Source organism: Juglans microcarpa x Juglans regia, chromosome 5S (assembly GCF_004785595.1).
Source record: "Juglans microcarpa x Juglans regia isolate MS1-56 chromosome 5S, Jm3101_v1.0, whole genome shotgun sequence".
NCBI lineage: Eukaryota > Viridiplantae > Streptophyta > Magnoliopsida > Fagales > Juglandaceae > Juglans > Juglans microcarpa x Juglans regia.
The window spans coordinates 30,528,581-30,672,759 of NC_054603.1; the positions used below are offsets into that span (position 1 = coordinate 30,528,581).

The window sequence follows — 144,179 nt, forward strand, 5'->3', positions numbered from 1 at the left end:
AAAGTAATATATATCAACATAATATAGGTAGTATTTTATTTAAAGTAATATACATCAACATCCTCCATCAAACTCTAGATGGTAGAACCAACTTGAGTTTGGAAACAAGGTCACGAAATCACTTGGTAGATGAGATTTTGTGTACCACCCGAACACATGGGCAAAGCTGAAAACCTGCTATACGTATCATGAACTCTAATTGGGTTGCACTCTTGGTTAGAATCTACATTTGCAGACTCCAACATGTCCATACAAATATTTTTTTTCACAAGCCTCCTTCCCTTCCAGAAGGTTCAGAAAAAATATTGCGTCCATTACCATTAAATATCTTTCTCTTCTCTTTATCCAAATGCTCAGAGGAACAGAAACTGGACACTTCATGCTTTTCATGGAGAAAAAGGGAAAATTCTCAGTACTTATCACAAGAGATGGCTAATTCTTTGATTACGAGTTCATACATATTTCCTCCGGTCATATCTCAATCTTTTTCATCATTTGTAATTTTAATTAGTAATTTAGCATATAATACAAGATTATATTATTAGATATCAAAATTATATATAAGATACAAAATCATATAAAAAATATTTATATAATATAAAGAAATTAAATATATATATATATATATTTATATGAACTGGTCTGGTCTAGTGTTAGAAAAAGGGAAATAAGAACTGAACTGATTTCGACCGGTTTTGAAAAAAAATTAAACTGTTATCGGACCAAACCAATTTAGAACCAAACCAATCGGTCCGATTTACAAGTTCACAAGTTTTTTTTCACCCCTACCTTCCGCGTGCTTTTTATGATCTCAAGCAAGCTCATCATGCATGATTTGCCAAATTCAGTTATGTGGTCGCTCAACAAGTTCTTGTTCCTAGCTTACATAACTCTACACCGTTCCAATAGACCAATGATGCTGGTATTATTATTACCATCATCTTTCTATATGTTGACAACATGGTTATCACCAGGAATGACATGTCTAAAATACAAAATTTTCAAATCTTTTGAGTCAGAATTTCGAGATGAAGGACTTGGGCAGACTGAGGTTACTTCTGGCACAAATGGTTATTATCTCTCTCAATCTAAAATATGTTTCTGATTTGATTTTTCGGGCTGGTTTGATTGATAGCAAGATTGTCAACACTCTTCTTGAGACTAAGGTCAAGCTTCTTGCCACCGATGGTGAGCTTCTTTTTTATGCTACTCATTATAGGCAGCTAGTCAGTAATTTTATCTATCTCACCATCACATGACTAGATCTTTCCCATATGGTACAATTGGTTAGCCAGATTATGAGTGCTGCTTGATCTACCCACCATGATGTCGTTCTTCATATCTTGCATTATATCAAGGGAATTTTGTTTGATAGACTGCATTTTTCCTCACAGTCATCCCTTGAGTTTCAAGCTTATTATAATGCTGACTAGGTTGGAGATGCCACTTATCGTCAATCAACCACCAATTATTGCTTCTTACTAGAGACTTCTTGTAACGCCCCAGTCCCGGATGGGTCAGAGAGTTACTCCTTATCACTTAAAAATCATAAATCACAATTCAGATATACACTATAACTCCTCAATTACTCATAGACCTCATTGTTTTAAACAATCTACTCCAAAATAACTAACTAAGAATACGACAGTCTCAAAATAAATGCCAACTTTCTCAAAGTACCAAGTCAACAGAGCAAACCGAAGCTATTAAATAAAATTCTCCAACAGCAAGTACCATCTTTGTATTTAATACACTATGCTCACATAGCTTTACCCATGTTTCCTATTTTTGAATTTTCACTGAAATATCTAAAATATCTGAAAAATGTCGTGGAGATAAGATGTGCATTATCAATAACTCAGTAAGCAGATGACATATACTAGCATGCAAATATGAACATTTGCAGAGTACAGTATGTAGAACAAAATATTTTCCAGAGTTATCAGGCAGAACAAAACATGTTTTCAAACGTAACAGAGCGATTGTTTTAAAACACATAAAATCCAGAGTAATTTGGCATAACATAACCTGAGCATCAATATCACACCAAAACAGAGCATCTCACAGAGTAGAGACCATGTTTTACTCTCATGTTAGGGTTGTGCTATCCCCGGTGGCCAAACCGAGCAGAGACATAGATGAAATTTTTTCTTTATTCTTCTCAGAGCCTCGAGTGTGCACACAGGAAAGACCACGTAAAATCACTTTGTTTCCAAAGTGTGTGCACTCAGAGAAACCCAAACAGAGCAGAGCATAACAGAGACAGAGTCAGATACAAAATCAGTACACCATGTCAAAGGTTTTCAGATTCCATATCAAAACAAAACAGAATATCGAAATATATTCAGATAATTCTCACATACTGAAAACAAAAGTCAGAGTATCTTTCCAAATCAATGCACAATTTTTTTCAAATTTTCAATATCACTTTTTTTCATATTTCAGAGACAGCATGACAAAATATAACTCATGTCTACACAATGCATGTCAGAAACATTTTTTTTTTCATATAGATTTCATGAGTAATACAAATAAACGACCAAGGTTATTTTTCCTAAGTTCTCATTTCATAACAAAAACATGCAAAATTTTCAGAAAGTCAACCTTAGTCTAAACAATTTGTATAAAGTCTAGCATAAGAACCCTGCTTACCTGACTCTTGCAGTGTATTCTCTAAATTCTGAAACTGTACTCTAGCCGTGACACGATAACCTATATTATAATAATTATGAACACGTTAATAACTATACCAAGCTAGTATACCAACATAACTAACCAAAGTTTATAACCCTTAAGAGATAAAATTGGATAAGCCAATCAATAGCTAAGTTTATAATAGTCCAACATTAGTCATAGCATAATCTGTACAACCACTTATTCCAATCTCGAATAAGGTCACAACACACAACACACCTACACAACCAACCCCACACAACTCTTCACACAAAACATTCATAAAAACCATCCCAAAAGTTGGCACCAACTCAAAAGTAACACACAAACCAGTCCATGATCATCAACCTAAACAACCCTATTTTTAATCCAGCAAACCTCATATCAGCTCAACAATCCATTACCCAACTTCGATAATGTCTTATAGACTCTCAACAGCCAAACATCAAATCAACAGTTAATACTCCAACCCGAAACAACCAACAAAGGGCAATACGTAACCCAGACAGCCACATAATATCATTCATTAAAAAAAAATTCAGCAACCACAATACATTAATATAGCCCACTGAATAAAGTCGACAATGAGCCCTAAATTCTGAATATCTTACCTAAATTCGTGTGCACGGCCCGTGAAAATTAATAAGTGGAAACAACACTGTTTGGGGTGTTAGCGATGACGTCGGTGAGGATAGCACCTTTGTCTTTGCCCGGTTTGGCTACCGGGGATAGCACAACCCTACCACGGGGGTGAAACATGATCTCTGCTCTGTGAGATGCTCTATTTGGATGTGATGATGATGCTCAGGTTATGTTATGCCAAAGTACTCTGGGTTTTATGTGTTTTAAAACCATCGCTCTGTTACGTTTGAAAACATGTTTTGTTCTTCATGATAACTCAGGAAAATATTTTGTTCTACATATTGTATTCTGTAAATGCTCATATTTGCATGCTAGCATATGTCCGCTGCTTACTGAATTGTTGATAACGCACATCTTATATCCACAATATTTTTCAGATATTTTGGATACTTCAGTGAAAGTTCAAGAATATGAAACATGAGTAAGGTTATGTGAGCATAGTGTATTAAATACAAAGAGGATACTTGTTGTTGGAGAATTTTATTTAATAGCTTCGGTTTGCTCTGTTGACTTGGTACTTTGGGAAAATTGGCAATTATTTTGAGACTGTCGTATTCTTAGTTAATTATTTTGGAGTAGATTGTTTAAAACAATGAGGTCTATGAGTAATTGAGGAGTTATAGTGTATATCTGAATTGTGATTTATGTTTTTTAAGTGATAAGGAGTAACTCTCCGACCCATCCGGAACTGGGGCGTTACAAGAAGTCTCTAGTAAGAAGCAATAATTGGTGGTGGATTGACGATAAGTGGCATCTCCAACCTAGTCAGCATTATAATATGCCTGAAACTCAAGGGATGACTGTGAGGAAAAATGCAGTCTATCAAACAAAATTCCCTTGATATAATGCAAGATATGAAGAACGACATCATAGTGGGTAGATCAAGTAGCACTCATAATCTGGCTAACCAATTGTACCGTATGGGAAAGATCTAGTCATGTGATGGTGAGATAGATAAAATTACTGACTAGCTGCCTATAATGAGTAGCATCAGAAAGAAGCTCACCATCGGTGGCAAGAAGCTTGACCTTAGTCTCAAGAAGAGTGTTGACAATCTTGCTATCAATCAAACCAGCCCGAAAAATCAAATCAGAAACATATTTTAGATTGAGAGAGATAATAACCATTTGTGCCAGAAGTAACCTCAGTCTGCCCAAGTCCTTCATCTCGAAATTCTGACTCAGAAAGATTTGAAAATTTTGTATTTTAGACATGTCATTCCTAGTGATAACCATGTTGTCAACATATAGAAAGATGATGGTAATAATAATACCAGCATCATTGGTCTGTTGGAACGGTGTAGAGTTATGTAAGCTAGGAACAAGAACTTGTTGAGTGACCACATAACTGAATTTGGCAAATCATGCACGATGAGCTTGCTTGAGACCATAAAAAGCACGCGGAAGGTAGGGGTGAAAAAAAAACTTGTGAACTTGTAAATCGGACCGATTGGTTTGGTTCTAAATTGGTTAGGTCCGATAACAGTTTAATTTTTTTTCAAAACCGGTCGAAATCGGTTTAGTTCTGATTTCCCTTTTTCTAACACTAGACCAGAGCAGTTCATATAAATATATATATTTTTAATTTCTTTATATTAGATAAATATTTTTATATGATTTTGTATATTATATATAATTTTGATATCTAATAATATAATCTTGTATTATATGCTAAATTACTAATTAAAATTACAAATGATGAAAAAGATTGAGATATGACCGGAGGAAATATGTATGAACGCGTAATCAAAGAATTAGCCATCTCTTGTGATAAGTACTGAGAAATTTTCCTTTTTCCCCATGAAAAGCATGAAGTGTCCAGTTTCTGTTCCTCTGAGCATTTGGATAAAGAGAAGAGAAAGATATTTAATGGTAATGGACGCAATATTTTTTCTGAACCTTCCGTAAGGGAAGGAGGCTTGTGAAAAAGAATATTTGTATGGACATGTTGGAGTCTGCAAACGTAGATTCTAACCAAGAGTGCAACCCAAGTAGAGTTCATGACACGTATAGCAGGTTTTCAGCTTTGCCCATGTGTTCGGGTGGTACACAGAATGCCCATATGCAGAAAATTGGGGTAACATTTGATGATCAATTCCATAATCAAAGAGGACGTAGAAATGACAGCTGCTTCAACTCCCTCTCCTCAACTCCTCTGCTTAAGCCCCTTCACAACAACACCATTCTCAGCATCCACGACCATCAGAGCAAGGAATTTAGGCCTCCAACAGCCATCACAAGCTGCTGTGCAGCAGTATTTCTGCAACTGCAGCTATGGCAGCAGAATGTTTTGTAACCCTCTTGATTCTATCCAGTTTTATGCCTTTCCGCTTCTCTGAGTTCTTTAGCCTTTGCCATCCTCATTAATGTCTACACTCACTGCACTCAATCAACAACAAAGCAGAAACTCCATCACACCAGAAAACTTGTTGGTGAAGCAACAATAGAAGCTTTTTGATATGTCAAACAGAAGCCTTAATAGTAGTTTTCATCACCATAAACTTATGCCAGCAACAATAGCAGAAATATGCAACAGCTGCAGCAGGAATTTTTCAGCTTTCATACCTACACCTTGTAAGCTCCAAACCGATGGTTTAAGGCCTTCTCTCTTAAACAAATCCTCTTTCTTTCTTCTTAAGTAAGTGTAGAGTGACTATTATATGATAAATCTTTAGTTATAGCTACAGATTTAAGAGCTTTTAACATTAGAAGCAAGGGAAAACAGAGGGAATCAATGCTTGCAGCAGTAATCATTTTATACCTTTCAGATCTACTTTTTATACTTCAGCCTCGCTAATTTCCTTTAGTTTTCATCATCACTACTTTATTTGTTAGCCGTGATAGAACAAGAGATATTAGAAGCTTATAGTTTCACCAAATGGTAGTGGGAAGCATCAAAGGAAAACATAAAACTCAGCTGCATACTTGTCACATGCATACCTTTCATTTCAGCTTGATCTTCTATTATCTTTACTTGTCCTCTATTCTAGTCACTTGTCACTTGTAGAACTATGATTTAGGCCACCATGAGAAGTGGAATAAGTCACCATTTCGACCTCTAGTAGTCAAGTAGAAATAAGGCAGCAACATCATGGACAATAGCAGCAGAAAATCTTGTTGCAATAGCAAGAAAAATATTCAACCCGATAGCTTCAACCTTCTTTCCTCTCAACTCTCATCACCTTAGTCACTGATTTTCCTTGTTCGAGACCGCTTCAAAAAGTATCTCAGCCAGTACAGCAGAATTTAGATGCCTCAAACAGCAACCAGTAAACTAGATTTCTTGTAGGACATGAAATCTAGTACTGACAGCTTCCTCCCAAAATGACTAACTTCTTTCCTCTCAACAGTATGCAGTCCTTGTCTCTTCCCCAGACCAAAGGGAAAAAGGAAAAAATAAAAGTTATAACTCGCTATGGTATAGTTTCAAATTTAACTAAAAGTAACTACAAAATCAAATTCCAAAACCAAAAAGAGGTTAAGTGATCCTCTTCACCCAAAAAATGGCTATTATTAGTTTAAGCCATGTATCACAATCCACTCGGACAAAATCAAGCAAAGGACCCTAAAATCTGTTACATCTTTGTTATAAGACCATGTCTGAACAAAAGAGAGAGACAACAACCATACTTGACCCTAACCTGGTATTTATCAATAGTATGTATCTCCACAGAGGTTCTGCATACAGTAAAAGTAAAGCAAATAGAACTACAAACAGATGAGACATATCACCTGGACAAGAGGAGGTAATTGATAAGCAAAGATTATGATTCATGAAATAGCATTACTGAACTTTTGTTAAATCAAGATTTTTTTAGGCTGATCATTTAACCACTTAGTTAATACAGTTTTCTTGATGAAATCTGTAAATGGGCAGTTGAAATAAAGGACGGGAAGATTGTATCCATTGTTAAAGAAGAGGATAGACATTGGAATTCCAAGGAGGGACATGTAGTTGATTATGGAGAGGCTGTTGTCATGCCTGTCCTGATTGACGTGTAAGCCGTGAAAGCTCTCTCTTCCTTGTAGTATATGTCTTCACCTTGAAAGAATAATAAATGTTTGCATAGATTTAGTGCCGTATTTTGGGTTGTGTCCTGCCAAAGACATTAATTTGCAAAGCTCTTTGTCTAATTATAAGTGAAATTTTCGCACTGTATTGCAACTTTGATTATGTCAAAAAGCAAAACAGAGTCCATTCAAATGTTCTCCTTTGTATAGTTCTTTAGTTGGGCTATAATTTGCAGTGCATAAGAGGTTAGTCAATTTGATTGTAACAATAAGATAACTAGCTTGCAAAAATGTAAATAAGATATATATATATTTTTTTTAATGTGAATTTCTTTGGTTTTGTTCATGGAAGGCATGCACATCTTGATGATCCTGGAAGAGCTGATTGGGAAGGATTTCCATCGGGGACTAAAGCAGCCGCTGCAGGTATGGCAATCTCCCTCATTTGTACTTGTGTTCCGAAGGTCCTTCTGTTGGTTATGAAGGTCCTTCTGTTGTACTAAAGCAGCCGTGCAAGCTTAATTATAGTTATAAGCAAGCTTTTGTGTTAAGAGTTGTTTTTTTTTTTTTTTTTTGGTCTCTAGGCAAGTTAAGAATGGATTCAATATTTAGAAGACATTATTTTTAATCAGTTTTACAACATAATCATATTAAAGTCAACGCTTATGATGATCTCTTTGATCAGATTCATTGTTTGTATTCCATATTCATAATAGTCTTTAATTTGGGTATTCTCCAACCAATGAGATAACCTGAAAACATTAACACCGACTTCTCATATTGTTCAATACTTGCAATATAACAAAGATGTAACAGATTTTAGGGTCCTTTGCTTGATTTCATCATGTAGGGTAGTATTTTGATTTGCTTTTGCTTGATAATAAAAATGAGTTCAAACTGATAGTTTGATTTTGAACATTTCTCACTTCTAACTGCTTTTTGTATTGAATTCAGCCATGTTGCCAATTATGGTGCATTTTTTGCTTGCTTATTTTTTATGTTTTAATATACTTCTCATTTGTTAAAGGTTCTCTAAAGAGAACAAGCTTGTAAAACTGAGTGCATGTTTTACTTCACACTTGTTTTTATGAAGACTTGTCCTTATCCGGTATGCACATACATGTTAAGGCCAAATGCGTCTCTTAGTACCGCTTTACCTTTATTAGTTCAAGGTGATTTTCCTTCTTTTCTCAAACTACTGCAGAAAGTAAATGTAGCTTTTATCTTGTAAGAATTGGCATATTTATCTCAGCCATAAAGTCTATGTAAACCTGAACTTACTGTGTCGTGATTTTGATCTCATCTCATTGCTCTATGTTTTAATAACATTGGACTTGTATTATACTATTTCAATTATAATCACCTTCCCTTTGCAGCTGGAGTTAGTTCAATGCCAATAGTAGATGATAATGGCTCATTGCTGGATATGTATTCACGAAGGTAATTGGCTCTCTCTCTCTCTCTCTCTCCCAGTTTTCTACACAGCTATTAGTGAATGATCCATATTTTTTAACCATATCAAGAGGTGCTTTGTATTTTCTTAGTGGTATCACTACTTTGGCAAAAGATAAAGCATATGCACAGATTCGCCTTGATGAAATGAGTATTCACCAGGTAATTTCTCAATCTTATGTATTTATCTGACTCCATCGGGCATGCATGCTGGCTGTATGGTAGATAACAACCTCTTTAAATGCTTATTCTTTCACACTTGTTTTCTCACATAAAATGGCAATGGTTATTAATCCAGATGCTTTGTAATCTTTCTTTTAATTTATTGCTTGCAAAATATCTTAGGTAGTTGGAGTTCAAAACTTAGGTAATTGCTTACATAAAGTCTTGGTTTAAGATTATGTTTATAGGTTAGTAAATTTGATTCATGTGGATTAACTTCTTTAACTTCCTTTAAAGAAGTTAATCCACATTAATAATACTATAAAAAGATATCATAAGGATAATGCTACTTCGCTCGATGGTTTGGAATACTAGTGAAACGTTTCACTAGTATATTTTTTTACAGATTATTTGAAAATAGTTTTTTTGCGACGATTAATAAATGTTGCAAATAGGCTTTTAGCATCAGAATCCAAATTCGTCGAGAAAAATACATCTGCACCGATTATTATCGACAGAAATGTATAATTGCAGTGAATAGTGTTGGCTGCAAAAAGTCTTTATGGTTCCCACAACTTTTTAGCAACGAAAATAAAACTCGTTAGAAATACTTATTTGCAGCAATTTTTATAGAATTTGAGACGAACTATTATCACCGCAAAAACTTTTTCTCAATGATAAATGTTATCTCTCTGGGAGGAAGAAGAGTCTTTTGCGGCGATTTATTTACCTATTGCATATATATAGCCACAATTGACTTTTCTCAACAATTTAATAGGCAAACAGAAAAGCATTTGGGGCGCTTTATTTACTATTTGCGGTGAAGTAAAAAAGCTGCAAAAAGTAATTATTTGCGACAAATTTTGGTATTCACTTAAAAAAAACAGAAGTGAACAAACTCATGCAATGGATGTAATCACTGAGGATACTTATGAGCAGCAATTTTAGTTACTTGCGGCGAAATTAATCGCTGGAAAAAATCGATTTTCTTGTAGTGACCGAGGGTAGCAGCATATGTGGCAATGAAAAGGAAAATACAACGAAGTGAAAGAAAAATAGAGAGGGCAACAGAGAGACAGAGAGAGGCCGAGGAGGGGAAGAGATAGGTGGTCGGAGAGGGGGATGGAGAGAGAGGAGCATATTGGCATGAGGTGGCGTGGCCGTTGCAGTAGACCGGTATTGAACAAATAGGGAGACGACGGTGGCAACATGGTGTCATTGGGCTCAACCACTATCTCTTGCACCGAGAGCTTGCTCTACATCCATTCTAGAGCCATAGCCCACGGCCACGCCCAAGTTCCACCACCCTCAACTAGTTTCAACGTTGATTTCCAAACCAAGCACCATCCAGCCCAAACGCCCTTACTTCATAAACCCAAAATAGAGTAAATCAGTTCCAACCGACCCAGCCAAAAACCAACGCAAGTCCCTCCATGTGCACGTCCAATACCCTCTATTCCACACAAGGCCCACTACTCACCGCCTCCCTCAGTTGTCGTGAACCAACGAACCATTGTTTTGCATAAAACCACTACTACACAGCCGTGACCAGTAAGCCTTCCACATATGACCGACGTAATGCGTTGGAGAGAGAGAGAAGCATAGGGTAACAGAGAAATAGTTGCAGCCTGCAGGGGATGAGGAAGAAGATGAGAGGAGGGCAACCCTCAAAACTTGTGTTTTATATATGAAAAATGCTGGATACAACCGCGCGGGGGAACCGCGGTGTAACCGCATCCTACGTGGAAAAAAAATGAAAACGCATCACAAAGACCCAAAACCGCATCATTGTAATTTCCCTCCTACCCAAAACCAAAAATAAGACAAAGTCCTTCGTATCCCCCCAAATCATAGAGACCCCTTCGTCTTCCCCAACTCACAAAGCAGTCCTCCTCCCACGGTTTCCGTGAACCAGTCACTCGTCCAACGGTTTCAACCACCACGTCACAGCCTCCTCCACCGTGCAGCGTCAAGATCCTCCACAACCCCCACCTTACACAGTCGTCGCCCAAGCCAACATTGGACGTCCAAGAGGCCCCTCTTTTGCACCAAAAAAATAGAGCACTGGGCTCTTCAATTTTGAGCCACTGTGAGCCACTGCAAACCACCATCAACGAGAGTCCAACCACGTCGGAAACATGTCGTGGATCTGTGCTCACTCATCTGCGTGGGTCATCTTCCTCATGTGGGTCTTTGGCTTTGTATCAGTGCAGACTTCCATGGAAGGTTTAAAATCAGTGCCAGTATTTGTTCCCTGAGTTTGATAGTAGTCTTCAAATCTATCTTCAAGTCTTCAAATCTTCAAGTGGGGGTGTTTTTAATACACAAAAAATAAACAGCTCCCAGTGACGTTATTTGATACCATTAAGTTCTACCTTTCTGAGTGAAGCTTTGCTGAGATTAATGAAGCAGAAGTCGGAGAGCTGAACAAGATAGAGGAGAACATCTGAAAGCACCTTGGTGCACTTTCTCCCCCTCTTTCCAATCAGGCAGTCCCTTTGGAACCTCTCATTTCCTCTGGAATATCCCAGAAAGTTCTCCAACTTTTTTTTTTCCAAGCAAAACGGTAAGTCGCACCTCAATTCTAGCAAAATACTAATGCACATAAAAATGCTTCACATTTTGTCTCAATAAAAGGAAAGAAAATAAAAAAGACTCGGAACGAGTCACAGATAGTCTGGACTGTAAATATTGCATAGGTTATTAGATCACGTCTTCTTTTCTCCAGCTCCACCAGACCTCATCTTGCGGAGAACACCAAACATTTCCTCGCGCTTCTTCTTTGCCCTCTTGTGGGTTCCAAGCTTTCTTTTGGCGACTTTCACTGCATGCTTGTCCTTACCAACTTTTAGAAGCTCAGTGATCCTCTTCTCATATGGTGCAAATCCAGCAACTTCCCTAATCAAGTTCCTCACAAAGTGGACTCTTTTACTTGTTTTTCCTTTGTGATCATAGGGTCGAGGAGCCAAATCTTTCTTGGTGACAATATGACCTTTATTTAAACCCACAAAAAGGCCAGTATTTGGCTGTTTAGGAGCCATTGCCTTCGGTCAGTAAAAGAGAGAGCAAACAGAACAAACAGAACAAAAGAAAATGACAGTAAAAGAGAGCAAAACAAAGGGGCCAAGAGAGAGAAAAACCGAGCGACAGTTGGCTCAAACCCAAAAAACCAGGCACAGCTTTGTCAAATTTTTTTGAAACGTTGTGTTTTATTTTTCCATGTCAGCACCATTTATGCACCGCTTACTTGAGGCTATTGTATTCATCATTTCACTAAATAATTTCAAATCAATTATTGATGAAATTTATTTTTTTTTAATTCTTATAAAAAAAATTAAACACATCTCAATTTATTTCATAGATTCAAATAGATATCTCAAAATATTTATATCAGTATGTAAAGGTCTATTTCAAGTGGGTTGAGAACTTGGTTACTAGGCTTCGTTTAGATGTTGAATTAAGTTGATATAAATTGAATTTTTTATGAATAATAGTGAGTTGAGATGGTGAAGTGAGTTTTGTGGGGTCTATTTAAGATAAGTTTATATGTATTTATGATAAGTCAAAAAATGATGAGAATCTTACGTGTAAAGAAATGTTGAGTTAAAAAATATTGTGAATTTTACTTATAAAGAAATCTTAAATTGAGATGAATTTAATGATTTAAGAGTTAAATAATTAAATATTAGATTCAAATTAAAATTAGACTCACTGCAAATTACAAACGAAGTAAGAAAATTCAAGAGGCTGGTTCCATTTTTTATTTTTATTTTTATTTTGACGTACATTTGGAAAACTAATGAAGTCAAGGAAATCATTATTAGTTTATTCTCTTTAAAGAAAATGCGTGGTTTGAATTTGCTTTTTTATTTTGATAGTTTATGTATTTTTTTTATATAGTTTATTGATATATTTTTTTATTTTTTAAAAATAATATAAAAACAATAAATAAATAAATAAATTTATGCCAGTCACGGCCAGCTGTCAAAGCTGGCAGCATTCTCCGTAATGGCTAAGCGGTAAAGTGTGAAGTAGACGTATCAAACTGTGGACCGAAAACTCATTTACAAAGCAGCAAAGACTATACAGCACATTCCACACTTGGGACTCAGGACTTGCGAAAGAAGATCCGCTTGATTGGAACCAACAATCCTTGTCGACCTATTTTGTTGGTGTCCTTAATTCTTTGAAGTGTATATCCAATGAAATCTCGATCCTTTTCACGGCTGTTCTTGATGCCCATATCACCACTACTACTTCTCCTCAGCTATTGTGCACCTGCGGTGTCTGGCCAATGTCTCAGCGATCAGCAATCCCTGTTGCTCCTTTTGAAGAACAGTCTGGTGTTCAACAATAGTTTGTCCACAAAACTAGTGCATTGGAACAAAAGTACCGGTTGTTGTTCCTGGGAAGGTGTAACCTGCCGTGAAGGACGTGTTATTGGGCTCGACTTGAGCAGTGAATCCATCTCGGGAGGACTTGACAATTCCAGCAGCCTCTTCAGTCTTCAACACCTCCAGAATCTATGTTTGGCATATAACATCTTCAACTATGCTCAGATTCCGTCAGGGTTTGACAAATTGACGAGTTTGAGACATTTGAGCCTATCAAATGTTGCCTTTGCAGGTCAAATTCCGATTGAGCTTTCGAGTTTGACAAGGTTGGTTATTCTCAATTTATCTACCCTTCACTTCCCTGGAATTCCCCTCCTAAAGCTTGAGAATCCAAATTTAGAGATGTTGGTTCAGAACTTTACGGAGCTTATGGAACTTCATCTCGATGGTGTAAATATCTCAGAACAAGGCAATGAGTGGGGCCAGGCCTTATCATCTTCACTGCCAAATCTCTGTCAAGCAACAAGCTTACGGGAGAGATTCCTATGCAACTTGCAGAAAATCTTATATTCCTTCCAGTCCTAAACCTCTCCTTCAATCAACTGGTGGGGCAGATTCCGATTATCAAACAGTTCGCTACTTTTTCAGATGGTTCGTACAAATGGAATAAAGGATTGTGTGGCTTCCTTCTGAAAGCATCGTGCCCAAGTACTAATGCCCATATAGAACCGTCGCCGCGACCTCACTCGAATTCTATGAAATCAGTGATTGAAAGGAAGTTTCCAAGTGTTGAACTAGGATTTATTTTTGGATTAAGGATTGTCATTGTGCCCCTTATGTATTGGAAAAGGTGGAGGCTTTGGTATTTCCAACAAGTGGATGACATTCTTTACAAGATCTTTCCCAAGCGGTATATGATCAGAAAAGCACAGCCTCGTAGAATTACACGTAGAAATCGAAGGCTAGGACGTCAGTGAGATTCCTAAGGCCTTTCAGTTATATACCGTAAAAAAAGGTGAGGGCATTCATGATGGTTATGTGGAGAGATGCAGCCATGTGACGTGTTTTTCGAGTTCCAACATAAAGTAGAATAAAGTCATGCCATGGAAACGTGGGATTGGAAGGTAGCATCCTAGCTTTCAAGGTATGGTGTTTGTAATTGGTAAGCCATAGAAATTTCCTTGCTAAAATACAAATAATAATAATTTGTGGGTGATTTCTGAGACGCACATGTGATGCGGACGTGATACTCCAGAACTTTGCAATGAAGAATGAACCTCTTTTTCTAGTTTTATAAGGTAATTTATAAAAATATCTCTTTTCAATAAACTATTGTAAAAAGTAAAGCGCGTTTATCATTTTTTTTTAAATTTTGTTTGGTCATTAATTTTCGTTGTTAAGTTTCATCCCACAGGATTTGCCATTCTTACAGCTATTCTACCAAGTTAACTGATCAGTGAATTCATTCAGGCCAGTTTCTTTCTTTTCTTTTTAATGGCATCCAACGAGTTCATATATGGCCATGGAGTGAAAATGGTAAGTTCAAAGAGAGTCTGGGTGTTGTTTTAGGATTTCCATCCAGTATCTTATGCATAGTAGCGCTTAGGAGGAGGCCAATTTTTTTTTTGAAAACTCAAAATAGTCCCTAAATTTTATACATAATTCTATGTATATAGAAATTGGCCTTCCAAAAAATTATAATTTCAATATGCTATCTAAATATTTTTAAAATTTCAATATATATAGAAATGTTCCTCCAATTTGTTTTCCCTATAGCTCCTGAATTTTGTATAATTTTTATATATTTTCTAATTTGAAGATATGGTCTCAAAAATTAAATTAAAATTAAGTTTAGGAGAAATAATAAATTTTTAATATGGATCACAAACTAAATCTAGGCTTTTAATAGGAAATTTAAAGTGAAAATACAAAAACAAATTATTTAAGATTGATAATTTATATAAATATAATTAAGAGATTTTATCGCTCCATTGAGCCAGGAAAGATTTATTAAGGTCTCAATTGTGGAGAGCTTTAGTCAAATATTGCGTCCTACGTGTCCAGAGGATGAAGGGTTTGACTCTTCTCACTAAAGCAGAGCTTTAGTCAAATATTGCGTCTTGCATGCTCAGAGGAGAGATGTGTAACGCCCAAGCCCAGCTCTCACATTCAATTTTTTTTTTTTAAAGTTCATATATCATCAACACATAGACCCAATTTTTCTCGAAATGGACCCAAAGCCGGTAGGTTAAAGTAGAAAGCATTGCACACCTGCATGCCCCATGCATATTGATCTTCCTTTTCCTTATTCTTTCCTCGTTTCTCCATGTTCTTATGCAGCCACAACACCAAGTAAACCCCCCATGCTATTTCAGTTCTAAATCTCCATTATCTCCCTCACATCAGTGTTCCACAACTACTTTCCTGATACCTTCATTTTCCGGTAGCATTGAACTTTCTCTTCCCCACATCTTTCCTTCCCCTACACTTAAGAGTGTCAAATTGTGTTAACATGTCACGTTCGTGTCATGTCAGGATGTACATTACACTTAATGGGTCAACACGAATACGATTGTTAGGGATTTCATGTCAAATTTCCAAACCGGCGTCGAACCGCCGATATCGATTTTCCTTCAATTCTTCTCAACTGCCGATCGGTTCTTTGCCGGTTCCGTGCTCTTCGGTCGGTCTGATCAGTTCACGGCCGGTTCCAGCGGTTCCTGTACAACCCTAAGTCTTAGTATCAATCAAACCAGCTCGAGAAATCAAATCAGAAACATATTTTGATTCAGAGAGATAATAACCATTTGTGCCAGAAGTAACCTCAAGTCCAAGAAAGTAGTTGAGTCTACCCAAGTCCTTCACCTCGAAATTCTAACTCAGAAAGATTTGAAAACTTTGTATTTTAGACATGTCATTCCTGGTGATGACCATGTTGTTAACATATAGAAAGATGACGATAATAATACCTGCATCATTGGTATGTTGGAAAAGTGTAAAGTTATGTAAACTAGGAACAAGAAGTTGATGAGTGACCACATAACTGAATTTGACCGCACGTCGAAGGTGGTTGACTTTGTTAGAAGGATGGTGATGTCAAGAATGTCAAAATTTTTGACATTATCTGAGACAATTGCCATAGACAAACTGCAACAACTACAATAATGATAAAACAAAAGTAAGTCGTGTAACAAGTGCAAAAGTCTCATATATTTTTGGGAAAAACCCTTGGCAAGAAGGCGAGCCTTGTATCGCTCCATTGATCTATGTGCATGGGTTTTAATTTTATATACCCATTGACATCCAAGTGCAGACTTTCTAGGAGGCAAATCCACTAGGTGCCAAGTATGAGTTCTAGTGTAGGTATCTAATTCATCTGAGATGGTTTTTTTCCAAAGAGGATTTGGACTAGCATCAATGATAAATGCAAGGTTCATGAAGAGCAGTAAGAGCATAAAAATAGTGATAATCTTAGAGATGTGCATGATGTGCTCTTACTCGACTAGAGTAATGAGGTTCAAATACTTGGGAGGACTATAGGACATGTGATGCAGTTGGAGGATCATCGGTGTCATTATGCGTATCAGGAAAGCCATAAAGAGACTATCTGAGGAGTTGGACAGTTCTGCAATGACTTCAAGGGCTGAATTGATGACAATATTAGTGAAACATAAGAAAACTATGAAGGTGAAGAAGAGAAACAAGAAAGACTAAATAAAAATTTTATGTTCCAAGAATGTCACATGATGAGAAACATGAAAACGTCTAGTGATGAGATCATAACAACAATAACCCTTTTGTGAAATGTCATAACCAATTAAACAACATAACTGAGAATGTGATTCCAAGTTTGGTGTGTTCATGTGGAGGCAAAGTGACAAAATAAACACACCCAAAAAATGGAGTAAATGAGTAATAAGGGATTTTACCACAGAAAAGCTCAAAAGGTGTTTTGTTGTGTATAGTTTGTGAGGAAACTCGATTGATAGTGTATACGTGAGAGCAGCTTCACCCCACAATCGTTCAATGTTAAAGTCAAAGACAAGAGGAGTATGTACAATGTCTAAGATGTATATGTGTTTCCCTTTGGCACGTCCATTCAGCCGAGAAGTATAGGGACAAGATCGTTGTGAGATGGTCCCATGTTGAGATGAATAGTCAAGAAAAGATTATTCATTATAGTCCATGACATTGTCACGATCATATCTGGAGATTCAATTTTCATGGTGGAATAACGATTTTCTTAGGAGATGAGTTCTGAAACAACAACATCTACAGTTGGATAAGGTGTGTGATGCAAGAGGGAAGCCCAAGTAGGCTCAAAATCCTCATGAAGTGCTTTCATGAAATGCATATATTTTTTACGATCATGATATGCTGCAAATAATTCTATCTTTAGGGTACTTCGATTTAGGGTCTGCAACAAATAGTTGTCCCCAAATATTATTTACTTGAGAATAAAAAAGAAAAATAGGCTAACGTAACTCTTGACACATTTGATAATATTTAGTCTCAAGTTGGAACTCCTATGAAGAATCATGAGTGCAATTGTATCGACATGCTTAAAAATCCCAAACAATTTTTGCATTCCGAAGTAGGGGTGCTACCCACATGGTAAGGGGGTTTCATACCCCGCCCAGCTACCGGGGGTTGGGGTTGAAACTGCACCCCCCTCACCCTACGCTCAACCCATTGTCTAAAAATTTTCTTAGACCCAAATTATAATATAATTTAAAATATAAATTGAAATTTATACATTAAAAATATATGAGCTCATTAGAATTATATTTTGGATTGTTTTGGCCTCCTAGGCCAACCACTATATAGGAAGCCAAGACAATACAATAGTGATAGTTAAGCAATGTGGGACTTAACAGTATTATGTTGGACCGCTCATTTTAACCGTTAGTGTAAATTTTTTAATATAATTTAATGAAAATTGCACTAGCTGTCAGTTTGGGGGAAGATTAGCAGCACCCTTTATTTATTTGCCTTTAAGAAAAATATTAATTTTCTCCCTAGATTTGACGAGCGGGGCTGCCGACAAGCATGAACCTTCCCTTAATTGCCCAACAATGAGCTCTGAAGTAGACGTGTCCATGGCTGACCGACGATTAACAAGTCAAGATGACAAGTCCAAGTCAAGCAAACCGTAAACCGAACGGCAAAATTCATTGAGTAATGACATCACACAATATATTTTATAATATATTTCACAATACATTCTGTGACATAAAATATTTTTATAAAATGATATTAATTTAATAAGATATTTTACAAACATGTGTTTATTCTATAAAATATTATAAAAAATAATATATGTTTATCATTTTTCAAACTCATTTAGAGAGCCGCTAAGGCTATACAAGTTCATAAACACCACATTCCACACTGAAAGGCAGGACGTACATAAAGAAGATCAGCTTGATACCCTTAATTCTTGAAGTCTATATCCAATGAAATCTCGATCCTTTGCATGGCTGTTCTTGATCCCCATAACATCACTAGTACTTCTCCTCAGCTTCTGTGTACCTGCGGTGTTTGGCCAATGTCTCCACGATCAGCAATCCCTGTTGCTCCATTTGAAGAACAGTGGTGTTTAACGATAGTTTGTCCACAAAACTAGTGCAGTGGCATAAAAACACCGGTTGTTGTTCCTGGGAAGGCGTAACCCGCAGTGAAGGACGTGTTATTGGGCTCGACTTGAGCAATGAATCAATCTCCGGTGGACTCGACAATTCCACCGGATTCTGAATTTGGCATATAACAACTTCAACTATGTTCGGATTCCATCACAGCTTGTGAAATTGACGAATTTGAGTCATTTGAACCTTTCAATTGCTGGCTTTGCAGGCCAGATTCCAATTGAGCTTTCGCGTTTGAGAAGGTTGGTTATTCTTGATTTATCTACCCTGTACTTCACTGAAATTCCTCCCCTAAAACTTGAGAATCCAAATTTAGAGATGTTGGTTCAGAACTTTACGGAGCTTATAGAACTTCATCTTGATGGTATAATCATATCAGGACAAGGGTCCGAATGGTGCGAGACTTTATCATCATCACTGACCAATTTGAGGGTATTGAGCTTGTCAAATTGCAATCTTTCAGGCCCTTTGAATCCCTCCTTGTTAAAGCTTCAATCCCTCTCAAGTATTCGTTTGGATAATAACAACTTGTCTGCTGCAGTGCCGGAGTTCTTCGCAAATTTCACAAATTTGACGTCCTTGCCCACACTAGAGGTTCTTGACTTGTCTAGTAATCCACAAATCCGTGGTTCCTTGCCAGATTTTCCTCAGAATGGGTATCTTCGAACCCTGGTACTTGGACACACAAATTTCTCGGGAAAATTGCCGCATTCTATCGGTAACCTTACCATGTTGTCTAGAATGGATTTTTCAAGGTGCAATTTCGGCGGATCAATTCCAACTACAATGGCAAATCTTATCCAATTGCTTTATTTGGACATGTCATTGAACAATTTCAATGGACCAATTCCATCCTTCAACAAGGCCATGAACCTGACTCAAATAAACCTTTCTTATAACGATTTAACAGGTCAGATTACTTCTACTCACTTGCAAGAGCTGAAGAAACTGGTAAACCTTGACTTGCGTTACAATTCATTGAATGGGAACATTCCAGTTCCTCTGTTTTCCGATTTATCATTGCAGTATCTGCAACTTTCCTACAACCAATTTTCTGGTGAACTCAATCAATTTCCCAACATTTCTTCTAATGTATTGAAATACCTTGATTTGAGCAGCAACAATTTGGAAGGGGCAATCCATGTGTCTGTCTTTAATCTTCAACGTCTTAAGGTCCTCTCACTTTCTTCAAATAACTTCAATGGCTCTTTCAAGCTAAATATGATCGAGCAGTTGAGAAATCTTTCCAGTCTTGATCTTTCCTACAACAGCTTATCAATTGAATATGATAGAACTGATTCTCCGTCCCCCTCCTTTCCCAACATCACCACGTTAAAATTGGCTTGCAGCAAGTTGAAAATATTTCCTGGTTTTTTGAGAAACCAATCCAAATTAACAGTTCTAGACCTTTCAGATAACGAGATTGGTGGAGAGATACCCAACTGGTTATGGAAACTGCCTTTTCTTCAAAGGTTAAATCTTTCTTTTAACAATTTGGTGAGTCTAGAAGTATCTTCACTCAATGTCTCTCCTCTGGTTTTGTTGGACATTCGTTCCAACAGACTCCAGGGGCAACTCCCAGATCTCCCACCATCTGCCACATATTTGGACTTCTCGAGGAATAATTTCAGCTCTGTCATACCAAATAACATTGGTGACTTCCTTTCTTATGCTTATTTCTTTTCTCTTTCAAGCAATAAATTCAAAGGGAGTATACCTGTATCAATTTGCAATGCAACATACCTCGAAGTTCTAGATCTGTCTAATAATTCCTTCAGTGGCATGATTCCGGAATGTTTGGTTCGGATGAGTAGTACTCTTGGGGTGCTGAATCTAGGGAGAAACAATCTCCATGGCATGGTTCCCAATACATTTCCAGACAACTGTGGATTGCAAACTTTAGATCTCAATGGAAACCAACTTGTAGGGCATATACCTAAATCTATGGCAAATTGCACAATGTTGGAGGTCTTTAATATCGGTAACAACCACATTGAGGACATCTTCCCATGTCACTTGAAGAACGCATCCGTATTGCGTGTCCTTGTTTTGCGCTCTAACAACTTTAGGGGCTCCCTTGGTTGTCCAGGAGATAATGCCACTTGGCCTATGCTTCAAATTTTGGGTGTAGCTTCGAACAATTTCACTGGTAAGCTTCCAATAAAATCCTTTCATGCCTGGAAGGCTATGTCGAAAAGTGAAGATGATGCCAAATCAGAGGTCAATCACCTTCGATTTAAACTCACTTTGTTTGAAAACTTTTATTATCAAGATGCGGTCACAGTTACCGTTAAAGGTCTAAGTATCGAATTTGTGAAGATTCTAACGCTTTTCACCTCGATTGACTTTTCCTACAATAACCTGGAGGGGCCAATACCAGAAGCATTTGGTGGACTCTCAACACTAATCGTTCTAAACTTGTCGCATAATGCTCTTTCAGGACAAATCCCGAAATCTCTGGCAAACTTGAAACAGTTGGTGTCATTGGACTTGTCAATCAATAATATTACAGGGGAGATTCCTACACAACTTGCAGAAAGTCTTATTTTCCTTTCAGTCCTAAACCTCTCCTTTAATCAACTGGTGGGGCGGATTCCAATGATCAAACAATTTTCTACTTTTTCAGAAAGTTCCTACGTAGGGAACAAAGGATTGTGTGGCTTCCCTCTTAAGGAAATTTGCAATGCTGGAGGGACAACACGGTCGACTCCACCTGACTCGAATTCTAAGAAAGTGATTGGAAGGAAGTTTCTAAGTGTTGAACTAGGATTTATTTTTGGCTTAGGAATTATCATCGGGCCCCTGTATTGGAAAAGGTGGAGGTTTTGGTATTTCAAACAAGTCGATGACATTCTTTACAAGATCTTTCCGAAGCTGTATATGAACAGAGAAGCATACCCTCATAGAATTACAAGTAGAAATCGAAGGCCAAGACGTCAGTGATCAGATTCCTTAGGCTTTTCAGTGGGAAACCGTCAAAGGTGAGGGTATGTGGAGAGATGCAACCATGTGACGTGGTTTTTCGAGTTGCATCATAAAGCAGAATAAAGTGCCATGGAAACCATGTGATTGGAAGATAGTAGCATCCTAGCTTTCAAGGTATGGTGTGCTTGTAATTGCTAAGCCATAGAAATTTTCATGCTAAAATAGTGGTCTTATGATAATTTCTGAGACGAGCATGCGATGCGAACGTGAAACTCCAGTACCTTGCAATGAACCTTTTTTTACTTTTTATTTTCATGACATCCAACAAGTTCATGTATAGCCATGGAGTGGAAATGGAAATTTTAAAGAGAGTCGGGGTGTTGTTTTAGGAGCGGATCTACAATTGATAAGAATTAAATAAAGAAAAATGCTTTATTTACAAAGAATAACTTTAAAAATAAATTTATAAATTAATGCAATTTGACGCAATATTATAAAATTACTCTTTTTAAAAATATTTTATTTTAGAATATGGAATATTTTAGTCGTCTCAGAATTTCTAACTTCTAGGGATGGCAAGATTCCACCACAGGCCAGCAACATGATCTAGACTCTCCTTGTGGTCAATGTATTTTGGCCACCTAAGAGCTTTCACATTGGAATGCTTGGCAAGCATGAACATAGACCCAAAATTATAAGTAGAGATCATTTATTCACCAAGAAGTAAAATGGTCAATTATAAATTCAGTGAAGCTGTTCTAGGAACTTGTTCTAAGCGAGAGTGAGAGCCAGAGAGGTTCGAAAGGATTTCTGAGTCAGAACATGAGAGAGATGGAGAGAGTCTATGTGCGCACATGCGCGCTCGTCTCTAACAAGTGAAGAAACTTACCGAATAAGACGATTGAAGGGGTTGCTATCGATGGACGCGAAGGAGACTCAGGAGTAAGTAGAACGTGTGAGAGAGAGTGAACGCAACAGGGTAAATACACAACAGAGAAAACAATATTAAACTCAAAAAGAGATCTACATTAGAGCCCCAAATATGGAGATCTACTATAACATCCCCAAAATCAAACCCTAAAATACTCAAACGAATATGCAATCTCAAAGTTATGTCAATTATTTGAACTTAGATGCGTTACATCAATGAGGTATGACTGAATGATGTAATCTGGAAGGAGATGCACAAGCGAACAAAGGAATCACCTTCACCTCAATGGCAACTAGCACCGATTTTAGACGACATCAGCAAAAATCTCCATCACTTGATAAATTAGAGGATCAAGAAAATACACTGATCTTAGAATCAGTGTGCGTACTTTCTGGTACAATGGGCAACGACTAAAATGAATTTTGGTCGAATACCCCTTATTAGTATTCCTAATTGTATTCTATATATAGATAGTGGAAAGGATCCTCCCTGAACAATGTAGTATCTTTTTCTATAATTTTATATAACCAATGCTTGATGAGGAAAAAAAAATACTTTTTTCTTTTTGGGTGGGGTGGTAGGTTTAAGTAGTGACTCATCACCCAATCCGCATAAAAACTCGTTGAGTTTGAAGTTTTTACACCCTAAAAGCTGTTGTTGATTACTGCTTTCTCCATCTTTCTATAAATAATTAATCGGCCTTCCATATTTCTAGTGAGTGAGTTAAAGATCAGCTATCATCATTGTTCTAGTTGTAGCAGAGCGTCTTCGACTTCTCCTACCTCCCAATATTCTACACTTTCATTTCTATCCCCTACAAAAAAAAAAAAAAAAAAAAAAAAATCCTTGTCTTATTGATTTCATTCAACTTTCAAATCTCTTACTGTGTGTTGGTCTCTTATTATAAGCCCCAATGCCAACTCCGCTCCTTTTACGTCTTTTCTTAGTTTCCATGTGCTCACTTTTCCTCAGTTTTTCTATATTTGGGGTGGCTAGCAATTGTCTTGCCTCTCAGCAATCCTTGTTGCTCCAATTGAAGATTACACTGGTGTTCGACATCACTTTGTTGACAAAACTGGTAAACTGGAATAAACATGTCGATTGTTGTTTGTGGGAAGGTCTAACATGCACAGAGGGATGCGTCACTGGTCTAGACTTGAGTGAGGAATCCATCTCTGGGGGACTTGACAATTCAAGTACCCTTTTTGGTTTTCAACATCTCCAAAACCTTAACTTGGCTAAAAACAAGTTTGATTATTCCCATATTCCATCCCAACTGAAAAAGCTCAAGAATCTGAGTTATTTGAATTTGTCATGTGCTGGCTTTACTGGACAGATTCCCATTCAGATCTCATACCTCACAAGGTTGGTTACTTTTGATTTAAGTAGCTCGACTGGGTCGAATCTGACACTTCAGAGCCCATATTTAGCTATGTTAGTTCAGAACCTCTTTGAGCTTAAGGAACTTTATCTTGATCATGTAAACATATCAGCAAACAAGCATGAATGGTGTAGGGCCATATCAACTTCATTGCCAAATTTAAGAGTATTGAGCTTGCCAACCTATTCTCTCTCAGGACCTCTTGATTCCTCCTTGCTAAATTTGCAGTTTCTCTCCATTCTTCGTCTGGATTGGATCAATCTTTCTACTTCAGTTCCAGAGTTTTTGGCAAATTTCAAATATTTGACAAGTTTAAGGTTCTTTTCTTGCAAGTTGAATGGAAAATTTTTGGAGAAGATTTTCCATATTCCAACACTGCAGACGCTCGATTTAACATGTAATGGTGAACTTCAGGGTTCTTTGCTAGAATTTCCTCTGAATGAGTCTCTTCAAACCTTGAAGCTTAGCACTACAAGTTTTTCTGGGAAATTGACAAATTCTATTGGTAATATTAAAATGTTGTCTGTAATAGATTTTCATCAGTGTCATTTCAGTGGACATATTCCACGCTCAATGGCAAGCCTCACGCGATTGGTTTATTTGGATATGTCATCCAATTTGTTCAGTGGACCAATTCCATCATTCAGCGTCCATCATTCAGCGTGGCCGAGAATCTGACCCTAATTAATCTTGCAGATAATAATTTAACATGTGAGATTACTTCCACTCGATGAGATGGATTTCTAAATCTCGAAAATTTTGACTTGAATAACAACTCACTTGAAGGGAGTATTCCAGTTCTCTGTTTTCTCTTCCATCATTGTAGAAATTCTCTCTTTTCAAAAATTGATTTTCTGGTCAACTGAATGAGTTTCCCAACATGTCTTCTTACCTACTGAGCACCCTTGATTTAAATAGCAACAACTTGGAAGGTCCAATACCCATTTCTATCTATGAACTCCAAGGTCTTGAAACTCTCTCACTTTCTTCAAACAACTTCAGCGACTCCTTGCAGCTTAACATGTTTCAGCAGTTGGGCAATCTTTTTGAACTTGATCTCTCACACAATAACTTGTTGATTGAATGTGATGAAACTAGTTCCTCATTGTGCTCTTCTTCTCAAATTAGCAAATTAAGCTTGGCTTCTAGCAAGTTGAAAACATTTCCTGATTGCTTGAGAAACCAATCCTAAGCCTAGACATCTCAGACAACCAAATTCACCAAGAAATACCAGACTGGATCTGGCATCTTCCTAGTCTCTCTGAGTAAAATATGTCTCATAACCACTTGGTGAATCGTAGACCTTTGCTCAATCTTTCTACTTTGTGGATTGTAGACCTTCAATCCAACTAGCTCCAAGGGCTACTCCCAGTTTTTCAGGCAGGAGTCCTGTACTTGGATTTCTCAAGGAACTATTTTTGCTCTGTCATACCAAGGAGCATCGGTAACTTGATTTATGCTACTATTTTCTTCTCGGTTTTGAGCAATAAATTCTATGGTAATATCCCTAAATCAGTATGTAATGCTACAAGGCTTGAAGTTCTAGACATGTCTAACAATTCAATCAGTGGCCAGATTCTCCAATGCTTGACGGAGACAAGAGGGCCTCTAGCAGTACTGAATCTAAAGAGAAACAATCTCACTGGTCCAGTTTCAGATACATTTGTAAGAAATTGTAGTTTACAAACTTTAGCTCTCAACGGAAACCAACTGGAAGGAAAGGTACCAAAATCTTTAGCCAATTGCAGACTGTTGGAGGTCTTGAACAACAACATGAAGGACACTTTTCCATGCCACTTGAAGAATGGATCCATGTTGCGTGTCCTTATTTTGCGATTTAACATATTTCATGGCCGAGTAGGTTGTCTAAGTTCTAATGCCACCTGGTCAATGCTTCAAATTTCAGACTTGGGGTCAAACAGAGCTGAATCACGTTCGATTTGATGATGATTTTGCTGCTCTTCATTATAAATATACGATAGCAATTACCATCAAAGGTCTTGTGGTGGAACTGGTGAAGATTCTCACTGTCTTCACCTCCCTTGACTTATCATGCAACAATTTCGAGGGGCTAATACCCCGAGAAATCGGAGAACTGAAATTACCATATATTCTCAACATGTCGCATAAATCTTTTACGGGCTGAATCCCTCCATCTTTGGGAAAATCGAGTCATCTGGAGTCACTAGATCTCTCAAGTAACAAACTTACTGGTGAGATTCCTGTACAACTCACAGATGATCTTACATTTCTATCCGTCCTTAACCTTTCATTCAATCAATTGGTGGGAAGAATTCTACTCATCCAGCAATTTGGTACATTCCTAGAAATTTTTTATAGAGGGAACAAAGGATTGTGTGGCTTCCCTTTGAAAGAAAAGTGCACAGATGAAAAGGCAACATCCTCACCTCCAACATTGGAAGAAACTCATTCCAATTCTGAGAGTGTGATTGAGTGGAATTTCCTAAGTGTTGAATTGGGATTTGTTTTTGGCTTTGGGATTGTTATTGGGCCCCTTATGTTCTGGAGGAGGTGGAGGTCTTGGTATAGTGAACAAGTTGATGACATTCTTTTTAAGATCTTTCTGAAGCTGTATCTTAGAAAAGAATATCGTCCCAGAATTGCACACAGAAATTTGGTGCGACGACATCAATGATCGTCAGGAGCAACTTTACGCAAAATAAGCTTACAAGGGAGATTTTTGTGCAAATTGGTGCAGAGATTGTACTGATCAAGCAATCTGCTATATTTTCTAAAGCTTTAGGCAACGAGTACAAAGGATTTCCTTTGAAAGCACAATGCCCACATGCTAAGCCAGTATCATCACCTCCACCTCACTCGGATTGTAAGATTGTGATTGACTGAAGCTTATTGCTTAGGGTTGTTCATCCGGGTTCCAGATCGTGTATCCGGGTATACCCGGCCCGGAACCCTGATTTCAAACTCGAGGCAGGTTCCCGGCCGGATTAGCAGGGTTATAACCCGGGCTGGAACCCGGATTTTTTTTTTCTTTTTTTTTTAAAAACAAAATTCTAGGTTATTAACCTTTTTTTTTTTTAAAGCATAATGTTTTTTTTTAATTTTATCTAAAAGCCTATATTTTTGTTAAAAAGCATAATACTAATGGAACATTGTCCATAATGATAAAAATGTATCAAAATGGAAAACTAAATTTTACGTAAAAAATAACTAAAGTTACAACCTAATTAGTAATTACCATTTTAACTAAATGCATGCAAAAGTAAATAAATACAATATTCATCATGTAAAATGCATGCAACACACAATGCTCTACATATTACATTATTTTATATTTATATATTACATTATAAAACACAAATTACAAAATTACAATATATGAATTTTACAATTAGTAGCATGGTCTTCCATCATCAACTTTTATTCTAGTATTCCAACTTTTATTCTAGTTCTCAAATGTTGCGGTTAGTTCTCAATGGTAGTTCCATTGAACTGAGATTGGTAATACGAATGTGAATCAAGAGCAAGTGTCTGCATAAGAGAATGCATAATATCAAACTCAATCTATCAACCAAACCGTTTAATAAAGCAATTCAAAACCAATTCAGTAAGCCATGATACTCCAAATACATGTTCCTGTGAACGGAAATACATGGAAGGCGTATAATGCAAGAAATGGCTTTTACCCACAGACCTGCACGTGAAAGGAATCCCCCCCTAATGCAGGATAGACACAGCATGTTAGGTTCACAATTCATTAAATCTGAGTCACACATCACAAGACAAATCTACTCTCTATTTAGAATAAATCCATATACTTGTATAGAGAAATGGAATGGAACACTTTCTAATGGAATGGAACACTTTCTCCTTTGGGGACATAAGCAGAGAATCATGGCAGATGATGCTATCTTTAGATGACCATAGGAAGCATTATAATTCATGACATTATCATTAATTACAATTCTTGCAAGTGATAAGCAGAAATAGAAGTCAGTTCCATGTTATGTCAAAAGAGAGTTATAGCTTATTCTACCTTATCCACAGAGACAGACACAACAATGCATGTAAAAGAAACAAAGGGCTATCATCTGCTATCTAAAGCTATACACATGCTACAAACACAAGGGTGCATAACTGTCAACCATAAACCACACCAATTTAATAAATAAAAAAAATCAGTTTTAACAACTTCACTACCAACATACAAAGAAGAGATTTATGCTACAGACAGGAGGCTGCATAACCGTCAATCATTTTCAGCTCTCAAGAACACAACCAAGTCCCCTGCAACCAGCTTATACCCATGTTGAGCAGCATATACTTAATACCCATGTTTAACAAAATAACAAAAAAAAAATCTAGATCTATCAAAGATTCTTCTATTCAAACATTTTCATTAAAACAGACCTGAATCAACAAAGTAATAAAATGAAAAAACCCTAAAAAAACTGTTGCAGAGAAAGTAAGCCAAGACCAGTACTACTTGTTGCTGTAAAGGTGATGTTTTTTTTTCCCTTTTCATTTTCTGTACCACACTCCATTCTGGGTCATTTTCTTTTCATTTTCTACACAAATGTTACAGAGAAATATTTCCTTAGTACTTCATTTTCTACACAAATGTTACCCAAATCACAAAGAACAAACCTTGGGGTCAAGAGGATGACGGAGAGTCGGCGATGACGATGAGGTCACGAGGATGATGGGGTTTCTTCAATTGGTACTAAGGGAAGACCTTTGAGCCCCAAAAGAAATAGTAAGAAGAAGACGGAATCACTGAAAAAGACCTTAGATTCACTCTCTTCAATGAGCGACGGAGCTTTGCTCGGCAAAGATGTTATGATTTCAAGGAGTCAGAGAGAGAGAGATGTATGGAGGTGGATGTGAGATAGAGAGATTGATGGATGGGAGAGTCTCAAAGTCAGACAGATGTGAGATTAGATAAAGCGGCTAGGGTTACGTCTCTTCCAATTTATACAAACCCGGGCAGTACTGGGTGTTTTTTATGGAACCCAGGTTTCATACCCGGGTCCGGACCGGATGAACCCGATTATTAGAATGCTGGTTTCCGCCCGGATTTGACCCGGGTTGAAAACCTAACCAGAATCGGGAAAAAATCTGGCCTGGATGAACAATCTTAATGATGACATTCTCTTCTGGATATTTGCAAAGCTATATATTGGAAAAGAATACCATTGTTGACCAAGGCACAAAAAAGGGAGATGCAGACATCAGTGATTGTTGTGAGGAGCAATGCAATCAGGTCTATCAAACTCCTTTTCTTTTCCTCTCAAATTATGCAATTTTACAAAATAAATGAATCCATGGAATTGGATGCCAATGTTGTATATGGGTATGATGTTTGTTAGTGGGTAATAAATCTCTCTATGTACTACATTCTCATCTCATTTTTATATCACTACGATATGGTGACATTGTCCATTAATCCTTGATTTTTTTCCCAAAAAATATAAGGATGATCCAGTAATAATAAAAATGTCACATTTTACCAAGTGTGATATAAATGTGGCATGTAACATTATTTCTAGTGTAGTATATAGTATTACTCATTTGTAATAGAAAAAAAGAAATAATGTTACATACCATACTGATATCCCACTCTCATTACACTATGTAAAATGTGATATTTTTATTATTACTAGATCATACTTTTATTTAAAGAAAAATTTAAAAGTTGATGGGCAATAATACCACTTTATTATAGGAGAATGGAAATAAAATGAGAGATGGTAGACGGTTGGTAACATTCGTCGTTAGGAAATCATACTAAATAAGAAGAAAGGATGGGCTTGCATACAACTAAAAGATGGGAAATTATCTGAATTGTCCAGATGATGTTGGTTGGAGACAGGAGATAAACTTCTCCATGGAAGTGCTAATTAGCAGCTAAAGCCTAAAACCGAGAGAACTGATGGATAAGAAAAAGAGAATATGTGTAAAATCTTGTCACAGAAAAAAGAGAATATTATCGTTTCCTTTTATTATGATTCTCTTGGCTAGAAATAAAGAAATGTGCAATAAAGAAAATGGAAAGTGAGTAATGTCGATTTGGATGATTGGAATGTTTCGGAATTTTATGAATATTAGTAAAATGGTTTGAATTGAGATGTTTTCTTGGGTTTTTAGAAAAATAAGAGAAAAAGTTTAATAGAAATATTATAAAATTAAAAAATTGTTTGAATATAAATTTTTAATATTATTTTTAAAGTTTGTAAAAATTGTACTAGTTGTTTATTTTAATAATGATTAGGTGATCTTTAGATAAAAATTTTAAAAATTTGAAATTGAAAATTATTTTATGTTTTAATAATATTTAAGAATAAAATTACGATAATTTTTAAGAATTTTATTACTCATCTCCGTAACTAAACGTCTCCAGTGAAAAATGTTTGAGATAAAAGTAATATAACTTTTCATTTAGGTTTGCTCATATTCAATAATGCCCTACAATCTTTCACGTGTGAAGTAGACAGAATGTTCAGAGAGTGGAGAGAGAGAAAACGACTAACGAGCATAATATATTGGAGGAACCAAAATATAATGAGCTTTACTATACAACCTCTACCATACTCTACGCTTCACATTATTTTTAATTTTTTTAATTTTTAATATATTTTTAAAATTCTTTTTTGAATTTATTCTTTTTAAATTATTTCAAATTCTCTATTAATTATTCATATAATAAATATTTAATAAAAGAAAAAAATAATAAAAATTAAAAATAATGTGGAGTGTGGAGTGTGGAGTGTTAAGATGTTGTGAAGATTTTTTGAAATATAATTATACTCAATACATTATATATATCTTATTATGCCAATAAGCAGCACCTCTTGGTTTATTTTTTTCTCTTTTTATTCTTGTTTTTATATTTATTTTCCTTCTATATTCCTTGGTCTATTTTTTTTTTCCATTTTTACTCTTGCTTCTACATAGAGTTTTGCCCCTTGATTTATCTTTTTTTTTTTTTTTTTCATTTTTGCACCTACTATATCCCTTTGTTTATCTTTTTTTCCTTTTTATCCCTACTTTTATGTTCATTTCTCTTATTTGTCTTTCACTTTTTTTTTTTAATTTTTGCCCCTGCTTTTATATTCATTTTATTGATGTGCCCTTCATTATTTTGGTTCATCTTTTTCTATTTTATTTTCTCATGTTTCTCGTTTATGTCCCTGTTTCTGAATTTACGATTTCTTTATCTTTGTCTCTCAAATTTCTGTGTCAATTTTATCACGATTCTAAATTTTCTTCTCACGTTTTCGACCGCTTTCTCGATTCTTTTTTTTACATTTGTTTACCGCTTTAGATTTTTTTTCGTCTTGTCTACCGCTTCAACTGCTAAATTTTCCTTCTCTCGTTTTCCACCGCTTTCTCAAATTCTCACCACCTCAAATTCTCTCGTTTTCCACTCTGTCCATTTTCAATTCGTTTTTTTGTCTTCTTATCTGGAGTCTTCCATCCTTCAGCTTTCGAGAGCTTTTTCTTATCTTCTTCTTGAGAGCCTTCGATCCTTTAGCTTTTCAAAATCTCATTCTTTCCTTCTGAATCTCCTTCTTTTTCGTGATTCTTAATTTTTTTTTTCCTTTTCGACCGCTCTTATCATATTTTGAATTTTATTTTTTTCCCCACCGCCTTCACCGCTTGCCAATTGGTATAAGAGTGATTTTCATCTTCTTTGGTTGCGGACTATGTTTCTTGATTCAAAGTGTGTCTTGTCTTCTTGTCGAGAGCCTTTTCTTGAGATTCTATTTTTTTTCTTTTTGTTTTCCACTGCTTTAACCGCTCTTATCAAATTTTGAATTGTTTTTCCCACCGCTTGTCGCTTGGTGTAAGAGTGATGATTCCTGATTTCTCTCTTTTTACTCTCGGTAGCTACTAGCGACGCCACTCGTTGTCTCCATTTGCAGCTATTCCACCTCTATTCACTCTTTATTTTGCCTCCGTCGACCCTCTATCCAGAAACCACCAAATACCAACACCGAAGCCCAACCGTGCCTAAACACTAAAAACCACCACCAGCAAACCACCACATCTATCCAGATCTACAAAGACAACCACCAAGACCACCCAAATCCGTCATGAGACCCATCACGCATGGAGGATATTCACCCACAAGACCCCTCATTCGCCTCGAACACCCCCTCACCATGGCTGATTCTTCCACCACTATTTGGCTTCAGAGCGCCATCAAATTTAACGATGGAGGTTTCATCTCTCTCTCTGCTCTTTGGAGTGAAGGATTTGGTCGTAGCGCCGTTTTGTACTCTTCTCTGGTATTTTCTAATCCCTGCATCAGTTGAAAGTATAAAAAATGCTTTAGTATTGAGATAAAAGTAAAGCCAACAAATTTTGAATTCTTAGCATTTAACTCTTGCCAAATCTTTGTAGAAAAGGTCATATAAACCACTCGATTATCTGGAAAAATCTGTCAACCGTTAAAGTAACTATGTTTGGGTAGTGAGAATACTCGAGAAGTGTTGAGAATGTTTATGAATAGTTATGAGTATAGATTGAAGTGGGTTTATGGGTCTCATTGAGAGTATTTTGAGTTGTTTGGATGTATAAAATATGTTGAGTTGTTGACTTTTGGATAGATAATTGAAAAAGGTGTGGGTCTCATCAATGATTGATTTTTTTCAATGATGATTTTATTTATATATAATAGTGAGAAATATTATAGTGATTTTATTTATTTTTTATATATAATAGTGATAAATATTATAGCGATTTTACTTTTTTTTAATTTAATAGTGATAGATATTATAGCGATTTTATTTTTATTTATATATAATAGTGATAAATATTATAGTGATTTTATTTCTTATTTATATATAATAGTGATAAATATTATAGTCATTTTATTTTTTATTTATATATAATAGTGATAAATATTATAGTGATAAATATTATAGTGATTTTATTTTATATATATAAAATAGTGATAAATATTATTGTGATTTTATTTTTTATTTATATATAATAATGATAAATATTATAGTGATTTTTAGAGAGACTTTGGTATGAAGATGGTTCACTGTGTTTGGCATGTGGAGTATTTTCATCCGTACGAGAATACTTGAAAAGTGTTGAGATATCTTCGCTACCCAAACGAAGTTATCATTATTGTTTATTTGTTTATTTGGTTTCTTGTGTGAGCAATTGATTATTCAGTTTCATTCGATGTCGTTTTGTGAGTCCCTGATCACATTTATGAGACTATTATGATATGAACTAGGTGGTTCGCCGCCAAAGCCTTCTCTGGGCTTAGCCATTGACATATAGTATGGTTCTCTTGACGTGTTGATTCAGAAAGTCAATGTAGAAGGTGCTGCTAATTTGCAAGGCTCTGGATAGGTTATAAGTGTTCAAAAACTTATTTTAGCTATTCTCTGAGTTATATCAGATTCTGAATATATTGGATGGATCTCAGAAATTAATTAATGAGGAACTATATAATTAATTGAATTCTGGACAGTGGCTTGCTTTGGATAAAGAGTGGGAGCAGCTCTCAGACCAGGTATGGTCATCAGAGCTATGCTGTTTAAGTCATTTTTTAAATAATATAGATGCATGTTATGTGCCTGAGTAGTTTGATGCTACTTGTAGTTGAGACTTTAAGAACATTTTTGCTACTATGTGCGCGTTTATGTGAAAATGGTAATTCAATGGTGAATACTTACATTTTAGGTGATAAAAAATCTGAGTGAAAAAATGAGTAATATTTGTTAGTAAGCGTTATGTCCTCTTAGCTTTTCAATGATTCCAAGGTGCATTAGATATTCTATTTTTTGTTCTTTAGATTTTATGAGTGACTGAAATTATGTTTGTTGATATAAAACTTTACAGGATCCACTTATAATTAGAGGATCAACTTTGGTCCCGCTGATTCAAATAGATGTTTGGGAGCATGCATACTACCTGCAGGTGAATTTACTACTTCTGCTATTATTTCAAAGATGCTGATAGTCTGAATTTGTCTGTTTCACATTGCATAACTTCAACGTATTGGATTAGAATAGAATCTTATGAAACTTTCTTTTATGAACTAACTCACATCGACATATGTGATTGTGGATGACAAAATTTAAAATGAAGAGTAGCAATGTTTAATTGTTTATGGTTTCAGATGTTGTTTTCTTTCTTCCCACTATGTAGCAATAATGATAAATGCTTCTGCTCACCTCTCAGTATGAGGATTGCTTCTTTGGGTATATTGAGCATCTATCTCGGTTGTTTCGAGGGCAGAATATAAAATGATCTGCAGGTCTCTTGCATGATTTTGTCATTTCATTGTAACTTGAAACCAGAAATAATCATCCTCATTCTTACTTAAAACAAAATTTTTTTTTCTCATGCAGTAACGTAATGTGAAATCTAATTAATTATCTGAAGAACATATGGAAGGTTATTAACTGGAAATATGCAAGCAAAATTTATGAGAAACAACAATAAGCTCTTAGTACTGTGGTTAGGCTTTTTACTGAATGTTGGATCTGGCCAGGTATATATGTATATTATTATTAATACTTGCATCTTTGTACAGTTTGTGATGAAGTTTTGTCTTTTGATTATCTTTCCTTGTATCAGACACTATGCATGTGATAAGATTAGGTTTCTTATGGTGTGCTTGCTTCTCATATTCATGTACAGGTTTAGTAGCCCTTATCAATGATTATTTGATCGTACTGCATGTAAAAATGTCAAACTTCAAATTCTTTTAGACATTTCACCTTTTGAATCCTAATCCTGGCCAACTTGATTTGGAAGGTAAAAAATTTTGTGCTCTGTTTCGCAACTATTCTGACCACTTTCTCTAAAAATTCCTCCAAACTATCTCAAATTATAAATTGGAACAATCTGATGTGAATATGCTAAAAAGTTTGGTACTTTAAAGCAAACTTTACGTCTAATATATAATTTGTGAAAAAATAGATCTTTTTTCTTTTTGGCATGTTCAATGTTTTGGTTGTCTTGTTTCGCAGATTTTTTCGATTTGGATCTCTGTGTTGGCTTGTTTGCATCTATTATAGCACTTTTTGGAGGCTTCTATTATACTTTCTAAATTTATACGATTCAATCAAGCTTCCAAGATTTTGTCACACACCATTTGCTATATGTCCCCCTTTTATTTTTTATTTATATATTATAGTAATTTTATTTTATATTTATATATAATAATGATAAATATTATAATAAGTTTTGGAGAGACTTTGATACGAAGATGGTTCATTGTGTTTGACATGTGGAGTATTTTCATCCGTACGAGAATACTTAAAAAGTATTGAAATATCTTCGCTATCCAAACATAGAGTCTTCTCCATCAATCTCAGAGTCGAGTCGAGTCATTGCTTTTTTGGTCTTGGATAGAAAGGTCCCAACACTTTTAATTGTCTATTTCTTTTTGTATTATAACATCAATCGTGGGTTAGGAAATGCCATCTTACACAGGTGGTTCTTTTGCTTTCTACTTTTGAATGTTCAAACTTTGAGTAATATTAAGTCGTTTTATTTAATTTTTTCATTTAGACTGTTTATATATTTAATTTTTTTAATTTTTATTTTTACTTAAACTCTGTTTAGATTTAAAAATAAGATGAGTTGAGATAGTTTGTGAATAATAATAAAATTTATAAAATTTTTTATTATGGCTTCTCATAATTTTTCTCTTGCTATACTCCTGGTTTATGTAAATTGTTTTACTCAAGATAAACTTGATTACCATCCACTATGCATGTGTGATTATTCATAATGTCATTTTTTATAGGAAATCATGATGCTTTGCTTGTTTAATTGTTGTTTGTAACCATAAATTATGTTTTACTTTTAGAAACTTCTACTGAAAACCAAGAAAGAGATGTGAAAGATGAGTTTAACAGGATGAGCCTGAAACTTTCTACATAAAAATGCTATACAAATAGGTGGAAGGTTAGGTACATCGAATACTTTAAATTGTTTGTAAAATGTAGACTCGAACCATAAGTCTATGTTGATTAATCAATTAAATAAAATTCAATATTCTTCCTTCCGTTCCCTTTGAATTTTTCATGTGAACTCTTTCCTAGATTTGTTGATAGGGTGGTTGTAAAGAAAAAAGAGTAGGAGAAATGGAAAAATTAATCTTTACTTTTATTTTTAAATATATATATATATAATAATAATAATTTATGCCAGTCACGGTCAACTGTCAAAGCTGTTAGCACTTTAAGGAAGAAGTTACTTTTATCTCTCCACTTTAATCGCTCCATTTGTCTGCTTGACCAAAAATTTAATTTGTTTAGATGTTAAATTGAGTTGAGTTGAGTTGAGTTGTGATGATAAAATATTATTATTATTTTAAAATTTGAAAAAGTTGAATTGTTTATTATATTTTATATTGAGATTTAAAAAAATTATAATAATGAATTGAGATGATTTTAAATTCCAAACAAAGCAATTTTATATAAGTTAAGCCTCTAATTAATAAACTGATTTAACTCAAGTGGTACTTGTTTTATTGTTATCTCTACGTTTGATTCCTTCCTTGTTTATATTGTGGGCAGAATTTGATTTAGAAAATGGGACAATGCCATATATGCCTTACGTACGTGTTCATCACCAATTAATCAAATTATAAATTGAAACAAAAGCTTGAAAGACTTTAGATTCGCCAAAGACTTTTAAATTTGGTCACCAAGTAATTTGCCTCCATTGGTTACAAGACTTCCTGAGGTCTACTTTAATAATTATTGATCAGTCGAAGAAAGAATAAAGTGACTTGTGCATTTAGGGCGGGAAGTAAAAAGAATACCGTTTGGCAAATTATTTAGGTGTCAAACCGTGGACCGAAAACTCATTTACAAAGCAGCAAAGACTATACAACACATTCCACACTTAGGACGCAGGACTATACAACTCATCCGCTTGATCGGAGCCAACAATCCTTGTCGACCTATTTTGTTGGTGTCCTTAATTCTTTGAAGTGTATATCCAATGAAATCTCGATCCTTTTCATGGCTGTTCTTGATGCCCATATCACCACTACTACTTCTCATCAGCTTTTGTGCACCAGCGGTGTCTGGCCAATGTCTCCGCGATCAGCAATCCCTGTTGCTCCGTTTGAAGAACAGTCTGGTGTTCAACGATAGTTTGTCCACAAAACTAGTGCATTGGAACAAAAGTACTGGTTGTTGTTCCTGGGAAGGTGTAACCTGCAGTGAAGGACGTGTTATTGGGCTCGACTTGAGCAGTGAATCAATCTCCGGTGGTCTCGACAATTCCAACAGCCTCTTCAGTCTTCACCATCTCCAGAATCTAAGTTTGGCATATAACAAGTTCAACTATGCTCAAATTCCATCAGGGTTTGACAAATTGACTAGTTTGAGACATTTGAGCCTATCAAATGCTGGCTTTGCAGGTCAAATTCCGATTGAGCTTTCGAGTTTGACAATGTTGGTTATTCTCGATTTATCTACCCTTCACTTCCCTGGAATTCCCCTCCTAAAACTTGAGAATCCAAATTTAGAGATGTTGGTTCAGAACTTTACGGAGCTTATGGAACTTCATCTCGATGGTGTAAACATCTCAGAACAAGGCAATGAGTGGGGCCAGGCCTTATCATCTTCACTCCCAAATCTGAGAGCATTGAGCTTGTCAGGTTGTAATATTTCAGGCCCTTTGGATCCCTCCTTGCTAAAGCTTCAGTCCCTCTCGGTTATTAGTCTGGATTTTAACAATTTACGTGTTGCAATACCAAAGTTCATGGCAAATCTCACAAATCTGATGTCCTTGCGTCTCGGTTCTTGTGGGTTGTTTGGCACATTTCCAGAAAAGATCTTCCAGGTGCCAACACTAGAGGTTCTTGACTTGTCTAATAATCCACGACTTCGAGGTTCCTTGCCAGATTTTCCTCAGAATGGGAATCTTCGAACCCTGGTACTTAGCCAAACAAATTTCTCGAGAACATTGCCGCATTCTATCGGTAACCTTACCGTGTTGTCTAGAATGGATTTTTCAAGTTGCAATTTCAGAGGATCAATTCCAGCAACAATGGCAAATCTTACCCAATTGTTTTACTTGGACATGTCATCCAACAATTTCATTGGACCAATTCCATCCTTCAGCAAGGCCAAGAATCTGACTGAAATAAACCTTTCTCATAACAATTTAACAGGTCAGATTACCTCTACTCACTGGCAAGAGCTGAAGAACCTAGTAAAACTTGAATTGCGTTACAATTCTCTGAATGGGAGCATTCCAACCTCTCTGTTTTCCCATTTATCATTGCAGACTCTACAACTTTCCAACAACCATTTTTCTGGTCTATTTCCCAACATTTCTTCTCATGTACTCGACACCCTTGATTTGAGCAGCAACAATTTGGAAGGGGCAATCCATGTGTCTGTCTTTAATCTTCGAGGTCTTAAGATCCTCTCACTTTCTTCAAATAACTTCAATGGCTCTTTCAAGCTAAATATGATCGAGCAGTTGAGAAATCTTTCCAGTCTTGATCTTTCCTACAACAGCTTATCAATTGAATATGATAGAACTGATTCTCTGTCCCCCTCCTTTCCCAATATCACCACGTTAAAATTGGCTTCCAGCAAGTTGAAAATATTTCCTGATTTTTTGAGAAACCAATCCATATTAGCAGTTCTAGACCTTTCAGATAATGAGATTGGTGGAGAGATACCCAACTGGATATGCAAACTGCCTTTTCTTCTACAGTTAAATCTTTCTTTTAACAATTTGGTGAGTCTGGAAGGATCTGCACTCAATGTTTCTTCTCTGAGTGTCCTGGACATTCGTTCCAACCGACTACAGGGACAACTCCCAGTTCTCCCACCATCTGCCACATATTTGGACTTCTCGAGGAATAATTTCAGCTCTGTCATACCAGCTAACATTGGTAATGTCCTTTGGTGCACTTATTTCTTCTCCATTTCAAACAATAAATTCAATGGGAGTATCCCTGCATCAATTTGCAATGCACAATATCTCCAAGTTCTAAATCTGTCTTATAATTCCTTCAATGGCAAGATTCCCGATTGCTTGTTTGGGATGGGTAGAACTCTTGGGGTGCTGAATCTAGGGAGAAACAATCTCAGTGGCTCAATTTCTGATACATTTCCAGACAATTGTGGATTGCAAACTTTAGATCTCAATGGAAACCAACTTCAAGGAAAGTTGCCCAAGTCTCTGGAAAATTGCACAAGGTTGGAGGTCTTTGATATTGGTAACAACCATATTGAGGATATCTTCCCATGTCACTTGAAGAACACATCCGTATTGCGTGTCCTTGTTTTGCGATCTAACAACTTTAGTGAGTCAATTGGTTGTCCTGGTCATAATGCCACCTTCCCGATGCTTCAAATTTTGGACTTGGCTGCAAACAATTTCACTGGAAAGTTTCCAATAAATTTCTTTTCGAACTGGAAAGCAATGACAGGTGGTGAAAATGAGGTTGAATCAGAGCTCAATCATCTCCAATTTCGAGTCCTAGGATTATCTTATTATCAAGATAGGGTGACAGTAACTTCTAAAGGTTTAAATCTTGAATTGGTGAAGATTCTAACTATCTTCACCTCGATTGACATTTCATGCAACAAGCTTGACGGAGAAATACCAAAGGATATCGGCCTTCTCAAGTCGTTATATGTTCTAAACTTGTCGCATAATGCTCTTACAGGACAAATCCCAACATCTCTGGCCAACTTGAGACTGTTGGAGTCATTGGACTTGTCAAGCAACAAGCTTACGGGAGAGATTCCTATGCAACTTGCAGAAAATCTTATATTCCTTTCAGTCCTAAACCTCTCCTTCAATCAACTGGTGGGGCAGATTCCGATTATTAAACAGTTTGCTACTTTTTCAGATGGTTGCTACAAAGGGAATAAAGGATTGTGTGGCTTTCCTCTTCAGAAAATTTGCAATGCTGGCCGCGGGACAGCACCGTCGACTCCACCTGACTCTAATTCTAGGAAAGTGATTGGAAGGAAGTTTCTAAGTGTTGAACTAGGATTTATTTTTGGCTTAGGAATTATCATCGGGCCCCTTTATTGGAAAAGGTGGAGATTTTGGTATTTCAAACAAGTGGATGACATTCTTTACACGATATTTTCAAAGCTGTATATGAACAGAGAAGCATACCCACGTAGAATTACACGTAGAAATTGAAGGCCAAGACGTCAGTGATCAGATTCTTTAGGCCTTTCAGTGGGATACCGTCAAAGTGAGAATATGTGGAGAGATGCAACCATGTGAAGTGGTTTATCGAGTTCCAACATAAAGCAGAATAAAGTGCCATGGAAACCATGTGATTGCAAGGTAGCAGCATCCTAGCTTTCAAGGTATGGTGTGTTTGTAATTGCTAAGCCATAGAAATTTTCATGCTAAAATAGTGGTCTTATGATAATATTAATTTGTGGGTGATTTCTGAGACGTGCATGTGATGCAGACGTGAAACTCTAGTACCTTGCAATCAACCTTTTTTTCCTTTTTATTTTCATGACGTCCAACAAGTTCATGTATAGCCATGGAGTGGAAATGGAAAGTTTAAAGAGAGTCAGGGTGTTGTTTTAGGATTTCCATCCTTAAGAGTTACAGCCGATCTACAATGGATAAGAATTAAATAAAGAAAAATATTTTATTTACAAAGAAATATTATAAAAATAAATTTATAAACTAATGTAACTTGATGTGATATTATAAAATTACTCTTATTAAAAGTAATTTATTTTAAAATATGGAATATTTTACTGGTCCCAGAATTTCTAACGTCCAAGGATGGCAAGAAAGCACCACTGGCAACATGATCTAAACTCTCGTTGTGGTCAAAGTTTTTTGGCCACCCAAGAGCATTCACATTGGAATGCTTGGCAAGCATGAACATAGACCCAAAATTATAAAAAGAGATCATTTCGTCACCAAAGAAGTAAAATGGTCAATTATAAATTCAGTGAAACTGTTGTAGGAACTTGTTCTAAGCGAGAGTGAGAGCAAGAGAGGGTCGAAAGGATTTTTGAGTCATATAACATGAGAGAGAGAGAGAGAGAGAGAGAGAGAGAGTCTATCTGCGCAAACACTCGTCTCTAACAAGTGGAGAAACACCAATTAAGACGATTGAAGGGGTTGCTATCGATGGATGAGAATAAGACTCGGGAGCAAGTAGAACGTGTGAGAGAGAGTGAACAAATTTGGGTAAATATACCACAGAGAAAACAATATTAAACTTGAAAAGAGATCTACATTAGAGCTCCAAATATAGAGATCAACTATAGCATCCCCAAAACCAAACTCTAAAATACTCAACCAGATGTAATGTTCAAAAGGGTAAATTCCCCAAATTCTTGACCACATTTTAACCAAAAAGAGGGAATGCTCTAAGCTGCATGATATGAAAAGTTGATAACCAAGGATCAGAGTCATGTACTGGCACTTGGGACTTTTGCCAAACAGGTACGGAGCAAATGTTGCTCTACACTTGCTATACCTCGGATGGAAGGTCAAAACTCGAGAGACAAAGTAGAAATATGGTTTTAGGCGTGCTAAATTTTCAACTCAACAAGGCCAATTAATTGGTCTTCTTCCTAGCATAATCACTTGAAAGCTATGGACTCGACGATGCATGGCTAGAATGGAAGGAAAACAAAAGTCCTTACTTTCGGTGTGGAATCCGATTAAATATTGGTTGGGTTTGATTTGGGAAAATCTGAAGGCTTCTTCCGAATTATCTAAGCGAGATGAGGAGATATTGTTGATGTTTAATATACCTATCAAGCATAAACATATATCTTATTTGCCTTTGAAATGGGTGAAACCGAAGGAAGGTTGGCACAAGAAAAACATGGATGGTTGTTCGTTGGGGAACACAGGTTCATCGGGTGCAGACGGAGCTCTTTGCTAGAGATTGCAAAAGGAAGTTAATTTCAGGTTTTGCAATAACTACTGGGAATCAATTGCTAAATTTTTTAGCTTGGTTTAGGGCATGAGAATTGTGAGATTTTTGGGCATTCAGAATATAGAAATTGAGATGGACTCTAAGATTGTGATTGAGTGGATGAAGAAAAAAAGATGTGGCCTTTGGGACTTAGAAGATTATTGGGAAGAGCTGATGCAGTTGTGTGAAGGCTTGAATTACAGATTCGGGAATTACAGATTCGGGAAGTTCGCAAGTGAGATATTTCCATTGGGCGCAAACTCAGCAAACCATTATTATCCAAGCGAAGTATTCCTCTAATTACAGGAGGTAACTCTGAGCTATCATTCCAAGTCGGATTCAGTCCGGATGCTCCCAACCTTGCGAAGCCATCAACCAACGAGTACACTGCCTATAGACATGCCTGAATCTGTAATTCCTGAATCTGTAATTGAAGCCTTCACACAACTGCATCAGCTCTTCCCAATAATCTTCTAAGTCCCAAAGGCCACGTCTTTTTTTGAGAGCATTCATTTTCTTGTGCCAACCTTACTTCGGTTTCACCCATTTCAAAGGCAAATAAGCTATATGTTTCTGCTTGATAGGTATATTAATCATCAATAATATCTCCTCATCTTGCTTAGATAATTCGGAAGAAGCCTTCAGATTTTCCCAAATCAAACCCAACCAATATTTAATCGGATTCCACACCGAAAGTAAGGACTTATGTTTTCCTTGCATTCTAGCCATGCATCGTCGAGTCCATAGCTTTCAAGTGATTATGCTAGGAAGAAGACCAATTAATTGGCCTTGTTGAGTTGAAAATTTAGCACGCCTAAACCATATTTCTACTTTGTCTCTCCAGTTTCGACCTTCCATCCGAGGTATAGCAAGAGTAGAGCAACATTTGCTCCGTACCTGTTTGGCAAAAGTCCCAAGTGCCAGTACATGACTTTGATCCTTGTATCCCCCATTGTCATAGCAATCACACTTAGATGCCAATGGAATCCCTGCTCTGAGGACATGATCATCCACTGGCAAACAATTATTTTGTGCCTTCCACATTATTAGAGACATTTTTGTTTTGGTTGTGCAGGATGCCACAACCATTTGTTCCAAGGCACTTTTGGGCCTCTAGACCTGATACATGATTCCCATGCAGAACGAGTGGAAAAAATTCCTTGGGCATTCGGTAACCAAATAAAAGTATAATCTCCCTGCTTTACTCTACCCAATTCTTCTTATATTTGTTCCGACTTTTCCATGCCAACTAATCGGCCAAATAGTTCCACATTTCCAAGTAGATTCACCAAATCCCGAACTTCATGTCTTTGAATAAGAGGATCATCATTGAACTATCTGTCTTGCCAAAAGGAAATGTTCCCTTCTTTCACCCTCCATTTGGGAAATTTTTGTACAACAACCATGTTATTTAAAAGCATCTTCCATAAATTCGATCCTTTAGAGGAATCCACACAGGAGATATGATTAATACCGACATATTTAGCAACCAAAAATTTCGACCAAACCGATTTTCCTTGAAACAAATTCCAGACTAACTTCATATGAAGGGATGTCTGCACCTCATGCAACTTTCTGAGCCTAATACCCCCCTCTGAAACTGGTTTACAAAGCTCATCCCAAGCCTTCCATTTTTTCTTAGGCTTCCCATCTCTAACACCCCAAAAGAAGGTACTTATCAGTCTCTTCGATTTATCCAATACCACTTTCGGAGTGTGTAAAATAGAAAAGCTATGGATAGGAATGTTTTGCAAAACATGCTTTAAAAGCAAAAGCCGAGAGTCATTTGAAAGCAATTGGGCCTTCCAACCCTCTATGTGATCTAACTTTCTTAATCAATCCTTCAAAATGTGCCACTAGAAGTCTTCCTAAAACAGTGGGGTCTCTGCTATATGAAAGGAGTTTCTATTCTATTTGTTTTTTGTGAATTTCTATTTTTTGTTGTTTGTGAGTTTCTAATTCCAGCAATTGATAACAAAGTGGTGTACCTGTCATGGATGTGGGTACATAGACCTCAAGTTATTGAATTACTCCACAAACGAAGGAACTTCAATGGTTTAGGATAATGAATATTCAGTCATATGGCACGAAAATGAGAGCTTCTTCAAATGGAGATAGAAATAATGAAAGAATACGTTAATATGAATGAAAAAGAAGAGAATGAAGTAAAATATGAAATCAATAACGAGGTGGGGGAAAAAGGCTATATTATCAAGAAGAAAAGCATCTGGTCTCAACAATACAAAAGATATGGCCAAGAAATGGTTTACTTGCTGCATAAATTACGATCTCAATCCTTTAGACCTCCTTTCAATTTAAAAGGTTTGTTATCTCAATACGCAATAGATGTGGGAAATTGTGCAAAATGATAAGTTGAAAGATTAGTAGCAGCAGTTATCACTTTTCAGTGGTTAAATCAATGCTGGAATAAGCTTTGTCTTGCCTTTTGTTGCTACGAAAATGAAGAAATGCTTTGAGATGAAATTTTATTTTAAAAAGAAAAAAAAAAGGAAGACTTTGTGGTCTCTTCTATCCTACAGGAGTTTCTATTCTATTGCTTTTGTTGTTTGTGAGTTTTTGATTTCATCATTGTCTAATTAACTTTAAAATGACTGACATTAGCATGAGCGCGGTTGGTTGTGAGGTTATTTTTCACCTTTATAATCTTCTCGGAATCTTCAAATCTTGTTGTCTTTGTTTTAATTTTCCAATTTTGCATATCTCCAGGAAATGTCGTGCATGCCTAGGACTTGGTGTAAATCAGTGGCTGAGTTTGAGCAACAATTGGTTAAGATGAACTGGTGTAACAAATGGGGTATGGAATCCAAAAATGTGATTGCAAAATGGTTGAATGGGGTATGGAAATTTTTTTGTTGTGACTTAATAAAGCCGGATGGTCGGTCTTATACATTAAGAAATTATGGTGGACTTGTAAATGTGTAATATGTAAATGATCAGATTATGGAGCCCAATGTATAATATGTAAATTATGGAGCCATGAAGGGTGGTAATTTTTTTTTTTTCACTAAAGATCAGATTATGGTTGTGATTGTAGTTAATGTTTTTATTAGTTGAGGAAGTGATGGTGGTTACGTTGCTAGTGATTTTTTTTCACAGGTTATGGTTATAAGAAATTGATGGTCGTTATGTTGCTACTGATTTTACATGTCATTGTTATGAGAATTTGATGGTGATTACGTTGCTGGTGTAAATGGTGGTTATTGGATGTAAATGAGCTTGTGGCAAGAGCGGCCGCAATAAACTCTGACCAAGCCTTCAAGGAAGATGTGCAAAGAGCGTTTGGGCATGGTAGATGTAGGCTCATAAATTGCCAAAAAGATCACCATAATAATTCCTGAAATACTGAATGCTTGGATGTGTTTAAAAACTTAGCTTTATGGTTTGTTAAGCATAATATCTATACTCATAGAATTATCCTTAACCTTGATAATTCCTTTGTAGTAGTCCATCTATAAGCTTATGAGCGAATATCAGCAGTATCCTAAAGGTTAGGAATGTGAGAAGAATCTTTTTCCTTTTCCTTTTTTTGGTACTTCTTGTTGTTTAAGCTTGCAGACGTATCTTAATGGGTATGGCACTATAGACGCTTTTGAATGGGCATAGAAGAACGAAAGCACGGGCAAGAAAATAGAAAGTAACGGCTGTCATCCAAATGAAAATATTACAAGTAAAGCTCATATTACATAATCATATACAAAATATTACAACTACCAAACTGAAAATGCCATTACATTCTTGGACTTCAGAAGTATTACAAGAGATCAACTGACTCCAGTACCACCCAGAAGTATTCAATTGGTTCTATATACAACTAACTCTCGAGTCTTCATTTCGGGCACAAGACAACTTTGGAATTACCGCCAGTAAAAGTAGAAGCCACAGCAAGTGTTCCATCTTTAGCTTCCATCACTACGATCAGAATGGGGGCAAAAGAGAGCTAATAACATCAAGGTATTTTAATAGAGACACATAACACACACACAATATGCTAACCCATTTCCTATATACACACATATATTGACATATATGGATAAGCCAGCTTTCACACTACCACAGGAAGGAAAGCAATAGCTAGGTAGAACATGAGGAATAAAAGTTCACAAAACAAACATAACAACAATTCTTCTATGCAAATTCTGAACATAGATCATGAACGCATGTTTCAATAAAAGCCTCAAGAGATCTGATGGGCCCTCAAGTTCACATCTCTTACAATTGAGATAGTCCTCTGTTCTTGACTTCTCGTATCAGAAGCAATTTGTGACACTTTGCATTTATATTAAGGCATCACTTATAATAGAAAGTAAGTTACTCAGTTGCTTATTTGATAGCAGCTTTAACTAGTTCCTTTTTTATTATTTACAAAAAAAAAAAAAAAAAAACAGCTAAAGGATGGGACACCGCCATTCATGATAATAGTATCACAAGAACCATGAGCCATCACCCCCAAATGATAGAAACTCATCAGCTTCAAGTTTCAACTTTCAAATATGACTAAATTTCCATTTTGCACTATTGACTGCATTTCTTGACGCCAATGACACCGTTGTCAATAGAAGGACAAAGACAGGAAATTGATTTAAAACCCAAACCCAAAATAGGGGGAAATATTTTATAATAGTCATCTCAATTGTTTCTGACATACGAGATAATCAATGGAGAAATTGAAGAAAGCACGCATCTCTTTGACATTTCTAACACTGCACCATACTAAGTAAAGAAAAATGAAAAGCAGATATCAGAAATGAACCCAGAATGCTAACAGCTAATTTCCCAAAATCTAAAGTACCATAGCTTGTAATAAAATATATACATAAATAGTGTCATGGCATGTGATGATAATGGACCCATCTGAAAACTCCCGAAAAAAGAAAAAAACTCTAAACTATAAATTAATATAGATAAGCAAGAATTACAACCAAGATAAATTGCAAAGCTTTAAAGGGAGCTCAGATACTTGACTATAGAACAAAAGAAAGAAAACATAAAAAAGAAAAATAGTTATAGGGAACCTTACCATTAGCCTCCTCCATGGTTCGAGTTGTGAAGAATGAAAAGGATTAAGAAAATGGGTACAAAAGAGAAGTGTGAAAAGAGGGGGGCTAAAGAGGAAGAAAGTGAAACGAGGAAGACAGAAAAACTGGTCCAATATTTATTCACATTTTTGTTGGGGGTGGGGAGAAGAGATCTTCTAGGGTTTCAGCGGTGAGAGACGTGAATGGGCTTGGGTGAGGGGCGTCAGGGAGTGATGGGTGAGGGAAGAGTCTGACGATCGGGGAGAGGGAGAAGAGATGTCGTTGCTTCGTGTGGTCTGTGGGGCGCTGGGGTGTTGCAACGAACTGGGGGTGAGGGAGGTTCGTTTCGAGTCTGAGGGAGAAGAGGAATGGCCGAGGGAAGCGTGATGGGTGAGAGAGAAGAACCGTGACGTGGGCTACAAACCGAGTTCGTGTGGTGTGCGATCAATAGACCGGGTGTTGAGTAGATAAATTGAAATGAATCTGCAGACCTACACGTAGGGATGTAATCGGTTCGGTTTTATTTTTGATAAAATTTAAGACCGAATCGGTATATATCGGTTTTATATTTTTTAAAACCGATTACGCACCAGTTATTCTTTTAAACCGGTACTTCCGGTTTTATCGATTTTCGGTCCGGTCCGGTCTGGTTTTTCGATTTTTTTTAAATGTAAATTTCATAATTTGTCATTAAAAATTTGTTTATAAAAAAAAAAAAACTTTTAGTATTAATTATAAGTATTAGTATTAGTTATAATCTTTTAGTAAAAATTTTTAGTATTAATTATAAGTATAACTATAATCTATAGTTTATATTAGATTATTAGTATTATCTATAAACTTATATATTAGTATTAACATTTAATGTAATAATTTATAAATTATATTATGAAATTATTTCATATATATGTATATATATATATATATGAAATTATAAATTAACATTTAATGTATAAATTTATAATTATACATTATATATAAAACTTATTTATATTAATATTTAATATATATTTAAAATATTTTGTATAAAATTTATATATAAAAATATTATTTTTTATTTTTTTTAATCAACCGATCCGGTCTGGTCTAAAAAATCTCAAAATTGGAACCGACTGATTTTTACATTTTAAAAATCAGTTCCAGATCGGACCGGTTCAAAATCAATAAAATCGATCTAATTCGGTCCGGTTTAGACTGATTTTTCGATTTGAGATTACACTCCTGCCCACACGCACGTTTAAACTTCTTTAAGAAAAAAATAAAAAATAAAAGCAACGTCGCGGTGTGCGCGCGTAGGTTGAGGAAACAAGAGATCCACTACAAGGAATTTCATCTTTTGCGGGGCACGAGCTCACCTCAATTCTCCTAATATCTCGCAGCAAAATTACACATGTTGCGATTTCCACTCACCGCAAGTCGGCCGGGAGTAATACGTCTGGTCAGAGCAATTTTGGTGAAAAGTGAAGTTGGCCGCTGTTCCTGCAGGTTTTGCCTCCGATCTTTCTCGCAGCAAAAGTCGATGGACAAATACGGTTTGAAGGGCAATTTCGACTGGGACATTGTCTGAAATCGTGGTCATTTTCGGCCAATTTTTGGGGCACCGCAATTGCAGATGTCGGCGACTTTTGGGGCGCCAAAATTGCTGAAGATGTTGCTGCCTACATCTCCTGCAGCAACCACGGTCGATCCCAAATTGGTTTGAAGAGCAATTACTGCCAAATTGCTGGGACGCCACCATTATGGACATACGGAGAGTTTGGGTCACCGCAAAAGGGAACTTCAGATTTTGTCAATTAGATCCAAATTGCGGTGAATTTGGTTACGGCGAAATTTGTAGTAGTGCATGCGGGAAGGGGTGAATCCGCAACAAATGCCATTTGTTCAGCCTTTCAAAATCATGGGTATTTGCGGTGAAATATTTCTCAATATTGGCTTCAAACCAACGCAAAAATTGGTTGGAAGATTTACACCAAACTCATGGAAATTATCCTGGTTATAATTTTTATGCTTTTTTCGAATACATTGAAAGGTATTATATATGATTGGAACTGGATCTCAGAAACCAACCCAGGTAATTGTTTCTCAATCTCAATTGTCACGCCCATATGCATTTCATACAATAAATCTCATCTTTTGCAGGCCAGATGATCTGTGTAAATTCAACCCATTTTTACAATGCATCAATTGAACAACCCTGTAAACAGATGTGGCCTTATTTCTCAATAGCGAATTGGACAGCCCAACTTGTATCAATTTCCTGTCATTTTTTGTTTGAATTAATTTGCCTGTGTTTTAGGACTTTTTGTTTTAGATGTAATGTAGGAAATTGACATGTTCGGCAAAATAAAACACCATATATTTTACTTGCATTTCCATGTACAATATTGCCATCCAGTTTTCATACAAGCTTGAATAATTAACATCTCATTTACAAGTTGTATGATCATACGTTATAACAGGTAGAAAGATCAAACGTCATGCAAAATCAAGCTTAAATTCCAAAATCCATACTGCCACTAAACACATAAATTCCATGTGTCACTCATTGGTCTTGTCTAATAAAACATGGCTATGCAATTAAACCTGGGAGTGAAGTCAAGCATATAGCATCCTGCAGGCAGGCGCATTGGTGCATTAAAAAGTTACAGCTGAGCTCATATCAACCTGGCCCAGAGCTACCTGCATATTACAGAGATGAAAATTTTTAGTGTGAAAACAAGTGTAGAGCCCACATGACGTCATTCAACATTCTTATTGAACATAAATAGTATATCCACCTATACTCCATTACATAAATACATAGATAAAAGTTGATTTTTACCTAGTAAGCTATATTTTCCCAAGGTGCAGGTTTTAATATCAGAAACATAATTAAAACTTGTCTTACTACTTTTACTTGCCATCACAGTATCTTGGAAAAAGAGAATAATATACAAGCATCAAGAAATGTAAGAAAATGGAAAACGCGCAATATGAAAGTATTAAACTGCATCTAGTTTTAACTTTTGATATAAGTGCCTTCTAGAGAAGATTGTTTCATTTTAACAAGTAAATTCATTGAGAGTCAGTGTACTCATTTCTACTAAGCTAAAAAATAAAAATCAGATTTGCAGTGGAAGAACTAGACTCCTATCAAAGCTAAGAAATGCATCCCGTAGAAGATATGGGAAAATCATGCATTCTGATCACACCAAATAATTTTCTCCAAATTCCATAGTCAAAACAATTACATGCATAGTGAACATATATCCATCACCTATACTCCATTACAGAAATGCCTAAAGAGAATTTTCTTTTTACCTAGTAAACTAGCTTCTCTCAAGTTGCAGGTCGTCATTATCACAAGCATAGTGAATTATTAAACTCTCTTAAACATTGCAAACAAGACATGCAGTTGGAAGGGGTTTTAAAGCATACTTACATAGTGTTAGACAAACCTTGAACAAAATATAGACACAGCACCATTTTGCAACAAATTCACATCATGACTCTGCAACAAATTTTGCAACAAAATTTCAAAAAACTCCCAGTTTAGAAGCCCATCCAGCTAAAGATCTCCTTGAGTGTCTATATTAGACACTCTTTGAGATGTTAAGTCATTCATCCTCTGGTCATAGGACATTTGCCAAACCAATAATTGTCTTACATCCCTTTTAAGCTCATCCAACTCGGTCTTGTACATCAATGCCTCGTGTTTATGCTTCTCATTTTCTTAGGCTAGGTGCTCAAATTGTGCCGACATAGCTGATGGTCTAGTCTCGGGTATAACTGAACCACCAACTCCCTGTGTATAACCAGACCTGTGTCCTAGCACATCTTTGAATATTGTATTTGCAGCCTCATCTATGCGCTTCTCAAACTGTATCTCATCTAATTTCTCACACATCGTATTCTGATGCAAAAAGTTCTCTTATATGAGTTATAGTTGAAGTAAACTAAGTAAAATGATAATCTATGAAAAATCTCAATTTTCTTAGAATGAGTAAATTAGAGGCCACGCACATAGTAGGTTTTTGTCATGGAAGTGACAAATGCCCATTTCTTCTTTGACCAATGAGTTTCTTTATAGAAGTTAACTAAGTTTGATGCGCTTGGACCCTGATTAATACGTACATAAATATTACCCACCCCTCTTTCTATTACACACTAGCACTGACCATTTAGCTAATAAAGAAGAAAATTACTAGAATCTTACCATCTCTTGCATTAACCTCACAACCATTCAAATAAGACTCATTTAGTGAAAATAAGCACTACAACATTCAACCATTTTGTTGAAGTGCCTGTACAGAGGATGCCAAGGTAAATTTTCTGGTAAAACTTTTGGTCCCAACTTTTCTCTTCTCTGATCTAACATGAACGTAAATTTGCAAAGGAACTAACAATCACAAAATTATATATATTGACCGTTTTCCTTTTCCATTTACATTCATTTGCACATGTAGACATGGGTATTTCCATGTGGTGAACAATGACTATAAACAGACAGCCAAGGGAACAGCTTTCTCGCCCCCAACAAAAATGTAACAAGGAGGTGAGAAATCACATAGAAGAAAACAAATATGTGGGAAAAATTCCCTACTTGGCAGTTACATCCTATGCACTTATTCAAGTATGTGAAAATATTTCAGGTTACCAAACACGAGGATGCACCAGAGAGCCAGTGGAAGAACTGGAATTGGAGCATGGAGGAAAATACTTACATGGATCTCTTAGTGCTTAAAAGTAAAAGTCTGACTGCTCCACCTAGTGAAAGACTGGCTCTGGAGGGCAAATCCAAATTTGTTTGGTTTCTGAAGTCTGTGCATTATACTGACGCCTTTTTACTTTTAAGGTCTCGTTTGTTTTCAGAGATGAGATGAGATTAAAATTAAAAAGTTGAATAAAATATTATTAGAGTATATTTTTTAATATTATTTTTGTTTTGGAATTTAAAAAAGTTGAATTGTTTATTTTATTTTTTATTGAAAGTTGAAAAAATTGTAATGATTAGATAAGATGAAATGAGATGAAATGTTTTCCCAAAACAAACGAGGCATGAGTTATTTTCACAGTACTTAAAAGTTGACAGCCATTTTGCCGCTTAGATATTTCACACTCCCGCGCGCGTTTTATTTGTAATGCTCATTGTACTCTGCCTTTTTGTACAGCCAGTGGGACCCATTTGAAAAATAAACATGATTTTATTGTCAGCATGCCTTCTTGCCGCTTACAATACCAAGCAAATGATGCAAATACCATTGAGATTAATATACTACCTGCATTATGTAACATTTGGACATATTGAAAATCCAATATACTACTTGAATATTACACATGATCTGATTAATATATTAATCATTTGGCTTTCGGTGCAGATGAGGATCAACTCACGCATGGATTTTTGGATGCCTCATCATGGCAATTATCGAATAGTCATTGTTCCCTTTTCGGTGCAGACCAATTTCTAAATGTACTGCAGCCTTATATTTATATATCATGACCAGAATAGTTCATGTCTGTAGGGTAAAATGTAATTGTTTATGTCTCTGTTGAGAATCTTATGGCTTAAGTATACGAGCACATACATATTTTGTATTTGTCAAAAATTCATACCAATCCACAAATCCATTCCTTGTTCATTGAAAGGAATTCCTATATATGCCTCCAACGAACAAAGCTAATAATGTGCATAGGAAATAGCATAGTACTATTCAAATCATACCTAGAGAAAAGCTGTTCTTCATACCAAAATGAACATCAATAATCAAGGTTTTTCCCATTCATCTGTCATATATTAATATCAATTGGACACTCAATCTTCCCCCAAAACGAAATCCTTTCATTGTTTCATGTATATATATATAAAGATAATTGGCACATGTTTCATTAAACCACACCCAAGGGAATAGCATTTTGACTTTTATCTAGAGAATATCCAACAATAGCCTACATTAAATATTTGATTGATCCAGATGTAAAAAACAACATTAATGGTAGCTAATTGAATAAGCATTAATAAGCAAATAGCTAATTTCATTTTATAATAGTAATGTTATTATAAATATAATTAGGCAATTATATTCATTCTGTAAAGAATAATCATTAAAAAAAAAAAAAAAAACCTCTTCATGAGAATCTAGTCATGCACTCAGTATAAACCTCATCAAAATGGAGCAGCCATAAGATTCTCAATATATATGTAGAGACATAAACAAAGTGTTCAATTTGCTATACAAGATGGCTGACTTATGGCAATAGATGCCTTTGACCAACGCCTGCAATAGATTGTACATTTCATGACAATTTTCCCAAAATATTGTATTCATTTTTGCATTGGATCATCCCTGTAGTGACCTGAATATGCACTATATTCAATTTTTGCCATTACAGTCCATGTGTAAAAATTCATGATTTTTTGTCCTGTACTTTTAAATTTAATAATTAATATCTAATGGCTGATCCTATATGCCATTCATCTCATCATCTGAAGTAAATGGCCAAGTACATATATCTATATAGTTGATGGAAAGTTGGTATTACAGGAATTTAGTTCCAGATATATATTCGTACTTATCAAAAATAAAAAAAGTTACAGATATTCAAAGTCAAATATTGTTGAAAAAGGTTACAATTGAAAAGTAATTTTCCATACATCTGCAATTACAATAAATAGCAGTCGGCAGCACTACTAGAATGCACTTCTTCTCGACCAATTTCCCCAATATAATTGAAGGAACTCGATGCACTGCAGAAAAATACAGATGCAACAACTCAGTAAATAAATAAAAGAAATATGAAATAAATAGAAGCAGCACAAAATCAAATATTCCCACTAAATTATGTATAGCACATTCCAGAGGACCAAGGCCAGTTAAAGTAGATGCAAACAAAGGAAACTATATATGTTCATCAAAATATCTAACCTATCAGATGCAAAGAATCAATTGTTTCCCTGCAATTCGAACATGGCTTATTGTGATTCATCCTTCATCCCCACACCAAGCATGATTTACAGTACTATACATCCACATGCTTAATGAGGATTCCAATAAAAAATTAATTGAGATTAAAACTGCATACCATTGATATAAAATGGTTCCTGGTAACTTACAAAAATTATGACCACCTGCAGTAATACAGATTTCATCAATAAGAGTTACACATGTAGTCTTAAGAAGATACTTATAATTCTCAAATACAATTATACTTTAAAGCCTATATGCAACTACCATTCCCTTTCAGAGCCAATGGCACCAGCAAGAGTTGAAAGCAGATGTCACCACAACGATTGTATATTTTATGAATGGCATCACTGCACGTCCAACAAAGTCTGCATAACCTACCACTAAAAAGTAAGACATAAATTTAAATGTAATTAGGGGATACATTTTTTATAATCACACACACACACAAATATATATATGTTAGAAAAAACAAATGCAGCCATATTGTGAACTATAATAATATTTGACTTAATCATTAGAATCAGTCTGGTACATGATTTTTCACGCATATCATTGAAAACTTTATTAACATGTGTGGAGATGGAAAGAAACACCCTGATCAATATATGTGGAAAGGGGTGTTAGGGTGTTTGCATATAAAAAATCTCATCCACAGCAAGTGGTCCTCTCTAGTTAATAACATCATGTTAATCGACCATTCATCTGTATTGTAACTGGAGAGCCATAATTACGTGGCATCCAGGTTCGAAACATATATATTCCTTATTTGTTTTCCAATGTTCAAACATGCAATGCATGAGATTTCAACAATCAAGTACCTCTATGGACATATTAATTGAACAGGTTTTTTTAAAAAAAAACTAAAGGTCATTTAGAAAAGTGTTTTAGACAACTAAATTTCTTTGAGCCTAGCTGTTAGAGTTCCAGCTGTTATGGGTGAAAAGAGGAAGAAATCCTAACTCAAAGTGGAATCTGTCATGCAAAGTGAAGCGTTGAAACTGAAATGTTAGAACTTAAGTGATTAAAGTGCGAACTGAAGTATTCTAAAGTGGAGCAATATGGTGGGTTAAGTGAAGTAATTAAAGATGCTGAAAATGGTGCGTTGAAAGAGGAGGATATGGTGCATTGCAATGAAGTGCTAAGGAATAAACAAGGCAGGGTGATACGCTGCCCTGTTTCTTCCAAGTCATGAAGGCCAGCGTTGCGCTGCGTTTTGACATCTTCTTTTTTATTTGGACCCTTCTACACCTATTACCTATCCTGCAGGAAGGTGTTTCTGAGGTCTCCTTTACCAATCCTTAGTCTGTTAGTGAATGTCAGACGAATAAGTTAAAAGAGTCCATCTAGGTACAATCCTAAATTGGGGACTCCGCATGTACTCTTAACATAATTTAGTCATTTCCTATCTTGATGTTTGACACTAATGCCCCTATCCTTGATTTAATCTGAAATATAGTTTTTCAGATCAAGATTCTCTCTCAAAATTACATTTTCTCTTCAATCTATTTAACTTTAGCTTCTGGCCAGAAACTGGTAACCATGGTTATATAATACAATGTGCAAATTTCTAGTACTTATCACCATTTTTTGGGTGTTTCTATGAAACTGGTAACTTGGTTTCTGGAAATGAAATATATGTTTCCTATCTTGCTGCCAAGTATGCATACCATTGTACTTATCAAAAAAAAAAAAGTATGCATGCCATTGTACTGATTATGAAGTTTGTGACTATTTTCTATCTATTTCTACTGACTATTACATCTTCTTTGCTTTACACACACACACTTTTTATGTAGCTGGTAATCTGTTGGGGAGCTAACATTAGTTATTATTAAAGGCATCCAACATAATAATAGAAATCCATATTAGGTTGATCAACTCCATCCACATACATAAACTTTCATATGTATATCCCGCAACAACATAACCCAAACCTCCAAAAAAATTCCCAATACTTACAAATCAGAATCTAAAAATTGTTCAAAACAAACAATTCAGCAAAATAAAAGTTTGTAATGTGGATAACTTTTGCAATTTTACCTATTAGTTGCAAAAGAACAAAAAACCTGGCTAAATAAAAATACCCAAAATCTGAGAGAGATAGACACGGATTGAGGGAGAGAATTGTACCACCTGTTAGAAATTTGGACTTACCAAATTCACCCCAGGATCCACTTTTTGGTGAAATATGAAGAAACCAGAGAAATAATAATACAAGAATTTACGTATTGTAATACACTATGTGAAAAACCACCAGACCCAGAGAAGAAAATACACTATGTGAAAAATTATTACAATCACACAATTTTTCTCCTCACCCAAATGACACCCACAAAGCTTTCCCACTAGTAAAACTTTAACTCTCACCTCTTTCCTTTTTACAAGAAAAAGCTAATAGAGGACTTTTCTTAGAGTCACAAGTTACTAATTAAGCTTATAACTTGGTGTAATTAACTAAGAGGCCAAGCACCCTATTTATAGGCCTTGAGGCCTGCTCCTCAATTCTCTCCCACCGATGTGGGACTCCAAAAGAGCAAACCCAACACCACCTGGATTGAAAGGAGAGGAGATAGCTTGCTTCAAATAGCCACCGCGTGGAGGAAGTGGCGCGCGACGCTGTAGCAGCTTTGATTGCGGAGGAAGAGAGAGGGAAAGAGAGAGAAGACGGCCAAAGATAAAGAGAGACAGAGATGACTTACCGGGCAGGCGTGGAACGACGGCGTGCAGGAGGTGGACGGTGATTGGTGTCGTCGAGGTCGAGGGTCACCGAGAAGACAGGAAAAAGATCACAAATTTCTTATCGTTTGCGAAGAGAGTTTTTTCTCACAGGAAGAACAGAGTTTTGCGGAGAGAGTCAAGGGCATTTGCTTTAGATTTTAGACGTTATCGTTTAATGCGGCGAGGAAAATGTCGCTGCAACAGGTCCATAAGTGTATTTCAATTCCTGTTGCCGAAAACATAAGTTGCGACGAGTCCAAATCGCCGCAAATAGTGAAGTTAACCGCGAATATACGACCCGCCACAACAAAAATTCCGCTACAGTAATACAGGGGAGCCGTGCTACGTACAGTCCCCACTGGGCCTGCGTGCGCACGAAGAGGGTGCTTAAGTAATTTTACTATAATTTTGTTCAAATGTCAAAAATATCTCTCACTTCACATCATCTTCCTTTCTCTCTGAGTCTCTCATTCTTATCTCAGACCAGATCAAGACAGCCCAGAGTAAAACTCCAATCGACGTCATCTTCTCCTCCACTAGCCGCAGACCACATAATAATCGAATTGTTCTCAAGAATTCCAATCGTTATTTTTTCAAAAATTTACAAATATTACCCCAACAGAAAAGGAAAAACCTCAAGTAATACGATGCATTTTACTGCTCATGAATTCCGCTCCACATCGTAATTTTCTCAAGTGGGTAAAAATGTTTGCCAACAAAAAGCGAAAACCTCAAAGCATATCATAACTTTCTACTATAACGATCAGAAGAAAGACCACAAAATCACAGTCAAAAGACCACAAAATCAGTGAATCACAGACTCACAGTCAATCAAAACCCAAAAGAAAGGAAAAAGAAAATTTGCAGCAGGCGTGTTATAACTCTGCACATATTTAAACTAAAAGTGAAAAAATAATATACAAAACAAACAAAAGAGGTGAAAGAAAGAAAGAGAGACCTTAGAGCAAGGAAAGACAACTATGGGCAAGGAGAGACAACCATGGCAATGGAGGCTTTGGAAATCATCTGCGCAGATAGAGATAGAGAGACAGTGTTGTGCGTACGCGTGGGTGGGTTGGCACTTTTTGTAGTTGACACTTAGCACGTGAGAGGGAGAGCTTTGTTTATGAGATAAATGAAATGCTCTTAAATAAAACGAATCGTTTCGTTTCGTCCGCACGAAGGCCCCAACGGAGGACTGTGTCCAGAATAATTCAATACAGGGTCTGTTACGTTAAATACTCGTCCACAGCAACAAAAACTGGCAGCAATAACCCATTTTTCTTGTAGTGAGAGTTGAATAGTATAAGTCGTTTACGGTAAGTTCTTTGAACTATATATATGATCAGAAGCACAAAGGGTCGGAGGTCAGTGAGATTCCTAAGGCCTTTAATTTTGCAGGATCATGTCTCCGCCTCCTCATTACTTAATCTTCTCTGGATGCCTATTTCTACTGCTCCTACAACAGCTCTTTCCCGTCTTCCAAGCTGATGATGTTGGCACAGCTGCCCGATACGGCCCTCCGTACATACGTAAGTTGGCACAGTGACTACTATGCTCCTGATCATATTTAAATCGATCCATATATGATAGTAAAACTAACACTGTTATTATATTCTCGCGCATGTATAATCAGCCACAGTTTGTTTTGGAAACGACGAGGGACAGTTCCCGACGAGCAACCTGTTCGCGTCGGCCGGCGAGGGGATATGGGATAATGGTGCTGCTTGCGGGAGACAATACTTGGTGAGGTGCATCAGTGCTGCAGTTCAAAGAACCTGCGTTCCAGGTGAGACCATTCAGATAAGGATTGTGGATCGTGCGCTCACTTCGGTTTCTAGGCCAATATCCAAGGATGCCGCCACCATTGTTCTTTCCACCACTGCATTTGGTACAATCGCCAACCTTTCGGCTACCTTCATCAACATCGAATTCCAACAGTAAGTGATATTGATAATTTTGACTTTGATTTTTCAGCTTCTAATTGGTATAATAAACGTCTGAATTAAAGACTAATTTCTTTGTATATGCAGGGTTTGAAGGGCAGGGGACATGATACTCTATGAATTGATTCATCAAATTACCGCAGAACCTGACTGTCCTGAGATCTATAGTTTTGAAGTCAATGTGGAAAAAAAAAAAAGAAGAAGAAGAAGAAGATCTTTAAGTGATTAGTTTCATATCCCGCTTTATTTTTATTTTTTCTCGTATTGTATTAATTACTTCAGAGATAATTGTTTGAATCTCTTGTTATGATGTTAAACAAGAGATATGAATAATGAATAGTATATTATTTGACACTTTTGTCTCTCTCCAAATCTTTTTGCCTTCTCTTTCGTTTCTTTGATGCCATCAATATTCTACTTAATTATAAAGATCTCCAAAGATTCCTTCCAAACAAAAATATCTTCAGTGTTTTTGAAGAATTAATAAATATAATTATTTGAAATAAATAATATCAACAAGCATAATTACCGACAATAACATTTAAAATGGAAAACAAATACTAGATATACACATGGATCTTATAATTTGGCGTAATATATGTTGGGAATAAGTGTAGCTAAGACTAACACGAAGTATAGTAGCGGAACTAAACGAAAGAAATTGATGACAATCACACAGAAAGAACACCAAGAATTAAGTGGTTCGACTCAAAACGAGCCTACGTCCACTGGTGGGGTCGGTATCGAAGATTTCACTATCAACGGAGATGGAGTACAAATCAATATAACAAAACTTCACAAGGAAGTTATCTCTCAAACTCACTCTAGACTTCTCTCTCAAGAAAACACTAAAGAAACAACTCAAATGAATTCTGAAGTCTTATTTGAAATGAGAGGCGCCGTTTGATATTTATAGGAAAAGTGAGAATTCACTTTTGTGAACATTGGCTCGAGCGAACATCGAGCGAGTGTCTAGCGAACGTAGATATTCTGCACTTCGCTCAAGCCAACAGTTGTGCAAGAGTCGAGCGAAGCTCTCTGCCTGAACTCGCTCGAGCTGGGTGTCAAGCGAGTGTCGAGCGAAGCTCTCTGACTTGGATATTGCTCAAGCTGAATGTCGAGCAATACTTGAGCGAAGCTCTCTGTCTGAATTCGCTCGAGCTGAATGTCGAGCGAATGTTGAGCGAAGCTCTCTGTCTGAATCCGCTCGAGCTGAGTGAACCTCCGCTCGAGCGAACCTACGACACTTGCACTGTTCAATCAGAATTCAAGCCACCTCATAACAAATCTCCACCTTGGCTTGAACTCTGCCAAAACACAAAAAACCTCCGACCACAAAACCAATCCCCACCACCAAATCCCTTACGGGAATAACAAAATGCGAACACCAATCAAGTCCAAACAAAGTTTGAACTTGTATACTGCAACTGGCTTAGTCATCATATCTGCTGGATTTTCTGTAGTAGCAATCTTCAGAATCTGTATAGCACCCTCTATAACAATCTCTCTGAGAAAATGGTACCTGACATCAATGTGCTTCGTTCTTTCATGATACATTTGATTTTTGGTCAAATGTATTGCACTCTGACTGTCACAGAATACTGAGATCCCATCTTGTTGTAAACCCAAATCATTGACCAAGCCTTTCAACCAAATGGCCTCCTTAACAGCCTCTGCTGCTGCCATGTACTCTGCCTCGGTAGTTGATAAAGCAACAGTGGATTGCAGTGTTGCTTTCCAACTGATAGCTGACCCACACAGAGTGAAAACATAACCTGTCAATGATCTTCTTTTATCTAAGTCTCCAGCATAATCTGAATCAACCAAACTAGTAACTTTGGAACTGAGATCGACATCTCTATCAAATATTAACCCAAAGTTCAGGGTTCCCCTCAGATACCTGAGTATCCATTTCACAGCCTGCCAATGAGTCTTATCTGGGTTAGCCATATACCTGCTAACTACGCTCACTGCTTGTGAAATGTCTGGGCGGGTGCAAACCATTGCATACATGATGCTGCCAACTGCACTTGAATAAGGAACACTAGCCATGAACTGTTCCTCTTTAGTTGTCTGAGGAGATAGGCAAGCTGAAAGCTTAAAGTGCGTAGCAAGTGGTGTACTTACTGGTTTGGAATCAAACATCCCAAATCTCTGAAGCACTTTCTCAATGTACTTTCCCTGGGACAAGTACAACTTTTCAGCTTTCCTATCTCTAAAGATTTCCATTCCCAAAATCTTCTTTGCAGCACCTAAGTCTTTCATTTCAAACTCATTTCTGAGTTGGGTTTTTAACAAACCTATGTCAAATATGCTTCTAGCAGCAATAAGCATATCATCAACATATAATAGCAAATAAATGAAAGACTTATCAGATAATTCCTTATGATAAACACAACTATCATAGTTACTTCTCAAATAACCATGATCAATCATAAAGGAATCAAACCGCTTATATCATTGCCTTGGCGACTGCTTCAAACCATATAAAGACTTCTTCAATCTGCACACATGATCTTTCTTGTTTTCAACAATGAATCCTTCTGGCTGATGCATGTAAATGGTTTCTTCAAGTTCACCATGTAAGAACGCTGTTTTAACATCAAGTTGTTGTAGCTCTAAGTCATAAAATGCTACTAAAGCTAGTAGTAATCTGATCGAACTGTGTTTCACCACTGGAGAGAAGACTTCAGTGAAGTCGATGCCTTCTCTCTGACTGAAGCCCTTAGCAACTAAGTGTGCCTTGTACCTTGCATCTGTATCACCCTGGATTCCCTCTTTTCTTTTGAAAACCCATTTGCAGCCAACAGTCTTTACCTTCTTTGGCAACAGAACCAAATCCCATGTTTGGTTTTTGTGAAGAGACTCGATCTCTTCAGTCATAGCTGCGCACCACTGTGCAGATTCTACGCTCTTGACAGCTTCTGAATAACTGGAAGGTTCCTGACCAACTATATTCTCTGTCGTAGTAAGAGCATACATAACCATATCTGCATGAGCATACCTCTGAGGTGGTCTAATCTGCCTCCTCTGTCTACCAGTCGCTATACTGTAGTCTTGCTCACCTTGTGCGCCGCTACTTGAATCAGAATGATGCTCATCTTCAAAAGCATGATCTTGGGCGCCGTTGGGCAGCCCTTGTGATGCTTCCACCTGAAACTCCACCTGCTTTCTAACATCCTGTTCTTGTCCTGTAGACTCAGAATTCTCCTTCCTCTGACTAAGCATGGACTTTTCATCAAAAGTGACATCCCTACTGATTACAAACTTGGGTGATTTAGGATCAGTACACCACAACCTGAATCCCTTCACCCCACTGGCATACCCAATGAATATGCCCTTCTTTGCCCTTGGCTCAAGTTTTCCATCATTAACATGGAAATATGCAGGACAACCAAAAATTTTCAAATTTGAATAATCAGTAGGAGTATCAGACCATACCTCATTCGGAGTCTTCAAACCAATCGCTGTGGCTGGAGAGCGATTGACCAAGTAACAGGCCGTGTTGATTGCTTCGGCCCAGAAGTCCTTAGCCAAGCCTGCATTAGAAAGCATGCTGCGAGCTCTCTCCAAAAGGGTCCTGTTCATCCTTTCAGCTACCCCATTTTGCTGTGGAGTATGTCTAACTGTACGATGTCTGGCAATACCCTCATTTCTGCAGAATTCATCAAACTCACCTCCGCAGAACTCCATACCATTGTCAGTGCGAAGTCGCTTGATTTTCTTGCCCGTCTGATTTTCAATCAAAGCTTTCCACTGTTTGAAGTTGACAAATACATCACTCTTCTGCTTCAAAAAGTAGACCCAAACCTTCCGAGAGAAATCATCAATGAACGTAAGCAAGTATTGAGCTCCACCTTTTGACGGGTCGGAAGATGGGCCCCAAAGATCAGAATGAATGTAGTCCACAGAACTTTTGGTTCTGTGAACCCCTGTAGAGAACTGAACCCTGCACTGTTTGCCAAACACACAGTGCTCACAGAAATCCAGTTTCCCTATCTTCTGATTACATAACAAACCCTGCTTACTAAGAATTGACATTCCCTTTTCACTCATATGACCCAAACGCATATGCTACAAACGAGTGACATCTGAATCTGGATCATCTGAAACTGACACTGCAGCTGCACCTGTCACTGTAGAGCCCTGAAGGAAATAAAGACCATTTGTCTTATCTCCTTTCATCACAACCATAGAGCCCTTACTGACTCTGATAGCTCCACCTTCACCAGTGTACTTGTAGTCCAGAGAATCAAGAGTACCCAAAGAAATGAGATTCTTTTTCAACTCTGGAATATGTCGAACATTAGACAATGTCCGGACAATTCCATCAAACATCTTGATTCTGACTGAACCAATTCCAGCAATTTTGCAACCCATATCATTCCCTAACAAAACAGAACCTCCGTTGACTGATTCATAGTTAGTGAACCAGTCCCTCTTGGGACACATATGGAAAGTGCAAGCTGAGTCCAAGACCCACTTGTCACTAAAGCGACTATTGGAGTCGCTTATTGCTAGAACAAGATCTAGGTCGTTAGACCTATCATCAGCAACACTAACGGCATTAGATGAACTAGTGCCGTCCTCCCTGTTTTTCAATTTTGGACACTCGTTCTTGTAGTGACCAAATTTATGGCAGTAATGACATTTGACGTTTTTCTTACTAAACGTTATTTGTGAACTGCCTCTGGATTTCCCCTTATTCTTTTCTGAACCCCTGTCATTCGATCTACCCCTGCTTGAGGACCCTTTAACAAACAAGCCACTAGCTTGTTCATTAGTGTTCTTCACACTTAATTTATTCCTCAACTCCTTAGAATTCAAAGCAGACTTTACATCTACCAAGGAAATTGTATTTCTACCATACAACATGGAATTTACAAAGTTCTCAAAAGATGTGGGTAATGAACATAAAATAATTAACGCTTGATCTTCTTCTTCAAGCTTAATATCTATGTTCTTCAGATCCATAATGATTTTATTAAATTCATCTAGATGTTCAGAAATAAGAGTACCTTCCTTCATTTTGAGAGTGTATAACCGTTGTTTCAAATACAACCGGTTAGTGAGAGATCTCTTCATGTACAGATTCTCAAGTGCCGACCAGAGACCAGTTGCAGTCTCCTCATCAGCAACCTCTCTTAAAACTCCATCAGATAGTGACAAAAGAATAGTACTGTGTACCTTTTCTTCTTCTTCTTTCGAAGGAGCCGGAGAATCTTCAGATACCGAGACTTCTAATACTTTTGACAAGCCCTGTTGTCGCAGTAAAGCATTCATCTTGATGCGCCATAGACTGAAACTGTTCTGACCGTCAAATTTCTCCACTTCGAACTTAGCCATAGCCATCCCTCCAGATCCTGAGCCAAGCTCTGATACCAGTTTGTTGGGAATAAGTGTAGCTAGGACTAACACGAAGTATAGTAGCGGAACTAAACGAAAGAAATTGATGACAATCACACAGAAAGAACACCAAGAATTAAGTGGTTCGACTCAAAACGAGCCTACATCCACTGGTGGGGTCGGTATCGAAGATTTCACTATCAACAGAGATGGAGTACAAATCAATACAACAAAACTTCACAAGGAAGTTATCTCTCAAACTCACTCTAGACTTCTCTCTCAAGAAAACACTAAAGAAACAACTCAAATGAATTCTGAAGTCTTATTTGAAATGAGAGGCGCCGTTTGATATTTATAGGAAAAGTGAGAATTCACTTTTGTGAACATTGGCTTGAGCGAACGTCGAGCGAGTGTCGAGCGAACGTAGATATTCTGCACTTCGCTCAAGCCAACAGTTGTGCGAGAGTCGAGCGAAGCTCTCTGCCTGAACTCGCTCGAGCTGGGTGTCGAGCGAGTGTCGAGCGAAGCTCTCTGACTTGGATATTGCTCGAGCTGAATGTCGAGCGATACTTGAGCGAAACTCTCTGTCTGAATTCGCTCGAGCTGAATGTCGAGCGAATGTCGAGCGAAGCTCTCTGTCTGAATTCGTCTGAATTCGCTCGAGCTGAATGTCGAGCGAATGTTGAGCGAAACTCTCTGTCTGAATTCGCTCGAGCTGAGTGAACCTCCGCTCGAGCGAACCTACGACACTTACACTGTTCAATCAGAATTCAAGCCACCTCATAACAATATATAAAAACATAGTAATTTATAAATCTGTTTTTAGCTTCCCAAATTAAGGTTCTGCTTTTTATCAGTGGAGCGTGGGGGCATCCCATCTTTCAGCCATCCTTTATTAAAGAAAAATGAACTATCGTTAAACTGTCACGATCATATGCCAACTCATGCAACGGAAGATCTCAATTACCCATGACCGCTGTATTGTTTTTTCTTTACATACTTTCCATTTTACATTGTATACTTTTCTTTTTAATGACTCTACTTTTGTATATAATCCAGTTGTTGAAAATTGAATAAATCGTACAAAATTCAATGCAGTGTTCTTCATCTTTTATCCTTTTCTCTACACCCTAGCTTTGAGTTTGTGCTCTCCATTCAATGAACTTCAATGTCCATATTTAATTTCAAAAATTTTATTCATCATCTTCATATCACACATTATATATAATTTTTAAGTTTTTTTTCTTATCAAATATGTGATATATAGATGATGAATAAGAGAATTCAATTAATTTTAAAAAATAAAATAAATAAAGCTAATATAATATAAGAAAAATTATATTTTCAAGTTAGAGTATAGAGTACACCGAATAAAATGATAATATGTTATAATTTCATAAATCAAATATTATCATTTCAGCAATGTAGACTACATACCGACTTAATAATAGAATAACTCATAATATATTAACAAATAATATATATATATACACACTTATTCATATTTTGGAAAATTGATATTAGACTAAGTACCATTCTTGCCTCTAGATCTATAACTTCTTCACAACCGTGACCGTACACGTACGTGATCTTGGCTTTTAACTTATAATGTTTTTAATGTAATATACACGTGATTGCCATTGTCTAGGAAAACGAATCCTCCTTTTTGTATGCTTCGAAAGAAAGAGGCGTGAAAAAAGAAACTTATCTAACTCGATTCATTATTGCTTCTTTAGGTAGGACATACGAAAAGGATGTCTTCGGCAGTTTAATTTCCGTCAAACAGAAAGAGAGCTTGATCTATCTCTGTATATGCCGATGTCAACGCTACAATTAACTTAATTCCTTTCTTTTTTTCTCCTAATTTCTATATTGTATCTAACGTTACTTTTAATTTAACTCTCTATATATATTTTGAAGAATTAGTTTAACACTAATATTTTAAAAACTCAAACATATGGATAAAACATTTGGATTTTAACGATTAATGTTGACTTTTCTAAGCATAGCATTTCCAAGAAAATATTGAATTAATATAAAATAAACATGTTGTCGTACATACCTTTAAAATTTAAAACAGGGACAAATTCAAATTGCAGATTTTTAGGTGACATGAAGAAGAATTTATAAATAAATTGTCGCATTATATAACCGGGCAAATATAAAATTTATTAATTGTATGTACCTTGACATGTCGTACTCGTACCGCCGACCAGAATAATCAGCTCGCTTTTAGCCTCTTCACGCCACAAAATTAAAAATTAAAAATAAAAATTTTTATCAAAAAATTGGTTGGTAGGGAGAAAACCAAAAAGGAGTGTTGAATACCCCAATTTTCCTTCAGTGGCTTCCGGAATGTTTGGTCGGGACAAGTGCGACTCTTGGGGGTGCTGAATCTACGGAGAAACAATCTCCTTGGCATGGTTCCCGATACATTTTCAGACGATTGTGGATTACATTTCCAGACGACTTCTTTACTTTTGACACAACTATTGCTTGATTTTACAAGACAAAACTCACATAATATAGCATGTGGCATGGTTTAGAAAACATTAGCAGTGTTCTTTTGTTCTTCTATTTTTTGTTACGTGGATATCATGAAAAAATGATTAGTTTCAGAACATGCAATTGGTCTTTATGTACTTTTGCAATTGGTTATTTGGGAAGTTTTTTTTTTGTAAGTACTCTTGGAATTGCACCGTATTCCTCCCTTATAAGTGAGGATTTTTTTAATAAAATTGGATAGAGGTCACTCTTGAACATATGACTTCGACTCTTTAAAAAAAAAAAAAAACACTGTACTTGACCACACAACTTTAAAAATTTTACAAAACAAGGTGGCCATTGTTCCCATTATCCATTCTTCACAAGATGGTTCTTTTTCACAACTACTACATCTTGCTTTGCTGTCAGGGATACTAAAATGTAAGCTGCTTCGACGGATTGTCACTTGAGGGTCCATGACTTTGAAACTAATCCATGGGCCTAATTTTCAGGTATGAGGAGGTTTTTTAGACATTCTTTGAGCTCCTTGCCTATTCTTCAGCAACCCATTTGTTCAATTCCTTTGGGTACATGGGTTCCAAAAATTGGGGAGTCGAAGCCATTTGCAATGTTAAGGCCAAATGCGTCTCTTAGTGCTGCTTTAACTTTATTAGTTCAAGGTGATTTTCCTTCTTTTCTCAAACTACTGCACAAAGTAAATGTAGCTTTTATCTTGTAAGAATTGGCATATTTATCTCAGCCATAAAGTCTATGTAAACCTGAACTTACTGTGTCGTGATTTTGATCTCATCTCATTACTCTATGTTTTAATAACATTGGACTTGTATTATACTATTTCAATTATAATCACCTTCCCTTTGCAGCTGGAGTTAGTTCAATGCCAATAGTCGATGATAATGGCTCATTGCTGGATATGTATTCACGAAGGTAATTGGCTCTCTCTCTCTCTCTCTCTCTCTCTCTCTCTCCCAGTTTTCTACACAGCTATTAGTGAATGATCCATATTTTTTAACCATATCAAGAGGTGCTTTGTATTTTCTTAGTGATATCACTACTTTGGCAAAAGATAAAGCATATGCACAGATTCGCCTTGATGAAACGAGTATTCACCAGGTAATTTCTCAATCTTATGTATTTATCTGACTCCATCGGGCATGCATGCTGGTTGTATTGTAGATAACAACCTCTTTAAATGCTTATACTTTGGCACTTGTTTTCTCACATAAAATGGCAATGGTTATTAATCCAGATGCTTTGTAATCCTTCTTTTAATTATTGCTTACAGAATGTCTTAGGTAGTTAGAGTTCAAAACTTAGGTAGTTGCTTACAGAAAGTCTTGGTTTAAGATTATGTTTATAGGTTAGTAAATCTGTTTCTTGTGGATTAACTTCTTTAACTTTCTTTAAAGAAGTTAATCCACATTAACGATACTATAAATAGTATTTTGCGACGATTAATGTATGTCACAAATAGGCTTTTAGCATCAGAATCCAAATTCATCAAGAAAAATACATTTGTGACGATTATTATCAACAAAAATGTATAATTGCGGTGAATAATGTTGGTCGCAAAAAGTCTTTATGGTTCCCATAACCCTTTAGCAGCGAAGATAAAACTCGTTGGAAATACTTATTTGCGGCGATTTTTATAGAATTTGGACGAACTGTTACCACCGTAAAAACTTTTTCTCAATGATAAATGCTATATCGCTGGAAAGAAGAAGAGTCTTTTGCGGCGATTTATTTACCAATTGCGTATATATAGCCGCAATTGACTTTTCTCAATGATTTAATAGGCAAACAAAAAGGCATTTGCGGCTCTTTATTTACTATTTGTGGCGAAGTAAAAACGTTGAAAAAAGCAACTATTTGTGACAAATTTTGATAGTCATTGGAAAAAAATAGAAGTGAACAAACTAATGCAACAAATGTGCAGCAATTTATAAATCACTGAGAATATTGTGGCAATTTTAGGCACTTGCGGCAAAATTAATCACTAGAAAAAATCAATTTTCTTGTAGTGACCGAGGGTAGCAGCATAGGTGGCAATGAAAAAGGAAAATACAACGAAGTGAAAGAAAAACAGAGAGATAGATAGAGAGAGAGAGAGAGAGAGAGAGAGAGAGGCCGAGGAACGGAGGAGATAGGTGGTCGGAAAGGGAGATGGAGAGAGAGGAGCATACTGGCATGAGGTGGCGAGGTCGTTGCGTCGCGTAGATCGGGATTGAACAAATAGGGAGACGACGGTGGCAACACGGTGTCATTGGGCTCAACCACTATCTCCTGCATCGAGAGCTTCCTCTACGTCCATTCCGGTAGCCGTAGCCCACGACCACACCCAAGTTCCACCTCCCTCAACCAGTTTCAACGTTGATGACCAAACCAAGCACCATCCAGCCCAAATGCCCTTACTTCATAAACCCGAAATAGAGTAAATCAGTGCCAACCGACCCAGCCAAAAACCAGTGCAAGTCCCTCCATGTGCACGTCCAATACCCTCTATTCCACACAAGGCCCACTACTCACCACCTCCCATAGTTGTCGTGAACCAACAAACCACTGTTTTGCATAAAACCACTCCTACACAACCATGACTAGCAAGCCTTCCACATATGACCAACGTAATGCGTTGGAGAGAGAGAGAGAGAAGCATACGGTAAGAGAGAAACGTCGAGCCCCTGCAGCTTGCAGGGGATGAGGAAGAAGATGATAGGCTTAGGGCAACCATCAAAACTTGTGTTTTATATAGGAAAAATATTGGGAGCAGCCACTATTGGGAGCAGTCACTTTTACACACCCTACGTAGCATCATTCAAATCACACATCTTCTAAATTCGAAATTACTACCAGATTGAGAGAGAGACGATGAGAGAGAGAGAGTGGAGATGAGAGAGAGATCTTATGAGAGAGAGATCAAGGAAAGAGAGAGATCTGATGAGAGAGAGTTGAGGAGAGAGAGAGAGACGATGAGAGAGAGAGAGTCGAGATGAGAGAGAGAATCGGGGAGAGAGAGAGACGATGAGAGAGAGAGAGCGAGAGAGGAAGAGAGAGATGGGTAGAAGCTAGAAGGTCTGGTGCATTTTGCACTAAAAAAAAAAAATAAAAAAAAAAAGAGCCATATAGTGTATACAATGTGTGCACAACTATAGTGACTGATCTACAACACTACTCTTTTATATATCTCCTCTTTTATAATAACTTTTGTTTGATTTCTACATTTAAGTTTTTGTCCTTTATTTAAAATAGTAAAACAGCCTCGTGATTTGCACAATTACGTTTTTGTCATCTTTTTCGCCATTAAAATAGAAAAATACTTCTTACAACCGGCTTGTACAACCGGTGGGAAATCTTCACGTCATTGATAAAACACTGTGTTTTATTTTTACATTGCAAGAGGTAGGAAGAATAAAATCCCTCTAACACACTGGCAAAATTTCATCTTCTTCTCCACGAAGCCACAGACGGCCACTCCCCCCTTCGTCTTCTCCACGAACCAACGAAGCCACAGCCACTCCCCAAGAGGCACTTCCACTGGTCGACTAAAGTTGGCAACGAAGATGATGATGAAGTTTCAAGCATCAAATCTTCCTCAATCGCAATTTGTTTTTACTCTATGTGCCATGCCCATTGACGACTCCTCCGACAAGATGACGTCCACCACCATCAATGGAAAGCAACAAACTGGGTCTCTTTCCAAACAGATTCGAGTTTCTGCTACGATCTCTTTCCACCATCAACATCGCAGTACTCTTCTCCTCCACTTCCCATCGCCGGCATCCTCCACCATCGATAGAATAGGTAGGGAAAATAAAAAACTGAACAAAATCAAAATGGGTCTCTTTCCAAACAGATTCGAAGTAAAAATTCATCAAACTCGACTAAAAACTTCAAGAAATGCAAACCATGAAGAAGGAAATAAATATGTTATATTAGCAAAATCATAGGAACCACCTACAGATAAACATACCATCACCACCGAGCAACCAAATGCTACGAAATGAAATTAATTGTCGCTGAAATTGTCAATTCAATTTTCTAGTGAAAGTTGGAAACAAATACCTAGTTCTACAAGTTCTTCAGTTCAAAACAAATACCCAGGAAAAAAAAAATCTATCACTCACTCGAAATTACCTTTAGCTTCTTAGAGTCAAGAGTCACATGGGCTAAGAAACTGGCACAATTGCTTTTTCTTTAACAGGTGCGTGTGAAAAGTTTCCACTGCATCTACTATGATGTTTTAATGGCTTCAAGAAATGAAATTAGGGATCTGAGTTGCTTCGGATGGAGCTAGACGGTGAAGAAGATGAAGATGGAGTGATTGGAGTAGGTCTCATGGCATTGTACGTGTACCGAAAGATAAAAAGAGAGGGAAAGAGTGGTGGATCCCTCCCTTTTTGGGTGGGTCTCTCCTTTTTTTTTTTTTAATCCAAAAAATGAAATAAATAATAAAAAAACAACCGGTTGCATCGCGATTTCCATAGCCGGTTGTACCTAGTAGCATTGTTAAAAATATAATTTTCTCTTATTCTGCTATTAATGAGAATATAATAATATAATAATAATAATAATAATAATAATAATAATAAAGTAATATAAATTGAAGATCTTGGTTTTTCGAAGATTTGTGGAATATTAATAACTTGTATATCTTCTTAGATTTATAAATAATATAATTTTCCTATATAATATTATTTGAAAAAAATAACAATTATCTTCATATTAGGTTTCATAGTAATTTAAAAAAATAAATCATAATCATTGGACTAATAATATTTTCATTTTAAATTATTAAAATGATTAATAATACATTTTATCCTTTAAAAATTTATTTTGGTAAGAATGTCCTTTTAATTTCTAATATCAATATTACAAGTCCAAATTTGAAAAAGTAATAATATTATGTTTAAGTTCAAAAATGAAAATATAGTCTTTAATTTTTAAAAAATATTTTATTACTATAAGATATCGTTTCATAAAAAATAATTGTCTTCATATTATTTCTCATAATAATGAATCATACTAAATAATATTTTTTTAACTAATATTTTTTCATTTGAAAAAAAAATTATTATTTTTCAGATTTCAAATTAATAGTCTATTTTTACATTTTATCATCCCATTAACAATTATATCCATGTAGATTTCTGAAACAATTAAAAAATAATATTTATCAATTTATTATAAGATTATCATAATTATTATTATTATTTTGTACACGTCTAATTGATGTTATATCGAGTGTAGCAATGCAGTCTTATTATGATTTTAATATAATGAGTTTTAAACATTTGATTTGTTATGTGTTCAATAATTTTACATTTTCTGTTTCCTTTATTTTTTAAGTATAATTATAATCATTTGTAAGATTTTCAGCAAAAATTTATGACTATATTTACATTTATCATACTTATTATTATATATTGATATGCATCTTAAAATTCATATTTACCATATAAAAATGTAGTAGCATTTTCAATAGAGAATACATGCCTAACACGCAGGCTAGGCTCCTACCTAATAATATATAAAAAAGGTTTATTATAGAATTAAAACTAGAGATATAAATACTACATCTATCACAACTCACACCAAAAAACAAAAATCATTTTCAGGAAAATATTCTCATGGGATAAACAAATAACAAAAAGTATTTATTTTCTTAAAAAACTAATTGGCATCCCAAGTGAGGTGGGAATTTGGATTCCACATTTTAGAAGATAGTTAATGAGAAATTTTATTTACAATCTCTACTTGAGAACTCTATGTGCAAATCTTTTATTAAATGAGGAAAAAAAATCATTTTAGGAGGTATAGTTTTGTAATTTTAAAAAATTTTAAAAATAAAATTATCTAGACTTACATTGCGGTCCTCATTTGAATATTGCACCTAGCATTGCTCTTTCTTAAAAATGGGTTTGGAATGAGAATTTTTTAGAATCCTAAGGGCATTTAAATTCATCTTTTAAGTTCATCTAAATGGCATAATTATATGGTACCTAAAATATAAATCCTTAGTTCTAAAATTACAAATTAACCCCGCCCTTATGCTAAACCATTTATAACCACTATCAACCACCATTGCCTATAAAAATTTTGATTTCATCCTATATAAGTGGGTATGTACACTTTATTCATCTACAAAAAATTAAGCTGAGGTGTCAGCCTCTAATTAGATGGTATAAACACGTCAGTTATACTGCATCTTGTTTGTGGTTGTAATGTTGCATTGGTATATGTGTGTGTGTGATGGGTGGCATTTGATTGGAGAGATGTATCATTTCATTTCATAATCTCGGTGCCATTGATGCCACATCATATTCAATCGAATGGTTACAAATAACGCTATTAGGTTGGGAGTTTATAAAATAAGAAAAATGACACTCATAATTGTGAATGCGTAAGTATCATATAGTCGTTTTAAAAAAAGTGAATAAATACGAGATTCACATGAAAAGAAATTAATTTTTTAATAATAGATCTTACTCTTTTTTAAAGTGACTGTATAACACTTGCACATTCTATAATTATATGTAACATGACTCAAATAGCATAAAACTGTTGAATAAAAGAAGTCTGATTAAAATTATCATCCATAGAAAAGAACCTAATTACATATAAGGGGTGGCCAATATGACCATGATTACAAGAAAACGACTTTTCGGTTTTACGGATGTGGGCTTACCACGTTTTTCGCTCTTCATGTTGAGATTTTTCATCGTGATTGATAAAACTCAACACTCTTGATTTTTGAAGTCTTTAATTATTCGAACTAAAAAAATTTTAAAAGAAAAAGAAAAACATGAAATATGTCTTTAATAAAATAAATATGAATAGAAACTGGTTTAGTAAATGACATTCTTAACCCCATGGTCAGAATTGCTGACCAGGTAAATTAAATATATATTGTGATGGTGAACGGTCTATTCGCTGTTCCCACAGTTTTTGTTTTTTTTAGTATCTGAATTACTCATTAGTCTTATTTTCAAAACAGGTAAACTAATGGAATTGGGTATTGATATTTTCTAACCTGGCAGAAGCATTTCCACTCGTAAGCTTGAAAAGTCATCCATGGAATAAAGAAACACCATCAATGATCAAACTCAAACGCGTCTTTTCCGAGATACGGCATCTAACATTATACAATTACACGCGCTTTACTTCGACCGCTCCTCTCTGTTGACTACACCCTTCTCTTTCAAACCCTCTCTTCCTCCCTTGGGTTCCCAAATCCGAATGGTTTTTGGTCGCCTACCACGCACACGACTCAGATCCACAGGTTCATGGGATTTTTTATCTTTTTCAATTCGCCATTAATTTCACCAGCTCATCGATTGTTTGCAGCTTACAATGAGAATTCCGTTCTTTCTATCGATTTTCTTGATACCCATATGCTCAATTTTGCTCGGCTTCTCGATCTTTCTAGTCTTTGGCCAATGTTTGGACGATCAGAAAGACTTGTTGCTCCAATTGAACAACAGCCTCCAATTCGACATAGCTTCCTCCACAAAACTGAGATACTGGAATCAGAGTTTCGATTGCTGTCTGTGGCAAGGTGTAAATTGCAGCAGCGAGGGACGTGTTACTGAACTCGACCTGAGCAGTGAATCGATCAAGGGTGGACTCGACAATTCCAGCAGCCTCTTCAGTCTTCACCACCTCCAGATTCTAAGTTTGGCATATAACAACTTCAACTATTCTCAGATTCCGTCAGGGTTTGACAAATTGACGAATTTGAGACATTTGAACCTATCAAATGCTGGCTTTGCAGGTCAGATTCCGATTGAGCTTTCGAGTTTGAGAAGGTTGGTTATTCTTGATTTATCTACCCTTTACTTCCCCTCTGAAACTCCTCCACTAAAACTTGAGAATCCAAATTTAGAGATGTTGGTTCAGAACTTTACAGAGCTAATAGAACTTCATCTTGATGGTGTAAACATATCAGAACAAGGGAACGAGTGGTGTGGGGCTTTATCATCATCGCTGACAAATTTGAGGGTATTGAGCTTGTCAAATTGCAATCTTTTAGGCCCTTTGGATCCCTCCTTATTAAAGCTTCAGTCCCTCTCAAGTATTCGTCTGGATAATAACAACTTGTCTGCTGCAGTTCCAGACTTCTTCGCAAATTTCACAAATTTGATGTCCTTGCGTCTCAGTTATAGTGGGTTGTTCGACACATTTCCAGAAAAGATCTTCCAGGTGCCTACACTAGAGGTTCTTGACTTGTCTAATAATGCACGACTTCATGGTTCCTTGCCAGATTTTCCTCAGAATGGGTATCTTCGAACCCTGGTACTTAGCCACACAAATTTCTCGGGAAAATTGCCGCATTCTATCGGTAACCTTACCATGTTGTCTAGAATGGATTTTTCAAGTTGCAATTTCAGCGGATCAATTCCAACTACAATGTCAAATCTTATCCAATTGCTTTATTTGGACATGTCGTCCAACAATTTCATTGGACCAATTCCATCCTTCAGCAAGGCCAAGAATCTGTCTCAAATAAACCTTTCTCATAACGATTTAACTAGTCAGATTACTTCTACTCACTGGCAAGAGCTGAAGAATCTGGTAAACCTTGACTTGCGTTACAATTCTCTGAATGGGAGCATTCCAGCCCCTCTGTTTTCCCATTCATCATTGCGGACTCTGCAACTTTCCAACAACCAATTTTCTGGTGAACTCAATCAATTTCCCAACATTTCTTCTAATGTATTGGAATACCTTGATTTGAGCAGCAACAATTTGGAAGGGTCAATCCCTGTGTCTGTCTTTGATCTTCGAGGTCTTAAGATCCTCTCACTTTCTTCAAATAACTTCAATGGCTCTTTCAAGCTAAATATGATCGAGCAGTTGAGAAATCTTTCCAATCTTGATCTTTCCTACAACAACTTATCAATTGAATATAATAGAACTGATTCTCCGTCCCCCTCCTTTCCCAACATTACCACGTTAAAATTGGCTTCCAGCAACTTGAAAGTATTTCCTGATTTTTTGAGAAACCAATCCAAATTAACAGTTCTAGACCTTTCAGATAACGAGATTGGTGGAGAGATACCCAACTGGATATGGAAACTACCTTTTCTTCGCCATTTAAATCTTTCTTTTAACAATTTGGCGAGTCTAGAAGTATCTTCACTCAATGTCTCTTCTCTGAGTATCCTGGACATTCGTTCCAACCGACTCCAAGGGCAACTCCCAGTTCTCCCACCATCTGCCACGTATTTGGATTTCTCAAGGAATAATTTCAGCTCTGTCATACCAGCTAACATTGGTGTCTTCCTTTCATATGCTTATTTCTTCTCTCTTTCAAGCAATAAATTCAAAGGGAGCATACCTGCATCAATTTGCAATGCAACATACCTCCAAGTTCTAGATCTGTCTAATAATTCCTTCAGTGGCATGATTCCGGAATGTTTGGTTGGGATGAGTACGACTCTTGGGGTGCTGAATCTCGGGAGAAACAATCTCCACGGCATGGTTCCGGATACATTTTCAGACAACTGTGGATTGCAAACTCTAGATCTCAATGGAAACCAGCTTGTAGGGCATATACCTAAATCTTTGGCAAATTGCACAAGGTTGGAGGTCTTTAATATTGGTAACAACCACATTGAGGATATCTTCCCATGTCACTTGAAGAACGCATCCGTATTGCGTGTCCTTGTTTTGCGCTCTAACAACTTTAGCAGGTCCCTTGGTTGTCCAGGGCATAATGCCACTTGGCCCATGCTTCAAATTTTGGATGTAGCTTCGAACAATTTCAGTGGTGAGATTCCAATAAAATGCATTTATACCTGGAAGGCTATGTTGAAAACTGAAGATGAGACCGAATCAGAGCTCAATCACCTTCGATTTAAAGTCCTGAGATTTGGTAACTTTTATTATCAAGATGCGGTCACAGTTACGGTTAAAGGTTTAAGTATGGAATTTGTGAAGATTCTAACGCTTATCACCTCGATTGACGTTTCCTGCAACAATTTTGTGGGGCAAATACCAGAAGCATTTGGTGGACTCTCATCACTATATGTTCTAAACTTGTCGCATAATGCTCTTTCAGGACATATCCCAAAATCTGTAGCAAATTTGACACAGTTGGAGTCATTGGACTTATCAAGCAATAAGCTTACAGGGGAGATTCCTATACAAATTGCAGAAAATCTTATTTTCCTTTCATTCCTAAACCTCTCCTTCAATGAACTGGTGGGGCCGATTCCAATGATCAAACAATTTTCTACTTTTTTAGAAAGTTCCTACGTAGGAAACAAAGGATTGTGTGGCTTTCCTCTTGAGAAGACTTGCAATGCTGGAGGGACACCACCGTCAGCAGCACCAAAATCTCCAGAAACAACATCATATATGCTGATTGGATTTGATTGGCAGTTCATACTGACTGGGCTTGGCTTTGGGGTAGGAGCAGCATTGTTTGTTGCTCCCCTGATGTTTTGGGAGAAAGGAAGAAGATGGTACAACGATAGCACTGATAAGATTATTCTGGTGATTCTTACAATGATGGGATTGTCTTACACGGGTAGCAAAGATGGCAAGCTTGAGGCAGAGGAAGATATTGAAGATGACAGCATAGAAGGCTATGATGATGAAGATGAAACGGAAAATGATGAATTTCGAGGGCGATACTGTGTTTTTTGTTCCAAACTTGACATTAGTAGGAAGAGGGTCATCCACGATCCGAAATGTATATGCCGTAGCTCACCTATGATCTCCTCCTCTTCCTCTACATCCTCGTCTTCTTCATAGTTTGGTTGTGCCATCAAAGTACATCTTTCTTCTCTCTCTCTCTCTCTCTCTCTCTCTCTCTCTCTCTCTCTCTCTCTGTGTCTCTTTGTTTTTTTTTTTTTTAGGCTCTCGTTTTATCCATAGAATTCATTTTTTTTGTATATACCTACAGAATTATCGACCCAAGAGCGAGAGGATTAGTAGATGATCCAAGCATGTAACTTAGTAGCCCTTTCAGTTTAGAAGTAGTCTCCTTTTGACCTAACGAGAGAATGGATGTTTCTTTCCTGGTATGATATGGACAGAAAGCATGACAGAGGCGTGTGGAAAATCTTTCAGAAACTTCATCAAACAGGTGGGCGACTCATAAAACTTGTAAAGAAACCAGAAGCACTTGCAGCATGCATGCCTGAACACATACAATAACTGAGGAACGCCAGAAGTGCAGCCTTCTTGTATGCCTAGCGTGCCCGTTGGAAGTCTGTTGCCCTTTCGATGGTTCAAGGTTGCTAGATGAACTGTATGTGTATCGTTTATAAGATGGCCAAATCGATCGGTCGTTTTAAGATCAAAAGGTCTGTGGTCAAGTTCTAAGGACAGGGCCAAATCAAATGTCATAAGCATCGCCTGAAACTTGCACTCGAGAAGAGAGCAGCAAAATTATAAGAGTGTCGTATTGATACACAACACATCTCACAATATTCTCACAATAATATTGTAAGATAAAGATATTTTTGTAAATTAATGTTATTTTTATAAAATGATTTATAAAATTACCTTTCATTTAAAACATTGTTATGAAACGTGTTGTAAAAAATATTATGTATAAATCATTTTTCAAATTATAAATGTCAAGAAAATATTAAGGATTATGAATAAAATCCCACCACGTGATAAGCCGATGACTCTTGTACACACAATTATGGTACGATACCTGAACATTTACTAAATTTTAAAAATAGAAACCACACAGAAAAGACACCTATGAATTGAATTAATTATACTTTAGTAAAAAAGTAGATTTCCGAAAAGAACATATTAAAATTAAAAAATGAAAAAAAAAAAAGTGCTGCCCGTGGGCGGCATGAGAGGCCACCACAAGCCACCCATTCGACTATCTCTCCCAAGTGCAACGTCCTTTTTCTTTTTTTTTCTGTTACTTTCGTCTTCAATATGTTTCCTTTTTAATTTATTTTTTTTAATGTTTTTCTAAATTTTTATAATATATGATTTATATGTTTTGTTTTTATATTTGACATTTTTTTCAATTTTATTTTCTTTCTAAATAATTTTTAATACTTTTGCTGATGCAGCATGTTGAGTGGACATTTTCAATATTTTAGAAAACATGTCTATCTATGAACGTGGCAAGTTAGTGCATGCCTCATCAGAAACTTCTCTTGGCTTTAAAATTAAAAAAAAAAAAAAATCTCTTGGCAATCAAAAGTAAAAAAAATGTACATATCCCAAATACACTTACATGGTAAATATGTGTTTTCTAAATTTATTTGATTATTTAAATTAATAATTAATGAGATCATAATAAATAATCAACCTATTAATTTTGATAATGAAGTTCTCTCTCATCGCTATTTCTCACTAGTGGCATATCCAACAAGTTGACATACAAAATGCTTTTTTGCTTGGATATATCACAGTGGATGTATACATAGCCCAGCCTCCCAGTTTTACCTATCCACAATTTCTAAACCATGTATGCAAGCTTTGCAAGGCTCTCTACAGCCTCAAACAAGCACCCACAAGCATGGTTATCACTCCTCAATCAGCGCCTCATTGACCTTGGATTCGATGACACTAATTCAAATTCTTTCATATTCATCTATCGGGATGGACCACTGATACTACTTACTCATCTACGTCGATGACATTATTATCACAGGTTCTAATCTTGGTGCTATCTCCACTCTACTTCACAACTTGAGCTCTGAATTTGATATCAAGGACTTGGGTCAGTTACACTTCTTTCTCGGCATTGAGGCTCTGCCTATCCCGAATGGTTTACTTCTTACTCAGTGACGCTACATCATTGACCTCTTACAATGTGTAAATATAATAACTGCTAAGCTTATTTCAAACCCCATGTCATTTGCTACCCCACTCTCTCTATTTACAAGAGACCCATTTCACGACCCAACACTATATAAGAGTATTGTGGGTGGACTCCAACACCTCTCCATCACTTTCCCTAATCTAGCGTTGTCAATAAGGTCTGGCAATTCCTTCACAAACCAACTACCGTTCACTGGCAGGCTATCAAATTGATACTGTGTTATATCAAACACACCATCCATCATGGTCTCCTCCTCAGGCACTCATAGTCAACACAACTAATGGGATTCTTGATGTAGACCAGGCTAGCTGCACCGATGAAAGAAGGTCCACCGGTGTCTTTTGTGTGATCCTAGGTCCTAATATTCTCTTTTGGAGTGCTAAGGAACAACACGTTGTGGCTAGCTCGAGCACTGAAGTTGAGTATCGCGCTCTTGCTAATTTCATTGTTGAATTGGTTTGGTTTCAATCCTTACTTTGTGAGCTTGGAGTTTATACAGATCAACCACCGATATAATGGTGTGACAACATTAGTGCCACCTAACTCAACGTCAATATTCCTGCCTTTCATGCTAGCACTAAGCATATAGAACTCAACTTCCATTTTGTTAGAGATAAAATGACATCTGGCAATCTTGACATTTGGTTCTTATCGAGTAAGGATCATATCGCTGACATCTTATGGGGGCAGTTGAAGCATTATTTGATAACGCAGTGCAAGTATCTAATAAAGACAAAGGCTAGCAACAACCAGATAGAGATCAAGCTGACAAGGACAAAACCTAGCAACATCTAGATTGTGATAGAATTTCCTAATCTGATTGATCCCCAATATTTACACCATTGTATTTGTATATGGTTTGATGATTATCTATACTCTATAAATATAATACAAATGCTCTCTCTTAATTAAAGAGCATTTTTCTAAACAATACACTTCAATTGAGTGGACTTTTATAGACAAATGATTAGAGACAAACATTTCAAGGTCTCATATGATGTTTAGATTGAAATTGAAATATTTTATACAACACTTTTTTAAAACCAAAATAGTCTTAGAGCACTAGCATTGGCCAATGCCAATGTAGCTATATTGATAGCTAATCCCTCCAGAATTTGGATCACATTGGATTAGCTAGATGAAAGTCATCCAAAGATTAGCTACAGTAAATCCATCCCTCAATTCATATATGACTTACAGTGTAGCAAAGTCATATGCTTTTTTTTTTATTCTTTCCTAAAACTCTATTTCATTTATTTCCTGCGGCTTGGCTCTGTTCTCTTCCTCCCTCTATGTTTTATCTCTCCAGCTCCTCCCCATTGCCATAAACACTTCCGTCGAAGACAATAGTTCAAAGCCATAAACTAGATGGTAGTTGACAAGTTTGATAGAGGTCTTTTGAGTTTTAGGATTGCTATGACTTGACTATGGTTTTATGAATTCATTGGCTATAGTACTAGTACGCATGAAATTTACAGCTTGGGCAAGATGTGAAATCAAAACCACCAAAACTTTGAAATTGAAGTTTGATTGGTTTTTACATGCATAAAGATATTTCAGCATGGAGAATATTATATATAAATTAGTGGCAATGATTTATGGATTATTAAGAGCACTATGGAGGGGTGGAGGCTTTAAAACTAAAAGCTTTCTAAGTTATTTCACAAGACAGCGTGATACTATAGTCTATACCACACAAACCCAAAGTGTCTTTGTTTCCCAAATTGGGTGTTGATAAAACTACCTGCATAATCCAAACTAACCACATTCACACTTGGGCCATGTTTGTGTAATAGATATTGTAATAGCGTGATGAGTCCTTTTCCCATAGGTTGGGTTTGAATATACGAAATTGAATTTGAATTTGGATTTGGATTTTAAATCAAGAGACTTAAAATGACTTGACTTTAAATCTCATGATTTTCAAATTTTTTATTTGGATGAATTTTAGAAATGAAGGGATTTAAAGTTCATTGTAACCTATTTTTTAGAATGATTTGGAATTCCTTTTCCATAAATCGAATTTGAAATCCAAGATTTTGAGTAATTAAAATCCTTCTGGGATTTGATTCGTGAGGTAATTTTTTAACCATAACACTATTTTCAAACTCCCAAGCTTATATTTTAAGGTCCCCAACTATGTTTCTTTCCCTTGATAAGTAAAATAAAAAGGTTATCATTAAAACATTGCCACTGCATGCATGGGTTAATGCAAAACAATTTTTTCAATATTCTGCATAATAATGAAATGTATGAAATTATTTCAGCTGCTGTTTGTTTCCATTACTGAGGATCTAGCTTATAGATGTCATTGCCATTTGATTCATTACATTAAGAGTATATGTTTTTTTTTGAGCTGCTGTTTGAGCAAGTACTGTTTATAGCACTTGCTATATGTTTCCATTTACTAAGCATCCAGCTTATAGATGTCATTACTGTGTGATTACAGCTTAAATGTCATTAATGTTATGCTCATAAAAAAAAAAAAAAAAAAAAAAAAAGCGAATCAAGGATAGAATTTGTTTTAGAATCTATTTTTATATATAAGCTGGAATTATGAGTCTAGATCTAATGTTGTGCAATTATATGAGAATCAATGATGGACACTACATTTGATGAAAATCTCTTCTTCACCACTATATTGCAAAGTGGTGAACAAGATATCTCTAGCACCCTAATGGCTAGCAGACATGATAATATTTTACTCCAAGCAACACATTTGGAAGGTGAAAAAAGGTCACCTAGTAAGAAAATACAACGAGGCGTGTCTTTCATCGTAGAGAATGACAATCTTCTTTTGTCGGCTTGGCTCAACATTAACATGAATGCTATACAGGAGACGACCCAAAAATCTTCACAAATGTGGGAGAGAATTAGCGATAATTGCAACGAGTATAAAAAATCTAGCATGGCAAATCGTTCTAGGGGTCATTGACCAATCGATTGTCGGTGATCTAAAAATGCACAAATAAGTTTTGTACTGTTGTGGTCATTCTACATCCAAGTGGTGGGACAGAGCAAGACAATGTATGAGTTTCTAATTACATCAATTCTAAAATTTGCTACTGAAATTCTCATCCGCATTCTCACTACTTGGCATATTTAGATCGAAAGAGCCAAAATTATGTATAAAGAGACTAAGAAGGCCACTTACACCATGAAACATTACCAGTGTCTATTGAGATACAAACCAAAATGGCAAGAACATATGTCCATGTTGTCAATGAGAAGAAAACCATATGGAAAACGCCCAGTTATTATAGAGTCAACTCCACTAGGAGAAGACATGATATATGACAATGTAGAGGTCATTTATGAGAGACCTCTAGGCAAAATGTTGAGAAAAAAAGGAAGAGAAAGAGAAAGGCTAGAAAAGCTTCCGATGCTGAATTTGGTGACACCTTAACTGTGACGCCCTGACCCCCACGTGCAAAAACAAGGGAATCGTGACGTCAGGATGATGACAACATGGGTCACGCATCCCAACGAAATGTGCTCAAGTGTGTGCAACATGCAAAAGTGCATAATAAAAATCGTAGCGGATAATATAAATAAGTCATCTAAGTATCAGAAATTTAAATACAAATATTCAAAATAAATTATTTTTAAAGAGTTATACAGTCATCCCAAATATATTACAATGGCAACACATAAATTGATAAAAAATGAAACTAGATAAACATGAGCAATCCCAGATCACTCCACCAACGGAGCCAAGCTAAGGCTCGTCATCCTCATCTGCATAAAAATCTGCGATACCATAAAATGGTATCACAGGTAAGTATAAACCAAACAACTCTCGGGATAAAAACATATTAATGCAACCAACATGCATTCATACGACAAAATCCACTTAGCTATAAAATACCATTTTCCTCCAAAAAGGATTGTTTCCAACACATGCCAAAATCTCATTTTGGCCCAAAAACATAGTCTATCATTTTCCCAGAAAAATGATTCACACAAAACAAACTATTTATTGGACACTGTAGGCGGGAATCGCAGGCGGGACTCTACCACCGTCCCTGCTTACCAGCATCCCTACCGCATGCACCGTAGGCGGGAATCACAGGCGGGACACAACCACCATCCCTGCTTACCACCATCCCTACCGCGTGCACCGTAGGCGAGAATCACAGGCGGGACTCTACCACCATCCCTGCTTACCACCATCCCTACAGTTCCTTTCCACACAATAAATACTTATCACACAAAATGAATACTTATCACACACCATGAATACTTATCAGAGCACTGTAGGCGGGAATCACAGGAGGGACTATACCACCATCCCTGCTTACCACCATCCCTACCGCGTGCATCGTAGGCGGGAATCACAGGCGGGACACAACCACCATCCCTACCGCGTGCACCGTAGGTGGGAATTACAGGCGAGACTCTACCACCATCCCTACTTACCACCGTCCCTACAGTCTCTTTTCCTTTTTTTTCAAATCAGTCAATCTAGTCATTTCAAACACACTCAAATCATTTCACATGAAAATCTAATTTTCAGATAAACACATGAACATGTATGCAATCATGTGAAAACTCAGTTTTTATTTACAAACATGAACATGCGTGCAAATATGCCATATACATGAAACAACACCACAACAACCAACAATTCACAATACCAACCAAACACACAACTCCGTCCATAATCCATCCGACCCCGAACTCCTCGGACTCAGTCCGGCATGTCCAACCAGATCACAATAATAAGTTTTAGTGCCAAAATACATTTAAATCACGAAAGTTCTTTGGAAAAATACTTACAGTGCTATATAATAATTTTCGAAGGATCACGAAGCTGCAAGAAGTGGCGGCTCAGCAACGTAACAGTGTAAAATACACTGTGGCCGTGGGTCTCAAAAACTCGCTTTTCAACGGAGACATACTAAGACCCGAAATTGATAGGGTAGGGCCTAGAGAGGTCGGTGAAGCCAATGGTGGTGGTGGTTTACCGTGAGTGGCGGCGCAAATGGTGGTTTTAGGCTAAAAATATCCAAATCAGAAATGAGGTTGGATATGCTTCACCGGTGACGGATCGGAGTTGAGGTTGGGTCCATTGAGTTGATAGAAGGTTAATGATGAAGTGGTGAAGAGATGGTGGCCGGAGGTTGCGCGGCGGCGGCGCAGGAGCTCAAAGGGTGCCGCGGCTTTGCATCGTGCGAGGGAGGAGTTGGAAATGGAGGGGAATGGCCGCCGGTGGGTGGAGGAGGAGGAGGAAGGGGCGGTGAGGTGCACGGCGGTGCACGGCGGCGCAGAAAGTCTACAACCCGTATGGGTTTGACACAGCCAGCGGGGAGAGAGAGAGAGAGCGTGGGTAAGGGAAACCGGGGTGGGGGAGATCGCCGGAGTGTGGGGAAGGAGGTGGGACTGGCGGTGTAGCCGGACGGTGGCGCACGGTGACGGCTGATGGACGAACGACGTGGACGCAGGGGAGAAAGGGAGAACTGGTCGCGCGTGGGAGAGGAAGCAGGGGAAGAAAGAAAAAAGAAAGGAAAAGAAAAAAAGAAAAAAAGAGAGGAAAGAGAAAATAGAGGGAAAGAAATGAGGTCCAATCCTCATATCTTGGGTCACAAAAATGATCCAACGAAAATTATTTCAAAACAGTAGCTCAATTAAAATAATTTAAACGTAATGATACAATGCAAATAAAATAATTAAATCCCACAATCAATTAATTTAAAAGAAGAACAATTTAAATGCATAATAATAAATAAATATTAAGAAAACATAACAATTTAATTTTCACAATTTAAATATCATAAAATAACTCATTTTAAATATCCGATAATTATAAAATAAGAGAATAAATTTTTGAATTATTAAAAATAATCATTCAATGAAAATATACTAAAATACGAGATATTACATCAACTCGTATGAGAAATGACAGAGTCATATGCATGGCGGAGAGAAGATAAGAGGTCAACAATTTTCATTTTGATAGGGCTGAATTACTGGTAGAGAATGAAATGAAGAATGATATGGAGAAGAAGAAGATTGATATGGAGATTATGAAGTTAGATCTTGCTGGCATGAATGGAGATATGTTTTATAGGGTGTGATCATGTGGTTTATGCATATGGGATTGTGAATGTGCATAAAAATTATATAGAATTATTGACAGGCAGTGAACATTAGCATTATGAATGTCCAAAATTGTCTCTCTAGTTGACTGCATGTGGATTGTGAATGTGCATAATAATTTTTTGTTAACATCTACAAAAACTGTCAACTAGAGATTTTAATTTCATAGATTGTTGGATTCAATTGATAAAATAAATATAATTGTTGGAGGTTATTGGAGATTATAAAAATAAAAATAAAAAGTATTTAAAAAATATAAATAATTAAAGAAATATAAATAACAAAAAATAATAATATTTTATTATTATAAAGAGTGTAATGGCTAATTCAATGTAGATTTCAAATTTTGAGTAATTAGTACTTAAAAGTAAAAAAATTAAATATTAGTCAGAATTTAAAAATTGAGATAACTAATCCAATGCAAATACTTTTATAGATATTTGATGCAACAAGAAACTTTCATGAAAAATTAAATAACAAGGACAATTGAAAGAAGAAAATTAATATTTATAATTGAAGAAATGGAAGTGCCCCAAACTCGTAACACTAACGAATTAAATGAGCTGCAGGACCAATGTATTAAAGGACAATGCTACAATGCCTCTCATGTGTAAGGTTGTATAATAAAAAATATAAAAACCGATTAAACCGGATCGGATCATATTGAATCGGTGGACTTCGTTCAGCTTATAAGCAATCCGGTATGGTACTAGTTTTTAAGAACTAGAATCGTTCCTAAATCGATGCGGTAACGATTTTCATATTTTAAAAATCAGTTTAAATCAAACCAATTCGGTATATATAATTATAATTTTTTATATTATATTATATATATTATATGTTAAATTGTTAGTTCATATAACATGAAATTCTAATATGATTATTCAAGTATATTAATTTTACATGTGATATAACATCAAAATTAACCTTATAATTTTTAATTTATCATTTGATATAACATCTAAATTTTAATTTTATAATATAAAATTAATATAATATAAATTTCAATCTTAATCATAGACATTAATATTAAGTTATTAATATAAACTTACTTTTAATATATATATAGATTAATATATTTATGGCATAATAAATTATAATATATATTCTTTTTGTCAATATATTTTTACACATTTGATCATATATACTCATATAAAAAGTCTAGAACTTATATAGACTATAATTAAATTCAATACTATACTAGTATATGTTAATTATTATAAAATAATAAACTTATACTATAATATAAATAGATTAATAATTTAGTATATGTAAACATAATATGATTATTAACATAAATAATCTGTAAACCTGGAAAAACCAGACCGAACTGAAACCCAAAAATCGGAAGTTTCAATTTTTGTAGTGAATTAGTCCAATATTTCAAAACAGGTGTATGCTGGTTTAGTTCTAAAAAATGTACAAAATCAGACGCCGGTTATACCCCTACTTATATGTGCTATAGCACAATTGCACTTTTTTTTTCTTTTTATTATTTTTTAAAAAAAATATGCAAAATACTTATAATCATCCAAGCTAATAATTTATTAATAATTTTAAAAGATTATTAATAATTGTTGAATAAAATGCAAATTTACTAATAATTTAAAAAAAAATTATGAGAGGACACATTGGCTAGTCATCCAAGCTTTCCATGCATTAAAACTTACTAAAACAAAAATAAAGCAGCTTATAACACAAAACACTCAAATTACTATAGTGCTAACATTACTCATCAAAAATAAACCAAGCCACATCCACTCGCTTTGATTTTATTCAACATCAATCATCTATAGTGCTAACATTACTCATCAAATGAGTTCAATTTTCAAAATTTTCAAAATTTATGTTTAAAATCATCACATTAGATTCACCAAACACTAAAATTTTAAACTTTAAACTATAGTGCATTTCAATTCATCTGCAAATTTGAAGATTCACTATTCATACTCTATAACTATTATTTTATTTATTTAAATTATTATTTTCTAATTTTTAACCACAATATATTTAAGTTAGAAAACAATAATTTAAGTATCAAATTAAATTATTAATTAACATATAATTAATGTAATTGTAAAATATGAAAAAAAAATTAAAAATATTATTATTAAAAAAATAATATTGTATTATTATTTTGATCAATCCAATGTATAGTTATGGATATAGAGGTTTTGAATTTATGGAAACATGCGCTTTTCATCTAATGGAACGGTTCTGAAATTGATTAGCTTTCCATGCATCGCTTTGGCGAGTATGATATATGAATTGCAAATGCTTACGAGATGTTTGGATGAAGGGCGAAACTGAATCATTGTAATTTACAATATTCCATTATCACGCATCCCCTGATCAAATAATACTCGCGCGTAACATGCAGTATGACAGCTCATGCTTTTCTGGGAAGCATCGGATGACTAAACTACAACACCAACAAGCACATAAGGGACCAGTGATCAATGATAGTATTTCACATAAGGATCCAAAGACAAGGTCTCTTGAGATTGGAAGCTGGAATTCGGCAATGGTACTGGTGGTGATGGTTCCTCTTGGTCCGCTAAACTGTTTTGTGCATTAAAGGTCTGTTGCGAAGGAAAAGAAGAAGCAAGGTCTAAGCTAGATGGATCCTCATCGAAGAAGCTGATCATGGTTTGATGAAGCCAAATTTGAGTTTGGAGGAACTTCACGTAGTGAATAGCCTCTTCCAACATTGACACCGTGTCCATCTTACTCCCACCAGGAACTAAGCTCTGCAAGATCTTGAAACGGTCACTGATCCTGTGCCTCCTTTCCCTAGCAGCTACGCTTTGTGGATCAGTCGAGAGCTTCACTCCTCTGCTTCTCTTCCCACCTTTCTTCTTCTCTTTGCTGCTGTTTGCCACTGAAGAAAACTCAGAGCTAGGGTTTGCAGGGGAAAAGTTGTCCATTAGCAGCAATAAAGACACTTCAAACTCACACACTGCGCGTGTTCAGATTCGTAGTTGGAACTGAGAAAGCATGGTGTCTATTGGACATATTTATAGAGAGAATGCTGCTTTGATATGTTGAATGAATGGATGGCATATCGTCATTCTGTCAATCTATGGCGGAGGACACGGATGTCTACCGTAGGGGACTAGACCCAGCAGGCAGCTAGCAGGTCTTCTTATAAATTAGCAATACGCAAAGTTTTTGCTTTGCAGATTCCATTGTTAAAGTCACTGTAGCCATCCTCTTCTATTTTAACTAGTCTGCAAGATCGAATTCAACTTATTTTTTAAGTGGGCCTGCAGTACTTAATTATCAAATACGGATAGGACTAGTAATGACGCTTCAAAATTTTAAGATTACGTTTTGATGTTGAGTTGAATTCTTTATAAATAATAATAAATTAAAATAATAGAATAAGTTTTGTAGGATCCACTTAAAATGAGTTTAAGGCTGCGTTTGATTGTAAGATTCAGCTGAACTTAGTCTAATTTTGAATTGAGTCTAATATCTAAACACACAACACTCAAATTACTAAATTCATCTCAACTCAAAACCTTCTTACACGTGGGACCCACAACTTTTTTCAACTTAACACATCTTTATATGTGATATCCACAACCTTTTTCAACTTCCCATAAAAAATATTAAACTCATCTTAACATTCAAATACACTTTAAACTCAGTTTAGATGAGTCACACATAGCTCACTCTACTACTCAACTCACTACTGTTTATAAAGAACTAAGCTCAATTGAGCTCAACTCAACATCTAAACTCAGCCTAAATGTGCTTGGATGTTAAAATGAGTTTAAATGTATTTATAAAAAGTTGAAAAAGGTTGCGGGTCCCACATGTATAGAAGTGTTGAATTGAAAAAAATTGTGAGTCTCACATGTAAAGAGATTTTAAGTTGAGATAAATTTAATAATTTGAAAGTTGGATGTTTAGATGTTAGACTTAACTAGTTGAACTCATATGAGTTTAACAATCAAAAGAAGCCTAAATGTATAATTCTTTTGTAAAAAAATAAATTCCATTAAAAAAAATGATTTTTCACATTTTTTTTATAGTGAAATCTACTTATTTATAAAAGGTTTGTGCCATCATTATATATCATCAATATGTCAAATTATGTAATAAAATAGTATTATTTCAAATTTTATTTTAACTTTTTTACTTTTGATCATTTGATATTGATGTGCTTAAATTTAATAAAAAAGATTATTATATTTAAAACAGTAGGTAAATTGTAAATAGATTGTTAGCCTCTCACTACTCATATATATCTTATGCTAGTACGTCCTCCAGGACAGACTAGCATTTTTCACGAGCTAATCTGCGCCCGGTGTTTACTGCTGGACGTGACGGTTAAACTTAAAACATTCTTCCGTTCTTTGAAATAATTTTTTTAAATATTTCAATACGTACACAAATTTACTATTAACTTTTTAAACATTTAAACAAAAATTAAATTCCAGGGTCAAATCTAGGAAACAAATCAGTAGGCCAACTAGCATTTTCCATATATTAATCAATGGTCTGCTTCCATCTAAGGACGAAGTTGTTGCGGGACTTTTCAAGTGTACGCTTCCAGCCATTTTAACTTCGGGTTTTACTGTTTGCTGAAAGAGAATCACTATTCATGTTTGCTCGTGTTACCTAATTACCTCTCGTTAAGCTCAGGGAAAAGAAAAGAACCGAGTCTGATTTGGATACCTAAAATTATCTCTTTGCATTTTACCTAATTGTTATAATTTTTTAAAATTTTTACATAAAATATAATAAATAATTTAATTTTTTTAAATTTTTAAATAAAAATAATATTAAAAATATATATTCTACTAATATTTTATTTAATTTTTAATAAAATTTTTCATCTCTTTTCATTGAACTACGTAATCAAATGAGCTTTAGGATAGGTTTGGATGGTGAGATGAGAATTTTATATTTTGTTTGAGAGTTTAAAATATTGTGTTTTAATATTATTATTGTATCGAGATTTGAAAAAGGTGAATTGAGATTTGAAAAAATTAAATTATTTATTATATTTTGTATGGGAATTTGAAAAATGTGTAATGATGAGATGAGATGAGATGAAAATTTTGTATCTCATCTCATCTCCAAACCTGCTCTTAATGTCTCCCAGCTCTTCCTACTAAGGGAGTTTTGGGGACAAAAGTTCTTCTACTACTGTTTTTAGATCGAAGTTAAGACTCATTATTAAAAAATGTGTATAGCGATTTTGGCGTGGCATGTAGGATATTTCTTCGTGCATCCACGAGTTCAGATATTTTTGGGTACATATATATCAGTTGCTCCCATTCTCAGTTGTTTTGATTATTACATTGGACATTGAGAGTTTTCGTTTGTTGTACTGTAGAGTCCTTTGCAGGTGCATAAAAGGCCGATGCAATCTTATTTCCCTTTGGCGGGTGGCTACAGTACTAGAGTCTATATATGACATTGAGAATTTTCATAGGTGTCGCATCGTAGAGATTGTCGGAAGATACATCATGTGGCCGATGCAGATCCTACTTCCCTTGGATTTGAAGTAAGTACATCAGGGAGTTGAATCCTTCTGGTATCTTGGGTGATGATTCCTTGACAGGGATGAGTGAGCGATCGGTTGAATAATTGAACAATAGAAGTATCTTCCTAGGGAAACTTTCCATCTCTTTATTTTGTCGCTACACAATCAAACAGAATGATTTCATACATGGTGGGGTCTGTACGTTAGGGAAAACTCTTATTCATATGAAGCCTTGCAGCTTGGTCAGCCTTGTTAATTTGACCTTGCTTTACCTTTAATTTGCTTGTGGTTGACATGATTGCATGTTTGGTCTTTTTTTTTTTTTTTTTCTTTTTTCGCTCCTTCGAGGGTTTTATTTAGGTTGACCTTGCTTATCTGGCTAGGTTTGTTGCTAATTATAGAAGCATGTATATATGTATGGTTATAAGGCTAGAGAAGAGTACTGCATCCTTATCTTTGAAAATTAAAGGTGATTGATTATATATACATGAAAAGGAATTCCTTTTTTCTCGTTACCCAGTCCAATATCAAGTTTATTCGTAAGATTGTTGTTGTTGTTGTATATATAGTATATATCGAAGGCATAATTAATTGGGGCCAACAAGCTGGCCAGCATGAAAATGTTGTGAACTTGATTGTGATTGTGCATGGTTCAATAATCCAACGTAAACTTCTATTTATTCTTTATTCAGCAACATAAATGGTGAAACGGAACTTCCCAGAAAGAAAAGACTGAAAAAGCTGAAAACAGTAGTACTCGATCGAGATTGATAGGTAGGGAAAAAGACAGAGAGACGAGGGCAAGCAAAAGCACATGATGTGGCTCCGGTTTTCACGTCGGGGGTGGGTAGAACCCTAATTATTTTTACTTGTTCAGCTGAAAAATTTACCTGCTTCACCTGTCTTCTCAAATCTAGCTAGCTTCATCAACACATGCATACATCAGTCTCTGGCTCAAAAAAATTGAAAACAAGAAAGACATCAATCACAACTTTCTGGTGCATGTGAGGGCAGTGGTACTGCAGAAGACTTCAACATAAATCAATATGTTCGTTCATTAGGGGCTGTTGACAAGACCACTTAACAAAACCATATCAAAAGAAGATAAAACCAGAACAGGTCTACAAAGCTGGGACAACATGGCAGGTAACAAGTGTCCCTTGGATTAGCCATTTCATTGAAAAATACTGAATACAAGGGCCCGCGGCCAGCAGTATTTAAGGTGAGGCTGCTAATTAATAGCGTGGAAACATGGATAAAACCTAGTATGATTACTTTTCTGCAAGAGCAGACAGACTCGCTCTTCAATTCTTTTTTGGTGCAGGGTGGCCTTTGTTTTGAAGTTCTTGAGCGACAGATCAACTCCGTGTCTCGGCGCCTTTTCTTCTTCTCTCCCCTAAGACCATTGGCATTAAATTAGTTAGATATTTTTTCATCTTTAAATTTAACAAATATTATCTATATTTACTCTATATTAAATTAGTTAAATTATTTTCATCCAAATTATAAACTACAATAAATTCATTCTTCTTTTTAAATATGAAAAGAATTATAACAAGTTTAAAAATATTTTTTGAGATTATTATATTATAGATATGAGATTTTTATTCATGAGATTTTATTATCTATATACATATGAGATTATTATATTATAAATTGTTAGATTGTGAAAATAAAAATGAATATGATTGTTAGGGGTTATCGAAAATTATAAAAATAAAATACAAATTAATTAAAAAAATATAAATAATAAAAAATAATAATATTTTATTATTATAAAGAGTGTGATGACTAATCCAATATAAACTTCAAGTTTTGAATAATTAGTTAAAAGTAAAAAAGCTACATATTAATCAAAATTTAAAGAATATGATAACCAATCAAATGCTAATTCTCTTACTAGTTTCACCAACTAGGTCCAAATATTTGGTCAAACTATTCTCCATATTTTTAAAAACTTAAAAAGTAGAGAGATAAGAGTCAATAAGTTATGGAAAATGATTTACTCACAACATTTTGTACAACATATTATATAACAATGTGTTAAATAAAGAGTATTTTTATAAAATATCTTATAAAAATAACATAATTTTATAAAAATATTCCTCATTTAATACATTATTGTACAATGTATTATATAAAATATTGTAAGTATATCATTACTCATAAGTTATAGCCTATATATCTAAATTTTTTAGGGATAAACGTATAAAATTGATCATGTTATAACTTTTTATTACTTCGATATTTATTGTCGTCTAACGTCTTAGACACGGCATTTAATTTACCCATTGAGGGTATCATTATAAAGTAATTTTAGATTTTACCAATTATCAATTACATTTTAGACATGGAAATTTTAAATTTTAGATTTATAATTTCTCGTGTGTAATCACATGTTATTATATTATAGTATTACGTATTCTTAACTTCTTGTACTAGACTTATTTTTATACTAGTGTCTAACTTATTTCTATAATTGATTATGTATATGCATGGTAGTTACACTATGATGTTTATATATACTAAACTATTAGTTCATTTATATTATAGTATAAATTTATAATAATTAGCTCATCCTAATATCTTTTTTAATTTAACTATATAAGTTCTAGTTATATAACTATATAACTATATTAGTATATATGATCAAAATATAAATAATACATATTTTTAAAATATATGTACAATACCAGAGTCAGAGTCGAAGTGGAGCCAAACAACACCTCCGGCTAAAGGACACTTGTTCCTTTTGTGAAAGATTATTTACTAGATAGGGTCATTAAAATTTATAATGAGATGATAACCATTATATACGTATAGTGGGACCTCTTAAATCACCTGGATCATATAGTTATGTTGTATGTTTCTATCAACAAAGCTGGGAGTTGATTGAGGAAGAAGTCTGTAAGGTAGTGCTTGAATGCTTGAATCCTAATATTAAAAGCTTGCATTTCATAAAATCTACTTATATTTCTCCGATTCCAAAATATAAGGGAGCTTCAAAAGTTACAGACTTCCATTGTATCCGTCTTTGTAATGTCTTGTATAAGATTTTTGCAAAAGTTAGACCTAAACATACATTTCCAAAACTCATTTCACCAATCCAAAGTGCATTCCACTCAGGCTGTTTAATAATAAACAATATTCTTGCTGCATGTGAAGCCCTTCACACAATAAGGAGTAGCATTAAAGCTCAATACGAATAAGACATTTGATCGAGTAGAATGAAATTTATTGGAAGCTATTATGAGGAAAATGGGCTTTGTTGATAAGTGGATACATTTCATTATGAAGTGTATTAATTTAATCTTATATTCTAAACTAGTGAATGGGGATCCAAAAGGAAATATAATACAATCCTCTGGCCTGCGACAAGGTGATCTATTATCACCTTATATTTTCATTATATGGCTAAGGCCGTAAGTTGTCTACTCTCAAATTCTATGCAGCATGGATTAATCTCAGATGTACCTATAGCAGATGGGGTTGTAAGACTCAATCACCTCTTCTTTGCTGATAATAATTTTTTTTTTCTTTTTTTTTTTCAGGAAGCTATTTCTTTTGAATGGTCAATAATTTTTTATTTGTTGTATTTATATGAGCATGCTTCAAGTCTGAAATTAAACATGGATAAATCATCAGTGTTCTTCAGCAAGAATACATATATTCAACTTAGGGAGCTTTATTGGCTAATATTGGTATCAGCACGACAACGAGTTTTGAAAAATATCTCGGTTTACTAGTTTTAATTGGAAAATCAAGGGTTCAAGCATTTCATTCTATTAAAAGTCGAGTATGGTATAGAATTAAAAATTGGAATAATAGCCTTGTTTGGTTACACAGATGAAATGAGATAAAAATTAAAAGTTGAATAAAATATTGTTATAATGTTATTTTTATTTTGAGACTTGAAAAAGTTGAATTGTTTATTATATTTTGTGTGAGAGTTTGAAAAACTTGTAATAATTAGATGAGATGAGATGAGATGAGATGGTTTGATTTGTGTAACCAAGCAAGCCCTAAGTTCCTATCTCAAGCAAGAAAAAATGTCATCATCAAAGCTGTTTTACAGGCTATTCCTACTTATAGTATTAATGTGTTTCTCTTCCCAATAAAGTTATGCCAGATCCTAAGTAAGATGATTAGGAGATTTTGGTGTAGTTTCCAAGAGAAGAATCCTGGTGTATTATTGGATTTCTTAGGATCAAATGGGAATATCAAAATATGCAAGTAGTTTTGATGTTCAAGATCTAGGTGTTTCAACAAACCTTTGTTAGCAAGCTGCAAAACAATGTTGGCGACTATTCACTAAAACATATTTTCCATTTTCCATGAGTTTTTTTTTCAAGATCTACTATGGTGGCAAATACTTAGTAGATCACACAAAAATTATCCGTGGAAAAAAACAAGCATTTTTATAGCGAGATCTTGTTTGAGAAGCAAAAATTCGTCAGTAAAAATGACTTTTTATGACGACCTTTTGTTGCCACAAATAATTCTGCCAAATAAGACATTGAACTCATAACTTATTAGCTTTTTGAGGCGATAATGAACTACAGAAAGTAGTTTTAAGATAAAAACTCGCTTTTCCCCCCTTATTTCTTTCTTCTTCAACCCGATACTCTCTCTCCATTATCTCGAGGTGCCCTTTGTCGTGCTGTTGCCACTATTATTGTCAACTAGCAACTCAAAGAGGCATCAGGTCTTCTTGATTTTCTTTCTTAGTTTTGTTTCCTACTTTCTCATTTTAATGAGAATGTCTCTTCTGCAGATAATGATACTACACTAGGTTAATACCTTATTTTGTAGTGCAGAGGCATGTCAGTACTCACTTGATACCTGGTTTTCTATGGCCATTCCAACACTTAAGAGTTTCCATAAACTTTAGTTCAGTTATAACTTCAAATAACTTAAGGTTTTTTATTTTAGAAAATACCTGCATTTGACATTGTTACAGAATATATTAATTGAAGAAAGCGAAACATACAGGATCCGCTCCCCTTTTATTTCTCTTTTACTTCTTCTTGTATTTGTGTTCAAATGTCAAAAAGAATTTGAGTGTTGAGTTTGGTAGAACCGTATATTCTGGTGGTTTAGGATGTCATGTCTTTTATGCTTAAAAATTCTGCTTGTGTTTTTGGTACTTGGACCAAGAATATGATACTTTATGTATTGCTTTTTATGATTCATGTTGAAATACCTATTAGACTTCGGAGAGGTCAAGTGAAACACATTAGTTAAAAGAGATGCCATAGGCTTTTCAGTTACATAGGATTTATTAGAATGGTTTCACATTCCTTAAGGATTAAAGATATATTAGCTTGTTGGGTCGTCTATTACATAATTTTAACTGAGGTTTTGAGAGATTGAGCCCTGGGTCTTCAAAGACCAGTATGGAAGCATGGGTTCTTATTTTAATAGGCTGGTTTAACTTAATGAATGGTATAGGGCACATGTCTTAGCTAGCTTATTTCAGTGAAAAATATCACCTCATAACACTAAATTTCTAGAGATATCTTTTGCACAAAATAACTCCGTTTTTTCAACTTGCACTCTAAACTACCAAAATGATTGATCATTGATTTGACAATCGTCAATTGAATGGTAAAACAAAGTTTGCAATCTAAGAACATTTGGTTCTTTATAACAAGTTTGGTGATAGTTTTTATTAGAGTTTTTCGCAAAGACCCTAGGTGGTGTTCAAGCATTTGTTCGTTTCAGGTTGTGCTTTATCAATTCTCATTTAGTGCTTTACATTCTGTGTAATTGAGCTACATGCATTACTTCAGTAAACGTGAGATACTACATGCAATTGAACTACATATCTCTTTACACAGGAAGATGGCAAGAAGCTCTCTCTCTCTCAATGGTAAGCTGATCTCTCTATCTCTTTCTAGCTTTGTCTCTATCAAGCTACAATTTTCTTTAAAGTTTGATTTATTGATTTTTAGAGCTGTTTGGTTTGATTATTTTGTGGGATAAATGAATATAGCCCATTTTTAGTTGATTTGTAGTGAGAAATTACTGATTTGTAAAGTTATCCTTGAATCTCAGTTGGTTTGTTAAAAGTTCTTGTCGATTTTTAGGTTTTATTGTTTTAGGATTTATCAAAAGTAGCCTCGGTTACTTTGTTTGCTCCTATATAACAAGGCCATACTCTGGTACCCATTTTATTTACCATCAAAGTGTGTGGGTTGCACATTGGTTTTCTTTCTTTTTGAAACTTTGGTTTTTGGGTCGTGTTATTCGTTCAACGCTTTTAGGGGTGGGTTCTTTGTGTTTGTGATTTGACTTGTGATCTTGTTGTATGGGAAAATGGTTCATATATGATGCTTGGTCTTCTTTGATTAATGATTTCTTGGCAAAGCCTGTGTGAGTATATCGATGGTTCAAGCTTAAGAGCGTTATATTTGCTTGTTTCCACCCTTACTCTTGTCGTTATCTAGAATCTTTTGATTGGATCTGTTCACACACACACACACACACACACACACATATATATATATATATTATTTCTATCTTACCAGTGGCATGGATATAAGACTTCTATTTTTTATGAAAGTACTTTCTATCTTTTGGGTCATGTTTTTTGATGGGTGTTATTTATCTTGCATATGAATTGATTGAGAATTTTCAGTAATTAGTGTGTAAACAAAAATAGAAATATGGATAATTTTCATCATATTATAGTAATAACACTCTTTACAAATACTGATAGAGTCGTGGATCCATATGTTGAATGTGGCAACTATTGGAGTTGCATTCCAGGCTTTGTACCAATTATGATGTTTCTAGGGTAACTTTGTGCAGTTGAACCATTCTCTCTCCTCTTGCTTTTTTCCTTCCAGTTTCATAACATCGGTAAGTGGTGTAAGAGATAAAGTTTCTTGCAGCCTAGTTATGTACAAAACATCTGGATAACTCACTACTATTGCATTTATTTCTATCTTCTTAATTGGGTTAGCCTTGAAGGTTTTTGAACTTTTTCTTTTTAAGTTTTGACTGATGTGATTTTATTTTGGTGCCTCTGGTTGTAGGAAAAGGTAGTAGAAGCCATGAATATATATCTTCTACATGCACTTGTAAGAGTTTATAGCTTGAAGATGGCAAAATCTCTCTTTATTAGACAAAATAATCATGTTGTTCTAGTTAAATATGGCAAAATAACTTAGTCTTTATAGATATGTTGAGGAAAGGTTGTGAGTGATATATGACTTTACTAACAAAGTAAGTATTTATTAGTGAAGATGGTTTTATAATTAGGTAATTATATAAAGTGATCAAAATTTAAGGTTCGATTGGTGTTAGATCCCCTGGTTTATGAAGGTCATGAGGTAGTGTGATAAAGTGAAAATTATGGGCTTATAAGGTTTGTTCTTTTTGTAGTTAATTATTACCTTAGGAATGGTTGGATCAAGTTAAAGCCGTGGGAACTTGTTAATGGGGACGATTGTATTACAAAATCATCCACAACTATGCAGCAACCTATGTCTGTCTACTTGTAAGATATATGTGTATATATATATATAGTGAACATCATATATATGCTATGTTGAAGATTTTGGATTTGGAATGACAATTTATTGGTGTATGCGGACGGAATGGATGTACACCCCAACATCCAATTAATGTATTTCAAAATTGTTCAGAAACTTGATAACTAAGTGTGTTAAAGTGTGTTTTTGGATCTGGAATGGGTTCATTATGATGATGTGCTTGATATTTTAGTGTCATGTGATATTTTTAGCATCTGAAAGTGGATCATGTACTATGTTTGTATATTATATGGATATCCATATCATCTATGAAAAAATATTCTTATTATCATAGGGATATTGTAGTGTTAATGGACATCCTAACGAGCTGTTATTTGTATTCAAATAATTCTGACGCACATTTCTTAGCTAAACTATGGGTTGATGATTTATCAAAACATTAGCTAACTGCAAGGATTAGAGAATTTTCATCCAAATGCTGAGGGGAAGAACCTAGGGGAAAAGGATCAGAACTAACACTACTTTCTACCATTGAACCTTGTAAAAAATAATTTTTTTCTTAAGTTAAAAATATTTGTTGTGGCTTGAAAAATAGCACTAATAAAAAATAATTGGCCATTGGCGGGAACTAGCTGTTGTAAGAAAAGAGAATACTGATAAGTAAAATCGACAATGCCATGTGGATGCAGAAGGGTTGTTCCAACTATACATCTTTGTGGAAAAAAATCCACCCAACATACATTTTCATGGAAACTACATCTCTTTTTCCACGATGGAGAACTAATCCAACTAGTATTTCCCACGGACAAGAAGTGTTTTTTCTCACGACTGAACCCACCAATAAAACTTACTTATTCCGACAAGTTAAATTTGTTGTGGGAAATAACACTTTTTTCCTGCAAGTTATTTCCGACGATGCACCCACAAGCTGTTTTAGTGATTTCTCACAAAAAAAATGGCCATTTTTCCATGAACTCGCTCCAAGGGCAAAAGCAATATCTATTGTAGAGATTGCAATATCTTAATTCTCTTGTGAAACAAATTTCTAAGGCCAAATATTTCCCTCATGGATTAGAGTTGAATGCTCATCTCAGTATAAGACCTTATTTTGCTTGGAGAAGCTTGTGTTTTGCAATAAAATTTAATGAAGGATTGTATTATTTTGAAGGGTTGGAAATAGTAAGAAAGTGCATATTTGGAAGCACAAATGGATCCATGGATTGAGGCCCCTCTCATTTTGTTCACACATAAGTGCAATGGTTGACGCTTATGTTGAGGAGCTAACTGATCGATGGGGATACTCATTAATGGTGGAATTTATCACTTGTATATGATGTTTTTTTTATGCTGAAGAATAAACTAATCTAGCTAATGCCACTTAGTTTATTACAGCACGAAGAGAAATATTCCAGTAATGGTCAGTTCTCTACTAATCTATGCTAAAGAAGCTAAACTAATCTAGCTAATGCCATTTAGAGTACTCTCAATGGCTTCTTCATCCTATTTTTAAAATATATCACCAAAATCTACTTTTTCTATTTTACATATTGACTTTTACAATATATCATACATCAACTTATCTATTTTTTCTTCATATCATTTAAATATTATACTTTTTAATCTTTTTTATTCATTTCAAATATCTTCTCTAACTATCAATAATATTCTCATATCTTTTGATATTTGCAATATCTCCTCATATACAATGTCATATAATTATGTTGTATTTTAAATTAATCCAAATTTATAAGCTAAATCCAAAGGAAATTCCTTACATTTCACAGCGTCACTATATTACTATACAAGTTGACACAAAATGATCGTGCAAATGTTTTTAAACCAAAACTAGTATACTTCTTATCTTATAAAAAACCAGTGACAAAAGATGCAGGCAACGGATAGTTCTTGCAATTGGAATAGCCATCCTCCTATAAAATGTGTGGTTTTTATCAAACCAAATTCTTTCAAAAATAGATATGTAATTAATTTTACACCAAAAACTAATATATAAGCATCCATTCACCCTTATATTACATGCACTTTACTGCAACAATTGCTTCTCACTTTACTGTAAAATCTGGGCATCGATTCATGATCGTTCTTGCTTATTAAATAACATACATTCCTAAATGCAAATTCTCTCCATATATTATAAAATCCCACAATCATGTACCCACGCAAACTCGTAGACCCATATTTTGAGAAGAAAAAATTTGTGCTTTCATGCGTTTTGGAGAGAGTGAAAGAGAGAGAGAGAGAGATTCCAAGAAAGCAAACATATTTCACCCATATATTCCATGAATCGGTATATGCATGTACCCACGCAAACTCCTACACCCATATTCTGAGAAGAAAAAATTTAACCTTTCATCCGTTTCGGAGAGAGTGAGAGACAAAGAGAGAAATTCCAAAAAACCCAACGTATTTCACCCATATATTTCGTGAATCGGTATACACTAAAGGGAAAAAAAAAAAGAAAAAAAAAACTCTAATGTTTACCTCAACAATGAGAGCAGAACTTGAAGCAGAAGACAATGGATGATCGGTGATGGAAGCAACGAATGAAGTTGAGGAAGATGGAAGGCTCTAGTTCTGTCTTTGGTGCCAAGCAATGGAGAAAGCATGGGAGCGAGAGAGAGAGAGTTTGAAATGAGAATAAAAGAAACTTGAAGGAATGAGAAAAATCAGCACGAGGACGAGGAAAGATAAAGTTAATTAAAAAAGTTTACAAGTTCATGATCCTCCACATGTTGCGGGATCACTGTATCAAAATGCAAAATGTACATTTTTAAAATACAATATCCGATAGTCCTCTTTTGAGAGTATTTCTTTATATTTTAAAGAAAAATATATTTTACAATAGCCATCAGAAGTGCTCTTAGTTTATTACAGCATGAGGAGAAATATTTCAACAATGGTCAGTTCTCTACTGGTGCTTGGTGTAACACGACTTGAAAGCTACCATGGGATATGGAAGTATCAAACTCGGTTAAAAAAACTTCATGTCCACAATGTTAGATCTCTTTAAAAGGAAGATAGTTGATCACCGTGTCCTATTTGTGAAAGACGAAGAATCTGTTGCTAATGTTCTTTGGTTATGCCCGGCTGCCCAAGATGCTTGGAGTATTAGTTCCTTTAAAGCTACAGAAGTGTATATATTACTGAAGGTGAGGACTTCTACCAGATTGTAACTCAACTGTTAGACAAGCTAGCTCATGAAGAAGAATTTGGATTTTTAGCAGTGGTTGCAAGATCAATGATCTGGTCTCGAACAAATCCTATTTCTTTAAAGGGGATTTTACTAATCCTAATTAATGTACTTTTCATCCCATCACACCAATCATATGAATTATTGATTAAAGTACAAAAGAAAAAATTGCATATCCCTAGTCACTAATTTACGGCTCAGTAGATAGATGGAGAGCTCCATATATTAACTGCTATAAAGCTATTGAGATATGACAATCGATTCTTAGAGTAATAAGAGTAGGTGTTACTGTACGCGACTGGAATGTTCAAAAGCAACTTTGGAAAAATCATTGCCATTTTGTTTAGACGAGAAGGGAGACCAATTCAACAGCGCTACGATGTTCATTATGCAATCGAATAATACTGTTGAGGCAAAGATATATTGATTGTTTAATCAATGAATGTATGGTTCTTTGAAAAAAAAACAACATTAGCATCAGGAAGAGAATTAAAAATGCGAATATTAAAAAAAAGGTTTATTAATCTCACGTTAGGGAGAAAGATACTCGAGTCAAAATTAAAGACGCTGCATAATTAATAGATCATTAGAAAACGGCCATCAAGACAGCTTCTTCCAGCACATGCCCTTGAATTGCATCCAATAGCTTGTCTTTCGTGACCTACAGCGTACATAAAACCCAGATCAGATTGAACTAAACAAGAACAAAATTGTAGACTTCATACACTCACACTACACACACACACACACGACATATATTAATGTCCACATACAACGACAACTGCTGCATGCAGATGCAGATACGTTCCTACCTTGTTACCAAGATGGAGCTGATCATCATCCAAAGCATAGAGTTTAAACTCGAAGCGGTGGCCATGGGAGGGCAGCTTGGGCCCTCGCCAACCTGGGACCTTATAGTCATTGTACCCTTCTTTGATTCCAGCGTAGTCACCACCCACTTCCTCTTCCTTCCCAGAGAAACCCTCGGAAAGACCCTTCAATGTCGGAGGAATGTTCGCTACCACCCATATCGTCCATGGCACAATCGGATCACTTGGGTCCGGAGCATCGATGTCCTGAACCACAAGAGCCAGGGCCTTGGTTCCATCGGGCACGTTGTACCATTCCAGTGGCGGAGATATATTTTTCAAAGCACCTTGACCTTCCTCTGTATACTTCCTGGGAAACTTTCCTTCGTGGTTTATTGCAGGTGACACCAACCTGAACTCATCGCTAGCCATCTTGCGCTCTAGTTAACTAATTTGTACCCATTTTCTTCCGCTCGCTCACGGCTTTAAGGTCGAAGTTGAGGGGTTTGATCAATACCGATTAGCATATTTGGGTTACGTGATTTGGAAGACACGTGGTGCGAAGTTTCGTGTTGGCGAGAGAAGGTGCGAGACGCATTAAAGCAGGGACACGTAGTGTGCCACGTGGGCGATGGTGGAGCGTCGTAGACAAAAGGGACATGAGGAACCGGTCAGTCTAGAAATGTCGCGTTTTGCTCAGGCTGCCGCTCGAAGTTTTTTTTGGGTTTATCACATGATTTCTTTTAAAAAATAAGTGGAAAGTTTGATATTTATATGATTTTTTAAAAAATTATTTTTATAAATAAATTTTATAAAAATAATATACATAAACTTATAAAATAAATTTAACGTCTGATCACGTTAAGTAATGTCAATCGATAAGTTTATTTTTATAATAAAAAATTTATATCTTAATCATTTTTATTATTTTTTAATAATAATTTCTATTTTTAACAAAAATACATCAAACTTAAACATCCTCGAATTTTATCCGGTAATATTATGTGACAAAACGCATGGTAGTAACTTATGTGGGACGCGGGCTCATTAGTAAATTTAAAAATATTCTATTTACAAATCTATCGTTTGAGACGCTAAGAAAATTGATAACGTTGTTTCTTTTAAAGTTGAGAGGAGATAAAATGAGATAAACAAATATGTAAATAATAGTAAAATAGTTTTTTGAATAGTAGTTAAATGTTTTGAATTAAAATACTTTATGAGATTTTAGAAAAATAGAGAAAAAATTAAATAAAAATAGTATAACATTAAAATATTGTTAAAATATTATTTTTATTTTGAGATTTGAAAAAATTAAATTATTTTTTGTATTTTATTTGAAAATTTTAAAAAAAATTGTAATGATTAAATAATAATTAAATTAAAAAATTAAAAATTTTAAAATAAAAAATATTTATATTTGAGTGATCCGGCCTCACTGTGATCAGGTCCTCGAAGAAATGCATCCTAGATTTTGTAACACTTTCTTTTTAATTTTTAATTGTGATCGGGATTTTTGAGTTTGAATATTAGATTATGAATATTGTGTCTAAATATCAAATCTTTATATATATATATATATATATATATATATATATATATATCCGCGCGCTCATTTCTTTCCAAAACATATGATCATGTTTAGATCATTTTAAAATTTTGTGAGTAATAATAAAATAGTTTGATTAAAATTATTTTATTAGATTTTTAAAAATGAGAAATAAAAAGTTGAATAACAATATTTTTAAAAACAAGTTGTAAGGGAATTTTTCTCCTACTAAGCCCTAGAAGCTTGTGAATGAAAAAGAAGTGAGACTAAAAGTCCAGTCTAGAGCAAATAGTCTTCAATCCGGCCCATGAAAAAAGTCCTCTGGACGCAACCTGCAAGAGGGATGGTGCTGTAGGGATGAAACTCGTCGATTTGGAGGTCTCTCGAGTAGTGTCTAGTTCTCGAGTGCCCACCCCATAATAGGAGTAATATGCGGGGAACCCTTGTTCTACTGAAATGAGAGGCATCAATAGACCATCTAGAAGGCAGCTTGGGAGAAGGAAGTCGAAGAACCATGTTACTTTAATGATTCTACTACCCAGGCAACATACCACATTAATGACGCCATTGCAGAGTTACACCGCATTAAAAGACTCTGACGCAGGAATAATACGAAGGATGCGGGCTTCATGGGGGCAAACACTATCTATCCCCTAAACTTATAGTATAAATAGCAGATCCTATGTACGAGAATATATCTTTGATTCCTAGATTCTTTTATTCATTTATAAACTTCTAAAAATATTTACTAACTTTAACATTGGAGGTTACCCGACCCCAAAGCTGCCCTATCCAAATTGCACCGCTGTCCATATTTTGCAAGCCCATTTCTAAAGACCTAAGTTGTTGGAGCTTGACAAAAAAATATGTGAAACACAACATTAACAAGTATTGTATTAGAGATTGTGAAAGTAAATAGATAAAATTAAAAAGTTATTTGAATATTATTGTTATTTTGAAATTTATAAAAGTTATATTGATTTAATATTTGAATAATAATTATGTAATAATTAGATATAAAGTTTAAAATTTAAAATTTAAAATAGATAAGTATTTTACGTTTGAGTAATGTTCGAATGAAATTACCAAGACTTTTAAAAATTTTGATATTACCTAAACATGCCCTCAATCTTCCAAAAAAGATCAATATCCAAATGAAAACATGGAAATTACATACTCCTTTTACTGAATATGGAGAATATGCTCCTTTGCCAATTTTTTTTAGTTTTATTTCACGTACTATGATGTTTGTAACCTAAATTTCATTTGAGGGTGTTCCACTCCTCTTAGCTCTTTAATTTATTTCATTACAAATATCAAACATTGTGAATATTTTAAAGTAGAATAACTTGGCAGATCAGTTGACTTGTAATTAAATTAGTATATTTTTAATTTACAGAGTGAATTATATAGATAATATTCTTTTTTGGAATAAAAAAACGAAAAAGTTATGTGCATAATCATACATCATTAATATGTTAAGACCAGATTATAAATTAGATTTGGATAATTAAAGAGGAAATGGTTGCAAGAGGGAAGAGTTTTCATTTATAAAGTACTACAATTACAAAAAACATTATATGAAAAAAATTTATGAATTCACATATTTTTAGGCTTCATTTGTTTTTATAAATGAAATGAAATGAATTAAGATACAAATTAAAAATTAAATAAAATATTATTAAAATATATTTTTTTAATATTATTTTTATTTTAAAATTTGAAAAAATTGATTTGTTTATTTTATTTTATATAAAAATTTTAAAAAATTTATAATAATAAAATGAAATAAAATAAAATCAGATAAGATGAAAATAATTAGAAAACAAAATAACTTTACATTAATGTCAATAAATTTATTTAATTAAATTCTTCCTCTTTTAATTTTGTAAGCGGCAAGGGACCACGTTAATGAGCCTATGAGAGTACTGGGGCATCACGGGTCATCATCTAAAATTCTAAATCGGATCCATCTCTATATTCGTTCCCCATCTCTCTCTCTCTCTCTCTCTCTCTCTCTCTCTCTCTAACCTCGTTTGATTCACTGGTCAGACACAGTCCACCCTTTGTAATTGTAGAAGACAAGGACCTCCCGCTTTCCCCTTTTGCGGTATTACGATTCGAATCGGTTTTGTCGCGCTTTCTTTGCGATGGGCAAGAACTCGAATCAGCACGCGCCAGTGTCGTCTCCGAACGAGATCGAGTGGGAGATGAGACCTGGCGGCATGCTCATCCAGAAGCGACACGACGACGACGGAGGCTTTGCTTCTCGTGAGCCTATAATCAATATCACCGTCTCTCACGGACCTTCCCGTCACGAGGTCCATGTCCCGGCCGACTCTACTTTTGGTAAATTTTCTACTCTTTCCCTTCCTCGCCGTATGCGGCATTCTATCACCCATACGAAAATTGAAATTGTTCACATTTGGCTTCGTTCTAGTTCTGATCTACGCAGATTTCGATTTCATCTCGTATATTTAATCAACTCTATTTGGTAAAAAAGTTGATTTCATCAAAATATTCTTATCCATTTATATATTATCATTTTGTGTTTGTTTGAGAACGAAGATTCAACCTAATTATTAGGCCTAGTTTGTTTTTGCGTATGAGATGAGACGAGGTTACTTGTGTTTTTATAAAAATTGAAAGTTAATAAAATATTGATAAAATATATTTTTTTAATAATATTTTTGTTTTGAGATTTGAAAAAGTTAATTTTTTTATTTTAATTTAAAAAGGTTGTAATAATTAGATGAGATGAGATGAGATGAGATGTGAAAACAAGCTAACTAGAAATCCATAGCCTTTGTATTGTGATTAGGATGTACTGTTAATTTTGAAGATTTATTATAATTGTCTGATATTTTTGCGCCATGAGTTCTTTAATGTCATATAGGCAGTAATGACGGTATTATTGTACTATCTATAATGTTTTTCTCAAATCACTGGTCCAATTATGAGGCCTTTTTTTTTTATCGACGAGCAATTGTATTCAATATGCAGATATTCTGTGAAACTTGAGACGTATTTGATAATGTTTCACTAATGGATTGGTTAAATGTGCGCTTCAAGCTATTTACAAATATTTTTTCTGGGAGATATTCTGTTCTACGAAAAAATGCTAAAGTTTGATGGCTAATCTCTACTTTCTCATAGTCGATTATGGTTTTTTTTTCTGAGATAGTATCATTGATGTTTTGTTGGAGATGTTTTCGTGTTTGTACCTATTACTTGAGCCTTTCAGGTCACCGGTGTGAACGATAATGTTTTCCTATTGGTGTTTTACCACGTTTGCTTATAAGTTTTTTTAATTAATGACAGGAGATATAAAGAATGCTCTTGCACAGAAAACTGGTTTGGATCCTAAAGACCAGAGACTGCTGTTCAGGGGAAAAGAGAAAGAGGATGAGGAGCATCTGCACATGGCAGGTGTGAAGGATAGGTCGAAGATTTTGCTTTTGGAGGACCCCGCTAGCAAAGAGAGGAAGCTGGAGGAAATAGGAAAAAACAATGAGATAGGAAAAGCATCTGGAGCAGTTGCAGAAGTCAGAGCAGAGGTTGATCAGCTCTCAGAAAGGGTAGACTAATCTCATTTGAAACCACTTTTGATTGAAGGCTATATCCAAATAGTGACCCAATTGCGTCTCTCCATCTGTGTAGGTGGCTGCCTTGGAAGTGGCAGTGCATGGTGGGACCAAGGTTGCAGACAAGGAATTTTTAATATTGACAGAGTTGCTCATGAAACAATTACTGAAGTTGGATAGCATTGAAGCTGAGGGAGAAGCAAAATTGCAACGAAAGTCTGAGGTTAGTATTGTATCTCGTTGATCCTGCACGTTGGATATTTTATCTGTCCTGGTCTGGAAATGTTACTTTTCACCCATGGATCTGTTTTTTTTTAGTTGGAGATGATATTTCTCAATTTTATTGTTACTCCGCATAGAATGATGCACTATGCGTGATGATCCTGGTTGTCAAGTTGTTTTTGATCCCATATTCTATATTATGGTGTTCCATGTATTTGAGATTTTTCTTTGAAACATGTATAAAATGCATATATAATAGAATGAACAATATCCATATTCATATGGAACACGGTCACCTGCACCAATCTAGTGCGCTTGTGTTTTTAATGTAATTGTAAATTCCTGTACTTGTTGGAAAATTGGGATGCCCAGATTTATATTACTTCCAACATGCTTTACATTTGCATGCTGTATCTAAAGCATATATAAAGCAGTTACATTTTACTTTTCCTTTATGCATCATGCTAATCCTGCAAAAAATTAGATGGGGTAACCCTTAAGGGTTAGCTCAAGTGGTTAGGGCCTTGGCTTTGATGGTATGCTTCCTCCAAGTCTTAAGGTTCAAAACCTCTTATATGCAAACAATTTCTAGGGGCCATTGGATTGGCAGAATTTTCTCTTGAATTACCCAAGATGCATTTGTAGAAAACTCTTTGCCCAGGGCTTGTGCGCCTCTGGATTAGTCCGGACTTTGTTTCCGGACAACCGGTGCCAATAAAGAAAAAAAAAAATTAGATGAATAATTTTCCAGAAATGCATTTTGTTTCTTTGAAGGGAGTTTTTTGTTGTATACCAAATGCTCCTTATGATTTTCCCTAGATTTACACCATCTACACGTTAGCCTAAAAGTTTGTTTATTGTAACTAGTAGACCTTTGTGTCTGAAACTTTCAAGTTATTGTGGAACTATGAATCTGCATTGATAGCCTTGGAATTTTGTGCGTCCGAAGGCTAAGATTACTTGGTTGAACAGGTACGCCGTGTTCAGAACTTGGTGGAGACACTTGATAACCTGAAGGCAAGAAACTCTAATCCGAATAGCAACAGCAGCAATGCTGTTTCAGTAACAACCAAATGGGAGACCTTTGACTCTGGAGTTGGAAGCTTGACTGCCCCACCCCCGTCATCTTCAACAAAAATAACTCAGGATTGGGAACAATTTGATTAGAGTCTCATGTGTCTTTATTGCAATGGACTGTAGAAACAAGGTATGAAACATAACTTCAAGATAATGTAGAATAGAAATATTTTTTTGGTGCTTCATGCGAGTTTGATGGGAAGAAGCTTATGACTCAAATCAAATCTTGTAAGCCCACGGCACACAGCAAGGCAAGACGGCTGTAAAGGCAAAGAGTATCACTAACTCGGGGATACCATTCACGCCCAAGTAGTGGCGCAGCTATTATCTGTCATGTATTGTCACCCTTGTTCGGCCATTTTTGACGGCTAGAACAAGCCCTTGCTGGTATCCTGATGGAACAGCAAAACCATTTGCCATGGTTGGGTTGAGTTTCAAGCTTCTGGTTAGGGGCGAAACTAGATCAAGTTTTTCTTGCATGTGTGAAGGCTAACCTACGTAAGTACCTAACTACATAGATGCATACAAAAGATCATGTATGTAAACGTGTATGTGTAAAACGAAACAAAAAACAAACAAGTCTTCAATTTAATTTCATAAGTTGAAAATCATAGTTTTAAACAAAAGTTGTCTGTAAAATAGAAAAGTTATGTGACAATACCATAAAGAGTTATTCTACTCTGCGGTTGGAGGGTAGATGTCTGGAATGTCGGGCATCGACTGGAACGTGAGCCCACCAGATCATGGAAATGAAATATTCCAATTTCTTTACCGTTACGCAATCATAAACCTTCAATTTCTTTTGAAAAATTGAAAATGAAACTTTAATGATCAAGCAACGACGTCTTAATTAGCAAGTGTAGTGGCCCTCGTGGCCTGGTCGGTCTGGAAACCTTAGAATATAGGACGAGAACTGATTATTTAAATGAGACATAGTTTTAGCGGCAATGACTTTTCAACCTTTTATTAAATAAATGTTTTATCTGAGTGTTGGAAATACGACTTGGTCCTGCATAGTACGTCACGTTGCTATCCATGATGACGTAACTGTTGGTTTAATTAATGTAGTAATTAAGAAAAGAGACCAAAATGTAAAGGACAAAGTTTACAGCTAATTAAGACTGTAATAGACTATTGATCAGTACTAACTAACAACATGTTATTTTAGGCATTCTGGTCCTACTTAAATAACAACCGCTTGACATATACCATGCAGCTCAACAAGTTTGTTTAAGGATGACAGCGTTTAGGATGGAGATAGAATGGTGTCTCTCTAAATTGATATACGATTAGGTCCCATTGTCCCATTCCTCGTCTTAATATCTAGCTAGTATATATATCAATTTTTCATTTCTTGAAGTATGTTATAGACCAAATTGATATAGGAAGAGTGAGTAGATTAAATGCAGGAATAATACAAAAGAATAACTTGATTCCAACATAACACTTGTAATTTCACTACAAGAAATTTACTTATTTGTGATCAGTTATTTCATGCGAAAATGAGTATTTCCTGCTAAAATTGATTTATTTTTCTTGCAAATAATCATTCTCGTCGCAAATAATCCGTCACAAATACTATATAAAAAAAACATAACACTTATGAAGCCTTTTATTCATAAGTGTCTCTTATTCATGCCTCAACATGGAAATTATCCAATGAAGCCCGAAGAGTTTTATACATGATTAATATATATTAGAGTGCATGGGAACATCATGTATTAAATATTACGCAAAATAATTGTACCTCAAATTATGATCGATAAAAAATTGTAGTACAAGTACTACTTGATGGTCACACACACACACATCTATATGTATGTATATAGAACCCTAAGATAGGCTTACAAGTTGATGGTCACTCCTCTTGCATCAGTGACATATGGAGATGGTACTGTTATGTCCTGCGCGTACATTGATGTATTCCAACCATGCTTTGTTGGGTCATACTTTTCCCCATCTCCCCAAAGGGCATAAGCCTCCTCTCCATGCACGGCATCATCTCCAATCGCCAGGTCCTCGTCGGGCATCCTTAATGGAATAAACAACCTTATGCCCAGAAGAATTAATGTCGTGGACACCAAGTTCCAACCGGCAACAAACATGGCTGCAACCAGTTGCTTGAAGAATTGCTTCCCACCATTTCCCCCATAAAACGCACCCCTTGTGTTGCTCACTGGGAGTATGAGTGCACACAGCACTGGCTCAGCGAAAAGACCAGTGAGGAGCCCTCCTAATAGCCCCGCCACTGCGTGCGTGTGAAATACACCTAAGGTGTCATCCACCTATATATATATATATATATACACGTAAAATCATAAAATTAAATGGAATCTAATAAGAGCGACAACATTAGTGGCATCCAAAATAATCATTCATTCAGCCATTTGATGATGATCGTAATCTAATTTCCACAAGGGATTTCCATTAATCAATTAAGTGGTCATGGGATTAGGCCGACTGGGTAGTATTCTTTTGACTTATGAACCGTTTGAATTGTCTCATACGAAAAATCAAAGGTAAAAACGTACTATATATATTATATATAGCATAAGAAAATTGGTAGATGTGGTTATCATAATGAATTAATCTATTCTTGAAAGAGATTGATGTTATAATTAATTACAATGCTGACTAATGACAATAACTAAAATATAATTAGTGTGTTTGGGGAAGGAGAAAATAAAGAAAAAATATATGAAAAAACGAAGAGTACTACGGAAGTCAAAAGTTTGAAAAGCCACGGATGAGGAGTATATTTAATTGGATCCAACGGCTCCAGTAGAGATACGATATATATGGAGTATATTCGAAAATATTAGATGCATGAATAAAATCAGAATTTATAAGGAATTAGAAGTAGTACTGGTTTTTAGGTCATTGTTGAAAACGACTGATCGATATTCATATGCCATTATTGCAATGGGAACGATTCTTGAACATTAATAATGAAGATAAATGTTAGAAGGAAAATAATGAAAGAGAGAAAAGACTATATATAATGCCAAATTACTGTTTAATTTAGAGCTAGCTGGGTCAAGATCATGCAAAGACAACGCTGCCTGTCATGTACGAGCTAGGAAACTGACCTCCATTCAAAAAAGAGAAGCTGTTATTATTGTGACAATTTATCATGTAAGATCATCATCACATGCATGTACCCATATATACCATCCCAACCACTAGCAATATTGAATAAATCAAAACCCTCAGAAACTTCCGCAAGTACTTGTGCAATTAATTTTCTGTACGTACAAAGAAGAACATTCAACCTCGAGTTTTAGGACCGGAATTTTCGACCCCATGTTTTGTGGGATTTCCTAATTTCCTAGTAATAGCATATGATCTAGACCTAAAAGCGGCTAATCCACATAGTTCCGGTTGAGATCTTTTTGTCTTTCAAAACCATGGATACACACTCACACACACTCACACACGCACGCACGCACCACGTATACTCATGAAACCCTCATTTCAGTTTTCGTCTACCTTAATTGTGGCCAGTCAGAGAAACCAGAAAACCATCACGTTTGAGACGATTTTGAATAGAAAGTACGTACCAGCTAGCTTTAATCACATAGTCATGCCTAATTAATTCACAAGATAGTTAGATCGAGCTGGGCTTGAAGTGGAGGGAACAAGCAAGTTTGCACTTTTTGTCAACTATCTAACAACTAATTAATGTATATTAAGCGAGCGCATTACAAGAAAGAAAAGAAAATTAGCTAGGATAACATGTCGCGTACAAAACTATATCCGTACGTACCTTTTGTAGCAGAGTAGACTTTTTGTGAAGGACCATCATGGACACCCATGGAATGCTACCAGAAAGCATTCCCATCACTATAGCCGCCCACGATTGCACCAACCCTGCAACACCACCATGCACCATGCATCCGTATATAACATTAACATGCATCAAGAAACCACAGGGAGCCCTTAATTTGTGGGGGCGGCTTCTAAATTTTCTGATCAATATATAACACCTAGCTATAATATACCTGCTCCAGGAGTAATGCAAACGAGCCCCGTCATCATCCCCTGAACAGCTCCGATCACCGAAGGCTTCCCAAAGAAGACGACGTCCAATGAAGTCCACACAAGAAGACTAGTCGCCGCGCATATGTTGGTGTTTAAAACCGCTATTGAAGCGTCGATGTTTGCCGCGTATGGTGCCCCACCATTGAAACCTGACCAGCCCATCCACAGCAGCCCAGCACCCGCAAGCATGAGCAAGACGTTGTTAGGAGGAAACCTCTCTTTATCGCTCTTTAGCCTCGGGCCAACCTACACGAAATATATAGCAAGCCACCCATGTTTAAGCTTCATACAAATTACTAATTAGAGGAAAACGTTCCTGAAAACATCTATATATACTACATATATATGTACATACCATTTTGATCTACTGACTGATCAAGCTTCTTGAAAATTAATTGGTCGTTAAAAGTAAGGTTCTAAAACGTGGAACTACTTATTTTTTCAAACACTTAAAATTAGGATCTCTTGTTTGGTTGGTTTCATTTATTCTCTAAGAAATCAATTATTTAGTTATCAATTAATTAAGAATTAACTAAGAAGAGATTTCAAATTTAATTTGATGTTAGACATGATCAGTGGTTGGTGAAAGGCCGGCAGTGCTATTTATACGGTACCCAATAAGCGGCGGTGAAACCGGCAATTCCCGAGGAAAGATGGATGACGTAGCCGCCCGAGTAATCGATGACACCCCAGTGGTACAGAAACCCACCGCCCCAGAGACTGAAGGCTCCCACAGTATAGGAGAATACAAGCCAAAGAGGGACAAAAGCCATCCAAGCCTTGATGTTCATGCGCCCAAGAACAGACCCAGCAAGTAGAATCATGGTAATAGCAGCAAAAGTGAATTGGAAGTAAACGAGCGTGGCCATGGGATAAAAGGGCTCAATCGTCTCGTACGAGCCGTCATCCGTCGTGTGGTTACTCTCGGGGACTTTGGCTCTGTCGACGAGGAACTTTTGGCCTAGAGCCGGCGCGCCCTTGCCCCAGAAGGGAAGGAGTTCATCGCCGAAGGCCATGCGGTAGCAGACAAGAACCCAGCAGATGAGGACAGCGGCGAAGGCATAGAGGGCCATGAAGGCCGAGTTGACTGCCCATTTCTTCTTGACGATGCTGGCGTAGAGGATGACCAGGCCGGGCATGCTCTGGATGCCCACGAGAGTGGATGCCGTCATTTGCCATGCGTTGTCGCCCTTGTTCAGCCATGGTGGGACGGCTGGGCTTACAGCTCCATAGGCCACCGTAGCGTTCATTTGATTTTGGGCGGCTCAAGTTGATCGTAGTTATATTGAGTCGGAGAGTACTTTTATATCTACAGCATATATCTACCAAGTTTTATATTGAGTCGGATACCTTAATCTGTAGGTGGGCGTGCAAGGGAGAGAGACCCAGAGAGAGAGGGAGAGCCGGTCTTTTTTCGGCTGACAGGTACGTTTGGTGTCAATACATCTCAATTCATTTCAATTCATTACAATTTTTTTAAATTCTAATATAAAATATAATAAATAATTTAATTTTTTTCAATATCAAAATAATAATAATATTAAAAAATAATATTCTAATAATATTTTATCATTTCAACTCAACTCAACTCAGTTTAACATCCAAACATTTTAGTTAGCAAGTAATTGTACATTTCTCCATGATCTTAAATTTATAATTAATCTCTAATCATGCGCACTAATTAAAGTGAAATTAGTCATTTAAAATTAATTATTATATCATTGAAGAAATAAATTAAAACTAAAATGTAGACTATCATTTTTATATTATATTACATATATATAATATATAATAAGGTTAGAGTACGTACGTGTGAGAATTGCCGAATAATATGTGAATATAATTAATCGGACATTCGAGGCGTTGAATATTATTATCCACACATGACCTGTACGTGAAATTGTCATGAAGTTGCCCATTGGTCAATGTACGGGCGTGTGGAATGGCATAAGCATGTTATAGGTACGTACGTCGTATCCATGGGGCAACTCATTTTTACTGCCTTTTTTGGTCGGCGTAATGAAAATTGAAATACCACCCATCTTTACGATCTTAACGTAACATCCCTTCTCCATATGGGTGCTTATATATAAAATAAAGAAAAATGATAGACACATTGTTAGGGATAATTAAAGTTGATTGGGTCCTATCACTAATTACAAGGGAATAGATAAAACTAAGATATAAAGTAAAGAAGAGATAAGATAAGGAAGAGATAAGTCGAAAAAAATTGACTAAACTTCTAAAACAAAAGAGGTTTACAAGGTAAGTTTGATTTAATCACTTCAAAGAAAGAAATAGACCTCTATAAAAAGAGGAGATCTCTACAAATAAAAGAGTTCTCTACGACTTCTCTAGGCACAAACTTCACCACACATAGTGAATCCAAAGGATCTTCTCTCAAGGGGCCCCTAAAACCCTAAATTCCTCTATTATATTGAGAGATACGCGAAATCATAAAAGATTGTAAATCCTCAATTATAGTAGATTTTGCCCCCAAACAACCCGTGAACGTGGCCATAACGTCGAACAACATAAATATATGTGTTTCTCTTTATTTATTTTTATTTGCTTATTTGTTATTTATTTCATCGATGAACGCGAAGAACACTATATCAAAGCTTGAATCATCATCGTGGGTCAGAGATGACTCTTTCCTCCCTTTCGGCCTATTATATGATTTTTGACGTTAACACATACAATCCTTTTTAGAATCTTTTATACAATTATGTTTTAAATTAAAGACAATTTTATAAAATAACTTATAAAAGTAATATCATTTTACATAAATATCCTTATTTTAAAACATAGTTGTATAAGAATGATCAGGTTGTACGTACGATAATATTAGAATTTTGTGGTACATATATACTGTAAGAAAATAAATTGAATGGAGATAGGAAATAATCGAGAGGCCAACTTTCCTTCTTCTTCTGTTTCATTTGATTTAAATACTACACTAGCATTTTACAGAATACAGCTTTACAAAGCTAAATATGGAAGTGTATAGTTTTACAAGAGTAATTATGGTGATGCACAAAATGGAGATACAAGGAAAAATCAAGGAGACACATCACGTTGAATTAGAATGAGATTGATAAGGAGAATGTGTTGTTGCTTTTAGTTTAGAATTTCCATGTATAACAGCTCAAGATTGAGGAAGAGATTTCATTGTTGTTCTTGTTTTGGAAGGTCCATGTATAACAGCTCCAATTTTGAGATCTTCATGACTACTTTGTCTAACACCCCCCTCAAATTTATGGGGATCAAGATCACCATTAATTTGGATATGAGAAAAGCAAACCGAGGAGCAGTTTGACCCTTGGTGAAGATATCACCAATCTGATCTAGTGTAGAAATGTGCTTCACTTGAATGTCTTTGTTGAGAACTTTTACTCGGATGAAGTGGTAGTCGACTTCAACATGTTTGGTACTAGCATGAAATACCGGATTGGAAGCTAAGGCAATTGCGCTAATATTACCACACCAGATAGTTGGAGTTGACGGGAGTATAATACCAAGTTCCTTAATAAGCATTTGTATCCAATACAGTTCAGTTGTAGTAATGGCTACACTGCGATACCCGACCTCTGTACTACTTTTTGATACAATGGGTTGTTTCTTTATTGTTCAAGTGATTAGATTTGGTCCGAGAAAGATGCCATAACCGGTTGTGCTGCGGCGATCATCCAGATTATTGGCCCAATCTGAATCATAGTAAGCATTTAAACGAATAGCACCAGATGAAAAATAAAGGTTGTAGTCAATACTACCCTTAAGATAGCAAAGTACACGTTTCACAACAATCCAATGTGGCTCACGGGGATTGTGCATAAACTGGCACAACTGGTTCATAGCATATGCAATATCAGGGCGTATGATTGTACAATATTGAAGAGCCCCAACCACTCGGTGATATTTAATGGGATCAGACAATAATTCACCTTTTTCTGAGGAGAGTTTCAACCCTGATGTTGTTGGATAGCTTAGAGGTTTAGCACCCCCTATTTTGGTGCTGTCAAGCAGATCTATTATGTACCGTGTTTGCCGTAGGTGTAGGCCATTTTGATCACGACTTGCTTGGACACCTAGAAAAAAACTTAGCTCACCCAGATCTTTAACAAGAAATGAATCTTTGAGGGATGAAATAAAAGAATCAAGTGCAGCCTTGCTTGAACCAGTGACTAGAATATCATCAACGTAAATCAATACATATAACTTCACAGATTCAGTGACATAAATAAAAAAGGAATAATCAACAGTAGATTCAATGAAACCATATTCCAATAGAGACTGGGAGAGACGTCTAAACCAAGGACGTGGTGCTTGTTTTAGACCATACAGTGATTTATGTAATCTGCACACATAGTCTGGGTAATCTTCATCAACAAACCCTTTGGGTTGCTCCACAAAGACTTCCTCATCTAAGAATCCATGTAGAAAAGCATTTGAAATATCTAATTGACGGATATTCCAATTAAACGACACCGCTAAAGCAAGGATCATTCGAACTATGGCGTGTTTCACAACTGGTGAAAAAGTTTCGCCATAATCAATTCCATACTGCTGATAAAAACCCTTTGCAACTAAACATGCTTTATAGCGCTCAATGCTACCATCTGGGAGTCTTTTTATCTTAAAAACCTATTTATTTTGAACAACATGATTACTAGATGGGCAAGAACAGAGGGACCAAGTGCCGTTGACCATTAATGCATCAAACTCACGCTCCATCACAGCACGCCATTCGGGAGAAGAAGTTACTTGTGTGTAGCTGGAAGGCTCAGTTTCGGTGACCACCATGGAGAGTACCTGCAGAGGATGACGAGTTGAATACACGGTAAAATCAGGGAATTTTTTGGTTTGGAGCTCCCAATCATGGAACAAGTTGTGACGCGGCTTGGGTTTGGGTCTGTGTTGATGGGTATGGTTGTGGCTGACGGGATTGGTGGTACATGGAGTGCGACTTCAGTTGTTTCGTTTTGGGTCTGGGTTGGATTAGGCATAGAGGAAAGGTTTTGTCTTTGAAGGTCGTGGTCGATTTGGTGAGAAGGATTGAGAATTTGTTGGTCTGTTTGGTCGAGTTCATATGTGGGAAATGGGGGTAGGTTCGAAGAAGGAATAACTGGAAGGGAAGTGAACATACCTAGGGAAACTTCACTCGGGGAGGTAGGAGAAGAGAGGACTCCACGTGTTGCAAGAAATTCATATTCATGAAGAGAACATTGCGGGACACATACACATGTCCAATTTTGTAATCAAGACACCTATACCCTATTTGTTGACTAGCATAGCCGATAGAAATACACTCTTTACTGCGGAAAGAGAGTTTGTGGTCTTCATAAGGTCTGATTAAAGGATAACAAGCCGAGCAAAAAAATTTTAGATGTGAAAATTTTGGAATTTTTTTTGTGAAGCATATAAAAAGATGTGAGGAAAGCATCGGCCAAATATGTGTTCGGTAGGTGAAACCGAGCTAGAAGTGTTAACCCGGTTTCAACAATACGACGATATTTTCGTTCACTGATCCTATTTTGTTGTGATGTATAAAGACATGTTAAGCGATGGAATATGTCATTTTCTTGTAAAAAAGATTTAAAAGAGATGGACGTGAGTTCGCCACCATTATCGGTTTGTAATTGTTGAATTTTACAAGAAAATACATTTTCCACGAGAGCCTTGAATTGTTTAAAAATTACAAAAACTTCATTTTTAAGCTTATGTGATATAACCAAGTGAAGCGAGAAAAATCATCAATAAAAAGCACATAATATTTTGCTCCACCAACTCAATACATAGGAGATGTCCATACATCTAAATGAATAAGTGCTAAAGGCCTAGAGGATTGGTGAGTTGAGTCACTAAAGGGCAATTGTTTGGATTTCTCTAAAGGACATAATGAACAAAACCCTAAGTTACAGGAATTGGAAACATATAAATACTTGGACCAAATTAACTGATTTAAAACAGATTGAGATGAGTGGCCTAGTCGATCATGCCAGGTGTCGAGAGTAGTAGACACACTGAGGTTGGCTGCAAAACATGAAATTTTATTGAAAGGATTTTTATTTTCTGCAATTGGATAGTGTCCGTTCTTAACTTGGCCTTGGAGTAGAAGTCGCCCTGTGTTGTTCTCCTTCAGAGAAAAATCATTTACATTTAGTATGAAATAGCAATCATTATCCAAGCAAAAACGATTGATTGAAATTAAGTCTGAGGAAACGTTTGGACAATGAAGAACATTGGAGAGAGTAAAATTGGAATGATTTGTGGTGAGAGAAGTGGTACCCATATTCTGTATCACCAAACCTGAGCCATTTCCAACTGTGATGGTTTCTTTCCCTTCATAACGATGTGAGGTGGTGAGATTTACTGTGTTATTGGTAATGTGTGCATTGGCTCCACTATCTACATACCACACCTATTAAGTATAAGAGGTGTTGCCTTCAGCAGCCATAGCAGCAAGATCTGATGGTGGTAAGTGGCCTTGATAGGAGAAATTAAATCTGTTATAGCAATCAAGAGCCTTGTGACCATTCGTATCACAGATTTGACAAATGGGCCGATTGTCAAGTGACTGTTGTGCATCGGGCCCCATAGGAGCTGGGGGCGATTGGGCGAACGAGCTTGTGATGAGAGGCCAGGTCCTTTGTTTTTCCTTAGGAGTCATGGTTTTGAATTTGTTACCGCAAATGCAAAATTTGTCTCAGCAGGTACCAAGGTAGAGGAAGCTTCCATTAACGTCTCGAAACTTAGAATCTCAGTTTGAAATCCTCCAGAGAGAACTCTTTGTCTCTTGTTGCAAAAGTAAAGGCAGTTACAAATGGCATGAATTGCGGCTTGAGCCCACTCAGGAGATAAGTGATGAGATCTTGTTCATCCACATGTTTACCGGCAGCGGACAATTAATCGGAAAGAAGTTTGGACTTTTCAATGTAAGAAAGGCAGGAGCGATTACCTTAGGAAATTGTTTGAAGGATCGCGATGTGGATGAGAAGCGAGCTTGAAGGGAGTCCCAGACCTATTTCAAGGTCTCTAGGTAGAGGACTGTGGAGACAAGTTTCTCCACAATGGAGGCATAGAGCCAACTGAGAATGTTGTTGTCTTGTTGAGACCAACGTGTGTACTCCAGATTGGGGGAGTCATCGAGCAGAGTCTTTGCTGGAGCAGGGTTGGTGCCATCAACTAGGCCAACCATGTCACAACTCTTTGAAAACACCATAAATTGGATATACCAGGTAAAGTAATTAGGGCCATCCAATTTCAGAAATTGAGGGGTTTTCTGCAAGGAAGAGGCCTTCAGATTTTGTGATGATGGTGTTGTAGAAGCAAGGTTGTAGGATTTTCTTTGTTGGGCGTTAGCCTTACCTAGTTGATACCATGTAAGAAAATAAATTGAATGGATATAGGAAATAATCGAGAGACCAACTTGCCTTCTTCTTTTGCTTCATTTGATTTAAATATTACACTAGCATTTTACAGAATACAGTTTTACAAAGCTAAATATGGAAGTGTACAGCTTTACAAGAGTAACTATGGTAATGTACAAAATGGAGATACAAGGGAAAATCAGGGAGACACATTACGTTGATTTAGGATGAGATTGAGGAGATTGTGTTGTTGCTTTTAGTTTGGAATTTCCATGTATTGCAGCTCGAGATTGAGGAAGAGATTTGATTTATGTTCTTGTTTTGGAAGGTCCATGTATAGCAGCCCCAGTTTTAGGATCTTCATGAATACTCTGTCTAACATATATGTTGCTAATTCCAGTTTCAAAACCTTGTCTAATTAATAATTAACTTGTAGTAAATGTAATTGGGTTAGAATCAATTAGGCTTAGGTCTGGTCCGAAGAGATGCAAGACCCGAAATTTTGCTGATCAAGATCTCCATGGAGCTAGCTACTGCCACAAAAGCCTGCCATAAAAGTCTTATGAGGCTTAGATTTTATTTGGATGTTGAGGTAATACGAAATATTTTTGTACGTTAGATTATATTCAGAATCCAAATGCACACAAATATGTCCATTTGAATACTCAGCATCCAAGCACACATATGCCCATCTAAAGTGATCTCAAGTGGGTCAAGATGTTTTCATCACTTGATGGGACGCACTAGCTAATTTTTCATCACTACAATAATAAACTAATTATTGATGAGACTCACTACTTTTTTAACTTTTATAAAAAGTTAAACATATCTCAACTTTTTCCATACAATCAAACATATCTCAATGGGACCTATACTCTTACACAAAAAGTCATTACTCAAATATCTTAATTCACTACTATTTACAAATAAACTCAGATCATTTGAAATACTCTTAACATCCAAACGAAGCCTTATGTGTTTCATAAAAACCTAATTTGCCTGACACATTTTTTCATTAATGAGGTATGCAAAAGTTCTCTCAATCCCAAGCCTTGAGCAAAAACAATATATATACAAATTGAGCCTGTCATGTTTTTTCTTTCTAATTATTAAAAACACGAGAATCATATTTTTATTTTTTGTTATTATTATGTATTACTATTATGGTAAAATCTATAGTTTAATTTGAATTTGTTGTAAGCAGAGATCAAGTAGGTACTTGGTATTACACGCCAAGTTTAGAACTAACAAAAGTTTGTAAGTATCTACATTGATTGTAATTGTTTATTTGATAGTGATTTTTTAGGTGGTGGCTGATTAATTAATCAAAGTAATTTAATCCCAAGGGTTGGCCCAAGTGGTGAAAGCCTTGGTCTTAGGGTATCAGTCACTTCAAGGTCCAAGGTTCAAGACCTCATGGGTGCAAACAATCCTTTGAGGCCACACCTTTTAATTTGGTGAAAAGTCAGCGATTTAACAAGTTTCTTGTAGGGAAACTTTCGAGGGTGCGGTGCACGGAACCGAGATTTATTCTGCAGGAGTGAGTTTTGGAGATGTTCCCTGACATAAAAAAAAAAATTAATTGAAGTTATTTCTCATTCAAAGAGTTATTCAAAAGTTTTTCACTTTGAAAAAAAAATTGTCATGTCCTTATTCAAAGTGATGGACTCTATATATTTTAATAGGGTACATATAATTTTTATAGGCAATTTGCCTTATTCTAATAGAAGTAGGAAACTAATTAAATAGAAATTACGAATTAACTAGACCTCATCTACAAATCATACTCTAATTAGAAAATTATAAATCAATATTTAATTAATTAAAAACATTAATTGAAAAAGGACGTAAATTAAATTTGCTGCATGCATCATCAATTCTTCCCCATTTTGAAAAAGTCAACCTCAAGTTTTGAAATATTAAACATTGGGTATTAACGACATGAGTGGTGGCTCTAGTCGATCTAGTATCGTCATTAATTAGTGATTTAAAAGAAAATGCTTGTTCGTTGTGATAAGTTTTGACTATACATTAACATCAATGTTTGTTAGAGCAATGTTTGCATGTTTCATCTGTTTCAGGAGTTTACCATTTAGGAAGAAATTTTGTACAACATTAATGACTTCTCTTTTGATGTTAATCCAATAATGTCCATAAAAAATAGCATTCATTCCGTTTGGCCTCAGTGCTTTTTGGTTTGGAATTTGTTTTAAAGTAGCAAATATTTCATCTTCTAGCACCACACTAAAGTAGACATTGTCTTGATTCATGACTTACTTTTCAAAAATATTTTCAAGTAGTCTTGGAGATGATGGACCTGATGATGTTTATATGGACTGGAAATAATTAATGAAAGAAGATTCAATAATAGATTGGTCCATCGTCCAATTACTTGTGCTTAGTTTGATGGAGTTGATCGCATTACTTCGCCTCCTGATAGTTGTTGAGAGATGATAAAATTTGGTGTTCAGGTCCGTAGATGTTGGCCATGAGATTCTGGATTTTGGTGCCATAGGATTTCTTCATGCTTTAGTTGTTCTTGGAGATTGTATTGAAGCTGTTTTTCTCTTGCCTGGTTCTTAAAAGATGGGGAGCTGCTTTATACTTCAAGAAGTTCATTTTCAATTTTTTGAATATTGACTTGAATTTTCTGAAATGGACTATGTTCTAGAGTTTGAGAGCTTCTTTTGTGGCCTTGATTTTTCTGCAAAGTATGTGGACTGGGGTTCCAAAATACTATTTGCTCCATGCTTCTTGGATTATTATCTAACTAAGTGGTTCATGAGTCCAAAATTCTTCAAATTTGAATGAGTAAGCCCGTTGTTGATGGGTTGTCGTGTTTAAAAGCAACAGATGGTAGTCTGATGCTAAGGAAGCCAGATGTTGCAATGTGGCATCAGGAAATAACTGCACAACCCTGCCTGTTAACTGCACAACCCTGTTGGTTGGCTATCCTGCCATCTAGTCTTTCTCTGATAACTGCACAACCCTGTCTGTTATTAGTCCATGCGAATGAAGGCCAATGTTGATTCCTCTGTGATGAGAGTGAGAACAACTTCTATTGATGTGTTGACCGTGCTTGTGGACTGAGTGGGTTGTGGCTTCTTTTCAGAGGTTGAAATTCTTCTGGAGTAAAGGGAGAGTACAACCTTTTAACAATGTGTTTAGATTTGGGTGGAGCTGAGTGCACTTCTTCAGTGGGTTCTTTTGGATTGTTTAAAATTAAGACATCATTGGATGAGCCTTGAGTTATTGGGCTTAGAGGGCTAGATCGACTTAGGTTGCACGACTTAGGATGGGGGATTTGGTGAGCTCGTTTTTTTAAAGAAGAGTCTTTAAAAATGATCCGTGAAAAGAGAGAGTTGGGCTTACTATTTTGGGCCGAAATCTACTGAGTTCTGAATTGAATTTGTTGCACCTGGTTATCAGGCATTACTGTGTGCAGTTGCTTCCATCGAGCTCGCCATACAGGTTTCTTTCATATTAAAGTATTGAAGGTAATTAGTTAGAAAGGGGAAAGAGTAATTAGCCCCATTGATGTGAAATTTGAGCATGGATTGACTAATGAGAGAGAGTTTACTTTGAAGAAATTTATTCTTGCACTGATCGGGCTTGTATTGATAGTTGTTGAGAAATTTATGTAGAGTAGATATTGTGGAACTGTAGATCGTTGCCACATATTGCCTGGAATTCCATCGGAGTTGAAGATAGCTAGGAGATTTCTGATTGCTAGAATGGAAGTGGATTTTTTATACCAATTCCAGGATTTTCTTGTTTGTTTCCTCAAGTGAAGGCCATTGACTTCATCACTTGAATATTTCCGATCGCTGGGTCTTGGTTGTTTCCATAGGTTGTTTATATGATTTCTTGAATATTCTCAACCACTTTTTCTTTTCCTTTTGCAAACTAGGTCGGTTCTTGTGGTTGCAAATTTTGTATAATTGTTCTGATATGTGGAGGCTACTATAATCCACACACACAACTTGCTAAGTGTTGAATTGCATTTGGGTTTTGCTCTGCAAGAGTTAGGTTGGAATTGTCTGCATGTAGCCAGAGACCAAAGGGAAGAGTTTTAAGAAAGGTATAGAAAATCAGAGAATGGCCTAATCTCACACATGCATAGCAGAAATCAGACAACCTTTCATATTTTAATGATACCCATATCTTTATGAAAAGCTCTAGGAAGAATGAAACCTTGTTTAAAGGGTGCGAGATGTCAATTTCAACCTTGATTCTGATATATATTCTACATGCTATTCCATATTGTGTATCTTCTTCTACGTCCAATAAATTTCTCAGTACTTTCTCAATATTTGTAGTGTTGTTAGTGGTCATGTGGTCGATTGGGAGACTATACATCTGCACGAAAAATGTTGTATGATTTAGGCATATTTCTTGTAGTGTTGAGTCTGGGGGCCAAGGTTTGAGGATGAGTAGATGACCTTTGAAGTTTCATGGAGGTTGACTTAGGACTCTGTACTTGTTATGAGGAGACTAGAAAGTGAATAGGAACATATTAGCTTCCAGATCTTCTATCAGAAACTTTTGTATAAAGTTTCATGCTCCTTTGATGCTTGCATGTATTAAAAACTTGTTTAATGGACAAGCAACTACTAAGAATTTAACCAATGCAAGGTCTGAGGGTTTTTGTGCTGCTTCAACTACAGGCTCTAGATTGAGGTCCTGAATTGAGAGTGCTTCTGTTTGTGAAATCAGTGAATCCATTTCCATTTGGTTGGAATCCCTTCTTGAGTTATGTGTTAGGGTTTGTTTTAGAAGGATAAGAGTTACTCCATGAAGGAGTGAGAAGACATTGGGTAGTGAGGGAAGACTCTAGAGATAAAGTGAGACTTTTGTCGGACCAGCATTCAAAGCTTTCAGTACTGAGAGAACTTTTTTTTTTTTTTTTTAAATTATGAGTCAAAGAATCTAGAATTATATATTATATTCAATGATGAAGCTAGAGGTTGGGGCTGAAGAAATTCAACCCCTGGGCATTATTTAATAAATATTAAAGTGTAAATAGTATTTTTCCCCTTTAGAAAATATTAAGATAAATTTTTTACTACAAAGTTACAAATAAAAGTTTAATAAATCTCTCTTCTATCTTTACAAAGGTTATACCTTAAATTTCCAGATTAATAACCTTTACGTCTCAAAATTTAAAAATAAAAAATACAATTAAAAGCTTCTTTCCTATCTTAAAATATTTTTTTAAAAAACAAAATCTTTAGTTAACAAAAGTTTAAAAAAACCCCCTAATTCTAACGCATCTAAACACTTATAGGTCCCTCCAAAACAATAATAAAAATATGTATAGAGATGTTTTTTTTCCTGATGTAAAACTCCAATATTTAACTTGGAATCTTTAATAAAACCTAGAAGTTTGATTTAAAAGTCTTTAAAATTCAAAAGATTTATCACTATTATTTATTTTTCATTATATGTATATATATACATATATAGGAAACCAGAATATCATTAATCAAAAGCATTACAAGCTATTTTTATCAAGCCATATAGCTTGAGAGACAACTAATGGAACTTCATCCCACCACATTTCAATACTTTTTACATTCCAAGCATAGCGTGCTAATCTATATGCACCCTCATTTCTTAATCTATTGACATGTTGAACTTTGCATTCTGTACAGGGTTGTTTAGTTGTTTCGTTACTTTCAATAGATTCCCCAACATTGAGAATGAGTCTTCTGCAGCTTGTAGTTCTCTCACATCAAATAGGCAGTCACTTTCAAGGATTATATCTAAGATGCTCATATTAAAACATAACTGTAGGCCTCTAAACAGTGTGAGCAGTTCAATAGATTCTGGATCAGTAACCTCTGTTTCCACTTTGCTTGCCGCCATCACCATGTCTCCTTTCTCATTTTTGAGAATAACCCCAACACCTGCTTTATGCTAATCGAAAAATATTGCCTCATCTACATTTAGCTTTAGGTAACCCTGAGGGGGTGGTTTTCAGCATCAAATGGTCTTCGACTGTGTGCTTGGAATAGCTGTCACCTCCTTGTTTGAGTTTTTTGCATAGATAAAGCATGTTCAATCACCTATCTAGGATCAATACAAAATTTTTCATACACCATTTTATTTCTTTGAAACCAAATCCCCCAATCTATCACGAAAAAAACAGCTAGGCTTTCCATATTACCTCCTTCACAATCAACTCTATATCTATAATATTCAAAAGATTGTCAATTCCTTGCAAAGAAGGAAAATCTTTGTTCCAAGATTGTCAGATAGTGTGGCAATAAAATAGTGCATGTGGAGTGCCTTCCATTCTCTTTTGGCAGAAGCAACATTTGTCCTCAACTTCAACCTGTTTTCTCTTGAGATTATATTGTGTAGGTAGTTCCTCTCTACAAGCTCTCCAAACAAAAACCTTAAATTTGGTAGGAATTTTCAGTTTCCACAAATTTTTTTCAAAGAGCTTGTTGTCTGGTAGCATGTGAACTCTCTCCTGGGTTACATTTAAGCTTGTCTTTCAAAAATCTATAAGTACTTTTCACACTAAAGCTACCACTTCTTTCTTGAGTCCATATCCACTTATCCTCCTGTTCACTTGGGCATATGATGATATTCATAATATCTACAACAACATTTGGATTGAATATAGTTCTAACCTTTTCAACATTCCACCACTTATTATTGTTGTCTATAAGGCCGTTGAGAGTATCCTCACAAGACTCAACCTACACATTACTGTAGTCCTGCCTTAATGCTTGATGACCTGGAATCCAAGAGTCCCCCTAAATTTTCACATATTTTCCTCTTCCTATTCTCCATCTACATCCTTGGATTAGCATATTCTTAGCTTCCCAAATTCCTTTTCATGCATATGAAGGATTATGGCCCAAAATGGAGTCAAAGAAGCTCACTTTTGAAAAATACTTTGCTTTATAGATTTTATGCAGCATAGTACATTCCTCTTGTGAAGTTCTCCATCCTTGTTTTGCCAAGAGAGCTTCATTAAAGATTCTCAAGTCTTTAAAGCACAAGCCCCCTCTAAATTTAGATTTCCACATTTTATCCTAGCTAATCCAATGTATCATTCTCCCTTACTTTTTTTGGTCCCACCAAAATCTTGCTGTCATGCTCTCCAATTTAGAACATAGGTTGTCAGGTAATTTAAAACAAGTCATAGCATATGTATGGATGGACATAGTCACAACTTTTATAAGCACTTCTCTACCTCATTGGGATAACAACTACTCCTTCCAACTTTGCAATTTCTGTCAAACCCTTTGCTTGATCTCTGTGAAGGCTCGAGATTTAGATCTATTCACCACTGGGGGTAGGCCTAGATACTTCTCATAATGTTGTATAATGTTGACACCCCACAGGGACATAATCTCCTCTTGTACCCCAGTTGACACATTCCTACTGAATACCATAGATGTTTTCTCTCTATTTATTTTTTGCCTTGTTGCCATCTCATATTGATTTAGTAGTAACTGGGCTCTCCTGTTTGTATCAGTATCAGCTTTACAAAAAATGACACTATCATCTGCAAAAAGCATATGATTAATTCGTGGGGACCCTCTACAGATCTTGATGCTAGAAATAGTGTGATTATTTTCAGCTCTTTATTAGCCCTTCAGTACATAATAGGAAGAGGTATTGGGATTATGGATCCCCCTGCTTTAATCCTCTACTAGGAGTTATAGGACCTTTTGGTTCACCGTTAACCAAAATAGAGAAAGAAACTTCACATACTGCATAACCAACTTGATCAGTTTGACATCAAAACCTAGTTTGTGCATAAGAATTTCGAAGAAATCCCACTCTACTCTATCATAAGTTTTACTCATATCCAATTTTAGTGACATATAACCTTTCTTCCCAACTGTTTTTTGTCTCAAATAATGAATAAGTTCATAAGCAACAAGCACATTATCAATGATAAGTCTCCTAGGCATAAAAGCACTCTGTGAGTCTGTGATAATATAGTGAAGCACTTGTTCTAGTCTGTTAGCAATGACTTTAGATATGAGTTTATAGGTAACATTGCAAAGATTTATCGGTTGAAAGTCAGCTACTTTCATATGAGATTTCTTCTTTGGTATCAGAGTAATAAAACTATGATTAAGAGGCCTTGGAAACTCACTAGTATTCAAGCTTTGAAGGATTGCAACAGTGACTGATTTGCCAATGAGGTGCCAGTACCTTTGGAAGAATATTTGGCCCATGCTATCTGGTTTATGGGCTTTCCTAGGATGCATTTATTGTAGAGCAATTCGCACCTCATGCTTAGTGTATGCCTTTGTTAATTCCTCATTTATAATAGTAGTAACTGTCCTTGGCAGGTCTTCCAAGAATTCTATAGAGCCTCTCTGATCAAACAGTTTAAATAGAGATTGGAAATAATCCAATACTAGATTATCTCTGTGCTCACCTTCTTGCCATTCTCCACATTCATCTTGTAACTTTTTATGGTATTCTTTCTTCTCCTGTGTGAAGCTTTTGTATGAAAACATTTCGAATTCTTATCCCCCTCCAGCAACAATAGGGCCTTAAACCTCTGTCTCCACATTATTTCTTCTCTCTCTCTCTAGCCATATTTGGACTTCCTTTCGTGCATAGGCATTCCCAACAATATCAACACATATTGGATATTTCCCCCGCACTTTTTTAAGTTTCAACTTTGCCTTTTGCAATTGGTTTTGAACATTTCCAAAGGTGTTTTGATTCCAGCAGACTAATCTCTGACTACATCCTGAGATCACATCCATCACTTCCTCCATATTACTTCTGGTAGAGCCATTTCTCCAAGACTCTTCAATAACTTTTGCACATCCTTATTCTCCTATCCACATGGCTTCAAATCTGAATGGTTTATTATCTTTTTTTTGTGTGTAAAGCCTCCATCACAGTCCAAACATAAAGGTAAATGGTTTGAGTATGCAGCTACTCCATAAGTGACGATTGCTCTTGGGAATTTCTAGCACCATTGAGAATTTGCCAAAAACCTATCCAATCTCTCACTTATGCAAGAGTTTCCTTCTCTTATGTTGCACCATGTATACTTAGGACTTCTAAATCCCAAATCCTTTAATGCAGTCATTTAGCACTGCTATAAACACATGCATCTGCTGTTCTGGTCTATCCCTTCCTCCCTACTTCTCATTTTGCTCTAATATTTCGTTGAAGTTTCCCAAAACCAGCCAAGCCTTCTCCCCCACTCTACATAAAGATCTTATTAAATTCCATGTCTCAACTCTACAGTTAGTAGGGGTGTAACCGGTCTGGTTTGGTCCGATTTTGGACAAAATCTAGGATCGAACCTGTATGTACCGGTTTTGTATTTTTCAAAACCGATTACGTACTGGTTATCCTCCTAAATCAGTACTTCCGGTTTTACCGATTTCCGGTCCGGTCTTGTCCGATTTTTTAGTTTTTTTAATATACTATATTTCACAGTTTGTTACTAAAAATTTGTTTATAAAAAAAAAAAAAAACTGATTTAAAAAAATATGTTTTTTGTCTTTCTGTAGCAATTTATGGAAGACATACTCAAAGACCTGTGTCTACAATAATAACAAGGGAGCTAACCAAGGATTTTATGAGCTGAAACCGAAATACAGGAGAACAAATGAGGAGCCAACTCCCAAATAGGTCACATATTATAGATTTACTCCATATGGGGAATTTTGGTACTGAATTATATAAGTTGATAACTAGCACTACCTTTTCTTTTCTTTTTTCCATTCCTTTTAGAAGACAATGCCTTCAATTTTATAGAGAATTGTAATGTTTTCGTCAATGCAAGCATGAAAAGATGATGGGCTACTCCATTCTCTCAAGTTTTATGTGCAAAGCAAAGGGCATGTTTATCATGGGCATAATAATACTATTCTAATCAATTTCACAAACCCAATCACAAAACCCTAATATCACAAACACAATAATAAACACAATCACAAAAAATGCTAAATTTCGGATTCAAAAATCCTAATATCACAAAACTGAAAACCCAATCACAGATTCACAAAAATCCCAATATCACAAAACTCAATCACAAAAACCCTAATATCACAAAACCCAATCACAAAAATCCTAGTATGTAATTTCAAAAAAAAAAAAAAACTTATTGTTGAGAGGGCAGACTCGGTAGAAGACAGGGGCCGAGAGAGTTGAGAGAAGAGAGATTGAGAGATGACAGATGAGAGAGTTGAAAGACGAGAGAGTGAGAGACAAGAGAGTTGAGAGTGAGAGACGAGAGAGTGAGAGATAAGAGAGTCGAGAGATGAGAGATGAGAGACGAGAGAGTGAAAGACGAGAGAGTTGAGACTGAGAGCGAGAGACAAGAGCGTGAGAGATGAGGGACTCAGTCACTGAGCCGAGGCGGAGGCAGAGAGTCAGAGACGAGAGAGTGAGCGCACGAGAGAGTGAAAGGCAAGAGCAGTAGCAGTAGTCTTAGAAGTGAGAGTCGAGAGGCAGAAACGTAGAGACAGACAATTTTAGGGTTTAGTTGTAGGCTCAAACGACACCGTTTGGCGTTTTCTATTTAATTAATATGTGATTATTTTCAATGTGTTTTTTTTTTAAATGATAAATTGATAATTAAAATTTATATATATTTGTAATACATTTAATAGACTATAGTGATTTAATATAACTATATTATATATATATATATTTGTAATACATTTAATATACTATAGTCAAATATATTATATATTAGACTATATAATATATATATTTGTAATACATTTAATATACTATAGTCTATAGTCTATATTAAACTATTAGTATTAGCTAAATAGTTATAGACTTATATATTACTTATTAGTATAGCTATATACTATATTAGACTAGTCTAATAGTATTAATATTAGCCTACTAGTATAACTATATATTAGTATTAGTTATAGTGATTTAGTATAACTATAACTATAGTCTATATTAAACTATTAATATTAGTTAAATAGTTATAGACTTATATATTAGTATGGCTATATAATATATTAGACTATATAATAGTATTAATATTAGCCTATTAGAATAGTTATATATTAATATTAGTTATAGTGATTTAGTATAACTATATTAGTATAAGTATAACTATAGTCTATATTAAACTATTAGTATTAGACTATTAGTTAAATAGTTATAAACTTGTATATTTGATTAGTTATATAATATATTAAACTATATAATAGTATTAATATTAGCCTATTAGTATAGTTATATATTAGTATTAGTTATAAACTATATATTAGTATATTAGTTAATAGTTATAAACTTTTAGTGATTTAGTATAGCTATATTAGTATAAGTATAACTATAGTCTATATTAGACTATTAGTATTAGCTAAATAGTTATAGACTTATATATTAGTATAGCTAAATAATATATTAGACTATATAATAGTATTAATATTAGACTATTGGTATAGTTATAAGTTATATATTAGTATTAGTTATAAACTTATATATTAGTATTAGCATTTTATGTAATAATTTATAAATTATAATATGAAATTATTTCATATATGAATATATATAATTATATATATTATATATAAAAATTTCACATAAAAATTTATAATTATACATAATATATAAAACTTATATATATTAATATATATATAAAATATTTTGTATAAAACTTATATATACAAATATTATTTTTTATATATATATTTTTTATCAACCGATCCGGTATGAAATATCCTAAAACCGGAATCGGACTGGAATCGGCCGGTTTTCACATTCTAAGAACCAGTCCGGTCCGGTCCGGACCGGTTTTCCGATTTGAATTTACACCCCCAACAGTTAGTGTCCGGATGCCCATAAACCCCTTGAGATACCATTCTTCCATACTAGAATCATCATCCTTAATAAGTGCATCGATATGAAATTTTGAGTAGCCAAGCACCGATAAATTAACTTCATTCTTCCACAGCAACGCAATAACCCCACTTCTCCCATTACAATCTACTACTAAACAATTCATAAAACCTAAACAATACTTAATTTTCCATAGCTTGAGCCTTCGATTTTGTTTCTTGTAGGAATAAGATGCCAAAACCTCCCTTCTTGCCAAGTCTCAAAGATTTTGAATTCCCTGTGGGTTCCCAAGCCCACGAGAATTCCAGCTTAAGGTTCTGATTGCTCCCAGCGGGTCTTGGGACTAGCCTCCACCGATATATTGGTTTGTTCAACAACCTTCTTCTCATCAGTCGTCCTCTATGTTGAGGTACATTTGGGACTTTTCCCCTATTCTTCGATCTCAGGAGCTGATCTTTTTCTCCTGACCTGTGCATTATATTCATGGACTTCTTCATGGGTTTTGCTTAAAAATCTTGAACTTCCCCTTTCAGCGTTTGTCCCTCCGCGAGCTAATGTTGTGAATCAAGTTTTCTATTGTGCCCTCCTTTGTGCGCACCTTTTGTTGGTCCAGGCCTGCTTGTTGTAAGCCCATATCCAAAACAGCCTCTCCTTTCTGAGTGATTTGCGTTGACTCGTCTTCCTCCTCCAGACTCTGAGTCTTATCTCCACCCCGACCTTTTCAGCCCTCAACCTCCATGATATATGTTCCTAATTTGTTGCTTCCATCTTCATTCCAAAAAGTATCTCTAGCAGATTTTTCGAGGTTGGCGTCTGAAATCTTGCCAATTACATTACTCCTTCTGTGTTTTAAGCCACCCACAGTTTCCGCCATATTAGAGCTATTAACAAATGTCTCCATGATTTCTGCCGATATTATCGCATTCCTATCATTATTCACCGGAGCATCCATCGGAGTTGTGGGACGGTTATGGTCTTGCTTTTGTGTTCGTCTTTCCCAACCTCATCCTCCATTACCCCTAGCACGCATCCATTGCCCATACGAAAATCCTTCCGTCTCATAGCTAATCTTCCTTGATTGCCATCGCTCGTATTCCTGATAACCAAGGCATATTCTTACATAGCAATAGCAAGAATCCGATAGATGTTTGTAAGCAAATCGCAGCCAACATGAATCAGTTGAACCAATCTTAATCTTCTTTCTTCTTGGAAGGGGTTTTGATACATCAATATAAATCCGAACGTGCATGTATTCCCCCCACGCCATCTCCCCCTTATCAATATCAACTTCCTCCACCCTTCCAATTGCATTAGCAATAAGATTTCCAATATACTCATTTCTAGCAATGAGAGGTAAATCATACATATAAACCCAAAAAAGAGCTTGGGTAAAAAGAATCTGGTGGACTTGTAACTTCCCATCGACTTCTTTTACCATCACCAAATGCTTGTCAAAAGATCACGGGCCATCACGAATTACTCGTTCCTTATGCCTATCAAATATCTTCAAATTCTACAAGAATCAACACTGGTCCTAGATCGCTAAATTTGATTGTCTTCACCGGTCACCATATTTTCTTCATTGTTTGCTTAAAAGCTTCTTTGTTGTAGTGTCGGCCAGTGAACAATTTGATGATTAAACATTTTCCTCCTCTGATAACCACATTCTCCAACATATCTATATCCACTTGAATTTCCTTGTGTTCTTGTTCAGTAAGAGATAAATCTCTCATATAGTTTTTCCAAATCGTCATCCATTTTTCGCTTAACCCCTCTGCTAAGAATACAAGATAGCCTCTACTATTGAATCTTCCAATGATAGCCCTGTACGAAGACAAGAAAAAAACCTATACACGGAGAGCCTCGAGAGAGGAGTGCTAGTTATTTTTCATTTCAACTCATGATTTCTTACTCTTTTTCATGACCATGAATTTTAAGTATTCAAGTATTCTCAAATATTTTTAAGAGAAGTTTGATTTAAATGAAAGTAGTGAATTTCAGTTGAAAAGAAAAAATCATAATTTATAATTTGATACAACGCCCATACATTACATAAAAGACCCTTAATTAACTCGCTACATATAAGGGCGCTGTAGCAAATTATAACTTTCAAATTATGGTTTTACATAAACTAGTTATTTGAGATGAAAATCGCTATTTATGACGAGAATAAATTTATTTTTATAAGAAATAGTCATTTTTATATTAAAAAAAAATGACAACAAATAAGTAGTTCTTTTATAACTTATTATTTATGATATATATCAACGGCCAAAATGTTAAATAATTAATAAATAAACCTTATACATTTTTCCTTAGTTTGATCGATGTCCTATATATGCAAACAAATAATAATGAAAATAATAATAATAATAAAAAAATTGTACGAGAGACTTTGATAATATTGTAAAATATTGTTTAATAATATTGTAATTTTTATTTTTTTTAAATATTTAAAAGTGTTAAAAAAATTATGTGAAAAAAAAGTTTAAAAAAAAAAAAAAAAATTATTGGAGCGGGACAGCGAGATCCCTATCATTTTCCCAAGTTATTAGGCCGTGCTATGCTGTATTCTTATATATTAGGTTTTATCTGGACAACCCATTTTCTGGGTCCCCGCCGTATATATTTGTCTCTGTCTCACTTAATTTGCTTGCATGCATGCTCTGCCTCATCCCATCTGAGTCCTGACAACGCCCATATGCTCCCCCCAAATCGATCTGGAGAAATTATCATGCAATTTAAATGCATATCAAATTATTTTAATTAAGGCTCCTTTTTTTTTTTTTTACCCAGTTTGATATTTTGTTGGCCTTATTAATCATAAAAGAAATATTTTAATCACAAAAAAAAAATCTCATAAAAAAAATCTATAAACTAATATTAATTAATACTATACGTTAGATTGTAAAACGTATCATACCAATTTATAAATTTATTTTTTATAAAATCTCATAGATATAATAGCAGTTGTCTAACTATAAATATTTGTAAAATTTTTTACCTTTCACAAAGATCAAAAGCTTTGAGTAGAGCTCTTAGCAAAAGCTTAAAGGAGAGGAAGAAAAAAAAAGACATTTGGTTATAACCCAAATATTTATAAAAGAAAAATTCTATTCCTAAGCTGGTCTAAGGATCACACTCCACACATTTATGAGGTGGCAAATCCGGTCCATCCCAAATCCGGTCTAGTAGCCTAATCACTCTCTCCCTTGTCCCTCTCCCTCTACCGAATTCCTCTCAATCTCGTCAACACAGAGTTCTTGCCTAGCAATTTTGGGCGTAGTAGAGGAAAGATTCCTAGTCGGTTAGACGTTATACATTTTGATTGAGTCTCAAGAATTTCTAAAGTGGTTGGACTGAGGCATAGCGAGAAGCTCATGAGGATTTTTCATGATGATGCTATGAAACCTATGTTCACACTTATCTCAACTTGTATACGAGGGAGTAGGTGGACACTTTGCCCAAGGTGCTAGGAATTTTTCTTCTTTCTAGAGAAGGAGTCTTCCCCGATTTCATTCAAAATCTCCAATAAAATTCAGATTTCGTGTCTCATGGCCATGGCCATCTCCATACTTCATTTAAAGTCTCCTGTCCCATGATCATCTCCTAGAAAAAGATCTCAAGATGGTTCTGATGGACATTCGAAATTGACTCATTCAAGCTGGAGGCGGCCCAGACGGAGGAGTGAACCTAGCGGCGGCCCTAAACAGTGAAGTTGGCGAAAGGGTGAAGCGGGGAGGAAGAAGTGAAGAACATTCTGGGGAAGAAAAAATATTCGAAATCCCATCAAATCTGTTTTGGATATGTGAACCAAAACGCATGTGTTTTAAAAATAAATAAATAAATGCCACGTCATCATGTGTGTGGTGTATGTAAAGTAGATGGGCACATGGGCAAAACTACTCTTTTTAAAAATGCCAATAAATATAGAAAATATTAATTATTCTGCCGTACTACTGAAAATATTTCAAAACGTGAATTTTGTGATCATACTGTTTTCTGTTTTCATATATATTTCATAAAACTATTGAAGTTGTAGAATTAAATAAATATTTATAACTAGTTATTTATAATAAAAATAATTATTTATAACAAAAAATGAGTATCATAATTATTTTATAGTAAATATTTAATCAGAAATAAATATTTTTCTTCAGTGATCACCTAACTGAATTCAAAAAATTAGTTTAGATTTATTAAACAAAGATATATATATATATATATATATATATATATATATAGTACCTGCTGCCGGCTGCCATCTTTTGTTCTCTTGCATTCACTCATGAATGATGAATAATGACAATTGCTGTCGTAAATTATTTTATTTTCGTAGTACTTACCAGAGACATCAGGAAATGATTGATAGTTTTGATGTAGACCTTTTGATTTCATGTGTAGCAATCGATCGTAAGTAGACGTGAAATAAAGGAAACGGTAAAATTTTAATAAATTCGTTAGATATAATGGATATGTAATCGGGCACGTCAGATTTAAAATAATTTTTTTTTTTTCATCAGTTCGATCTTTTTCTTATCAGTTGTAACAATTCGGTCTCTCTCTCTTCAGCTCTCTCTCATCTATCTCATCAATTCGATCTCTCTCGTTAAGTGTTTCCACGTCAGTTACGTTTGCACACCGTTTATATCAAATGCTTATAACAAACGTTTTTCAATTTTAATTAATTAGCATATATAACATTTAACAATCTTTTGAACAAGTTTTCAACATATTTTACCAATTATTTTTATTTTTTACTCCAATTTTCTGAATGTTATTAAATAATAAATAAATATGCAACTAACTTATTTGTTTGAAAAAATTCGAGATTTTAAATAAAATAAAACTAAAAACTTAAAATGGAAAACTTGGTAAAAAAACAAAATTGTCAAATTTTATGACAAGTTATACCGTCATCCTAAAAACTCGAAATTTTATAAAATGAAGGCTACAGTATTAAATCGATTTTTATTTTCGACAGAAAAAGCTTATCAAATGCAATTAACATCCAAAAGGAAATGCTGTATTTCTTTTGCCTGACATGCACATGCTACAAATTGGCAAGATGACCAATATGCCAAATCATTCGTTATCGGGGCAAGATTCTCCTATATTAATCGTCATTTAATACGTGAAATATTTATTTAAATATAATACATTTAGAATTTGAATTTGAATTTAAAAACTCTTCTGATCTTCATCATATAAAATCATCAATTACCTTAAAAATTTAAAAAGAGTTAAAATTTAATTATTTATATTATATTTTTGGCACAGCAATAATAAAAATATAGAAGTGATGCAGGAAGGAGTACCGTTCCTTGTTTCCTTGTCACAATCTGAGCAGTATTGCCTCTTTCTCTTTAGTCTTCATCAATCAGCTTCAATGACATTGTCTTATTTTCACACGCTCCATTCTCATGACAACAGCTCACCCTAATTTGTTTATACACGGCTGATCTCTGCTCGTTGCCACGCTTCACCATTTTCACCGCCATTTCTATGGCCACAGCTCCACTCATGTCACCTTTCAATATGGCCCCCGAAAATTCTGGAAAGGATCAGGAGCTTCTCTTCTCCGGTGACCCCAAGTTCGCTCTCCATGGTGAGATAATGATGCTCATATTCGTGCTGGTTTTCGCGTTGTTTCTTGTCTTTATTGCCTTGTTTCTGAAGGCAAAGCGCCTTCGTGATCACCCCAAGCTAAAGCTTCATGGCCAGCCGGAGCCAGCTTAAATATTAATTGGGCAGTTTTCCCGACCCACGTTGGTCGATCTGAGTGATCATGCATGGCCGGAGAGATCTAGATCATGCCACTGGGTACACTTTTATACATGTTTGTGGGTCTTTATCTACCACTTTAATTTCTTGTCGGGGGGTTGTGGGTTCTTAATTTATTAGATCTAAACTTAAAGCACCCAGCTTGAGCTTGGTGGTTATATCTTTCAATATTTGTTATTATAATTACCATTTGTTTATCCATATATTGGACGGAGTTACATATAGCCATGCGCCAAATTAAGCTAGCTGAAACCCAACCCAGATTTAAGTGGTTCTTTAGTAATCGATTCAGTATTGAAAATTGATTTGCTGCTGCAGCCTTTAAGAGTAACAGAAATTTTAATATTTTCATGTTATTGAGTTGAAAAACTTTACTCGTCATCTTCACACTATACATCAAATATAATTTTTTATTTTTTTCTCTTATTAACTGTGTGGTATATAGATGATGAGTAGAAGAAATCAATTAATTAATAAAAACTAAAACAAAGAAAAAAATTAATAAAAATAACTATGGTATCATGTGGTGTGTAAGGATGATGATCTGAGTAGTAAAACTCGATTGAGTTTTGTTATTATGTGTTTTAACTAAGCCCAATTATACTATAAATAGTAGTTTGACATTGTGATGTAAAATTTCAATTTTTAATAATAAAGATATAATCCTGAAAATCTCTTTCAATCCTGTCGAATCCCATTGTCATAAATCTTAATTTCATGAAACCAGAAGTACCTAACATTAGGCTTGATCCTAATTGACTAGTTGTACGTATGGAATATTTTTGTGACCTACTTTCACTTCCTCCTCCAATGATATCGCATCCTTTATGGAAACCCTCACCATCGTTCACCTATTTTTGGTCTGGAAATCAAATCTTTCAAGCATTGATTCACTCTTTCGAATATGAATAATGCTAATATGTTCTCTCATTTTGACAGTTCGTATATTTATTTATTTTCACTTATTGATTAAGAAAGTAACTTTTAGTATATTGATATTTTTTTTATTTTTTTAAAAATATTTAAAGATTTTGAAAAAAGTAATTTTTTTTTTTAAATAGCACGCCCAACGGTCACTTTTAGGCGGCATTATAGCATTCCCTGATATTAATGTCAAGCTCATTCATTGAGTTCTTTGCTGGCTCATTCATTTATTTTCTAGCCTTTGTTAATTATTGGTTCTTGACCAAGGCCCATACTCGGCCTACTGTTGGCCCAATACTTGAGCCGTGGTTGGCCATTTATGGTTGGGCTTGTTTATGGCGGATGTTGGAATAAAATATGGGTATGCTATTATGCCTGGTTTTAGTTATACTGTTTAAATTATTTCATCGCATATAATTATTATAATTTATTCAAGTTTCTATACAAAATATAATAAATAATTCAATTTTTTCAAATTTTAAAATAAAAATAATATTAAAAAAAATTATATTCTAACAATATTTTATTCAACTTTCAATTTTTATCTCATCTTATCTCATATGTGTAATCAAACGAGGCCTAAAGTCTCTACACTATACATCATCCACATATCATAATTTGATTTTTAAGATTTAAATTTTAAAATTTATTTTTCAAATTAAATTATGATATATAGATGTTGTGGTATAGATGCCTTAAAATAGAGTTATTCCTTACTTTTTACCATAGTCAAATCATTATCTCCTAAATTGATTTGATATTATCTTATATTTGAGTTATCCTCAATTCTATTATAAATATGAGTAGTTCGTGTGATGTAAAACTCAATTTCGAATAATAAAGATGTAATCTTTAAAGTTCTCTCATAATTCTTTGCCTACTATTATCGTTAATTCTTTCATCGGCAACGCATTAAGCAATAAGTAATTATTAATTAATTCAATCGAAGTACGGATAAAATGTCATTTAATTTAAAATTGATGTTTATATATATACAAGCAATTTTAATTGCATGGCATAAATGTGGGGATCATAATACGGAAGCTGTACCTTGTCATCCAGACTTTGGGAGTACTTAGTAATTTTCCGAGTAATATACCATTTTACATCTGCTCTTTGACAGATTAAATTCTTCTCAACATGTCCGTTTTGTCCAAAGAAAAAAGCAATCCGTTAGTGATCTCCATTCTCCAATATTAATTGTGCTCTTTCTTTCATTTCCATTGAATTGGATAGAAACTAAGAGTAAAAATGTCAATCCATGGTTAAAAGTAAAATAGCTAGGGACTCGTCAAAATACCAAGTTCATCAAACAAGAATCCTCTTATTCCACAAAATAAAACATGCCTATATAATAAATTAAGAATAAAAAGATGGTACCAAATCTAAAAGAAGTTATTTATGTTAGAGAAATATTTTACCCACAAAGAGATCCCACAATTATAAATTCACAAACTAACGTAACTTGATTTAGTACATTAAATTGAAAAGCTAATTTTATTGTAAAGTAGATTTAACTTATCATAGCTATATCAGTTTGTAAATCTATTTTTATAACTTCTCTTTATGTTAAAGAACAACAAACAGTAAATTACTTATGAGCCACCACAACTTGATTATATATATATATATATATATATATATATATATATATAACAATCTAATGTAGTGTTATTTAAAAGCTTTTACCCTACATATTATTCACAGGATATATTTTGATTTGTAAGATTCAAATTTTAAAATTTATCTTTCAAATCAAATTATATTACGTAGAAGCTGTGTGGTCCATGTAAATGTTTTCAAATAGAATTATTCGTGGGTAAAATCATCCAAAGAAGCCCTATAAGCTTTATGGGGCTTTTTTGTTAATCTATTTTTTATGCATTCAATACACCATAAAGTAAGTCTTATGAAAAAACTTTGAATTTTGAAATTTTTATAATTATAATAAGTCATACAGTAAGATTTTTTAAGTTTGTAAGCAGTAAAACTTAACCAGTGTCGTAAATTTGTGCCAGTGGGAAGACAAAAAGCTGATTGATTTGGATAAAAACATAAGGGGGCAGGAGAGTAAGAAAGACAGACAGAAGTACTGGTGTCTACTAATTTGAATATTGAAGGTACGTACATACAACAACAAAATCATGGAATGCTTTGTTCTGGACAAGTACCTGATCAAGTTCATCGATCTCACTTTAAGAATTGCCTCGCTATTCATATAGTCGAATCCAGATCATGATCATGAGTACATGCCCTTCTTCTTTCTTGCTCCTTACCCGCATGATTCCGTCTTTCCTTCAAAATTTGATGACTCGAGGATGACTGTGATGAGTACAAACAAAGGGAGAGATCACTCTCAACTTTAGAGTCCCTCGAACTTCTCTGGTTCTCATGATGATTATCAATCCAGCTTGAACTTAGCCGAAGAGATAGATCCAAGTCGAGCTGCTCGCATTCCGAGGCCTTCCTTTTCAACGTATTCCACTCTTTTACATTGGTTGTTTTGCTGAAATCTGAAATGGCATTGTCATTACAAGAACTTGCATGCTCTTGTTGTACTTCCGCTTGCAGATGGGTTACGGGGTTAAGGTGATCACTACGAGTACTCGATATTCTTGCTTGAGTCTGCAAGCTGGAGTCGTGTTTGTGAACTCCATCTCTCAATTCCTGGGTTCTCCAGGCTGTTGGCTGTTTACAGAAAGTAGAATTCCCCGCACGGGAATTCATGCAATCAGTCCAATAATTGCTATAGCTGCTACCAAGGATCCTCTCCCCCACCTTTTCATAAAATCCAGCGGTATTGGAAATAATATTATTCATGGAGCTACGGCCCGCAGTAAAACCCAACAAGTTTTCATAAGCACTAGTCCATGATGAAGCATCTCCAAATCTGTCTTGGACAAAGAAGAATTTTATTATTAAGCTAACCCATTAAGGGAAAAAGAATCAGAAATTTGTGGTCCTAAACAAATAATCAATTAATTACTTAATTACTAAGTTGTATAGAAACATGGTAATTAATTAATTCTCGTACCGGTAGTTGGAAATATCATGGCCAGGGTTATATCCTTGAAACATGGGAAGCTGGCTAAGCTTGAAAATATTTCGATCTCCTCTTTCCACATGATGATGCCTATGATCGGCTAATACTGTCATGCGAGGAACATTTATAATTTTCATCAAGAACAGTCGATAATGAAACCCTAACTTTTTTGTGTTGATCAAATGGAAAAACAAAATTGAGATTTTGGTTATACCTTGGTCTGGATCATGCACCTTCTTGCTTCTATACATCTAGTGAAAGAAACAAATTAATTAAGAGCAAAAGTCAAATTACCAGTACGCTATCGATTAAAAGCTTATATATGGCTAGAAAATAGTGGTAAATGATCATCCTTTCTCAAAAAGTCAAATTACCTGTAAATGGCTCTTGACATGTGCAATACTTAGTCCTTTGATGTTCATCATCTGAAGAACCATCTTTGGTGTGGCTCCTGCACCAAAAGATCCAATAATATATTATGCAAAGACTTCAAATTAATCAATTTACAGATGATTACTTGACTGGATAATGATAGAACTCACTCTCTTGTCCACCCATTATTTCAACAGCATTAATGAAACGAAGATGAAGATCAGGCGTCCACCGGAGCCTAGGCATCTTGGATCTAGCATAAGGCCGCACAGACGTACTCTTCTTCTCGCTCTCCTCGACAGTGCTGTTGCTTGAGCTTCCTCCATTAATAGGCTCGCATTCATCATCGTTCTCTCCGCTCTCACAGCTTCCATCCTCAATTTGGTCGGAAGGGCTTCTCTTCGAGCATTCACAGCCACCGCTTTCCCCCATCGATCTTTGATGATGTTTCTTCTTTCTTTGCTCCCTCTTGGTAAGGGATTTATGGCAGATACTAGAAGGCTAACACAGAGGCTTTAGGTTTACATACCAAGTATTATCTTCGAAAGAGATCAACTTTATCATCTACGATCGCTCTTGTTTTTTCCTCCTACATGCTGGGATTAGATCTTAGAAAGAAACTAGCATATCTACCATGGAAATACGAACTAATTTGCCAGGCGAAAGATGAGCTGCAGTTCTGTGTATTGCTCTCTCTCTCTCTCTCTCTCTCTCTGTGTGTGAAAACGAATTTAATTACATATTATATGAAGACTGATATATATGTGTAGGCAGGGATGTAATACATGTATGTTGTGTATGCATGGATGTCGACATGATGCATATATATAATGCAAGATATCTACCTCTACCCGGCTAGCTAGCTCATGTGACTTCAAATCTTTTATGTACCAACTCGAGTAGAAGAGCGAGCATCTCGGGTATAGACTAACCCCTGACCAGGACAAAGAAGGTGTGGAATCAATCACCATATTAAACTATTTACACATTGACTATGCAGACAAGGTTAAAGATGATAATATCTTCATTATAAAACGTTGTTAAACTAGTCTCTGAACTCCCCCGGTCCCCCCTCCATTTTAATGATAATATCTTCATTAAAACATTGTTAAACATGTGGTTGGACCATCGCCCTAGTTTCCTTGTTAATTAATTAATTTGCTCGCAGATCGAGACAACTGATCATGTGGCCGGACGATAAAATATTTTAATAAAATTTTGCAATATGAAATCGGTAATTAATGAGCTATTACTATATATTTGGCAGATAAATTTTGGAGCAAAACACTAAGAAATTAAATATGCTAATTTAAAAGGTACGTTTGAAGACTTTAGTTTCTACTTTTACTCATTGAATGCATGAGAATGATCTCCCAAATCAGTGCTCGTAGTAATAAGTTAAACCTCCCTTCCTGAAAAAGGAAGATGGCTCCAAAATAAAGTACGATAGCTAAGACTCGCACGACTCTGGCCTTCATAAGTGTTTATGTTCGTCTCTTGGAGACCAAGTTGGTGGGCGGGGGCCGGGGGCCAGGGAGTACTAGTACTGGATAAGAGCTGAGTTACAAGCAGTTGGAAAAAAGTGTTTATTCATCGTAAATAGTGATTCTTATAGTAAATAATTGAGAAAATATTCATATTTCTTGCAGTGTTAATTAATTAACTAAGTATTAAGATATACCTTTCGTACGTACGTAGCTAGGGAATCACGGGGTTTGTTCCTCTTACCGAGATTCTCGCCTTTGCAAAACCATGTCACCAGCTTCTTTCTCTTTTTCTAATTTTCCTTGTACTTTCTCTCATCATTTTCTTCAACCCATTGAAGAGTACTATTACTAAATCTAATTTGTTGTATTTCTTTCTCACTTTTTTTCATGGACAAGAAAATTAGAAATGGAATTTGAGCAAGAAGTTGCCC

The 144,179-nt window shown here is 35.4% G+C and overlaps 10 protein-coding genes and 4 long non-coding RNA genes across 18 annotated transcripts; 7 read left to right on the forward strand and 7 right to left on the reverse strand.

The window, feature by feature from the left end:
* Positions 1 to 11,500: 11,500 nt before the first annotated feature.
* LOC121268147 (60S ribosomal protein L36-3-like) lies at positions 11,501 to 11,987 on the reverse strand. Its single transcript, XM_041172278.1, has one exon. The coding sequence runs from the start codon at positions 11,978 to 11,980 to the stop codon at positions 11,648 to 11,650; it is 333 nt and encodes a 110-aa protein (XP_041028212.1). The 5' UTR covers positions 11,981 to 11,987; the 3' UTR covers positions 11,501 to 11,647.
* Positions 11,988 to 13,152: 1,165 nt separating this feature from the next.
* LOC121268149 (receptor-like protein 7) lies at positions 13,153 to 22,013 on the forward strand. Its single transcript, XM_041172279.1, has 2 exons — positions 13,153 to 13,742; positions 19,304 to 22,013. The coding sequence occupies exons 1-2, from the start codon at positions 13,175 to 13,177 to the stop codon at positions 21,859 to 21,861; spliced, it is 3,126 nt and encodes a 1,041-aa protein (XP_041028213.1). The 5' UTR covers positions 13,153 to 13,174; the 3' UTR covers positions 21,862 to 22,013.
* Positions 22,014 to 37,094: 15,081 nt separating this feature from the next.
* LOC121268145 (receptor-like protein 7) lies at positions 37,095 to 40,691 on the forward strand. Its single transcript, XM_041172276.1, has one exon. The coding sequence runs from the start codon at positions 37,122 to 37,124 to the stop codon at positions 40,302 to 40,304; it is 3,183 nt and encodes a 1,060-aa protein (XP_041028210.1). The 5' UTR covers positions 37,095 to 37,121; the 3' UTR covers positions 40,305 to 40,691.
* A 5,031-nt stretch (positions 40,692 to 45,722) lies between these two features.
* LOC121268151 lies at positions 45,723 to 47,570 on the reverse strand. The gene is made up of 2 exons (XR_005941125.1): positions 47,105 to 47,570; positions 45,723 to 45,996 (listed from the first exon to the last, which is right to left on the reverse strand). It is a non-coding gene; the product is annotated as an uncharacterized LOC121268151 (long non-coding RNA).
* An 817-nt stretch (positions 47,571 to 48,387) lies between these two features.
* LOC121268152 lies at positions 48,388 to 51,821 on the forward strand. Its single transcript, XR_005941126.1, has 3 exons — positions 48,388 to 49,003; positions 51,548 to 51,636; positions 51,734 to 51,821. It is a non-coding gene; the product is annotated as an uncharacterized LOC121268152 (long non-coding RNA).
* Positions 51,822 to 53,569: 1,748 nt separating this feature from the next.
* On the reverse strand, positions 53,570 to 57,879 carry LOC121268150. Of its 3 annotated transcripts, XR_005941122.1 has the most exons (5): positions 56,599 to 57,239; positions 54,557 to 54,643; positions 54,314 to 54,429; positions 54,165 to 54,210; positions 53,570 to 53,829 (listed from the first exon to the last, which is right to left on the reverse strand). It is a non-coding gene; the product is annotated as an uncharacterized LOC121268150 (long non-coding RNA). The 3 variants fall into 3 exon arrangements; XR_005941123.1 differs by lacking the exons at positions 54,557 to 54,643; positions 56,599 to 57,239 and adding an exon at positions 57,726 to 57,879; XR_005941124.1 differs by lacking the exon at positions 54,557 to 54,643.
* Positions 57,880 to 58,165: 286 nt separating this feature from the next.
* Positions 58,166 to 58,892, forward strand: LOC121268146 (EG45-like domain containing protein). The gene is made up of 3 exons (XM_041172277.1): positions 58,166 to 58,299; positions 58,404 to 58,707; positions 58,801 to 58,892. Exons 1-3 carry the CDS (start codon positions 58,173 to 58,175, stop codon positions 58,805 to 58,807), a joined length of 438 nt encoding a protein of 145 aa, XP_041028211.1. The 5' UTR covers positions 58,166 to 58,172; the 3' UTR covers positions 58,808 to 58,892.
* A 14,688-nt stretch (positions 58,893 to 73,580) lies between these two features.
* On the forward strand, positions 73,581 to 77,714 carry LOC121268144 (receptor-like protein 32). Of its 3 annotated transcripts, none has more exons than XM_041172274.1 (2): positions 73,581 to 77,363; positions 77,406 to 77,714. In XM_041172274.1, the coding sequence occupies exon 1, from the start codon at positions 73,912 to 73,914 to the stop codon at positions 77,317 to 77,319; it is 3,408 nt and encodes a 1,135-aa protein (XP_041028208.1). In that variant the 5' UTR covers positions 73,581 to 73,911; the 3' UTR covers positions 77,320 to 77,363; positions 77,406 to 77,714. The 3 variants fall into 3 exon arrangements, with proteins under 3 accessions (XP_041028208.1, XP_041028207.1, XP_041028209.1); XM_041172273.1 differs by having other exon boundaries at positions 73,581 to 77,337; positions 77,471 to 77,714; XM_041172275.1 differs by having other exon boundaries at positions 73,581 to 77,337; positions 77,604 to 77,714.
* A 10,210-nt stretch (positions 77,715 to 87,924) lies between these two features.
* Positions 87,925 to 88,395, reverse strand: LOC121267303 (transcription factor LAX PANICLE 1-like). The gene has a single exon (XM_041171148.1). The coding sequence runs from the start codon at positions 88,393 to 88,395 to the stop codon at positions 87,925 to 87,927; it is 471 nt and encodes a 156-aa protein (XP_041027082.1).
* Positions 88,396 to 94,692: 6,297 nt separating this feature from the next.
* Positions 94,693 to 102,130, forward strand: LOC121268070. Its single transcript, XR_005941107.1, has 4 exons — positions 94,693 to 95,212; positions 99,332 to 99,342; positions 101,946 to 101,957; positions 102,028 to 102,130. It is a non-coding gene; the product is annotated as an uncharacterized LOC121268070 (long non-coding RNA).
* A 41-nt stretch (positions 102,131 to 102,171) lies between these two features.
* LOC121268069 (UPF0098 protein CPn_0877/CP_0992/CPj0877/CpB0906) lies at positions 102,172 to 102,983 on the reverse strand. Its single transcript, XM_041172190.1, has 2 exons — positions 102,488 to 102,983; positions 102,172 to 102,336 (listed from the first exon to the last, which is right to left on the reverse strand). The coding sequence occupies exons 1-2, from the start codon at positions 102,914 to 102,916 to the stop codon at positions 102,262 to 102,264; spliced, it is 504 nt and encodes a 167-aa protein (XP_041028124.1). The 5' UTR covers positions 102,917 to 102,983; the 3' UTR covers positions 102,172 to 102,261.
* A 2,975-nt stretch (positions 102,984 to 105,958) lies between these two features.
* On the forward strand, positions 105,959 to 109,099 carry LOC121268068 (BAG family molecular chaperone regulator 4). The gene is made up of 4 exons (XM_041172189.1): positions 105,959 to 106,382; positions 107,355 to 107,611; positions 107,694 to 107,840; positions 108,812 to 109,099. The coding sequence occupies exons 1-4, from the start codon at positions 106,184 to 106,186 to the stop codon at positions 109,004 to 109,006; spliced, it is 798 nt and encodes a 265-aa protein (XP_041028123.1). The 5' UTR covers positions 105,959 to 106,183; the 3' UTR covers positions 109,007 to 109,099.
* A 1,469-nt stretch (positions 109,100 to 110,568) lies between these two features.
* On the reverse strand, positions 110,569 to 114,374 carry LOC121268634 (ammonium transporter 2-like). The gene is made up of 4 exons (XM_041172965.1): positions 113,572 to 114,374; positions 112,918 to 113,203; positions 112,683 to 112,786; positions 110,569 to 111,201 (listed from the first exon to the last, which is right to left on the reverse strand). The coding sequence occupies exons 1-4, from the start codon at positions 114,205 to 114,207 to the stop codon at positions 110,761 to 110,763; spliced, it is 1,467 nt and encodes a 488-aa protein (XP_041028899.1). The 5' UTR covers positions 114,208 to 114,374; the 3' UTR covers positions 110,569 to 110,760.
* Positions 114,375 to 140,866: 26,492 nt separating this feature from the next.
* LOC121267317 (myb family transcription factor MPH1-like) lies at positions 140,867 to 142,995 on the reverse strand. Its single transcript, XM_041171164.1, has 5 exons — positions 142,432 to 142,995; positions 142,264 to 142,340; positions 142,104 to 142,140; positions 141,881 to 141,995; positions 140,867 to 141,736 (listed from the first exon to the last, which is right to left on the reverse strand). Exons 1-5 carry the CDS (start codon positions 142,691 to 142,693, stop codon positions 141,061 to 141,063), a joined length of 1,167 nt encoding a protein of 388 aa, XP_041027098.1. The 5' UTR covers positions 142,694 to 142,995; the 3' UTR covers positions 140,867 to 141,060.
* Between the last annotated feature and the right edge of the window lie 1,184 nt (positions 142,996 to 144,179).

Coding starts and splice junctions, on each gene's coding strand:
- LOC121268149 (XM_041172279.1), top strand. CDS start 13,175: ATGCCCATATCACCACTACTACTTCTCCTCAGCTATTGTGCACCTGCG. Junction 13,743..19,303: donor TGTAAATATCTCAGAACAAG/GCAATGAGTGGG, acceptor TATCAGGACAAG/GGTCCGAATGGTGCGAGACT.
- LOC121268146 (XM_041172277.1), top strand. CDS start 58,173: ATGTCTCCGCCTCCTCATTACTTAATCTTCTCTGGATGCCTATTTCTA. Junction 58,300..58,403: donor ATACGGCCCTCCGTACATAC/GTAAGTTGGCAC, acceptor ATGTATAATCAG/CCACAGTTTGTTTTGGAAAC.
- LOC121268144 (XM_041172274.1), top strand. CDS start 73,912: ATGAGAATTCCGTTCTTTCTATCGATTTTCTTGATACCCATATGCTCA.
- LOC121268069 (XM_041172190.1), bottom strand. CDS start 102,916: ATGGCTAGCGATGAGTTCAGGTTGGTGTCACCTGCAATAAACCACGAA. Junction 102,337..102,487: donor AGCTCCATCTTGGTAACAAG/GTAGGAACGTAT, acceptor TGTACGCTGTAG/GTCACGAAAGACAAGCTATT.
- LOC121268147 (XM_041172278.1), bottom strand. CDS start 11,980: ATGGCTCCTAAACAGCCAAATACTGGCCTTTTTGTGGGTTTAAATAAA.
- LOC121267317 (XM_041171164.1), bottom strand. CDS start 142,693: ATGGGGGAAAGCGGTGGCTGTGAATGCTCGAAGAGAAGCCCTTCCGAC. Junction 141,996..142,103: donor GGTGCATGATCCAGACCAAG/GTATAACCAAAA, acceptor CTCGCATGACAG/TATTAGCCGATCATAGGCAT. Junction 141,737..141,880: donor CATGATATTTCCAACTACCG/GTACGAGAATTA, acceptor TGTCCAAGACAG/ATTTGGAGATGCTTCATCAT.
- LOC121267303 (XM_041171148.1), bottom strand. CDS start 88,395: ATGGACAACTTTTCCCCTGCAAACCCTAGCTCTGAGTTTTCTTCAGTG.
- LOC121268068 (XM_041172189.1), top strand. CDS start 106,184: ATGGGCAAGAACTCGAATCAGCACGCGCCAGTGTCGTCTCCGAACGAG. Junction 106,383..107,354: donor CCCGGCCGACTCTACTTTTG/GTAAATTTTCTA, acceptor AATTAATGACAG/GAGATATAAAGAATGCTCTT. Junction 107,612..107,693: donor TTGATCAGCTCTCAGAAAGG/GTAGACTAATCT, acceptor CCATCTGTGTAG/GTGGCTGCCTTGGAAGTGGC.
- LOC121268634 (XM_041172965.1), bottom strand. CDS start 114,207: ATGAACGCTACGGTGGCCTATGGAGCTGTAAGCCCAGCCGTCCCACCA. Junction 113,204..113,571: donor GTTTCACCGCCGCTTATTGG/GTACCGTATAAA, acceptor TATTTCGTGTAG/GTTGGCCCGAGGCTAAAGAG. Junction 111,202..112,682: donor AGTCTACTCTGCTACAAAAG/GTACGTACGGAT, acceptor ATATATATATAG/GTGGATGACACCTTAGGTGT.
- LOC121268145 (XM_041172276.1), top strand. CDS start 37,122: ATGAAATCTCGATCCTTTTCATGGCTGTTCTTGATGCCCATATCACCA.